General features: G+C 39.4%; 13 protein-coding genes across 28 annotated transcripts; 4 read left to right on the forward strand and 9 right to left on the reverse strand.

Moving 5' to 3' along the window:
- The first annotated feature begins 3195 nt into the window (after positions 1–3195).
- Positions 3196–8061, forward strand: LOC121972184 (chitinase domain-containing protein 1-like). Of its 3 annotated transcripts, none has more exons than XR_006109333.1 (9): positions 3196–3558; positions 3669–3742; positions 5073–5153; positions 5245–5329; positions 6232–6329; positions 6439–6526; positions 6873–7224; positions 7470–7577; positions 7673–7757. XR_006109333.1 is itself a non-coding variant. In XM_042523863.1 (9 exons), the coding sequence occupies exons 1-8, from the start codon at positions 3280–3282 to the stop codon at positions 7527–7529; spliced, it is 1074 nt and encodes a 357-aa protein (XP_042379797.1). In that variant the 5' UTR covers positions 3196–3279; the 3' UTR covers positions 7530–7577; positions 7673–7811. The 3 variants fall into 3 exon arrangements, 2 of the variants coding, with proteins under 2 accessions (XP_042379797.1, XP_042379796.1); XM_042523863.1 differs by having other exon boundaries at positions 7513–7577; positions 7673–7811; XM_042523862.1 differs by lacking the exon at positions 7470–7577 and having other exon boundaries at positions 3197–3558; positions 7673–8061.
- Positions 8062–8453: 392 nt separating this feature from the next.
- LOC121972185 (GPI ethanolamine phosphate transferase 3-like) lies at positions 8454–22010 on the reverse strand. 5 transcript variants are annotated; one of them, XM_042523865.1, is made up of 20 exons: positions 21604–22010; positions 21287–21321; positions 21085–21206; positions 19691–19780; positions 19434–19553; positions 19255–19338; positions 18004–18081; positions 17731–17856; positions 17572–17661; positions 15800–15835; positions 15647–15702; positions 14536–14683; positions 13685–14060; positions 13434–13525; positions 12809–13358; positions 12463–12592; positions 10764–10805; positions 10283–10448; positions 9017–9100; positions 8454–8742 (listed from the first exon to the last, which is right to left on the reverse strand). In XM_042523865.1, exons 1-20 carry the CDS (start codon positions 21900–21902, stop codon positions 8647–8649), a joined length of 2820 nt encoding a protein of 939 aa, XP_042379799.1. In that variant the 5' UTR covers positions 21903–22010; the 3' UTR covers positions 8454–8646. The 5 variants fall into 5 exon arrangements, 4 of the variants coding, with proteins under 4 accessions (XP_042379799.1, XP_042379798.1, XP_042379800.1 ...); XM_042523864.1 differs by having other exon boundaries at positions 13607–14060; positions 21604–22009; XM_042523866.1 differs by having other exon boundaries at positions 13607–14060; positions 21287–21366; positions 21604–21743.
- A 264-nt stretch (positions 22011–22274) lies between these two features.
- LOC121972186 (glutamate--tRNA ligase, cytoplasmic-like) lies at positions 22275–34678 on the forward strand. Its single transcript, XM_042523868.1, has 7 exons — positions 22275–22491; positions 22692–22882; positions 31313–31409; positions 31493–31646; positions 31760–32871; positions 32951–33415; positions 34359–34678. Exons 2-6 carry the CDS (start codon positions 22746–22748, stop codon positions 33263–33265), a joined length of 1815 nt encoding a protein of 604 aa, XP_042379802.1. The 5' UTR covers positions 22275–22491; positions 22692–22745; the 3' UTR covers positions 33266–33415; positions 34359–34678.
- A 2496-nt stretch (positions 34679–37174) lies between these two features.
- Positions 37175–38144, reverse strand: LOC121973026. The gene is made up of 3 exons (XM_042524623.1): positions 37722–38144; positions 37293–37567; positions 37175–37187 (listed from the first exon to the last, which is right to left on the reverse strand). Exons 1-3 carry the CDS (start codon positions 38142–38144, stop codon positions 37175–37177), a joined length of 711 nt encoding a protein of 236 aa, XP_042380557.1.
- Positions 38145–45466: 7322 nt separating this feature from the next.
- LOC121972187 lies at positions 45467–51570 on the reverse strand. Of its 4 annotated transcripts, none has more exons than XM_042523872.1 (10): positions 51444–51570; positions 51218–51290; positions 50280–50442; positions 50117–50125; positions 48959–49941; positions 48274–48456; positions 48076–48192; positions 46999–47178; positions 46830–46876; positions 45467–45949 (listed from the first exon to the last, which is right to left on the reverse strand). In XM_042523872.1, the coding sequence occupies exons 2-10, from the start codon at positions 51263–51265 to the stop codon at positions 45625–45627; spliced, it is 2055 nt and encodes a 684-aa protein (XP_042379806.1). In that variant the 5' UTR covers positions 51266–51290; positions 51444–51570; the 3' UTR covers positions 45467–45624. The 4 variants fall into 4 exon arrangements, with proteins under 4 accessions (XP_042379806.1, XP_042379804.1, XP_042379803.1 ...); XM_042523870.1 differs by having other exon boundaries at positions 50021–50125; XM_042523869.1 differs by having other exon boundaries at positions 50015–50125.
- A 481-nt stretch (positions 51571–52051) lies between these two features.
- Positions 52052–57399, reverse strand: LOC121972189 (transmembrane protein 184B-like). The gene is made up of 7 exons (XM_042523873.1): positions 56988–57399; positions 56669–56890; positions 54620–54693; positions 53514–53663; positions 53136–53421; positions 52795–53028; positions 52052–52690 (listed from the first exon to the last, which is right to left on the reverse strand). Exons 2-7 carry the CDS (start codon positions 56813–56815, stop codon positions 52313–52315), a joined length of 1269 nt encoding a protein of 422 aa, XP_042379807.1. The 5' UTR covers positions 56816–56890; positions 56988–57399; the 3' UTR covers positions 52052–52312.
- A 247-nt stretch (positions 57400–57646) lies between these two features.
- Positions 57647–60805, reverse strand: LOC121973867. Its single transcript, XM_042525216.1, has 3 exons — positions 60315–60805; positions 59809–60246; positions 57647–57914 (listed from the first exon to the last, which is right to left on the reverse strand). The coding sequence occupies exons 1-3, from the start codon at positions 60736–60738 to the stop codon at positions 57718–57720; spliced, it is 1059 nt and encodes a 352-aa protein (XP_042381150.1). The 5' UTR covers positions 60739–60805; the 3' UTR covers positions 57647–57717.
- A 368-nt stretch (positions 60806–61173) lies between these two features.
- Positions 61174–66344, reverse strand: LOC121972190 (DEAD-box ATP-dependent RNA helicase 50-like). Of its 2 annotated transcripts, none has more exons than XM_042523875.1 (8): positions 65926–66344; positions 65058–65618; positions 64639–64833; positions 63645–63832; positions 63118–63331; positions 62692–62823; positions 62262–62434; positions 61174–61701 (listed from the first exon to the last, which is right to left on the reverse strand). In XM_042523875.1, exons 1-8 carry the CDS (start codon positions 66259–66261, stop codon positions 61467–61469), a joined length of 2034 nt encoding a protein of 677 aa, XP_042379809.1. In that variant the 5' UTR covers positions 66262–66344; the 3' UTR covers positions 61174–61466. The 2 variants fall into 2 exon arrangements, with proteins under 2 accessions (XP_042379809.1, XP_042379810.1); XM_042523876.1 differs by having other exon boundaries at positions 65058–65593; positions 65922–66344.
- A 10531-nt stretch (positions 66345–76875) lies between these two features.
- LOC121972191 (SNF1-related protein kinase regulatory subunit beta-2-like) lies at positions 76876–86377 on the forward strand. 4 transcript variants are annotated; one of them, XM_042523878.1, is made up of 6 exons: positions 76876–77049; positions 77154–77533; positions 84876–85060; positions 85152–85314; positions 85854–86188; positions 86338–86377. In XM_042523878.1, the coding sequence occupies exons 2-5, from the start codon at positions 77393–77395 to the stop codon at positions 86175–86177; spliced, it is 813 nt and encodes a 270-aa protein (XP_042379812.1). In that variant the 5' UTR covers positions 76876–77049; positions 77154–77392; the 3' UTR covers positions 86178–86188; positions 86338–86377. The 4 variants fall into 4 exon arrangements, with proteins under 4 accessions (XP_042379812.1, XP_042379813.1, XP_042379811.1 ...); XM_042523879.1 differs by having other exon boundaries at positions 85854–86173; XM_042523877.1 differs by having other exon boundaries at positions 85854–86377.
- Positions 86378–88383: 2006 nt separating this feature from the next.
- On the reverse strand, positions 88384–90748 carry LOC121973869. 2 transcript variants are annotated; one of them, XR_006109783.1, is made up of 4 exons: positions 90351–90748; positions 90046–90267; positions 88806–88956; positions 88384–88647 (listed from the first exon to the last, which is right to left on the reverse strand). XR_006109783.1 is itself a non-coding variant. In XM_042525217.1 (3 exons), exons 1-3 carry the CDS (start codon positions 90597–90599, stop codon positions 88873–88875), a joined length of 555 nt encoding a protein of 184 aa, XP_042381151.1. In that variant the 5' UTR covers positions 90600–90748; the 3' UTR covers positions 88702–88872. The 2 variants fall into 2 exon arrangements, 1 of the variants encoding a protein (XP_042381151.1); XM_042525217.1 differs by lacking the exon at positions 88384–88647 and having other exon boundaries at positions 88702–88956.
- Positions 90749–91229: 481 nt separating this feature from the next.
- LOC121972193 (ATP-dependent Clp protease proteolytic subunit 6, chloroplastic-like) lies at positions 91230–96087 on the reverse strand. Its single transcript, XM_042523883.1, has 9 exons — positions 95874–96087; positions 95740–95777; positions 94812–94875; positions 93399–93603; positions 93189–93254; positions 91941–92081; positions 91782–91835; positions 91629–91721; positions 91230–91549 (listed from the first exon to the last, which is right to left on the reverse strand). The coding sequence occupies exons 1-9, from the start codon at positions 95948–95950 to the stop codon at positions 91502–91504; spliced, it is 786 nt and encodes a 261-aa protein (XP_042379817.1). The 5' UTR covers positions 95951–96087; the 3' UTR covers positions 91230–91501.
- Positions 96088–96930: 843 nt separating this feature from the next.
- Positions 96931–101766, forward strand: LOC121972192 (acidic leucine-rich nuclear phosphoprotein 32-related protein-like). Of its 2 annotated transcripts, XM_042523882.1 has the most exons (3): positions 96931–98608; positions 99995–100297; positions 101091–101766. In XM_042523882.1, the coding sequence occupies exons 1-2, from the start codon at positions 97415–97417 to the stop codon at positions 100256–100258; spliced, it is 1458 nt and encodes a 485-aa protein (XP_042379816.1). In that variant the 5' UTR covers positions 96931–97414; the 3' UTR covers positions 100259–100297; positions 101091–101766. The 2 variants fall into 2 exon arrangements, with proteins under 2 accessions (XP_042379816.1, XP_042379815.1); XM_042523881.1 differs by lacking the exon at positions 101091–101766 and having other exon boundaries at positions 99995–100402.
- Positions 101767–106547: 4781 nt separating this feature from the next.
- LOC121972195 (probable LRR receptor-like serine/threonine-protein kinase At2g16250) lies at positions 106548–112801 on the reverse strand. The gene is made up of 4 exons (XM_042523884.1): positions 110320–112801; positions 107941–108069; positions 107644–107666; positions 106548–107555 (listed from the first exon to the last, which is right to left on the reverse strand). The coding sequence occupies exons 1-4, from the start codon at positions 112233–112235 to the stop codon at positions 106975–106977; spliced, it is 2649 nt and encodes an 882-aa protein (XP_042379818.1). The 5' UTR covers positions 112236–112801; the 3' UTR covers positions 106548–106974.
- Between the last annotated feature and the right edge of the window lie 27729 nt (positions 112802–140530).

Here is a 140530-nt window from a genome sequence, read left to right on the forward strand (position 1 = left end):
TTGGTAATGCACAAAAGAATAAACATTTTTGGCAACACACCACCACGTACTATAATGATAATCAGCTTGCAGGTACGACATTAAGAGAATGTACATCAATAAAGTCACATTCCTATTGAATTATGTCTGATATTGGTAAGTTCTCAAGATATATGGTACAATAATTTCTTCAACAATCGGGCTAGTAGTGAAAGTGATGCTGATGCGCCACACATGATATGTACATGGAAAAAGGTACACAAGAATAAGACTTTTAAGTACGAACACGTATGGAAGATTATAACAGAGTGTGAGAAATGAGCTCCCCAATCACTTGGTTGTCATGCAGACAATAAGGCGAGGATTTTTGAATTAGGAGCACATACTTCTTCAACGAATCCGGATACTGATGATGACTATGAAATTTGCTCACGTCCAATAGGGCAATAGAAGATGAAAAGAAAGAATAAAGTCAAAGTTAAGGAAGACAAAAATTTCAACGCGGAATGGAAACAAATGCAACAATATTAAAAAAGAAACATTGGCGCTTAAGGAATTCGAGCTAAAGCAAAAGGACTATGATATGGTTATGAAAGATATGAGTGGAATGACAGAGGAACAACTTCATTGGTATATGAAAATAGTTGAAGAAATTGTAAAGAGACATGACCTATAATAAATTTGTCATTTGTGGACGTTTATATTTTTTAATTTATATTGGTCTTTGTCGTTTGTTGACGTTTATATATTTTTTTAATTTACGTTGTACTTTATGTTTTGTTGATATGTAAGTTTCTTAGTTATTGACATTGGTCTTTATGAGTTTTTTTAAATAAAAGTGTCTTTATTTTGTATTATCGATACAAACTAGCCGTTATAAAATAGCTATTATAAAATAGCCGTTATAAAAATAACCGTTGTAAAATAGTTGTTATAAAGTAGCTATTGTAAAATTGTCATTATAAAATGACCATTATAAAATAATCGTTGTAAAATAATCGTTATAAAATAATCGTTATAAAATAGTCGTTATAAAATAACCATCATAAACTAGCTGTTACAAATTAGTCTATATATATCAATGTGGAAGTTATGATTCTCTATTCCATTATATTTTTGATTTGAACCACTTAAAACTTCAATTGTATTTGAAATGTCTGAAGATCTCCATCGCTCTAGAGAAAATAACATGCATGAATTTTAGAGAAATGAGATGTGGGAAGACGCAAAAGATAATGTTGATCGAATGATGATTACGCGACTTGAGTGAGAAGAATAGAGACGTCAAAAAACTCAAAGTTCTCGAAGAGCTACAAATCGGAGATATGAGAACCGAGATAGTGAAGATGGGCATGTTCGCCTTGTCCGAGATTACTTCTCAGATGTTCCAACATTTCACGCTGAAGTCTTTTGACGACGATTTTACATGCAAAAAGAGTTATTTGTTTGCATAGTCGATGCCCTGACAGATCATTCAAAGTATTTTCAGTGGATGAGAGACATAATTGAAAGGAAAGGTTTGTCGCCACTTCAAAAATACACGGTGGCTATTCGTCAATTGATATATGCAGCCCCCGCCGACTCTCTGGATGAGTATGTACAGATGGGTGAGAGAACTGTCCTTGATTGCCTAATCAACTTCTGTCGGTGTATGATCAATGTGTTTGGGGCACGATACTTGCAAAAACCCAACGTTGTTGACACTCAACACTTGCTTCAAATGCATGAGCAGAGACGTGACTTTCTTGGAATGTTGGACAGCTTTAATTGCATGCATTGGGAGTGGATGAATTACCCCGTTGCTTGGAAAGGTCATTTTACTAAAGGCGATTATGGCGTCCCAATAATAATTTTTGAAGTTGTCGCGTCTGTAGACTTGTTGATATTGTTGGAACCCCAAGATTGTTTTGGTGTGATCAACAAGTTAAGTTAGGTCATATGTGTTTTGAACCTTGTGTCTAAGTGTGCAGAAGCTTAGGAGCACAGGTACTCGAGCGGAAGACACATCTAGCGAAAAGGATGACACGCGGTGCGTCCGAGGAACGAGGCGTTGCGGAAGAGTGCACCGGCGGACGAGAAGGAAGCGTACAGTGATTTCGAGGGACGAAAGCCGGAGCGGAAGATTGCTCAGAGAGCAAGAGACGCAGCTAGCAAGAAGGTCGGCACGGGGTGCGACCGAGGGATGAAGACTGCGGATGAGTATGCTGGCGGACGAGAAGGAAGCACGCAGCGATTCCGAGGGACAAGAAGCCGGAGCGGAAGTCTGCTCGAGAAGATTGGAAGTTGGGTTCGGGTGAGTCATTTTCCGGATGTCCGAGATCACCAAAACAAGTGGATCCGGAGTTGAAGACCTGGACCGAGGCGACCAGAGTCAGAGCAGAGGACCCGAACCGAAAAAGTCAACTAGAGTTGACTTTTGGGTCCGGGGCACCCGAAACGTATCGGGCTCTCGGAGTTGACTTTTTCACAAGATCGAGCTTTTAATCGATCTAAACGTTGGGGATAAAGTTTTATCCCCCCAGGGCCCCCGGAACCCTTCCAAGCGTCCCGACCAAGGCTATAAATATAACCTTGGTTCAGAAGCTTTTTAACGAACTAAGAAAGTCACTTCCAACACTTGTGTGTTGTAATTTAGAGTTAAGCTTATGTTTTCTGTGCTTCAACGTTGTAAGAGGCTTCTCCGCCTGAATGAGTATTTAGTGCTTCAACTTCCTTGGATTAACAACCACATCGGTTGTAACCAAGTAAATACCTGTGCCTCTTCTTTTAATGTTCTATTTATTTTCTGCTTATTCTTTGTGCAAGTATTAGTTTAAGAGTTTGAGAATGATTGATTTTGTTTTTGTGATTATAGGCTATCTAACCCCCCATTCTAGCCGGCCGTCAACGCTCCTACAGATATAACATGCTTTTTTAGGCGTCGTAGTATCACGTAATAATATAAATGCTCTTAATGAATCATCGTTATATATTTAACACTGTTCTATAGAGAAATGCTCCGGATGTTAATTTCATGATAAACGGTACATCATATATAAAAGGATATTATCTAGCAGATGATATATACTCGAAATGGAGTACATTCACGAAGAACTTTCCGTACTCCGAGGATCCCAAAGGAAAAAATTCAAGGAGAGTTGAGTTTATAGGTTGAAGATTACGGTTACTCTTATACCTCAACCCCATGGCTAAGATGGCCCACATAAGTGTCTGTTGACCCATTTGAGGCCTTCATGGTTTTCTTCAATCCCGTTAGGTTTCAGTGTCAACGGGAGCCTAATCTCTCACTTCGGATCCAAGATGCCGGCGGCTAGGAGGCGCGACCGGCGCGGCGCCGGTGGCCGGGATCAGCCCACTCAGCATCGGGAAGGTCGATCCACGGTCAGATCCAGAAGTCTCTCCATCCGTCTCCTATTCACCTCACTTCTCCTGCTACTCCTCGCCGTGGTCGCGATCGCGGCGCTCTTCATCGTTTACCGAGGCGACGAAAGTGGCATCAAGGGAACCGCGCGGCCGTCCCTATCCGTCTACGAGAGAGGACTCGTGAAGCCCAATGTAGACTACCAGGAAATCCTCGCTGTGAGTTGTTTTCTATTTTCGAAGTTGGCATCTTTCTCTTTGTCTTTGTCAGTCCCTTCACGTTTTCTAGTGTTTTGCTTGCTCTAGTCGTTGTTTTTGTTTTGTTTCAGGAAAACTCACGGTTTTCTGAGAATACATCGAGGCGCCATTTTCCAAATCCGGTGCTGGCGTATGTAACTCCTTGGTACGATCCCTGCTCTTCGATCATTTAGACCTCGGTAATTTAATGAATTTTTGTTGGTAAATTGATATCTTCTTTGTTCAATAATAGTCTTCCTTTTATCCTCTCCACTTTATCTTGGAATTTTTATACCCCATCGGCCCACCGCCGTTTCTGTTTATCTGTGAGTCTAAGGTGAATTAAGACCGTATCTTCCTTAAGGTGAATTATCTTGGTATTCCGTTTAGGCACTCTGTTATTTCACATATTTTTTGCTTTCTGAATTGAAACCCAGGGATTCATCCCTATTTAGTTTCAGAAGCAAATTAATTATGAACGTTAGTCAAATTGTATTACGCTCACCTCAGGCACCCTATCTCCCCAGGTTATGCGAAGGGAGATAAGTGACTAGCTGGTGGGAAGAAATTTTTCTCCGAGCACATGCAGCACGAAATGTTAGTCAAAGAAACTATAGGCGTACATTTCCTTGGGATAAGTCTCCTTGATCCGCCAATATCATGTCAATGCGATCACATACCTTAGATGAACTTTAAACCAAAAGTAAAATTTGTCAATCCACTTTAGTCTAAACTATCTGAGATCCACTACTTGGATCTTATAAAAATTTAACTTTGTACCGTCGAGTAAATTTTTATCATTTGTGTAATGAATATACCAATCAATTATAGCCAAGAATGCAAAGGAGAGAAACTCTTATTTGCCACATAGTACATGTTATCACCGCATCACTTAAGTGTGACCTTGCAAGTTATAGTAGGTGTTTTATAGGAAAAGGAAGTTACATCACTAGGGCTCTTATTTGAGCTCTGAATGTAATTTGATATGTTGTCGATTTTCTTTCACATTCAGCCAAATATTTTAGTCTCCTAAACTTTACTTTTGAACTGACCTTTTTAGGCTTGAATTAATTTGGAAATAAAGATTGATCATATCTTAAGCAGTCCAGTTCAGGAATGCCTATGGATTTGCAACTGAACTGCCTATTGTTTGTTGGTAAAAGATCTGGTCATTCACTCTGTGTGGCAATAAATGAAAAACATATTATTTATGCTGAAGTCACAATACAAGAGTGCATACATAGATACATATTATTTTAGAAGCTAATTTTGCTTCTTGACTTGTGTTTTATTAGGTAGCTTGAGTGATTAGTGTTGGATGAGTTTGCTAGCTTTGAAACTCTATAGTCAAATTTCACTTACATTAAAGATTTGCATCACAGATTATTCAATCATCATTAACTTGGAGTGGTGATAATCAAATTTATTTTTGGTTAAAAATTTTGTTGTCCCATCCAAAACTTAGTCGAGTCTGATATGTCCCAAATGTATTGCAGGAATTCAAGAGGCTATGAAATGGCTAAGCTTTTTGGTTCGAAGTTAACCCATATATCTCCTATATGGTATGAGTTGAAGAGGTACGCATATATATATGAATTGCATGATTGGCCATTTTGCTTCTTTGGAACTTCAAATCTTTTCCATTGTGATCTTACGAGTTTCTTTCAGTGAAGGGAAGAAGCTAGTTTTGGAAGGACGTCATAATGTTGACAAAGAGTGGATTTCAGAGCTTTGGAATAATGGGCATCCACTGGTAATTGGTCAGTCTGAGTCCCTAGTTGGTCCCCAAACCCAAGCTTTTGCTTGGATCACCTATTCACCTTAACTCTTTCTTTTACAAATTGTAATTTATATACATATTCAATTAAATTGCTAAATTTTTCTGTTGACAAATGTCATTATGCTTTGTTCTGCATAAAATCAAAGATCATGAAAGGTCAATGCATCTCGAATTGTAGCACTGATTCTGTTGACAGTGAATGTTGAATATGCTTTCCCAATCAAATGTGAAAATTTCCTAGTTGGAGGTTGGACACCTTGAAACATGTTGCTTTCGCGGGTGTCTTAGCACATAGATAAATTTGCCCAGTGAGTCTAGAGACCATGGTTCAATTAGGAACAGAATTTCAAACCAAATACACTGACCTTCCCCAGTCCGATGCTGGCAATGATAGGAACCTTGTGCGCTAGGATTGTACTATTTTAGTTGGGTACTTGTACTAGCATCTAACTAGTTGTCGTTGTGCACCACACGACAAGACAGGCTCAAATTCTAGAGCTACCAAGCTTTTGGAAGAACAATGGTTTCTTGGAGAAATTTGTTGTGCATTAACAATCAAACTAGTGTTCATGTCTCTACTGTTGTACTGCATAATGTTCATGTTGTGCATAATTGGTTATTCAGAACAAAAGTTCTATAACTTGAGAGAATTTTGTAATAGTTTTCTTTAATGTTACTTGGATAAAGACACATGTAAGGTTGATAATGACACTTATAAGATCATGCCTGGCATGTTATGGTTTAGTTTTATATTTTGTAACTGGTTCAAGCCTTTTCCATTTTTTTTATTGAACCCTGGTACCGAATTCTCAGACCAACCAGTTCAAGTGGTGATATGTTGATGAGTTGGTGACTAGATCTTTCAAATATTATAGGTCTTACCTAGAGTCGTATTGGAAGCATCTCCCATGGATCTACTACTAAAGAAGAAGCAGTGGAATAAAGCAATTGATATTATAATAAAAGAATGCAAGTAAGTGTTTTTTTGTTTGTATGATTACAAGTTAACTTTTTGATCAAAAGATTCGAATCTGTATGTAAAATTATTCTTTTCAGCTTGACATCTACTTGTCAGTGAATAGGGACATGGGATATGATGGTATTGTGCTCGAGTCCTGGTCAAGATGGGCAGCTTACGGTATCTTGCATGATCCAGACTTGCGCAATATGGTAGCTTTTTTCTCAAATGAATATCTTTCTTCTTTCAAAATGCATGTAATATAAGTCAATAATCCACAAATTTATTGAGTATGGTTGTTTTTCTACATTTTGGTCTTTTTACATAAGCTATGCCACACCAGATGGCAAGTAGCATGACAATAATCTGTTAACATCTACAGCTAGTCTTTCTCCAGCTTATTTTTTTCAGTCCGTTTTAAAGTTTTAACTATATATTCTTCAGATCTTTGAGAAATTTCATGACCACCCATATTTTACATAGTTTACTAAAGCATTGCCTTTTCTTTGCCATGTGAAAGAAACATTCCTCATTTAGCTACCATCCTTCGATGTGCAGGCATTGGATTTCATTAAACAGCTTGGTAAGGCATTGCATTCAGTCGATTTAACAAGGAGAACTGATGATCACAAATTGGAGCTGATCTATGTGATTCCCGCCCCACGCTCACCAAACCTTAATGAATACGATTTCGGACCACGAGATCTGCAACAACTTTGTGATGCTGTAGATGGTTTTTCTCTTATGACGTATGATTTTTCAGGGCCCCAAAGTCCTGGCCCAAATGTTCCTCTGAATTGGGTGCACACTTCTCTGAGCATGCTTGTCGGTGATAGTGATGCCAAGAATCACGCTCGTAAGATTCTCCTTGGTCTGAACTTCTATGGGAATGATTTCCTCATTCCGGAAGGTATGCATTACCGTGAAAGTGATTCGTCTTGATACTATTATATTCTCACTTCATTGTATGCTTGTGAAATTAAATTATGGTACAAGTCTTTAGATCATATTGCATGATAGATCCAATATGTACAATGTGGGTACACTGACAATCCTCTACTCATCTATGATTTTATATGAGGCTGAACAAGTTGTCACAAGACTCTTTAAGTTCCCTTTTTATTGTCGTTTAAGAAGATTACTATGATTTCTCAGTTTATAGGAACTTGTTCTAAATGCAATTCCTGAAATGATCTAGTGGAATCCTGTCAATAAGTCCTGTGTTGTACAATTCAGCAACAAGGATTTCATTTCACTCTCTTCGTAAGCTCTACTCATATAAACACCATTCTATTCTACTGGTATATAAGATCAAATTGGGCCATTTTTGTTCTTTATGATTTGTGGGTTCACTTCAGGTGGTGGTGAAGCTATAACTGGAAGAGACTACATCTCATTGCTCAAGAAACACAAGCCGGTGCTTCGTTGGGACAACATAAGCGCGGAACATTTTTTCGTCTATCCGCACGACTATCAAAGGCACGCCGTGTTTTACCCCTCATTGATATCTCTATCGACACGCCTCGAAGAAGCTCGTGCTTGGGGAGCTGGTATTTCGATTTGGGAAATCGGGCAAGGTTTAGACTACTTTTTTGATCTTTTATAAGATTCAACTTGTTTGTGAAACCGAATTCCATTCCCTAGTAAGTTTTAAGGTGGTGTTTAATCTTCCAAATTCTCAGAGCCTGACAATATTATGCATGAAAAGCATATGTTTGTGATTTAATCCAAATTACTTTACATCTTATTAATAATTGCAATTGTTATTTTACTACCAACTAAAGATAATCATATCATGCAGACACTCTGGTAATCACTTTTAGATAAGTATATTTAATAATAAATTATTTAAAATTTTCTATTATTAGTGTTTTTATTTTTATTATGGAAATATCTTAAGTCGAATGTATTTTAAATAATTACTTTATCAAATAATTACAATTTATTACATTGCTAATGCATAGATATATTTTTATTATAATAATTATAAATTAGTTTTAAAATTTTATAACAAGCATGTTATTAGTGCAAGCTAAGAAAATGTCTCTACGACAGATTGGTGACTGAAAAATAAGTGATCAACTACTCCCTTCAGCATGGAACTACGTTCAAACAAACAAACTGCTTTAATCAAAACAATAAACATCAACCAAAGATTCCTTTTCGAAAAAAAAAATCATTTACAAATGTTGTTTGTTTTCAGAATTTGTTTTCATATGGAGCCTCACAATATGATCCGATTAATAACTGATCTAGTTTCTCAAGAGTGAATAAAGAAATTTCTGAATGTTTTTTTTTTGTTTTAGTTTTTGCAAAATATAGCAATGCCTTGTCAGTAGTAGTATAGAGAAGCCATGAGAATTAATACGTCTGTTAGAAGAAGGCCGATTGCATCGAAGACATATTTTGGTGCAAATAATCCCCAAACCTGCGACCAAATTGAAAAAAAGAAAAAAAAAAGTCAATATTTGATCATTTTCTGAATATGAACAATCACACACTGATAGATACCAGGAAAAGACTCAGCAAGCGTCACAAACACTATTTTAACTAAGAACGAAAATTTATGTTTGAAGATAAAACTCAAGATTGATAAATTCATCACTACGATATTAACTGTTAAGTTAACAAAACAAACTCCTGGCAGTTTTATGATTCAACTATGAAAGTGGACTGTAAAATGGAATTTTCGTTCAACTCACCATTAAATGCCTTCTTTGAATTGCAACGCATACGATCGTCAAAGTGGTGGTTGTAGAAGTTATAAGCCCGTAAATTAAGAATACCTATGGATTAAAAAGTATGCTGCGGATAATTAGTATCAAGGCAAAGAATGAGAATTAAACTTTTATTTTTATGTGAAATGGATTGATAATGAAAATGAAGACGTTAGAAAGAAATGAGCATGCATTTCTTGCGTGTAAGATACTCAAGATACCCTTAGATGCAGTTTCCTAAATCATTTATGCGCTATTTTGAAACAAGTGTATTTCAGGTAGCACTTCTTGAAGCATTGTTCAAGTTTCTACCTAGCGGGAAGAATTACCGAATCATGATCCATGCCACTTGCAACACCCAGGTAGACAATTAGAAGTGCTCATCTTCAGTGAAATATGGATTCATCTCTCAAGTTGGGCCCATAAAACCATTTCCTAAATTTTCTAATCTTTATATCAGAAACATCTAGACTGGAGCCATGCTTCATGGCACACAAATAATACTAAAATACAACATACTAACAGGAATTATTATGAGATAATCAGAGTTTGGAGTTCAAGAAATAAACTGAACAAAAGAGCATAAGAATGTTTAAATTGATTTCTATCAAATACAATCATGGTAAGCGTCTAAGGAGCTTCAAAGCACCTCAGGCGCAATGGTTAGACCTTCAATGGATAACTAAGGGATCTAAGATTCGAGTCTCAGCTGCGGTGCACTACAGGGGATTTTTTCCTCAAGTGAGAAGCGGACCTAAGAATGTTGGTCATCTAGATGAGCCTCCATAAGCAATTTTCAATTTACCTTGGTGGCTGATGGAAAACTTCCGTGTAGTCGGGCCAGTTACCTCATTAGTCGATTTGAAGAGATGGATACTTGGATTACCAAAAAAACAACTCATGGATTACTATGAAATAAAAGCCTTAGACCAAAGCAGCGGTGAGAGAAACAAGTCGTAGACAGATATTAATGCATACAAAAGATTTTGTGATAAAAAGCTGATATATTCATAGATTGTACAGTTGATAATGGGGAAGAAATAAATAGCCATAGCAAAACAAGAATAATCAAACAGCTATAATTATGTGCCCACCAGTGCTGACTAAACCAATCTGAGTAGAATAAAATTAATGTGATTTAGGTATGAGAATAAAAAAGTATTGTACGTGGCATACATGGAGACAAATAAATGTGGGGAAAATGGAGAACAGGAAAAAGGAAAATGGATGTATGGCATATCAAGCAATTACCTGAGTCAAGCTGAGGAATATATTATCCACAGACACTCTTTTATTACTATTCTGCAACTTGAGTATGACAATAAATGGAATACCAAGAATAGGAAGGATGTGGGAGACACCGAAAGTATCTATTGCCAGTAGAAAACCTTGACGGATGATATTGAAATGATCAAATCTGTAAAATATTAAGGTAACGAAGCCATTAATATTGAAGACATTTAGGCTTGCTTTACTTGGGTGGAAAGATAAGGGGAGGAGGAGAGGAAGGATCAGCAAATTTCACATGAACATATCACTCAGATTATCCTTTTTGTTGTTTTCCATCTCCCTCCCCTTCTCCCTCTTCATCCATCCAAATAAATCAACCAGAAACATCATTAGCACTTAAGAAAAGACCTAAAAATTTTTTAAATGGTTGAAACATACTAAGGGGATAAGCACCAAATTGTATATGAATTCAGTATGTAAAAATACAAAAATTTCAAATTACCCAATAAAAGCTGCACCATACCGCAAACCATCAAATGCACACCTGTAGAATGTTAAGTCATATAGGTTAGGTGTAAAAAAAAAAAACTCTTGGACATAAATAAAAAATTTGTATCTCAGGAACAAGTACTAAATATGTGTTTGTGAACTAAACAGATAGATTGAATAAACAATGCACATGTGCTATTGCATGGAACAGAATCACAAATCAACTCCCACATCAAAAATTGCCTGCCTGCAAAACCTAAATTTGTTATTCTCATACCACATGCTACTGGAACATTCTAATTTGCCATATCCTTAATTGAGAAAAATCATAATATTCAGGTCATGGAAGAGAATTACATGAACAGATAAAGTCAGCATACTAATGAACCACATAATAGCATTCTAGGTGCTAGTGAAATGATTCTTCCTCACCAATAAGTGAAATTGTCGTCACTAATAACACTATGCGCTAGTGCAGAAATAGAGGTACACAAGAATATTGTCAGATGTCTTGTTAATGCATGTGGAGGGTTAAACAATTTTAGAAATACACAGTTCAAAAAGAAGTAAATAAAGTGCATTATCCTGGAAATCCATTCAACTCTCAGCAAAATGAAAGAACTAATAGGGCAAAAGTCAAAAGGGCACCACTTTTTTACCAAATCGTCAAAGCAGGCACCCTAAGGGCGCCCCACACCCAGGAACATGACAATTGTTCTCCAATACTGTTCTCATTATTATCCTATCTCTCGCCTAAATTGGGCCCATTGTAGCAGCTAAGGTTTCGTATTTGCTACAACTACTACAATTGCGGCCGCACAGTTGTAGCACCATAGCTACTACCACATGATTTTTTTTTTTGACTAAAATTGTTCAAAGCCTCTGAAAAGGATTTAAACAACATTTTTTAAGCCTAAAACTAGGTCGTACGAGTTCTACCCCGTAATGTAAATCTCTGAACGAGTTTTGATTTATTATATTGTGCGGCTCAATTCAAGTCAAAAGTTATGATCCCTCAAAGTTTAGGGTTTCACATTCACGTTGTAGCAACTACGGTTTCGTAGGTGCTACGATTGAGCTGCCACAGTTGCAACAACTATGGTTTCGTAGCTGCTACAACATGAATATTAAACCCTAAACTTTGACCGGTCATAACTTTTGACTCGAGTTGAACCACAAGACACAATATATCAAACCGAGCTCATTCAGAGATCTACAACTGATTATGGGATGGAACCCATAACGGGCAGGCTCAAAAAAAGTCGTTTAAATCCTTTTTGAAGGCTCCGAACAATTTTAGTCTTAATTTTTTTTCCCATGTTGTAGTAGCTACGAAATCGTAACTGCTACAACTGTGTGACAGCTTAGTTGTAGCAACTATGAAACCGTAGCTACTACGACTGTGTAGCATCTACAAAATCGTAGTTGCTACAACTGTGTAGTATCTATAGGTTCGTAGCTACTAAAATGCGTCGATTTAGGTGAGAAAAAATAGGAGAGAGATAATGGGAATAAGTTGCTACTGTATAGTGGAGAGTAATGGGAATTGTACATGGGGTGGGGCGCTCTTTTGATAAAAAAAAATCAAAATAGGGCACCATCTTTACGATTACAAAAAAAAAGGAAGCACCCTTTTGACTTTTGCCCAAACTAATATGCAATATAAAATATTAAAAATTCAGAAAATATCTGAGAGAAATAACTAGACTTACCAATGACCAGTGTAGAAGAATAAACAGACAGCTAAAAGGCTCCATTGAATCACAGTTGTAGGATCAATGATCAAGACTCCCAAATCCCTTCTCTTGGATTCTAACCTCGATGATCTTACTATACACCATGCTGTCACATGAGATGGTCAAATGATTAAACTTTGAACTTGCATATTCCAGGAAAAAGAATCAAGACAATAATAAAGAAAAACAAAATGGCATGTTCTGCAATACTTATAATCAAGCGACAATAATTTTCTTAAGGAAAAAACTTTTCACAGAGATAATAATCATCACATCTAGAACAAAAGCAACCATAGGATTAGGATTTTGATAGTCAGAATACCTCCGCTTACAAAAATCAAAACAGCAAAAGGACCTTGCTTTCCCAGTAGAATAATGATGGTTGAGCTCCATGAAGAAACCAAACCCAGAGCTGAAATTGATAGGTTTTCTGTTGACTTTTTCATACCATTGACAAGAAACTGAGAGAGAACTGATAGAACTAGAAGTCCAAATCCAATAGCATAAACTAGCCGAGGGGCTAAGTTCTTCCCAATATATTGCAAAAATGTGAAACTGGGCATCAACCCGCCCTCTGAGACCCAATGTAATGATATGAGAACATAGCTACATATGGTTCCAATAAAGAGGATATATCTATAGCACATCCGAGAAGATGTTGCAGAAAGGAACCTAGAAATCATGATTGCTAAAATGGATAGTGAGATTATGGGTAAACTGTATGTCAAAACTATCAACAGAGGATCTTTCTCATCAGTATGGAAAATAAATTTGTAGAATGTAAATAAAGAGGTGGAACCAGAAGTCTCCTTTAACATTCCAGCAACTATGCCATGTCTGATAATGGTGTTTAGAAAAAGAAGCAAAAGTTCCTACAAGCAATAAATAAGTATCAGAAAATACAAGGCTATGGGAACTAGAAATCCATTTTAAAGATCAATACGAACATAAGTTGGAAACTTCCAGTTGCTGATTGAACACCATAATCTGAGAATGCCAGCAGTCGACAAAAGAAAGCTTGCAACTCTTCCTTCTGCCACTGAATGAATTAATTATGGATTAAATTCAATTACAGTAGATAAAGATATTGAAGAAAATGGGCATAGAGTTTTGAGTATACAAATATAACTATTTGACAGAAAACTAGCTGCTCGAATTGCCACCAACAGAAAAGCAGAAACCAGGCTAAAACGAATACCAAATACATCCATCCCACCATAATAGGGTTGACAGAGCATGCTCAATCTTCTAATTGATACTAGGTGAAAGCCAAGAGAAATCAGCATAAAAATGAAGCCAACACCCATGAAGCTTAAATCAAACTCAGTCCATGCTGATCGAGCAAGCTTGGAAACACTTCGTAAGTAGTTTGAATATGCATCAATTTGCTGTTGAAAAGAGGAATCTAAACCATCCAGAATATTGTTGCCCGTATCCCCATGTAAGCAACTGATGTTCATAGTATCTGACCAGCTACTCTGAGCTTCACTGTACAATTGAGCTACATGGTATAAATCTTCCAAAGGCAACCCGATAACTGATGTGGTAGAGTAGAGATCAATATATCTTTGTACCTGCGAGGAAAACAATCATCCAAAGAAGGAACTGAAATAAGAGAACTATGGGAAAAAAATTAAAGGAAATTCATCCGATTACATAATATGATAGGGGTTCAGAGAATAATAAGTTACCCTAGATAAAAGAATGTCTCACAAAAATACCTAGTTTTAAGGGCATGACAAAGATGATATAAAATCGAAAATAAGCATAAAGACTAAACGGACACATATACCAAAAGATTCAATGGTTCAGCTACAATACATATCTCTCATGTTGAAGTACCCCCCATGGCTAGAATAGGGCTTTCAGCAGAACATGAGTCAGGGAATTTCAATTAATCAGAATAACTAAAGAAATGTTAATATGTTGTTTTAAGTAGTTTGTTGATAGTCTAGCATGTCACCTTTTAGGAATGGAAACTTAGAATTTTAGCTAAAGATAATTTCATAGAAGTGTGTTGCAATGACTTGTGGATAATTCTAGTAGTACCTGCCAGCTGTTTATGCATAGAGCTTTTAAGTAGTTTTGCTTCCATGCTGCCAAATCTGATAATACTTCACAACCATCTGTGTTTGTCCCTTCACTTTCCCATGTACGAGCACTTAATGCATACAGTTCAGCATCAACATGGCCAATACTGCAGACAAATATATTTTTATGGACCTTCTAAGTTACAATAAACTAAGTTAACAGCATACAAACAAACATGAGTTAGTAGGTGAAAGTACAGAACCAAACACTATGAGCTCACATGGCTACAATAAAAAAGATCCACATCCTATAAGACCAAGCCTGTACTTTTGGTGAAACAAGCCTAAATAAAACTAGCAATCAGGCACTTAGGCACCTTTTTTTCTTCAATTTGCCACTTTTGGCTGGCATACAACAAATGTATCCACAGCTTCTCCTCCTTCAATCAAAAAGATCCTTCATTCTTCAGAGTCTGGGAATTACAAAAGCCATCAGAAGATGGCTATTGAGGTGGTTGTGGGCAATCTAGTTCCAACAGAATTCACAGAGCTTTAGAAGGAAATCTTAACGACCAAATGATATCTTCAGTTGGCTCATGAATAGTAATGATGACTGCCTTTTGGACAACTAACCTTTCTTTCTCCTAAATACATAGATGGACATATACCAAAGTATATATACATATACATATTCCATAATTTATTTAGGTAGGCCTTTCTTCTTCAGTTTCATTGAAGAAGGATACTAGCCTACATCCACTCATGAGCCATTGCAATTTTGAAAATAAGCCCAACATATCATGTCAATCTCTTTTTTTTAAAGCATGTCAATCACTTTCAAGCATTTGAATTATGAAAATATTTCTAAAATACTAATCTATAATCTTAATAGAGCATAATTTTTCAGGTTATCAGTAGCACTATGATTGATCACAGTTGCTAATTAGAAAATTAGACTTATATCATCGTTGGTCATTGTACAAATGGTATATTGTCAAAATGACAGTGTTTTCCCCATTTTGCTCACCTTGATTTTTCCGAGTACACAATTTTTTCTCTACTTGTTCCCTTTGCAATCCTTATTTCATCAACTTAGTGAAAGAAAAGCCTATTAGAATTCAGAAATGTACCTTCCAAAAGGAAATGGAAGACCAAGGAGAGCTGAAATAGTTACTGCAAAGTCAAGCTGCGTATATATGTAAAAAAAAATGAAAATAAGTGAGTTGAAGGAAATCAAAGAAATTCTACATTCACAATCTAGGAAATATGAGATTGTACCTAACCTGCTCAAAGATGCCAATGCATAACCTTTTCCCATACTGAAGAAGTGATAGAAATCATAAACAATCAATACATACAAAAAGACATCACCAGTATAGTCTAGGCATTTATTGCACAAGAGTGTAAATAGAGGTGCTATTAGATGAATTTGTACTGCATAACAGAGTTTTCATTTAGGATAGTCAAAGAAACATAGTGCCTGTTTTGAATCTAAGAAAATACAAGTAATCAAAGTTGGCATCCATTGTTTTGCTTTGGTTGTTTGATCAATATGAAAGATTTAACAAATAGCACAGTTTTCTGAGGCTAATTTAAGAGCTTATTAACAAGGAAGATGAAGGGACAAAAAGAGAGGTGAGAAAATGAAAAGAGTGCAGGAGATAGGAATAAGAACCACACATTATGAAGGTCAGAACGGGAAATGGAGAAAAGATTCCCCTTCATCCCCTTTGTAAACTAAACATGACTCCACTAAGAGAGGAGAGGAAAGGAGAGGAGAGGAGAGGAGAGAAATTGCCTACCCTACAAATTCATCCATCTAAATAGTTTTAAATATTGCATAGAGAGACAAGTCTCTAATACAAAGCACCAAACTCATTCGTGAACTCAGATGACGATGTTAGATTCTGAAGTTTAATTCATGCGGACTCAACCAAACCATATTTGATGACTTTTCTAAGATCCATTTATTTGAAGTCTTGCAGATTCACTCTAACCATCACCTTAGTCTTATCACATGAATCTCTTGCATCTATGTGCTTCATTTTGCTACTTGATTTTTTTTTTCTGTTTGTTGTGCCTATGAAAGTTGTTTTTCTCTTGTGACTTCTAAGTTCTAAGGATTCTACTTCTGATAAATGAACTCTACAAAGTAGCTCATGTGAATTATAACAATTGAGTTCACCAAAAATATAGAGGACAAAAGGACCAACTAATTTAAAAGACTTTTGTCCACTGCATTACATTAATATAAACCTAGCTGGCCCATCTTTTGTTCCTAAGCAATTGACATCACAAAACTCAAGTTTTCAGAAGTTGAGTTTTAAATTTATCACGTGTGCCCATATCAGTCTATTGAAGATTGCCCAGGATCAATTGGCTCTCAATGCTCATTTTGAGTTGAAAATGAGCAGTTTCGACATGAATCATCCTTTACATGTATCCCTACCCTTATACATTTATATTCAACTCTCAAGTTCCATACAATTAACTATAAAGTGTTTCTTGTCTTAATGAAGAATTCTATCACAAAGGCTAATAAGATATTCTCTAGGATAATGATAATGATTAGATTCCTGTTCATACACAAGTTGATCAATAAAGCATGCTGTGTCAATGAGTAGCTAAACAATATCCATATCTTTTTTTCTGCCCTATAATTTGTGTGAACAGTCACCTTTATCATCATTTGAAGGATGCAATTGTATGCATCTGCAGGATCATCAAATGAATGTTAATGACTTTGATTCCGGCAAAGTTGAAAATCTAGCTCATTACACATAACATGTAAGGCTCCAGCTATAAGTTATTAGTAGAGACTAGAGAGGTTACAAACACACAATAGAAAAATATTGATGATGGTGCATAGAGCTTTTATTGTGTGAAGATGTCAACAACATACAATCATTCATAACCAGGGTGTATGCTTATGTACAACATAAAATGGCATTTCTTGATTGCATTATAGACTGTAGAAAGGGAATACACAGCAGAATTTGATCATTCATCATCTTCAAGGTAACAAGTAATCATTATCATCAAAATGCAAACATACCAAATCAGGGTGGCAGAAATCTGAATCCAGAACAGATGATATTGAAGTTGGGGAGCTTTTTAAACTCATTGCAAAGACTGATGTTTCCACCTGCATAGAACTTTGTTGAAATCAGCAAACATGGACACAAAGTTGCACTGGTAAAAGGTGGAAGTGTACCTCTTCAGCTGTACCACCGCCATGATCACCATTAGTGGTTTGGCCATGATCACCCATTACAATGAGAAAAGTGTTCTCATGCAGGGAACCTGCTCCAGATTGGTTCTTCAGCACGTTAACAACTTCCTGTATAGACTAGTGTTAGTATTCCCAACAATAATATTTTAGACTATTGAGAAAAGAAAGCCAATGTGACATAGTTTGCAACTTATAATAAAGGTGATGCCAAGGTTAAAATGTAGCATGCAGGGACATGATTTCAGAAAATTTTACCTCAAGAATCCGGTTATACTGTTCCAACTTGTTTATCATCTGTTCAGACTCAACGCCAAATATGTGCCCAGCATGATCCTAAAGGAGGAAATATCGCCAACAGGATATAAAGATATATGATCTCAAGTTAAACCACAGAGCCATTAATTATGTTAGAAGTGTTGTTTTTTTTCCTTTTTGTCACCTCTCTATATATTCCACACCAAAGTCCTTAATCAAATCATCTTTGCCTTAGAAAATAAAAGAAAAGGCTGAATACTTTGTTTTCATGACAAGTGATGACAAGCCATTATCTAAGCATCAAAAACTTTACAAAATATTATGCTAGTGAAAGGACACTCAAATTCAAAAATTAGCATAAATTTAGAAATTTATGTGTTCAAAACCCAAGCCATCCTTTATAAGATTAAACAGAACCACAATATTAATCCAAACTATAGAAGATGTTAGTCAAATAGTCGAGGCTGATAGAACTTTTAAAGTGAGGAAATTCAACTGGATTTGTTTGTGTCTAAAAATCCCAAGAAACTAGAAAGAGGATTAGAATTGAACACTTTAAACAGGAGATACATTGTTGTTCAAGAGCTTGGGATCAATTTTCATGAAGCTAGCAAGCCCATGTTTTCATTTTCTTGCCTCTGGTTTTTCAAATTTCAGCCACACTTCTATATTTCTCACATCTATAAAAACTATTTCTTTTATCAGAACCACTAATTGGGAAAGGTGATGAAATGTTTCAGAACAACTGGAGTCTACAATATTTCCAAAGTTTCTAAGTATACATATACATATATATGAGACAGGTTCTTCTGTGAAAATTTACAAAAAAGACCACACTTGAATCAGTTCATGTCAAGTCAAATCATTTTCTTAAAATCTCAATATCTAAAAGGAAAAAAGCTATATGATAGCAATCAAACCTACCATTTGATATTACACCCATTGTACAATAGACAAAATTTTACATTATAAGTTGTCATGACATGAACCTACGACGAAAGGTCACTATACTTAGTTTACATGGATTTCAAGATGCTACCAAAAATATTAATGAAACCCTAAATTAGTTTGCCATGGAAGATAAGGTAAAGCTAAAAAGTGGCAAATAAAAGGAGCAAAAGATACAAATCCTACTGTAAAAGTCCAGAAACTTGAGCATATTTGAACTCAAATACAATTTACAACCAAGCGAGTGATGTATTAAGATCACATATCAGACAAGGCTCATTGAGCACAAGAATACAAACTTACAACACCAAGGAAATGAGCAATGAGTACATCCCAATCTTCTTTGTACAATGATGGAATCAAATGTTCAATGACACCATTATCAACCTGCCATATACAAACTGGTGCATATAAATAGAAAAAATATGTCTATAAGCAATTTCCTTCAATTGATTGAGAACATATATCTAAAACAAACTTACTGTATCAAGATCTTTCACGTCAAAGGAAGGGTAAGGATAAGATATATTAAAATGATCAGGAAACAGCTGCATCCATGTGTCATCACCCATCATCAGCACCCTTTTTCCATTTTTCACCAACTATTTTTCCAAATTAAAAAAAGAACAAATGCTAAGGAATGAAATAGAAAAATAAGGCAAGAAGATAATTAAAGATGGAACGGGTTTTTTCTTTGCTAGCAAGTGTGTGTATGAATGAGCATACTAGAAAACAAAACCTGATGCATCAGATTATCTTCCACAATTGCTGGTGCTCCAAAACTATTGCCAACATCAATGAATGTCGGAAGTCCTCCCGTTGTTAATCCCTAAATATTCTCCATAAGCATATTCCATAATTTAGGGAACATCATGAGAAGAGACAGCAAATGGGCAAATAGGCAAATGACATTTGGAACATTAACGGGAAAAGATGCTAGCATGTTAAAACTCGTGGAAGTATATTTCTGATGCCAAACATGATTTATCTCAAAAGAATATTTAAGAAGGAAAATTTTAGTGCACAAAATGATGGAGCAGCTGACATTGCTTGAAAGGCTCAAACATGAAAAAACAGTTATCGCATATTACTAGAATGAATTCCCCAATGCAAAATTAAAAATCAAGAAAACAGCACTAAACTCTCACTTCCTAGAGGAGTATCACATTTTGTCCTCCATACAAACACTAATTAAATTGTTCCACCAAATTTACAATGAATATTTGTTCCTAAAACTATTTGGTATAAAAAAAATTCACGGATACTCCAAAATCTCATAATTGTCCGCCTTTTAATAATTAACAATTGAAAAATTCAAAAAAAAGCATTTGATAGACAGTAAACTCCTGTAGCACATGAGGATCTTCCATTCTTATTATGCCAAAACAATAAAGGATATAACCAGCATAATGGAATTCAGTTTCTTTATGATAGGTATTCAAATGGAGCCAAGTATTGAATAGCCATAACAACTGAAGGTATATATACTACTATTAATAGAATAATATTTTTGTATTTAGTAACACCCACTGATTTAGTATTCAATTATCAACTGCATAGTCAAATCCTACACTTTTTGACATTTAAAAAATTCATTAGTGATTTTAAAAGTGTCAGGAAGCTATTGTACAATGCATTTGCTTATGATGAAATGGATAATTGCTTATGAATAAATAGAGAATATTTGGAAATAGTTGAATGATCAATTAGAATAAACCAAATGAGTTTTCTTGTGATAAGAGACATTTGCAAGAATATTGGTGATTGTCAACAGTTTGTTAAAATATTTATGAAATTTTGGTAATGTATTTTCTTAAGTGTGAATCAGGACATAGGCTATGACAAGGTAATAAATTTAGATGTCCAACAAATAACAAATTTCAGGAACAAAACTTTTACTTCGTTTTTGCTTGTAGCTAATCATCGTAAGAGCACAAACTAAAATGCTTTCTCAGAAAATATGCATCAACCTGCAAAATAATGCAAGGCTAAAAGGGACTAAATAAATAACTTGGAAACAAAATAACAGGGTGCAAATGATAGATGTGAAATTACCAATACAGCATATTTTGCGTCTCGTGTTATGTTTACAAATATATTCAAAATGATAAGATCTCGATTTCTTGATTTTACCTTCAACCTCTGTAAGCTAGTGGTCGGAGGGTCTGCAATGGCCTTAAAAATTCTGGCTGACAGTCCCTCCTCAGAGGCTAGCTTCTGTAACACTCGCAATTTGTCCATCCAGGGCTTTTTATCTGTGGCAAAAGGGCTTCCATGAACCCCATCTACTTGCAGATTATCGAAAGACCAGTTTTTCCCGAGAGAGAAGGCTGACCTTTGAAAAACGTACTAGGGGCAACAAAATCAAACCTGATGCATGATGAGCAACGTTTAGCAACATCTCAAAAACCCGTCCTATAGCAAAATAAAAAACCCAATAAACTTAGTTCACCGGTAGATCTGCATTAGGCAAGCGGAAACAAGCAGAGATTTCCATTAAATGTGAGAGAATAAACTAAGCAACAACATCAAACCATGCTAAAACGTGTGGGTACTCGAAAACCAAAAACTGCTGAACTAAAAAATTGGCGCCAATCACCATCCAGGTACCAGATAAGTAAATAAATCATGGAAAGTAGAAGAGAGGGTAACCTAAGCGCGTCGAGCACGATGATGACGAGCCGATCTACCGAAGGCGTAGTCCAACAACCTCGATCCTTGGGTCCCTCATCTGCCGTAAAATTGGATTTGACCGGAGCGTCAGAAGAAGAATTGGGGAAGGGGAGGGAGCAAGGAGATTGAGCCAGATCGGAGCAGTGGCTGAAGGAGTCGAGCTCGGTACGGGTGAGAAGAAATCCGCGGGTGAAGAAGTAGATGGCGAGGGTGTGGAGGAGGAAGAGCACCAAGAAAGGCCGGATCATGCTCCATTTCGTTCCTCCGGCCACCGCCATAGCGAGCTCGGGGCGACGGCGAGAATGGAAGCGCGGAGCAGCAGCCGCCAGATCGCAGGTGGTTTGGGCTAGTCACAGTCGGTCCGGTTCGGGCTGATCGGCCGGGCCGGGTTTTATAAGAGAATATTCACATTCTAATTATAATTGAGCGGTGACGATTATAATTCTTAAACAATTTTTTTTTTAAAAAAAATGAGAGTATTTTTTATATTTTGTGAAATAAATTTAAAATTAAAATTGCAAAATATTAAAATTTGCAGGCATTTTTTTCTAATATGTAAATAAATTTTCCAATTTGTATAAATGGAAATTAAAATAAATTTTATTAGTCTTTTATTGACAAAGACGTATGACGTATTTAGCCTGCTGCCCGTTGCAGTTCCACAAAAGCCCGTGCCGAGTCGTCGGCTCGTTTCTGGGCGCCGCCTGAACTGACTCTTCTCCGGCGTCAACTCCCTCTTTCGCCGTCGTCCCGATCGCCTACTGTGATCTCCTGTTGTAGTATAAGCCGAAGACACCCAGGATTTCTCCGCCGTTGCTCCGTGAGCTTTCCCCAGTTCTCGGTCGAGCAGCTTTGGAGTTCGATCTGGTAATGGCCCTTCACCCTCACACCTACCACTTGCGGTTTTCTCGATGACGAGGATGTACGCGTAGTTCTCAAACGATGTTCTTCGGAATTTTATACGAAGAGAATGGATATTGTTGTAATTTACTCTGTAAAAGTGATGCTGTTTGGTGCTTCGCGTTAGTGTCCCGCTACTAACCCTAGTTATTCTGCTGCCTGACCAGCTTTCGGAACAAGAAGACCCTCCTCGATTGGCGCTGCACAGGGCTTGACGCGCCATGGCGTTGAACGTCTCTTTCTCTGTTGACAGCCCGCCGCTGTCGGTGATCGCTGCTGCTAAGATCGCCGGCATCAGGCTCTCCACTGATCCCTCCCTCCCTCCTGGCTCCGATCCTGCCATCCGTCTCGCTTCTGGGTAAGGCGCTTACTCTTAAAAATCAATTTTTTATGGTAATGTGCGGAGGGTCTGCTTCAGCTTCAAGTTGCGTAATTCTAGACGTTCAAATACGGTCAATTAGATGTATTATTTCCCTCTTTGTTTGGAAGAAAGATCTCATTTTCTACATATAAATATTGCTATCCCATCCGATGAGTAAAGTTTCTATATCTGTTCTGTTAAACCTCAATCAGTTGGCCTGCTACTGTGCGTGCGTTCATGTGTATATATGTAGATCACATATGGTCGTGGGGCTGACCGGGCTGTTAGTGTATGCACTTATGTGCCAAGACACTACTTATGTATTTTGTGGATAAATAATAATTATTTAATAAAGGCAAGAATTTATCATTAATTGTTTACTTTTATGTACGTATATGATTAATGATAAAGTCTCACAGATTAATCGGTATATTAATATGAAAATAGTCATTGATCGGATAGATATCTAGAGGGGGCATGAATATCTAGATTAACGCAGAGTATGACTAGGTCGAGATAGACTAGAGGGATGGATATCCAAGTTGTACTTGGGGGTGCCTTGAGTTTAGAGGTACACTGGACACGACCCACTCAAGAGGAGACCACATATTAAACATCATTAGTTATTCCTCTTATGAACGAGTGTAACTGATCTTTTGACTTGAGACATTCATTTATTCTATGCGTGGAGTTATGTGCTTTGACGTCGTTAAAAATAGTCTTTAATCGGATTGTGATTAATACGGTAGTTGGGTGTATGACAAAGCGTAGAGAGAATAGTGTTGAGTCAATAGAGGATTCATCGCTCTCTTGGATTAGGAGTTAACATCTTGACCGCTTGATAGAGATATTAGTGACTCAAAATCAATGACCATGGGAGGGATGATTTATCATTCAAGAGAGGTTTATTATATCTTGGAAATCAAATAAAACAATTAATTTGGTAATAATGCATAATGTATCGAATTAATTGGGATGTAGGCTTAGATGAAGAGATTGAATTACACAGTAATCGATTCATAGTGGTTTACAGTTTATGACTGATATTAATTTTATTGCGTTGGGTGACTAAAAACTGTTGCTAGACGGTTACCTTAGTCTGTGTATGGATTTACACTGCCTTCGTGTATAAAACCTAGAGGGTCGCACGCATAGCACGTAGACATGAACAAGAGTATCGGAAGCGAGTCGAGATCAAGATCAAATATGGATTTATTTGATACAAAGAAGAGAGAATTCGAATAGCCATAATCATGATGATTAATGGAGAATTCGAAAAGTCATCATAATGATAATTAATGAAGAATTTGAAGAGTTATCATAATGAAGGTTATAAATGAAGAATTTATGGAGCCTATAACTTTTCATCTTCCTTATTAATGAAGATCATAAATGATGAATTAATTGAAGATTTAACTCTTCGTATTCCTTGGAAACTATAAATAGCCATCCTCGGAAAGAATCAAGGTAAGGATTTCATTCTCTCTGTTTCTCCTTCGTCAACTTCGTCTTCCACCGGAAGAGATCGGTAGTGCTTCCAAGACTTTGTCGATCCAAGTGGCTAGCACCTAACGGATCGTGACGAGTTCGTGATCTAGTGCGCGTGGATACCGCTAGAGGAGTCACACGTGGGGCTCTCATCTGTCTTATTTGTCCGTGATATTATTCACACCTATCGAGGACTCGAGGTATGTTTTATATAATTTTGTGCAAAACTATATGTACCACGAAAGATCCATGATTTATTATATGTCTTCCGCTGCGCTCCGAACCCAACAGTGGTATCAGAGCGAGGTTCGTGGTTGGATCATATAGTACGAAGCTGATTCTTCAAAATTTATTTGAGGAATCAGTGTTTCAAGAGATTTCAAAGAAATCTTAATTTCTTTATTTCAAGTTATATGCCGTAGCATTTCATGATAGAAATTAATTTTATCTAAAAACATGTGAAGTAATTCATGTTGTAATTTAGATATAAATTCCTTGTGGCATAAGTAGATTAACATGTTAAAAATCTCCGAGACCTATTTGTCTTAAAAGACTATAAGGAATAATGGAGATAAATCCCGTAATGAGATTGTGCAAATGCACAAGTAGTTAATTATGGTGAGACATTTTAACAATTACAAAATATCCCTTAAATATATTAAAGTCAAGATTTGTTAAATGCCCTCCACTAATAACTATGATGATAGTTAGAGTTTTTACATAAGTCGGTACAGCTCAGCTGTGGGCTTGTGTCAAAACATCTATAATTTATCATAATTATTAGTGGGTCGACTTAACTCAAATTCGTTGACTTGTTTAGCTCAGCTAAGGTTAACTGATTTGAGGGGTGAGAGTTGAGAATATAAGGCTCGACAAAAATATACCGAAAGTCACATAGATTTGTGATTGGCAAGTTAAGGCCTACTTGATGAATGTAGCATGTAGGTACAGCTCAGCTGTGTGCATTCTATATGATTCAGGGTTTCGGTCCTATTAGGAATTATTACCAACTAATTCTCGATTCTGACAGTGAGGGTTGTTGGACTTGAATAAAATAATAGGAGTTATAAAAGACCTTTATTAAATAATTCCACAAATACTAAAACTCTGCTTTAAATTTTAGATGGCAAACACAAGTACCTTATCGTTGCGAAGCATTCTCGAGAAAGAGAATATCCTCCTCGGTTCTAACTACCTAGATTGGTATAGGAAACTAAAAATCGTCTTAAGACATGAGAGAAAAATTTATGTGCTTGAAGACGAACCACTGAAAGAGCCTACACCCGATGCTTCAGAGGAAGATCAGTCATATTATTCTCAGTATATGGAAGATGCACTGGATGTGCAATGCATCATGCTGTCTTCTATGTCTCCCGAGTTACAGAGATAGCATGAGAACATGAGTGCTAGGGAGATTGATCAGCACTTGCGTGAGCTCTTCCAAGAGAGTGCGAGAGTAGAGAGGTATGAAACCTCTCGAGCACTGTTTCGTACCATGCTGGAGGAAGGAAACCAAGTTGGGCCTCATGTACTCAAGATGATCGGGTACATAGAGAGGCTCGAGAGCTTAGGTTCCAAGTTAGACCAGGACTTGGCTGTTGACCTAGTCTTATCGTCACTACCTCCATCATTTTCTCAGTTTGTGTTGAACTTCAACATGAACAGCATGGACAAGAGTTTGACTGATTTGATGATAATGTTGAAAACTGCTAAGAAGGATATGAAGGTAAATCCTTCACTGCATGCAATGATGGTCAGAAAGACCAACAAGCGTCCAAGCACCGGGAACTTCAATCCCAAGGCTAATACAGTGAAGAATCCTAAATATCAAGCTCAGAAGAAGCTTAAGAAAGGGATGCAGGTACCCCAATCTGATGAGAAGGAGGCAATATGCTTCCATTGTGGCAAGAAAGGTCACTGGAAGAAAAACTGCTATATTTTCATGAAGAAGAATGTCAGTGGAGCGGATGCTTCAGGTATCTTTATGATAGAGTGCAATCTTTCTGTTTCTTCATCATGGGTCATAGATTCTGGAAGTAGTTCTCACATTTGTGCGAACATGCAGGGTCTAAGTGACTGCAGACGGTTGTCCAAGGGCGAAATGCACCTACGAGTAGCTAATGGAGCGAGAGTTGCTGCGTTAGCTGTAGGAACATATTCAATAAATTTGCCTAGCGGACTTGTTTTGAACTTAGAAAATTGTTATTTTGTTCCTAGTTTCTCAAAGAATATCATTTCGGTGTCAAGTTTAGACACCAAGGGATTTGTATTTCAATTCAAGGACAAGTTATGTTCCTTTTATTTGAATAATATATTCTATGGGAATGGTTCATTGAATAATGGTCTTTATGTTCTTAACTTAGATGAACCGATCTATTGTATTGAAAGTAAGAAACAGAAATTACATGACTCAAACTTAACATACCTCTGGCACTGTAGACTTGGTCATATAACCCAGAAACGCATCGCTAGACTACTCAATAATGGGTATTTGGACTCTTTTGAATTAGAGCCCATAGATACATGCGAAGCGTGTTTACAAGGAAAAATGACCAAGAAGTCATTCACCAAGATAGGTGAACGGGCAAAGGAACTACTAGAACTCATACATAGTGATGTTTGTGGACCATTGCAAGTTCAAGCTAGAGGAGCGTATACCTACTTCGTGACTTTTACTGACGATTTAAGTAGATATGGATATGTCTACTTAATGAGACATAAGTCTGAAACTCTAGACAAGTTTAAGGAGTTCAAGAATGAGGTAGAAAAACAACTTGGTAAGAAGATTAAGGCCCTTCGGAGTGATCGAGGAGGCGAGTATCTAAGCCAAGAGTTCATTGATTACCTAAAGGAGTGTGGGATAATTTCTCAACTTACACCTCCTAGGACGCCAGAGTGGAATGGTGTTTCGGAAAGGAGGAATCACACACTCATGGATATGGTTAGATCAATGATGAGTCATGCAAGTCTTCCAATGTCATTTTGGGGCTATGCCTTAGAAACAGCAGCATACACACTTAACCGAGTTCCAACTAAGACAGTAGATAAGACTCCTTATGAGTCATGGTTTGGAAAGAAACCAAATTTGTCTTATCTAAAGATATGGGGTTGTGATGCTTATGTGAAGAATGAAAATTCTAATAAGCTTGCAGCAAGATCCATAAAATGTATGTTTGTAGGTTATCCCAAAGCTACAATGGGATATTATTTTTATCTCCCAAGTGAGCACAAAGTTATTGTTGCTCGGTATGCTACTTTCTTGGAAAAAGAATTTATTTCTAAAGAAAATAGTGGGAGTAAAGTAAGTCTTGAAGAAATTATAGACTCTACAAACAGGTTGGAAGATGAACAGTTGGACAATGAGACAGTGCCACAAGCACAAGTGTCTCCTTCATCCGGGACTGCTCAAGAAACGCGAGATCAACGTAAGTCTACAAGAATACATCGAGAGCCAAACAGATATGGTTGGCTGGTAACCCAAGATGAGGAAGTGCTACTCATCGAAGATGATGAACCGTCGACTTACGAGGAAGCAGTTGCTTCAAATGATTCTGAGAAATGGCTGGAAGCCATGAAATCTGAAATGGACTCCATGTACACCAACCAAGTTTGGGAGTTGGTTGATGTGCCAGTTGGGGTAAAACCCATAGGGTGTAAATGGATTTTCAAGAAAAAGATTGACATGGATGGGAACATAAGTACCTATAAAGCTAGGCTTGTGGCAAAGGGTTTCAATCAACGTCATGGAATTGACTATGATGAAACATTTTCGCCCGTTGCAATGCTTAAGTCCATTAGAATTTTGCTAGCTATAGCAGCTTACAAGGACTACGAGATTTGGCAAATGGATGTTAAAACTGCTTTCCTAAATGGAAGGTTACAGGAGGAAGTATATATGGTACAACCTCCCGGTTTTATAAAATCCGAGAACGCCAATAAAATATGTAAGCTCAAGAAGTCCATTTATGGACTAAAGCAAGCATCTCGGAGTTGGAATCTTCGATTTGACGAAGCCATTAAAGATTTTTCTTTTGTCAAGAATCCGGAAGAACCTTGCGTTTACAAGAAGGTTAGTGGGAGCAATATTACGTTCCTAGTGTTATATGTTGATGATATACTTCTTATAGGCAATGACATCGCTAGCCTAGAATCTATCAAGACTTGGTTGGGAGAGTGTTTCTCAATGAAAGATCTTGGGGATGCAACCTATATCTTAGGTATTAGAATATACCGAGATAGACAGAGCAGGTTACTAGGATTGAGTCAAGGTACATATATTGACAAAATGCTTAATAGATTCAGTATGTAAGACTCTAAGAGAGGATATTTACCAGTGTCATATTGTTTACATCTTTCCAAGACTATGTGTCCAAAAACACAAGAGGAAAGAATTAGAATGGAAAGATACCTTATGTTTCAGCTATAGGGTCCATAATGTATGCTATGATATGAACTCGACCAGATGTCTTGCATGCATTAAGCATGATGAATAGATATTAGTCAAATTCTAGAGAGGGTCATTGGATATCAGTAAAAACTATCCTCAAGTATCTTAGAAGAACAAGGAACATGCTCTCAGTTTTCGAAGGAGACGAGAAATTAGTCGTTAGAGGATATACTAACACAAGTTTTTAGATAGAACAAGATGATCTGAAATCGCATCAAGGATATATGTTTTGTTTGAATAGTACAACTATTTGCTGGAGGAGTTCCAAGCAGGAGACAGTTGCAGATTCAATAGTTGATTCCGAGCACATTGTGGATTAAGAACTTCATAGCGGAGCTTGAAGTGGTTCCTAGCATTGTTGATCCAGTTGTGCTATACTGTGACAATAATGCGGCCATAGCACAGGCAAAGGAGCCAAGGTCTCACCAACGATCCAAGCATGTACTAAGGAAGTATCACCTCCTTAGAGAGATTGTTCAGAGAGGTGATGTGTTGGTTAGCAGAGTAGATACCAGCGAGAATTTCGCAGACCCACTCACAAAGGCCTTACCTCTACAGAAACATGAGACCCATGTGAGGAGCCTAGGACTGAGAGTCCGTAGTGTTTGGCAATAGTGCAAGTGGGAGATTGTTAGTGTATGCACTTATGTGCCAAGACACTACTTATGTATTTTGTGGATAAATAATAATTATTTAATAAAGGCAAGAATTTATCATTAATTATTTACTTTTCTGTACGTATATGATTAATGATAAAGTCCCACAGATTAATGGGTATATTAATCTGAAAGCAGTCCTTGATCGGATAGATATCTAGAGGGGACATGGATATCTAGATCAACGCTGAGTATGACTAGGTCGAGATAGACCGGAGGGATGAATATCCAAGTTGTACTTGGGGGTGCCTTGAGTTTAGAGGTACACTGGACACGATCCGCTCAAGAGGAGACCACATATTAAGCATCATTGGTTATTCCTCTTATGAACGAGTGTAACTGATCTTTTGACTTGAGACCTTCATTTATTCTATGCGTGTAATTATGTGCTTTGACGCCGTTAAAAGCAGTCTTTAATCGGATTGTGATTAATACGGTAGTTGGGTGTATGACAAAGCGTAGAGAGAATAGTGTTGAGTCAATAGAGGATTCATCGCTCTCTTGGATTAGGAGTTAACATCCTGGCCGCTTGATAGAGATATTAGTGACTCAAAATCCATGGCCATGGGAGGAATGATTTATCATTCAAGAGGAGTTTATTATATCTTGGAAATCAAGTAAAACAATTAATTTGGTAATGATGCATAATGTATCGAATTAATTGGGATGTAGGCTTTAGATGAAGAGATTGAATTACACAGTAATCGGTTCATAGTGGTTTACAGTTTATGACTGATATTAATTTTATCGCGTTGGGTGGCTAAAAACTGTTACTAGACGGTTACCTTAGTCTGTGTATGGATTTACACTGCCTTCGTGTATAAAACCTAGAGGGTCGCACGCATAGCACGTAGACATGAACAAGAGTATCGGAAGCGAGTCGAGATCAAGATCAAATATGGATTTATTTGATACAAAGAAGAGAGAATTCGAATAGCCATAATCATGATGATTAATGGAGAATTCGAAAAGTCATCATAATGATAATTAATGAAGAATTTGAAGAGTTATCATAATGAAGGTTATAAATGAAGAATTTATGGAGCCTATAACTTTTCATCTTCCTTATTAATGAAGATCATAAATGATGAATTAATTGAAGATTTAACTCTTCGTATTCCTTGGAAGCTATAAATAGCCATCCTCGGAAAGAATCAAGGTAAGGATTTCATTCTCTCTGTTTCTCCTTCGTCAACTTCGTCTTCCACCGGAAGAGATCGGTAGTGCTTCCAAGACTTTGTCGATCCAAGTGGCTAGCACCTAACGGATCGTGACGAGTTCGTGATCTAGTGCGCGTGGATACCGCTAGAGGAGTCACACGTGGGGCTCTTATCTGTCTTATTTGTCCGTGATATTATTCACACCTATCGAGGACTCGAGGTATGTTTTATATAATTTTGTGCAAAACTATATGTACCACGAAAGATCCATGATTTATTATATGTCTTCCGCTGCGCTCCGAACCCAACACGGGCCGCTGGGTTGGCGGCTTCCACCTTTTGCTACCATGTGTATATATGTAGAAGCATCTTCTTATCGATGGTTGGCAAGTTTTCTTTTTTATTTTCTCCTCCACCCTCTTGATCACTTATGAATGTTAGCCATCCTAATTTGTTGGTCTACTAGCTCTATCTGACACCTAGCCTTGCATTTTCCTTTTCCCTGCTGGATAATATCACAATAGGCATGTCTTGTTAATTCTTTACATGGCTTTTTGCAGAGTTAAAAGATCCAATCTAAGGTTGATTAGGTCATATTTACCCAAATTATTCTCTTGTTCCCCCCTCTCTAAGCCACCTTTGTACCCAAACCTTGATGCTTTGTGCAATGATTCAGGGAAGTTTTACAAGGTACTGACACACTACTCCGGCACATTGGTAGTATCGCAGCTCTTCCTAATTTTTATGGGCAGGACAGGTTGGAAGCTGAGCAGGTATATATCATATTTTGTACATGTTTATTGATTGACTACTGAATCATAGAGATATATTACGATTTGTCCATTGTTTCTGACAGATTGATAAATGGCTTGAGTTTTCCTTGGTCTTTTTGTCTGGTTCTGAATTTGAGAATGCCTGTTCACATGTTGATGGACATCTTACTTTGCGAACCTTGTTGGTTGGTTTTTATGTGTCCATTGCTGACATTGCAATATGGTCTGCTCTTGCAGGTATAGTAATTCCTAGAACTTGTTCCATTTTTCAATGTACATATTTTGACTATGAGCTTCTTGTCACTGATTTTCATTTGTAACTACATCGTGGTGCAATGAACTGTCTGCAGGCACTGGGCAAAGGTGGGAAAGTCTTAGAAAATCAAAGAAGTACCAGAATTTGGTTCGTTGGTTTAATTCAATATTGACTGAACATGGCGATGCTTTAAATGAAGTCATTGGTGCATATGTTGGCAAGAGAGGATTAGGGAAGGTTCATGTAGGTAATTCTAAGGGTATTGTAGGTGGTGGCAATTCAAAAGATTCTAGTGCAAGGGCTCTGCCAAAGGAAAATACTGCCGGATTTGAGGTAGATCTTCCTGGTGCTAAAGTTGGAGAAGTACGCTTGCGGTTTGCTCCTGAGCCTAGTGGCTATCTCCATATTGGACATTCAAAGGCTGCTTTGCTGAACACATACTTTGCTGAGAGGTATCAAGGGCAGTTACTAATTCGCTTCGACGACACTAATCCTTCAAAAGAAAGCAGTGAATTTGTAGATAATGTTCTGAAGGACATTGATACGTTGGGTGTTACGTATGAAAAGGTTACTTACACATCAGATTACTTTGATGATTTGATGAAAATGGCTGAGAAGTTGATCCTTGTGGGAAAAGCTTATGTGGATGATACACCCAGGGAACAAATGCAAAAGGAGAGGATGGATGGGATTGATTCAAGGTGTAGGAACAAGACTGTAGAGGAGAATATGGCAATGTGGAAAGAAATGATTGCAGGTTCGGAGAGAGGCTTACAATGCTGTGTAAGGGGTAAGCTGGATATGCAAGACCCTAACAAATCTCTTCGAGATCCTGTTTACTACCGCTGCAATCTGGATTCTCACCACCGTATTGGGGCCAAGTATAAGGTGTATCCAACTTATGACTTTGCATGTCCATTTGTTGATTCTGTTGAGGGTATTACTCATGCCCTTAGAGCAAGTGAATATCATGATCGCAATGCACAGTATCATCGCATTCTTGCGGATATGGCCCTGCGAGATGTCCAAATATATGAATTTAGCCGGTTGAACATGGTATATACACTTCTAAGCAAGAGAAAACTTCTTTGGTTTGTCCAAAATGGGAAAGTAGATGGGTGGGATGATCCACGTTTCCCAACTGTCCAGGGGATTGTGCGTAGAGGCCTAAAGATTGAGGCACTCGTACAGTTCATTCTTCAACAGGTGACATTATGATCTTAACCTTTTGTACAAAAACTAATTTCATATTAAGTGTATGCTTATAGTTTTCATTTGAATGCAGGGTGCCTCCAAAAATCTGAACTTGATGGAATGGGACAAGTTGTGGACCATCAATAAGAAGATAATTGATCCTGTTTGCCCAAGGCACACTTCTGTCATTGAAGAGAAGAGTGTAATTTTGATCCTTGAAAATGGACCGGAGAAACCTTTTGTTAGAATTATACCTAGACATAAAAAATATGAGCCAGCTGGCCAGAAGGCTACGACCTATACAAAGAGAATATGGTTAGACCATGTTGATGCATCATCAATCACAGAGGGAGAGGAGGTCACATTGATGGATTGGGGCAATGCCGTTGTGAAAGAGATCAAGTAGGAAGATGGAAATATAACCCAGCTGGTTGGTGTTCTCCACCCTGAAGGCTCAGTGAAAACGACAAAGTTGAAGCTAACTTGGCTTCCTGAAACCGAGGAGTTGGTTCACCTTTCTCTTCTTGAATTTGACTACTTGATAAAAAAGAAAAAGGTAACTCTTTAATTTGCAAGTTGATGTTCGGTGCGACATTAGTTAATTTCAGTATTAACCTAATGTGTATGGTAATGTAAATAGGACAGTATGCCTAATCATTTTATTTCATAGGCGGCATTACTCTGCATCCGGGTAGTCTTCCATTTACACAAATGCTTATTTAAATACTAATAATACCAATTGCATTTATATACTGTTAGGTATCATCAATTATGTTTGGTGTTTTGGCATTTATCTTCATGATTTAGTATTTATTCCATGCAGTTTTAATACTTGATTGTGTCATTGTTATGAGATGGAATTAATTCTCTTGGAACAATATGGGTAGATTGACAATTAAGATTTAGTGTTCTTAAGTTGCTAATTTTCATGTTAGGATAAAAAAACTCCTTGTAATCATATTGTTCACCAGTTTTAGCACAGAAGAAGAAAATCTTCTGCCTCCATCAAATGTTGAATCATGATAAGTCTTGTTATGCCCCACGGGGTTATCCGAAGTGGTTGGGGCGTAGAAGTTTGTCCAATGAGAACGTGGGTTCAAATCGCGGCGGCAGCAAGGGCGTAAATCCCTTATCCCCGTGTCCCTCAGCCCACTGCGCCCTTAACCCCTTCGGCTACCGTGATTGACTCCCCTCGTGATCGCCTTGGGCAAGGTCCACGGGGGCGCTGAGGGCGAGCGTTATCGCCTTTTTGCCCAATGATAAGTCTTGTTACGAGCCACATATAATGACAATATATCGCTGTAAATCAAAAGCAGAATAGATTTTTTTTTTTTTTTTACATAAACTTGGGTTGTATTTGCTTTGTTTTAAGATAATCTACCATCTTTTCATTGTCATTGTTGATATTTAGGGAAGAACACTACTGATGAACTTCATTAATTTTAGTACTCAAACGTCTGCATTATATGATTAACACTCCTACCAATTTGAAACTACAGCTTGAAGAAGGGGAAGACTTTCTTGATAATCTAAATCCCTGCACAAGGCGTGAAACACTAGCAATTGGAGATGCCAACATGCGAAACCTGAAGCGAGGCGAGATAATCCAGCTCGAAAGGAAAGGCTACTACAAGTGCGATGTGCCGTTCTTGCGCCCTTCCAATCGAGTCGTGCTATTCGCAATTCCTGATGGACGACAGCAGGCTTCCCTTAATTGATGGACGACAGCAGCCTTCCCTTAATTTATCAAAAGCGTATTTAGGTTTTTAAATTTACCAAAAGTTACCTAATATTTATAAAAGGGCGTATCTTTTTACAATGGTCTTCTTATTTTATCCTTCTCATAAATTTAACTGATTTTTTTTTTCTTTATCATTTTTCTATCTTCTCTTTTCTACTATGCATGTAACGTATCTTCTCTTTCTTATCCTTTTTTTTATCGTCTCTTTTTTTTTCATTTTTTTTCTCAAACATGTTATATGAGATTAGACCAACATTGAGCCTTATATCTTTCCATATTAGGCCCACATATTAAGCTCAATATTGGGTTGATATGAGGAGATATCAGATCTAACAACAATAAAAAAAAAAAATTAGGTTTTTCAAAACTTTTGGTCCACCATTAGTAATGATGAAAATAACAATGGAGAGCATATTTAGATTCTTTGTAATTTTAGAAATCCACAAAAATTGAAATGGGTACAATCGGAACTCTTTAGGTCCATCAGTGAATTTTGATTGAAATTCACTGATCAACCTAAAGACCTCATATTGTAGTCATTTCAGGTCCTGTAGATTTTTAAAATTGCAAGGAGTCTAAATATACTCTCCATTATTATTTTCAGCATTTCTAATGGTAGACAAGAGGTTTTGAAAAATCTAAATCTCTTCTCTTTTTTTTTCCCCTTTTTTTCTTTTTTCTTTTTTATTATTGGGCTTGATACGAAGAGATATCTCTTCATAATGTGGGCTTGATATGGGAGATATCAGACCTAACAATAGAAAAAAAAGTGATTTAAGTTTTTTCAAAACCTTTGGTCCACCACTAGGAATGTCAAAAATAACAATGAATAGCATATTTGAATTCTTTGTAATTTTAAAAATCCACAGGACTTGAAATGACTTTAATATAAGGTCTCTAGATCCATCAGTAGATTTCGGTTAAAATCTACTGATTGACCTAGAAAGTTCTGATTGCATTCATTTTAATTCGTGTAGATTTTTGATATTTCAAAAGGTTCAAATTCTTATGAATTTATGATATTTCAAAAGATTCAAATATGATATCTATTATTTATTTCAACTTCTAAAATATAATAAAAAAAAATAAGCAAAACAATCTCCATATATTTTAAGTTTTTCAAAACATACGGTTTACCATTAAAAATACCGAAAATAAGAAAGCTCCATTGCAAAATTATTTTTTCTGTAACAGTTTAAATAGTAGTAATATAATATAAGTTAAATGGAAAAAAGTAAAAAGAAAATAATAATTAATAATTTCCATTAAAAAAATTTTAAAAACTGGAAATTAATAATAATAAAAAAAGTAAAAACAATTTGCATTCAAACCGGAGGGTGAAGGCGCAAACAGAGCGCAGTTGTGTTAACTAAACTAATTAGGATTAGGAGAACTATCGACAGAAGACGTCGAAGAAGACGGAGCGGGAACCCGGAAATTGACTCGGCGTCGGTTCCGGCGCTGGCCTAGCTCCTCCTCCTCTCCTTGGATCGGACTCCTCCTCTTCCGGCCGACCACGTTGCAGGACTCTGTATCGGCGGCGGCGCACGACGGAGCTCTGTCTCCGCCACTGAAAGGAAATTCTTCCTCCGCTCCCGATCGATATTCATGCTTCTGCATCAAAAACAAATTATGAATATCAGTAACACAATTGATTGATTGATCGATCGATCGATCGATCTCGTGATTTATATATTAAAAAAAAAAAATGGATGCGTACCTCAAACTTATCGACGAGCGACCATTGTTTGTGAATCCATTGCTTCCTCTGTCGGAGATTGAACGAGCGAACTTGAATCTCCCTCCCCGAGTTCCATAGGCAAACGTTGAAGATCCGACGATGCACATCCACGCCGACGACTATAGCCGGCCACCACGCGTAGTCCTCCAAGACCTCGACCACGTTGCCTACTTTCCACGGGAAACGACCGACAAAGGGAGGAGCGAGGGGGCGGATGCAGTCCCTGGGGACGCACTGCACCGGCACCTGGGGGTCATCGAGCCGAACAATGAACTGGCACGAATTGAAAGAGAGGAGATCGCCGCGGCGCCATGAATACGGCGGCATGGGGCGATCGTCGGCGTCTTGGAACATGACCTCCACTCTGCTACCCTTCCTCAACTTCGTCGCCATGTCGTCGATGGATGGAATGGAATTACAGAATGAAGATTGAAGAACGAGTATTGATTGATTGCGGAACAAGTTTGATTAATTCGTGCATTCAGTGAGAGTGAGCTACTTAAATAGTTTTAAATTACTTGAAATTGTCTACATTTTCTTAACGGATTAATTCAATCGCGCGCTAAATTTTAAAGGCTGCCGCCATCTTTTTCAGTATCTTATGCTAATACTAGTGTGTATAATTTGATCGCGCTAATAATCTTATCTAGAAATTTATTTATTTATTTAATACAAATAAATATATTACTAAATAAAATTATTTATTTTATTTATTATTATAATAATACTTTTTTAAAAAAAAACGAGATAATTAAGATAAGGGGAAACTAGTAGAGCCAGATAATAAATGAACTAGATTTTCCAACAATGTTTAATAGTGGTTTGTAATTGTCTTACAAAAACAAACTGAAAAAGAAAAAGAAATAGAAAAAGTCATGATAATCTGCACGCAAGCAGGCGGATGAACATGGGGAAAAAAAATTAAAAGAATGAAATTAAAATAACGGAGACTTCGAACTATCGACGGAAGACAATGGGGAATCATCCATGGAAGACGATGATGAATCGCTGGAGTCGTAATCCGTCGAAGAAGCGGGGGAAGGCAGCGAGACAGTGATTCGTCGTAGGCGCTGCCGGAGCTCCTCCTCCTCCTCCTCCTCGTCGGTTGATCTCCTCCTTTTCCGGCCGGTGGTATTGCAGGACTCTCTGTCGTCGCACGCTGGAGCTTTGCCGCCGCCGACACCGTAAGGAAAATCTTCCTCCGTCTCCAATCGATACTCGTAATTCTGCATAAAAAAAATAATAAATATATATATATAATAATTAATCAAAGAACCATCTCATAAATTATATATATATATATATATATATATATATATATATATATATATATATAAAGAAGAAATTAATTGCAGGTAGGTAGCATGCGTGCGTATGTACCGTAAACTCATCGATGATCGACCAGTTCTGTTCTTGAGTCCATTGCTTCCTCAGCCGGATCTTGGAAGGGCGAGCTCGGATCTCCCTCATTGAGTTCAAGGGCCAAACGCTAATGATCCGATTAGCACCATTAATTATTACGTCGACGACGTTGGCCGGCCACCACGCGTAGTCCTCGAATACCTCGACCATGTCGCCGGCTCTCCACGGGAAACGGCCGACGAAGGGGGGAGGGCGAGGGCGGATCCAGTCCCTCGGCACGAACTGCAGCCCCATCTTGGAGTCATCGTACTTGACGATGAATTGGCGGGAATTCATGACGGTGAGGAGAACGGCGCAGTGCCATGAGTAGGGAGGAATCCAGCGTGAACTGTTTCGCTGGATCACCTCCACTCTGCTCCCCTTCTTCAAACTCGTCGCCATGTCGATCGATCGCCGATGGAATCGAAGGGAATGAATCAGGATTGAAGATTAATGACGATTGATTGATTGATTACGGGACAAGTTTGATTCGTGCAGGTCCTTAAATAGTTAATTTCAATCCCTCACTGTTCAGTTCTACATTTTCTTAACAGATTAATTAATTCAATCGCGCTAAATTTCAAAGATTGCCGCCATTTTTTCATTATGATAATCCTACTGTGTATAATTTAATTTATAATCACCGTTATTAACTCAATCAATGTCAATTTTCACCATTTCAGACAGTATAATCAATATCTGTAGTTTTATAAGTAATTTAATATTCCAAATAATATTTATTGAAAATATTAATTTACAAACAATTTAATAATCTAATCTAGATACTAATATATTTGCTTATATATATAGAAATATTAATTCAATGGAGTTTAGATATTAGACAAATAGCGGTAATTATTACAAATTCGTAAATACTCACTATTTAAAAATCTTTTAAACAATCCTTAAAAACCTAATTCTAATATAATAAACGGCAGACTATAATTAACATTTTCAATCCTTCGAGTTTTCTTTGTTTTGAAAACGACATTTTATAAGTTTTAAATTTGGATAATTTTAATTAAAACTGACCGTTAGCTTTTTAAAGAATATTGTTTAAGATTTGAATGATCTTCAAATTGTCCTGATAAACTATTTCTTATAAGTGTTCATAAAATAAAAATTAATTGTTAACTTTTATAATCGTCATATAGCTATATAATATTAATAATTTCAAGGGTAATTAAAACGGCCTGTTAAAAAATTTACGAACGGCGTTTTGATAATTTCTTTAGTTTTTTTAGATGCTTGTTTTGCTTTTCTGTGTGTTTCTTCGGCAATTTACTAAGCGCGGGAGGTTTGCAATTTGATTAAAAGACGCACTATTTTTGATATTTACTAAAAAAACACACTTAAGTTTTTACTCTCTCTGGTATGCCCTCCTCGACTCTTTCTTCGATTTCTTTCCACCCTCTTATACATACCAGATACCACCTCTCTTTTACATGCATACATAACATCTCTGATATGATTTCGTATCATGCCCTCTAGACTTTGGGTTAATTAATTCTTTCAATAATATTTTAACAATTTCGGAAGAACCTAAATAAGCAATGAAGAATAATGTTGGACTTTGATAACACTCAAATGAAGAAGAGTCAAAGAAAACACCTGATAGCACTTAGATGAATAAGAGAAAGATAGCAGAGAATTAATATACTATTGGTTTCTCATTAAAAGTTCATACCAAGCATAGACTATACATATGTCTTTATATAGCAGTAAGAAAAAACAATCCGATCCTAAAATTATGCATCTAGATCTAGCCTTAGCCTTTCATTTATTCAAAGCATATCCATTAAATACGGATATATTCTATCTTAATTATGACTTGATTTAAATAATACAACATAGCCTCCCTTAAACCAAGTCACAAATGTTAGCCATCCCAATTGCCTTCTTCAACTTGAGAAAAATCTCTGTCTTCATTGGTTTTGTAAAGATATCTGCAACTTGACATTCACTAGGACAATACTCGATGTTGATTTGTTTTTCCGCAACCCATTCTCTGATTTTATGATACTTGATATCTATATGCTTGCAGCGGCCATGAAATACTGGATTCTTAGATAATGCAATTGTTGACTTGTTATCACAAAAAATTGTCGTAGGACCATCTTGTTTGTGTTGTAGAAAATCTAAAATCTTTCTTAGCCAAATTGCTTGCATAGCACAATTTGTTGCCGCTATATATTCTGCTTCTGTTGTTGAAAGTGCTACCACCGGTTGCTTTTTAGAAGACCAAGAAAATATAGCTGAACCAAGATGAAAAGCATATCCCGATGTACTCTTTCTAGTCTCAACATCTCCAGCCCAATCACTATCTGTATATCCAATAAGTCCCACAGTTTTATTAGTAGAATACAAAATTCCATCATTAATTGTACCTTTGACATATCTAAGAATTCGCTTTGCTGCGGCCCAATGCGAATCCTTTGGTTTCTCCATAAACCTGCTAAGTACTCCAACTCCAAAAGAAATATCTGGCCTTGTAGCAACCAAATATCTTAGACTCCCAATCAAACTTTTATAAGCAGTAATATCCATACTCTTACCAGTTTCATCTTTAGACAACTTTATCTTTTCAATCACTGGAGTAGGAACTGGTTTGGAGCATTCCATCCTAAACCTTTTCAAAATATCAGAAGCATATTTCTTTTGTGAGACAAAAAACCCATCATCCATCTGAATAACTTCAAGCCCTAGGAAATAACTCATTAGACCCATATCTGTCATTTCAAATTTACTAACCAAGGCTTCCCTGAATTCTATGATTAACTTTAAGTTATTTCCGGTAAAAATCAAGTCATCAACATAAAGACAGACTATGAGTGTATCACCAGATTCAATATGCTTAACATACAAAGTATGCTCATAAGGACATCTCAAAAAACCATTTTCAATAAAATAAGAATCAATACAACTATACCATGCCCTTGGTGCTTGTTTTAAACCATATAGAGCTTTCTTCAACCTGTACACCTTATTCTCTTCCCCTTTCTTCACATATCCTGCAGGTTGTTCGACATATATTTCTTCTTCCAAGAAGCCATTCAGAAAAGCAGATTTTACATCCATTTGATACAGTTTCCAATTATTTTGAGCAGAAAGTGAAATAAGCATGCGTACTGTATCAAGTCTACTTACAGGAGCAAAGACCTCAAAATAATCAATACCTGCTTTTTGCTTGTAACCTTTTGCAACCAACCTCGCTTTAAAACGATCAATTTCACCATTTGGCTTATACTTTGTCTTGTATACCCACTTTACTCCAACTGGTTCTTTTCTTGGAGGTAATTCAGTCAATTCCCAAGTACCATTAGTTTCAATGGCTTGAATTTCCTCGTCCATTGCCTTCAACCAATGAGTCTTTTTAGCAGCATCTTCAAAAAATATAGGATCACAATCTGAAAAAAGAGCAAACTGAACAATTTCTTCATCAGACAGATCATTATCATTACTTAACACATAATCTTGCAAGCGAGCTGGTAATCGGCACTCGCGTTGTGATCTTCTAGTTGGTGCTTCAGATTGTACAGAAACTTGAACATTATCTTGAGTAGGCTGTTCATCCAGAAAGTCGTCAGGAATATCAGGAACAATAATAGACTTTTCTTTTTCTATACACCAATTCCAACTACCATGTTCATCAAAGACCACATCACGACTAATAATAACTTTCTTAGTTTCAGGGTTATATAGCTTATAAGCCTTTGATGTATCACTGTAACCAATAAAAATACACTTCTCGCCTTTATCATCAAGTTTCTTCCTCAACTTATCTGGTACATGTGCATATGCCAAACAACCAAAGATCTTGAGATGTTTGACAGTCGGCTTTCTTCCACTCCAAGCTTCCTCAGGTGTCTTATCATGAACACTTCTTGTTGGACACCTGTTCAACACATAAATAGCACAAGATACAGCTTCTGCCCAGAAATGCTTAGGCAGATTTTTTGATTTCAACATACATCTTACCATATCCATAATAGTTCTATTTTTTCTCTCAGCCACTCCATTTTGTTGTGGAGTATATCTAGCTGTCATTTGATGTTGAATACCATGCTTCTTTAAAAAATCATCACACACAATATATTCTGTACCTCTATCAGTTCTTAAGATTTTGATTTCAAGTCCACTTTGTTTTTCAACAAATAATTTAAATTGCTTGAAAATATCACATGCTTCTGACTTGTGATGTAGAGGATAAACCCAAGTTTTTCGACTCAAATCATCGATAAAAGTAATAAAATACTTATTACCTCCAAGTGATGGTACTTCCACTGTGCACAAATCTGAATGTATAAGTTCTAACTGTTTTGTGGCTCTCCATGACTTGCCTACAGGAAAAGGTTCTCTATGCTTCTTGCCAATTAAACAAGTCTCACAAACATGATTAGACTTCACAATATCAGGCAACTCAAAAACAAGCTTCTTTCTTGCTAAATAATTTAATCCAGAAAAATGAAAATGCCCAAAGCGCATATGCCACAACCAATTATCATCCAAAATCTCAGAATTAAAGCAAGAAAGAAATTTATGCTGAATTTTCAAAGGAAATAATCTATTCTGAGACATTTTTACCTTTGCTATCAACTTCCCATTTCCATCTGTTATGATGCAATACCCCTGAATAATGCATATTTTATAACCCTTTTCTGATAATTGTCCCATACTTAATAAGTTTTGGTGAAGTTCTGGAACATAAAAGACATCAGATATAAAATTTTGAGAACCATCCTTCAACTGGATATAAATTTTACCTTTTCCCAATATTGGTACTTTTGTCTTATTTCCAAAAGTAACCTCTGATTGAATTGATTCATCTAATTCCGAGAATAACTCTCTTCTTCCACACATATGGTTACTACATCCAGTATCCAAAAACCATACGTTCTCATTTGCAGGTAAACTATTACTAGCCAAAAGTAAAGTCTCAGATTCATTAGAGTCCTCACCATAATTTCCAGCAATGTTTGCCTGGTTGCCATGATTGTTGAATTTCTTGTATCTACAATCTGCAATTTTGTGCCCATATTTTCCACAATTATAGCAGTGAGCCGAAAACCTCTCTTGCATGGCATTATCTCCACTTCTTCCTTGATTTGAGTAGTTACCTCGACCTCTTCCTCTATATCCTCTTCTTGCTCTTCCTCGACCTCTATTGAATCCTCCTCCTCTTTGACTAGAGTCAGTCGTGTTAAGAGTAACCTGACTCTTTAAAGCTTCTTCATTTGCTGGTGTTTCCGTCTTTGCTTCGATCCTGTCAATATGGCTTTCTATCATACCTTTTAATTCTGCAATTGTCAGCAGTTCAATGTCATGTGATTCTTGAATTGAGGCCACCACATGATCATACTTCAATGGTATGGTTCGAAGAATCTTCTCAACAACAGCATCATCTCCAATTTTATCACCATATAATCTCATTTTATTGACAAGATCAGTAAGTCGTGAAAAATAATGCTCAACTGTTTCTGTAGATGACATCTCGCATCGATCGTATAACCTTCGTAGCGACTGTAACTTGGATTTTTGTGCTCGATCAACTCCTTTGTATGACAATTTTAAGGTGTCCCACGCCTCCTTTGCCGTCTTGGCATTTGCAATCAAACCAAAAATTGAATAATCAACTCCTTGATGAATTTGTCCCAACGCAAGTTGATCTCGACGTTGAGAGTTTGCATCGGCTCCTTCTGAAAGACCTGAATCAATAGAGCTCCAAAGATTTTGAGCTTTTAAATGTGTAGACATCATTATCTGCCAATAATTATAATCGAGCTTCCCATCTAATCTGGGACCAGACCAAACAACATTAAAATTGTTTGTCATATTTTACTACAAAAAAAAACGAGCTAGAAGGTTACCGGCTCTGATACCACTTTGATAACACTCAAATGAAGAAGAGTCAAAGAAAACACCTGATAGCACTTAGATGAATAAGAGAAAGATAGCAGAGAATTAATATACTATTGGTTTCTCATTAAAAGTTCATACCAAGCATAGGCTATACATATGTCTTTATATAGCAGTAAGAAAAAACAATCCGATCCTAAAATTATGCATCTAGATCTAGTCTTAGCCTTTCATTTATTCAAAGCATATCCATTAAATACGGATATATTCTATCTTAATTATGACTTGATTTAAATAATACAACAGACTTCTTATAATTTTAAAAATTCATAAGACCTAAAATAGTTGCAATCTGATATTTATAGATCGACCAATAAATTTTGATCAAAAATTATTAATGGATCTAGATAGATCCGAGTTTTAAGGCTACAAAGAGTCCAACGGTTGCCTCTATTACTTATTTCGACTTATCTAGATGTGCTAAAATATTATTAAAATAATCAGCTAAACCTTAAACTCCGTGGCCTGATATGATTTCATATCAAGCTCAACATGGATTTGATATAATTCATATCAGGCCCATGAGATTTAGATTTTTGATGATTCTTACAATAGCATTTTAACATATTCAGAAAAGTTGAAATAAGTAATAGAGGACACTGTTAGATTCTTTGTAGTATCATAAATACACATCACCTGAAATGATTGCAATCTAAGGTTTATAGGTTGATGAGTGAGTTTTGATTGAAACTCACTAATGGATCTAGATAAATCTAATTGGATCTATTTCAAGTCTTGTGAATTTCTGAGGTTGCAAGTAGGAGTCCAACGGTACTCTCCATCGCTTATTTTGACTTTTTTTTTTTTGAAGGTGTTAAAATATTATCCAAAAAATTAACTAAACCCTAAATCACGTTGGCCTAATATGAAATCTGAGGTCTTTAGGTCGATATGATTTATATCAAACCCACGAAGTTTAGAGTTTTGCTGATTCTTTCGATAACATTTTAACACATCCGGAGAAGTCAAAATAAGCAATAAAGGGCATCGTTGGCCTCCTTACAATCTTAAAAATCCATAGAACCTAAAATGATTACAATCATGTCTTATGAATTTATGAGACTACAAGGAATTAACAGTACCCTCCATTACTTATTTCGACTTTTTTGAAAATGTTAAAATATTACTGAAAGAATCAACAAAAAACTTAAATCCCGTAAGCATGATATAGAATCATATCAAGTTCATATGATTTAAGATTTAGTTAATTATTTCGATAAAATTTAACACCTCTAAAGAAATCAAAATAAGCAATGAAGGATACCGTTGGACTCCTTCCACTATCAAAAATCCATAAAACCTAAAATAATTGTAATATGATGTCTCTAAATTCATAAATAAATTTTGATCAAAATTCACTGATAGACCTAAATAAATAAAATTAGATCCATTTTAAATCTTGTAGATGTCAAAACTGTAAAAAGTACAATGATATCTTTCATTACTTATTTTGATTATTCTAGATATATTAAAACATTATCCAAAGAATAAGCTAAAAAGAATCATTATAAAAGAAAGACAGGAAAAAGAGAATTGATATAAATTATATCATGCCCCAGTTATACACGTAGACAAAAGAAAGAGCAAGTAAACAGAGAGAAGAAAAAAACAACAGAAATTATATACATACGAAAGAGGAAATAAAAGCAAGAAAAATGGGGGTGTTAAAATAGAAAAAGTAGAAAATTAAATGTGTACCAAATATAATACGTTTTTGACCCATTCGTAAATTGCCGTTTCTTTGTGCATGCATGACATAATACATCGATTAAACAACCTTATCACTGCACTTACCATCAACGCTCCAATGAATGGCAAAGTCAAACTCTTTATATGCATCCATGTAGCAAACGTAATGACAGGCCATAATGCAAGTTTGGGAAACAAGAACACTTAATTACACTCAAATAAGACAATTTATTTTTTTTAAAAAGAAAACTATGTATCAAGGCATCAAGCTATAGCTCTACTCTTGAAAGATTCGGAAGATACCATCTTTCACAATTTCCCAGTCAATGTCAACGTCGTTGGAATGCTCAATAACATATTTGGCACCCTCAGCGCTTGAAGGTGTCGCCGCGATATTGTCATGAACTGAAAGGTTCTCCGTGCTATCTTCGAGCTCAAGAACTGGCACGTCCGACGATGAATGTTTGCACCCACCATGTGATGAGCTCGACGAAGCAGACAAGCCGGAAGGTATCCCAAGCACAGATCGACCAGAAGGTAAACCGCTGTCGACTCTTTGTTTCAGCAGCATAACATCTTCACAGATTATAGCAATTTCACCTCTGAAACGAGAAGATAAGTGCAATTACTATTGAAACTTCATGGACATGTGACTTAGACGGAATCTCAGGCACTGAATAATTCTACATAATAATCCGAATAAGTCAAACCCAGTTCTTAAATCCCTTCAGTTAGAATGGCAAGCTAAAATGGAAGGTTAAGGACAACACCAAATGCAAATATAAGTAGTTGCAGATCGATATAATCTCTACAATGTTGAAGCTAGAATCTCCAGGCTCATTAGTCCAACCTCTAGATAAGTGTGAAGTTCCATTATATTTAAATATTAAGGTGCTCCCTTTGCTCCACTCAAATTCTACTCGATATTGAAATTGAGCCCGTACAAACATATAGGAAGCAATGCGTTAAGCTGAACTGCTATAAGCTTGTTAGTTCCCACGCACAAACATAAAGACTAAGTCTATATTTTAAAAAGGTGTCCCCTAATGTGAATTTTGGAAAATAGGTCAACTAATCATAAATCCTGACTCAGTTGCTAAAATCCTATTAAATTGCAACGGAATTAAAATCCGTCACGAATTCCGTAGCTACTTGAAGATATTCTCGTAGTGGATGTCCCTACTCTAATGCCAATTGCCAAATAGTATTAAAGAAAAGCCAATACCGTTGAATGACAATAAGACAATAATCGTATAACAGTCCATCTCATGTCTCATATATGGACAAATTCAGTGGTCCATTATGTCTATGAACTAAAAGCATCCCCTCCTACCTAAATGACTATTCATCGAGATGGAATTAGTTTCATTTCTATTCATATCAAACTTGTCAAAAATAAAACAAAAAAATCATATTGACACCATGATTCTCTCATATTTGTGCATTTAGTAACATAAACAAAATATGAGAATCCAAACTTACTGGAGTGCATCGACTATGCGGCCACGATCCATCAAAAACTCCCTCAGCTGTAGGAAAAAGGTCAAAAAAAAAAAAAAAGGAAAGTAAAATTTAGCTATGCTAATTTCCCAGAATAGTAGATAACCTTTCAATGTATTCCTGTTTGTATGCTTGGAAAATAGAGCATTACCTTAGAGTTCTTTTCTGTTTCTTCTTGCAATTTTTTTGATTCTTCCACTATAGAAGCCATGATGGCTTCCTGTTCATTGAGAACCCTCCGAGCTGCTGCTTCTTTCTCAAGCTTCTCTCGTTCAGCTGCTGCAATTTCCTCCTTCATAGCAGCTATGCGTATTTCAAGGGTTTCACGAATCTGAAATACAAGTAAATTTCATACTTCAATTTTAGTTGTATAAAAAAAGACTTGCATTCTGCAATATATACAAAAGCCACCTCTAAATTCAAATATGGGTCATTATTTTATAAGAACATGGAAATAGTTCAGCAGAGTATAGCTCAATTTAAAAATGATGGTTAAATTGAACAAATAAGAGAACAATTAATGTGTTTTTATACATTTAGAATACTATAATTTCCTAAGGAACATGGGTGTGCGTTAGCATAACTGCAATTAATAAAACTAAAATAAATATGCAAGAAAGAAAAATAAAACATGGATCAATTAATGAAGTATAAGAGAAAATCTTTTTTGTTAAAAAAAAGTATGTTGTATGAATATTCCATTTATCTTTCTAGGGTAGAAGAATACATCACAATAAGTTAATGAATCTTGAAATATATGTACTAAGATATTGCCTTAGAAGCAATCAACAAATTTGTAATTTTATCAGAATTCCATTGACATAAACATTTTCACTCTCGAATGTCATATCTAGTAATCATGAATTTATGAAAAGCTTTATTTGGTTCATTTAAAAAATTTAAATCACACAAAATTAGTTTAAAATCCTAGACTACCCTATTTAGTAGTTGAAAACTTACAGTAAGTGTTGAATATTTTAGATAAGAATAAAACATTTTTTTAATGTATTAATACTGATGACATACAGTCTGAACTCTGAAGATTCCTTTTGAAGCTTTGTTAATAAAATTTTCAAAAACACATTTACCTATGTATTGTTGTTATTATCATTATAATAAATTGGAAACTATAATGAAGGGAAAAGGTGCATTAATCTAAGTTTTGTTTAAGGATTCAAATAGCCTAACAACCATACATACACTCAAGAGAAAAGTGTCAGTAATTAACCTCCTCAATCACTGAAAGAGATTTATTCCTTTCATTTGACAAATTAAGCAGTCTGGACTGGAGTTCTTGTGCTTCAGTAGCTAATATAGCTTTCTCACCATAAATCACTCCAGCAAGCTGCAAAATAAAGCACACATCTTAATAAAATGACCATTAGAAATAAATAACCAGAACAGCATATCAGATTATGCCGCCGACCTTATCATTTTCTTCCTTTGCTGGTACTACCATGACCTTAAGTTCCTCAGCCTTGGATAGAATATCTTGGCCGGCATTAGAAGCCACCTCTTTAGCATGCTTGCTCCTGTCCTCCAGTAGCTCCACATCTCTCATCAAATTACTAGCTAATTCCACAGCAGATGACAAACTTTCCTGCAACAACTTTTTAGTTTTAAGGCAATTCAAATTACAAGATGTATATTTCGACAATACAGAAATAACACATTCTGTCATGTTGATTTCCTAAGAAAAGGAAACTTTTACAAAACATAAAACTGTCAATTTGATTCAGAAAGACAGATCATGGTGGCTAAGAAGGCCAAAAATTGAAAGGATGATTTCAAATAAGAAGCTATTACCAGCTATTTTACTAAACAAAAATGTAAAGCCTGCTAACTACAATGAAGACAATTAACTAATGTTTTAATAGAACATTATCAATGGCTCATGGCATGTTAAACTATTTTTTAACAAACCGAGGAAATGAATCATTTTTCTAGACAGATACACTACCGATACACTTTAATAAAAATAACTAGAACCACCTAGCCAGAACTTATCTTGTCTAGACACTAGAGTTTACACATTGGTTTGCAGAGAGCATTTTCTCACAGGTCAACAGAAATAGTGAATGAATGGAAGAATACAAAGAATTGAGATTTACCTTTTCGCCTTTAGCATCAGAAAGCATACCCTCAAGAAACTCAATGTCAATAAAATGGCCTGATCGTGTAATCAAAGTTGTTGGTAGACTGTCATCATTAGGTTGCAACCCATTCTCATAAGATATGAATTCAGTCGTATCCTTTTCAGAACACTTAGAGTGTGTGTTTTCAAATGCACTTGTGATGGTGGCAAACTTACTGACAACATAACCCTTGGAATTATCTACTTCACAAACTTTAACACCTCCACCTGAGGTAATGCAATCTAAAACAGCATCATCCAATTCCAACTCAGAGAGGTTCTGAGCATTCGGAGGCTCAATTTGAAATGACTGTTCCAAGGAACCATTTAAAGAGTAGCTCCCATCACACATAATTTTGTCCTTTGACATAGAATTCAAATCAAAATCCAATGATTTCAATTGTGGATGTTGGTCATAACTAAATGAAGCAGAGGCTGAAGAATCTTGATCATATGATGTTTGATTATTATCATGCATACCATTAGCCTCAGTATGTGAATTTTCAATTGATGGCTGTATGATAGGTTGCTCCAAAGGAGATTCATCTTCCTGTGCAAGATTGAAACTAGCAAGGGGATCACTATCTTCCTGGCTTATATCATTAAGAGCATCCATAAACGGTTCAAACAATTGATTCGATGGAAGAACTCCACTATGGTTTAGATCAAGTCCATTCACTTTAACATTTCTTTCAGAGTTGGAATTTGTATTTAGTTCCTTGAAAACATTAATATCTGATGCTGGATGCTCTAGTTCCTTTGAGTAACTTGCAAGGCTAACTTGTGGATCTCTAGCATCTGTTTCCACAATGCATGGTGACCCTGTATTAGCAGAGGCAGAGGTTGAACCATGACTAGAAATTGCATTTTCCCAAACTACAGGCTCTTTCCCAGATAGATGATTTGAAGTTTGTTCCTCATCTTGATGTTCATAAAACACAGTCTGCTTACCCTTTTCAGCTGCAAAATAAAAAATAAAAAAAAACAGTATAAATACATGATGACCCTGTATTGGCAGAGGCAGAGGTTGGACCATGACTAGAAACTGTATTTTCCCAAACTACAAGCTCATTCCCAGATAGATGATTTGATGTTCGTTCCTCTTCTTGATGTTCATAAAACATAGGCTGCTTACCCTTTCCATCTGCAAAATAAAAAAAAAAAGTATAAATACATGAAAACAATAAAATGATTTGGAAATCCGTGTTTTATCCTGCAACAGGTGTATAGCAAGAAAAGAATTAGAACTTATAGCACAAAATTTATGGACATCAACCAGAGAACAAAAGAAGCATTACCTGAAGTTGAGACACGAACCACTTCATTTGCATCTTGTAGAGCGAATGATGATTCGTAAGAAGTGGCAATTGAGGGTAGAATTTCTACAAGAATAGATTCAGCTGCAGCATCAATATCATTAGGATGCTCAAGAGCAACAGCCTTCAATATTCGCAGATCAATCTGTAAGGACATTAACAAAAGCGACAAAATCTTATGCCAGTGTAGGAACTAACTAACATTTAAAACCAAATTTCAAAATATAAATTGCTCAAAGTTATTGAAGATTAGAGGCAATAAATAAATTTAAAATACAATCACGTTCAAAATAATTTAACTAATTACAAAAATAAACTCATTCCAGCTTCAAGTGCATTTGATCAGTAACTTAAAAACATATCTGCAAAATATTTTTCAACAAGTACAAGCATGACATTTGTTATACATTTATAAAAGGGTGGAGGCATATGAAGGGTTGTGGGTTCAATTGACCTCACAGAAACTTCGATTTCATTATATTTTACCAAGTAAATTATTTTTTGAACTTACACAAATTACCTTGAAATCATTCATTAGTTGTTTAGAAAATATTCTCCCTCAGCAACTTTCTTCATAGCATTATCAAGTTAGCCGTTAACTTAATGATGAAATCCAAAAATTTAAAGCATGATAAGATCAATTGGGTTCAATATACACGACCACATCAGCTTAATGGAAATTAAATAAAAAAAGACTAATACAATCTAAACAGCTCCTCTTTCTTTTACAATGAAAATAAACACTCTATAACTCACATATAATTGTTTCCAATATACATAATCAAATCACTCACACGCTATTCAATTGACCTTAGTCCACCTAAGATCTCAAATTATTTAGTAACTTACTGTTTTGATTTATGAAGCAGCACAGATAATATCTTGCAGTGAAGCAAAAAGGGAAGCTTTTATTGTCTGACCTGTGGAAAAATATCTTGCAGTGATGCAAAAACCGCCTTGAAACCCATGTATCACTCAATCACGAACAGAATCCTGGTAAATCAAAAGATTAAAAAAATGAATCAAAGAACAATTAGGTCAGCAAACATCGGAACGATAATCAACGGATCAACAAAGAAAGATGGGCAATCAGAAACCGAACCGATGGAGAGGTAAAGATTCAAGGAGGAAGTGAGAATAACGAACCTGAGAGATGGCTAGGATCGGCCCGACGAGCGACGGAAGCCCTGAGTCTCTCTCCGAGTCGAAGGAAAGTAAACGTTGCATTATTTATAGCATTTTTGTTTGACAAAAATATATGGAGTCTTAAGCACCAAGAAAAGGTTAAGCCGCGAGTTCTAGAATTTACCCATGCTCGTACCTGCTTCGTAACTGGACTCCGTATTGGGATATGAAAGGTTTTTCCAGATCACGTAAAGCTGATCAGATTGTCGTATTTGAATATTATTATTATTAGATAATTTAAATTTTCTGAATTTGAATCGTGTTAGGTCTGAGTCGAATCTTAATAAAATTGAGATAAATATTTTTTTTTATATATTAATTATTATTTTAAAAATTAATAACGTCCTTACTTTTTCTTTTCCGTGTTAACGCTGAAATGGATTGACACTGAAACGGATTGCCGAAAACACTAAAAGCTAAAAGCTATGTTAACGCTAAAACGGATTGATGAAAACACTAAAAGCTAAACGCAAGCGTATTCACCTCTTTTTCCCACCCCGTACGGCTTTTAGTGCTGTGTGCCCGCAGTAGTCATTTTGGATTGCAAGGCTGCGCCATTCACATCTATCTGGATTAAATGCAAATTCCAAATCACGGATGGGCTAAAATCACATTACATTACCCAGAAAACACTTTACACCCTGTCCACGTGAGATGAGATGAGATGGATGCGAAGCAATTGCACCAAGCAGCAGAGTCTTCCTGAGGCAATCAACACAAACACTGAGGACTATTTGCAAACAAAGAAGTGGATCCCTGACTGACTGATGCATCTAGTTTGAGTTGGCCTATGTCTCACAATCGACGAGGTCATAAGAAAAACAAAAGAATCATCGATGAACATCATTGCCCATGTCGTCAACTGCAGGAACTTTGGCGGGATAGTTCATTAAATCGGTACCAACTAGTACTGAAAGGTCATATGGTTGAGCAGAAGAAGCGTTGCTTTCTTTGAGCAAATAAGATTTGATTGCTTCCAAGTCTGGCTGGCTGGCACGTGTGCTTGATTTCACAGGGCTGCTTGAGCTCGAAGTGGATACGCTAGATAACTGAACTTCATCCAGCTTCCCTGCGTACATCTGTTTGTTCTTTCTCACGGCATCCATCTCCTGGCCAGTAGGCACAAAGGTCCTCGACCGGTACTTTGTGGCGCCTTCCTCACCATCGTTGTGATTGTAGAGTGTATAATCATGATAAGTAGGGGCGAACTGTGTCGAGATGAAATTATTATAATGTTGCCCAAAGATAACATAGGAAAATATCTCTCAAAGTGTGGAAATGATTGATTTGTGCAAATCGCAAGATGAATTACCTGATGGACTGTGTCGTGGTAGAAATCATTAAACTTTAGTGCATGGAAAAGGCTCGCCCTTAAATCGCCAGAAGAGCCAATGTTGGCACCTGCATACTCCTTGTAAGGGAATGCATAGAAGTGGCCAACAGCAGCTGCAAGCATCTCGACGCATATAATGAAATTTTGAAAATCAGCAGCTTCTTCGGCATCTTTTATAAGATTAGACTTGGCTGCGAGAAAAACTAGAACACCCTGCGCACACACAGAAAAAGGTAGAAAAGATCATAATAATCAGCTTCATGTTCTTGAAGATCTGCTAGTGTCAAAATGATCAAATTAGAAAAAATTTAAGAAAGTACCTGCCAGTAAGTGAGAAAAACGACAGACTTGATCATAATGAACTTTGGCACAGGGTTAAAAGGCCGGAGCAAATCTTTACATGCGACGTAAAACAAAGCGAGAGCATATAGTGCCATAGAATATGATATCGTGTAGATAATTGTGAGGTAAAGATAGGCTTGGTCCACACTGAAATTTCCATCTTCATATTTCCCTTTTGCATAGAGAATGAAGGTAATAACTACTAAAATAGGCTTCAGAATTACAAATTGTAAACCGCCTTGCTTGCACCTTCTTATAAAACGTCTGTTGAACCCAGTATGTTCAAGAATAAATAAGAAGATATAAAGTAATAAAAGAATTAATAAAGGAAAGAAAGAAATTGACAGAGCACAAACCCATCGAGTGGAATAGCAGAAAAACAGCATGTCATTAGGTACCATGAAGGCTTCAGAGATCGACCACTTAAACTCAAGACCACTGCGCCTGGACCTCCAACCCATGCCAAGCAAAGTGAAAGAAAGTTGTAAATGACCCATGCTTCATAGCTGACACAATAATTAGTTATTGTTTATGACGATTATCACCAAACTTGCACATAAAATGAAGGGTCCTCAAGTCCTTGTCTGCATTCTACCAGAGGAGCAGAAATCGAGGGAAAAATAACCAGCAATCACAATGTATAAACAAGTAATTTTTTTCCCTTTACGGCTAGGAAAAAGACCAGCATATCTGAGATTATTTAGCCTCACAAAATCACAAAATATTCGAGGATAGGCATATGATAGTATCATTCATGGCACATGGAGATGCATGAATGCAAAAGCAAATTAAGATACCTATTACCTAATTTGTTAAACTATGCTGTATTCAAGAATCACTCATTTGAAGATACCAAGAAGACTGTGTATAAGGAAAATTTGCAATGATCTATCAGCAAGGCAGAATTTTGGAGCATAATCTGATATCTGTGAAAAGCAATAATTTCCAATACAAAAATGATAGTCCTATTTTCCAATAAAACAAATTATATAAACTTGATCTTGTAATAAATTACAGCTTTTGGAACATGCAAATCATCCATCCATCCTTGTTTCTACAACGTTAGAAACTATGCAATTATAAAAGGTCCAGGTGCTACAAACAAAGCTTAATCATTGCTGCACATGCATTAGTTCAATTCAACGCATAAGTATTACCAGACATGTTTCCCTACACAATCTTGAATTTGAAGTTTAAAGATACAATAAATGGGCACCAAGCACCTCAAAATAACCATAACTTTTTGAAACAAATAAAAAATAGACTTGGGTAGGTTAGTCACATACAGCAAACTTCAACATAAATTCTAATTAGTCTTCTCAATTTGACATAAAATTGCAGTAAATGTCATAAACAAATCAAAAATGTTTAGAAAAAAATGGTACAATAGCATTAACAACATGCATTATCAAATGATTTGGAACAAGGCATTTAGCATGACAGTTATGATATGCATACTTACACTTCTCGAATAGAATTAAAATATATTGAGCGATGACTAAGGATGAGTGACAAGAATGACATCAGTGCATAAACCTGACAAAACAAGTTAAACTGATCAGTCAAAACATGTTTAAACCTAATCAAATTTATATTAAAAAAAATATCAGAATCATCTATTCAGCATAGGAAAACAAAGAAACACATATGATGAAACAAAAATAACTTATAGCACATAATCTATCTATATATCTATAAATTATAATATACTATATAATTATCAAGAACACAATCAAAAAGTATCTCTCATAAAAGAGAATTGACCTCCATTCCAGGCATTGGAGAATGTAGAATAAAGAGGGAAAAAAATGTGAAAAGGAAGAAGAAGGCTACATGAGAAGTTCATGAATTATCTAGCTAGGGAACATTAATTATTTTCAGAACGAAAGGACTATAAGTCTGTGGATGCATGAACTAGTATCTTCTAAACAAGGGAGAAAAATGCTTTGCTTGATTTGTGAATTTTTTTTTTAATTTTCAAAAAATAAAAGAAAACATTTGAAAATTAGGAAGGAAAAAAGTATTTATTGTATCATCCACCAATAATAAATTTAAATGTGTCAAAAAAGATTAATATTAATATTTATTTTACATCTCTTTTTAGCTTTTAAATTTTATTTTCTGAAAACCAGAAATTTTTTCTTAAACAAACAAGACCAATGAATTGACCCAGCAAAGTCAAAACAATTTTCTCAACACAGTTTCCTTTTCTTTTTACAACCAATAAGCCATCCACAATTCCATTACAGAATTACAACATATTCAGGTTCAATATCAGCTATGTTTGCTCCCAACCTCTTCAAAGAATTATAATGCTTACCAGGTTATTAGTATATTTAACAGTTTATCTGAACAATGAATCATTGCATGATGATGTTTTTTTAACTAAGATTAAACGCAATCCAAAACTTTCCTATTCTAGTTGGGGCATACAGCTTGTCATAGTTGTTGCGTACAGCTTGATCATGCATCGAGTTATCCACATAACGATTACTTAAAAATTGTACTTTGTTCCCTTTGTCCAACATAATGTTGACTCAGAACCAAGGTTCTGCTCATCTTTCATAAGGAAATATCAGTCATCAGCTGCTATTAGGTCACTACATGTTCATTTTTTTCCCAAGATTCAGCTATGTTGAACCTTACCTGCATAATTTCACCTATTTGCCTCACTATATTGAAGGTACATTAACGTGCATCTTGTACATTGTAGCCTTATACAAACAGGTAAATTATAGTCTATCATGAAGTTTATAGCATAAGCCTTAGATATCAATAGAAGGTAATAATAACACACCTGCTTTAATATTGAGCAAGGATTATGTGAGTTCTATGACCATATAGTGAAGGAAAAAATAAATGAAAAATGGTATAAAAGTACCATCAAACTATCACCTACAGATTTAAAATTCCAAACACTAAAAGAATAATAATCTCAAATTAGGATCTGCATCCACATGCAACTATAACTTGCATCTATTTTGGTTAGTTTTAATTTATTTCCTTATTGCAGAAAGACAAATAAAATAAAAATACTGTGTCTCAAGACCGAAATAAGATTTGAGTTCTCAGCATATCTTCCTATGCATGGCTCTCTGTCATAAATTCTTGCCCAAAATGAGAGTAAATATGCAATATAATCTTAGGCAACTAGTTATGGGTTTGGTAGGAAAAGGGATTACCGCTAAAAGTGCGAGAACATTTTACACATGGTATAATCTTTGTATGCGGGTTTGGTAGGAAAAGGGATTACTGCTAAAAGTGCAAGAACATTTTACACATGATATAATCTTTGTAGTTGAATCGTATTGGGGAATAACACCAAATTATTGATACATGTCATTTGTTTCTAAAAATTGCAACTAGTGAAAATGTACCTAGACTATATAAAAGGCGTAAAAAATGCAATGTGATTGGACTATTGGAATTGCATATCAAGTCACAGATCAAGCAACTTGTAAACCGTCAGTATCAAAGAACAAAGTGAGTTAGGCAACGCAAATCAGCATACCGGAACCATAAAGATAATGCGAACTATGTAGCGCTGATAAGTCGGCTCCGTATAATTCAACAGGTGCCTGTATATATGAAGCATAGCCAATGATATGGCTCCCACGGTACACGGGAATGCGACGATGACGAAAAGAAGAGGCCCCATGGCACTTTTTAGGGAACCAATTCCACTTAAATTACCGTCCAACTCTCGAAGCGCAGTAAATTACCCCCAATCAAACTGCAGCATGAACACACAGACAGAGATATTGATTCGCAACAAGTTTGGGGGAATTGATTCAAGAAATGTCCAAAAAAAAAATAAAACTCGATTTCACCTCGGAAATCTGAGCTCTCGAGTAAATCAAGCACTCGCTGCTATTTTCAATGGGACGCTTGAACCCGGACGCAACCGGATCTCGAGGAAGGGGAGAAGAAGAAAGAGTTAAATGAGTTCGGAAGGATGGAAGTCAAGAGGAATAGGACTAGGATCAAGTGATCGACAAGGGATCAGGGTTGGAGCCAGGGGCAACGGACCTAGCTAGGGTTGGGAGTCTGTGTCTTCTTCTTGTCGTTGTTGTTGGCCTTCTCCTTCTCCTTTATTTTGATGGGAGAAAACGTGATGCCTTCGGCGACGACAGAAGGCAGTCGGTTCCGCCAGCGACGACGGAAGGAGCCGGGGAGGAGGAACGCGGCGGAGGCAAGGAACTACAATAACACCGCGTTCACAGCGAACCAGAGGAACATCATTTGACGTGATTTCTTTTATTATTATTATTATTATTATTTGCTACGATTTTGCCTTTCGAATGATTAAACATTATCAAATAAATCTGATATTTTTTGATATCGACTCTCACCGTCAACAATTAAGAATAAATATTAATCTGATTGGGAATAAATAATAAACAGGCAGTGGGAGTGACCAACAATTAAGAATAGTGTTGGTACTTGCAACTTACCATGTGATTCTCCATGCAAAATCTGAACGATCACCTTCCACTTAAAAACTACACTCTTAAGGCAAACTATACAAAATCTAATACAATTGTCAAGCCATCAGAATCTTTAGTCTAGACTATTGTGTGATGATAACCTTGTTTCTACAAAATTATCGTGATAAACCATTGAGAATAAATCAGTACAATTGTAATCAGAATAGGAAGAAACAAGCAGCGAGGACCCGATAATAAATGATAAGCCCAAACAGCTCCAAATCCATCGATACTTTTTTCTTCTCTTTTCACGTTTCAGCGACGATAAATCTGCATTTGCATACAAGGATGGATGGATGGCAATTAGTAACTCATAAGTATTGCAACTTCAAATTAAATTTTTGCATCTGGGATAATTTTGTAGCATTTCCACCATGAAAAAAAAATGAGGCTTTTAGAAATAATGTTAATTAAGATGCAAATAATTAGATGTTTGATAAATTTAGTTAGCCTCATTAATTAGTCCAGGGATCATCGGTCTAGTCCCAAAAAAAATTTCCATCAGCTATCAAAATAAATCGAAAAGAGCTCACAGCGGATTGTCCACCTAATTTAAAATAAATTTCAATAAATATATCATATCTAAGAATTGAATCATGAATATCTGGATAACAATCTGAATATTCTACCATTGCATTATAACCTCATAGCAAGATGCAAATAATTAGAGAAAGATGCAAACAATTAGAGAAATTTATAATAGAGACCGTTTGATCAAAGATAATAGAATAGAATTATATTATTATTCCTATAAATCTTCAATTTTATAGGGTAATATAATTTATCATAAACAGACACTTTTAAAAAATTAATCCTTTTGCCCTATGAAATTTTAAAATTGTTTGATGGAAAAGTGGGAGCCATATGGTAGATCATACGTGTCAGATTAGAAATGGAAGTTGACCCGTTGATATCAATCCAATTACGTTCTGAGGCTCAGATTAGACATTACTATTAATTTTTATAATCAAGTATCTATGTATCAAATTTATTATTCTGGGAATCCAATGCTGCTAGGTGTCAGTTGCGCGCCCGACTAGCACTAGCACCTAGAACGCCTAGAAGGTGCCTAGGTGCTATAACACTTTTAAAATTTTTTATATATATTTTTAAATTTTAGCATTAATAATAGTGATGTTATTTATAATTTTAAATTATTTTGAAGTAATTTTTAGTATTTCAATATTAATATTTATATTTTTAACTTTCTGTTTTTAGGTTGGAAGATAAAACAGAAATTTAAATCGACTTTGAAAAGTTCACTTGACATTAATTTCATTGTAAAAATTATTTAGGTTTATTAAAGTTATTGTTCTTTAATATGTTAAATTCATTATACGTTATTTAATTTAGTATCTATTGAGTACTAAATAGACCACCTATTCAATGCCTAGACCGAACAGGCGATGCCTACGATTGATTTGACGCCTAAAGCCGCATATAGAGAGTGATGATTCGACGTCTAAAGCCGCACATAAAGAGTGATGATTCGACGTCTAAAGTCGCACATAAAGTGTGATGTCTACTTTAATCGATTAGAGGATTTTTTATTCGATTAAGGGCCGCGTAGGCCGAAATTTGTAACCATGCTAGAGTTACCGACTTGGCCCTACCAAAATTTCCCATCGACCATCAACTATTGGGTAAATCAAAAATGATAAATCAGGAAACAATCTATCCAAACGGTCAATATTCTGATAGTCAATATTCCACTAGAGAAAAACTCCCATAGTACCTCGTAACTGAGATTCAATCCTTATACTACTTTCCAAGGGGCACCAAATTAGACACTAATTGTTGGAGATGATGAGGTATTCTAACATAATTCAAGGGGATATTATAGGAAAACAAGGCAAATATTGGAAGGCAAAATAAAAAAATTCCTTTAATTAATCAGAATAAATCTATGTTGTTTTGTATACAGCTAAATGGAAGAATAAAATTTATATAACTAGAGGACTGCTACTAATCGTTAGTTTTGTTTCTAGAGAAAGAAAGAAAGAAAGAAAGAAAGAGCACAATTTATCATCTAACAAATGATGAATGCAAGAGGAAAACTAATCCTTAGTTTTGTTTCTAGAGAAAGCAAGAAAGAAAGAGCTAACAACGATGAATGCAAGAGGAAATTGTAACCAACTGATGGAAGTAATGCAGATGAACTTACAGGCAAGTTCTTGATTCCTCAACGACATCTCACGGTTCATAGTCAGATAGTAATTGACTCGATTTTGCAAGCGAGACACATCACGGTTCTTTGCCTCAAGAATTGCTTCCATATCTGCAGCAGCTTCAGCACCAATAACACTTGCGATAGCTTCGGAAGCGGATTTTGCTGATATAATAGCTTGCGGAATTTGTGCAAAATCTAAATCATACAGAACACCATTATATTTTTCGATTGCAGGAAGTGAAACGCCGAATCGAGAGAACATCTCTGCCAATCTCTGCCACTGCCTCTGCATCTGTAAAAGGGCCGCCTCTGCCGTTTTGCGTTTCTCGATCTCTTCAGAGAGACCGAGACGCAGGTCATGGGATTCGCTTTCGTTCTTCGAGATTGAGGAAGGAGATGATGACCGTGAAAGAAAACTATCTGATCCGAAATCTGCAAACCCTAATGTCAGAGATAGCAAGCAGCAACCTTTATGACATGGGAGAAGTTAGTAACCGAACCTTCGACGGCATCATAGAACTCGGAGTGTGGTGTCGAGGTCCCCAAACTTCTGGAGCAGCTCGCGATAATATTGGTATCACGAGGGCTCCAAAAGCCCCCATCTTCCACATCGTCTCTACTAAACTCTTCCCTTTCACCACCGACGAACGGATCCCCTTCGGCGACGGGAGACTCGTCGTGTCGTTTCCCATCAACCGCAACCGAATCGACGAAGCCATCGGACCGGAAATAGTCACTCAAGGTGCTGCTCCTCCTCCTCCGCATGCGCGTCTCGCCAGATCCAGCCTCCGCGGTGGCATCGGCACCGGGCCGCGGCGGAGGAGCGAACAGGGGGAGGAATGGGGGTTGCAGGTGGGCTAGAATCCGCTGCTTCCGGGGTTGGGTACCGGGATCCAGAAGCGGGTTCATCACGGTCGCCGCCATGCTGCTTCCAAATCGAACCCTCGCCTTCCTGTTTCTGGGAAAAGAAGAAGCCGCGGTGGTACTGGTAGAGGGTGTTTAAGGCGGGACACGGACTCAAAAATAAACCCCATTCTAATAAACGGGTTCCGAAAAAATTAAACCGATCAGGATCCAGAATCCGATAGGGCGGTGAGTGGTTCAAAATTCAAATTCAATCACAAGTCTATATTTTCCATAACTAGCTAAAAACTTAAGAATTTATCAAAAAAGCACCTTTATATTGAGTATTTATTCAAAATCCCTCATAGTATTTATTTTACATTAAAACACATCCCAATATCTTTTTTTACCTATTATTCTTGATTGAAGATTTTTCTTTCCAAAACTTGCTATGCCATTTCTTGTGATATTTTTCCCTATAAAATTAATTTGTAAATTAATTTACATGACGACAAATATAAATTTCTCATATATTTAGCAACACATTTAAAATTGAATATTTTACACATCTAACTTATTGCAAACTGAATTACAGATTGAGCAGTTCAACCCTTGAGTTTGTGTTCAAAAACACAGACCATACAAGTAATTCAACTCTAGCTTCGAAGGATTCATGGCCATGGGCTTCCCAAAAAAAGTTCCAACTAAAGTCTATCGAAACCTCTCGCCTACTTTGTTAGTTGCTACCAATACAAAAGGAACGCGCATCTTTGAAAAATATAGAGAAGAACATAGTAGTTGCCGGTAGCTTATAGATTGGAGCTTGTGCAAGGCAGATGGTGCAAAGGGTGACCCTTCTTATTCCTTTCCATGATCCTCCTGGCTAAGGAAACCTGCTTGCCAACAACGAACACATAAGCCTTTCCCTTGCCTCCTGCACCGCGAGCAGTCCGCCCAACACGACGGACATACTCGCTGGGATCACGAGGGAAGTCGAAGAGAACCACATGGTCAACGCCTGCAAAGTCAATGCCCCGCGAAGCCCTGTTGAATGATAGCAGATGCTGATTAGGAAAGAACAAACATACATGTCATGATGGTTAAGTTTTAACTTCAGCTAAACGTGAAGTAGAGGGCACAATGAAAAAAAGATTTGGATGCATAATCACTACATTCGGCGAAGTAATGAAGAAAATTTCATAATATAAATAGAAAACAGCGTTAGATGCTATATCTGGATCAGATTATGCCTTCTCCCTTAGCTCAAACACTTTAGTTATGCCTACTCCATTTGCTCAAACACTTCAATTCCAATGAAATGATAACAATCTAACAAGCTAATCACAGGTGATCATGGCACCCAGGCACGAGAGGAGTGAAAAACCATTTGCGAGAGGAAAGAAACAAACAATAAATTTTACCCCTCTACCTGCTTCGAATTAGCTCATATAAAGTTTATCAAGCAGTTTTTCATGCTAATGTAGCTACAAAAGTATTAAATACTCACATACATTTGATGGTGAAGGAAGCAGGATATTTTTAGATTATAAGATGAATATACACGATTAATGTAATGAAAGAGATTTTTGCAGCATTTTTCTTGCCTGTCTGTGCAGATTAAAATCATGGAGTCCTTGGAACGTGAGGTGAGAAATTCTTTCATGTTTGCTAAGCGCATTTCCTGAGCTATGGCAGAATGGAAGGGTAAGACTTTGATTTGTGTTCCTTTTCTATCAAATCGATTCAAGGCATTCTCAACCTTTCTGCAAGTTTCAATCTGCAGAAGAAAACAATGTTAATGGTTAATATTGTTCGATCTACAGAAGTCCAACCTAGTTTTAAGTATGGTGAGAGACCAACTTGAAGGAGGATACTCAAATGAGTTGCATTCTGCATTCTTTTAGTTCGAGAGAGAGCAAAAAACACAAGATCCAACTAGCATGAGAGCAATCATGGCTTGCACAAAAACATAACATTCATGGAATGTTTAATGCTCCATGTTTCTAGTAAATCACAAGTTCTAGACACTGTTACCTTATTGCAGAAAACAATAGTTTTAGGAACTGGTGTATTTTCTGTCAACTGCAGAAGAGCAGATTTCTTATTTAGAAAAGCAGTTTCTGGATTCTTTTCCTCGCCATCAGCTCCACTGCAGTCAACAAGAACCTGCAAGTGAATCGTTCTACTCATCACAAATCCAAATTAAATCAACTGCTGTAGGAAACACCAAAAGAGCGATCATCATCTTTAACAGCAACCTGATATACATGTTATAAAAGAAAAATCTAAGACAACATAATCATGTTAAATTTCCCCAAACTTCACTACCCTCAGTTTTCAGTTGCGCTTCCGACCAAATAGAAAACATCACACAATGGAAGAAACAAGAATTTCAATAGCATACCAAGGAAGTAGCTGCTTACCACTCAGATAGAACTAATAACATAACATACAACTAACCTCTTCAAGGCCAGAGCTTGTCCGGTGCATGCCAGGTCCCATGATCACTTCACAATCCGGAAATATTTCAACAAGTTTGTTGTAGATATCAACGGGAAGAGTTGCAGTGGCAAAAAGATATTGTGTTACCACTGGTGCAGAACTAATCAAGCTCTCAAGAACTTGTTCAAATCCATCATCCTTAAATAGGATATCCACTTCATCCAACACAACACTGCATCAATTATAGAAATTAGTGCAAAAACTACTTAATTTTGCTAAACCAATATCCATAAAAGAAATCAATGATCTCCATTCTCCGGGTACAGTTCTAAAACAATCTCCAAGCTTATGGCTTTCTACCTTTATTTTTCACTTCTAGAAACTATGTGAACCTTTCCAGAATAATAGATTAACCGGATCTCAGTCCACTTAAGAAGAAAAGAATTGTTTATATAAATCAAGCTGACAAAAGAAATTCAAATTTGAATAATAAACAACTCTTGCCCCCGTGTTTCAAAATATTAATAGCTCCAAACATGCATTACCATCTAAGGTTGGTTAACTGCAGAAAGCCTTCTTGAAGTAAATAAATAAATCGGCCAGGTGTTGCTATAAGAACATCAGATTCTTCATTAAGATTCTCTAACTGAGTTCTCTGTCGGAAACCACCTGTTGCAATGACTGATCTAAATGGAACACCATGTTTTGCTATCGATCGGCAATTACTAAGAACCTGCAGATACATGGTATCAAGTACAAACACAAAATGAGAGCAGTAACAAAAATTCAAGTAATGAACATATATAAAAAAAAAAGCAACAATTGACAGGAAAAGAAACAAAAGCAAGAGGAACATAATATATTCACATACCAATAGTAACCCCTCAGCACATATCTAATCTCTTTTCAAAATCAAGTTGCCAATTTCTAGGCAATCTATGAAACAAATGGCAGAGTAGCATGAAAGTCAAAGAGCAACAGAAAATAAGGCTCAAACCTTTGGCCTTTAGACAGTTTTTGTTTGTTTATCAATCTTAAACCAGACTGGTTCCAAACTTCTGGACAAAACTGCAAGAAGTTATAATAGTGCAGAAGGTGCAGACAACCAAGTCATATGCCTTTGTCACACTTAATTTAGACATACTATCTCCAGAGTACAAAAATACAAATCACGAAGTCCAATAACAAATAATTGATTTTCTGTAATGCAAACCAACATCTATTAATCAAAGAATCCTGAATGCATCTTTTTGTTGAAACTTGGCCCGAGCCAAAGAATCATCTCAAGTGGGATGAAACAATACAAGTGAAGAAAAGAACACTACTGAAAGAGGACAGAAGTAATGATATGTGTAGCCAAAGAAATGAGAAAGAAATTGGTTGTTCCACACAATGATACCGTCAATGTAATTTTAAAATAAACATGGTCAAAACTTAAAACCATGATGCAACCGTTTTACTGAAAAAACTTGTACATCCAAGCTCATGGAGAGCAGGTAACAGGTATATAATATAGGTATAGTTATATCAATCACCAACCTGTGAAGCAAGCTCTGCAGTAGGCACCAATATTATTACTCTCGGGCTCTTGGATGACGACTTAGACAGACCTTGCAGTTCTTCTTGTCTCAAACATTGTATAGTTGGAGCAAGATAAGCTAATGTTTTACCCGAACCACTCTGATCAGCAATAATACAGCTCTTTCCACCTAAAATAGGCTCATACGCCATTGCCTGCGATGTTGCAAACCTAGTATTTAAGCTCCATAGATATCTATTCCAAATTGAATTGGTTATAACGATTCCATCATCATATCACTCAAACTAGAACATCATAGAAGTATAACTAAGCACCAAAATCTCATCACTAAACTAGATGTTTGTTTTATCAAAATAATTAGACTGCACTGAATTAGAGAAAGCCATGAAAAGTATTCGCAACAAAGAATAATGAGCACCTGAATATGAGATGGGCGAAGATACCTAAGGCTTCTCAGAGCTTCAACCATGTCATCACTGCAACCAATATCTATGAAGGATTTCCTGCTAAAAAATCCACTATCAGCAGCCCCATTTTTTTGTCGCTTCAACTGGCTACCTGTACTGGTCAGGTAAGTAGTAGTGCTTCCCCATCCCTTGAAGGAACTAAGAGGAAAAGAACTATCTCGAGACAATGCACCATCATCTTTTCTAGAATAAATTTCTGGAGAATCTGTGCCTTTCACCTCTTTACGCCTTGAATTGTAATTCAAATCAGCATCCTGGTGCAGATCAGCTGATCTTCTAGTACCACCTAAGGAATCGTTGTGATTAACAATGCCCTCAGCGTCCTTTTCACTTCCAACTTGAGAATTGTCTGCACGATTCTTTGAGGATCTTTTAATCAAGGCCTTCAACTTCTGCGCCTTCAATCTCCCAAAGCTTCTAAGAGAGTCACTAGCAGATGCAACTTTCTTATTTTCAATCTCAGCAACAGGACGACTTGCATTAACTCCTGGGGTTTCAAAAAACTCAGCAACCTTTAGGTAACAATTAACAAGAGAAAATCAGGAGCACCCATTTATACGGATGTCAGTAGTAGTGAAAAGATTATCACGAATAAATCAAGCATACCCTGCTCAGTAAGAACATACTGTTCATGTCAACAAATTTATATTGAATATGGGTTGAAATTTAGTCGAGTTTGTTAACGTAAAAACTATTTATCAGTAACTATGATAGTGGGGGGGAAAAGAGAGGCTCTTTTTAATCAAATTGGCATTTATTTAGTTACAACGTAAGGTAGATGATCGCCAGCAGTAGAGAGAACAAAAACTGCTCACCTACCTTCCGCTCGTCATTTGCGCCAGGGCGCCAAGACAGGACCTTTTCTGACGGGACGGATGAGTCGTCGTCATCGGAGCCTCCCCAGACGATGAACGTCTCCCCGGTCTCTCGGTCGACCAGACGGTAAGCGCCGGCCGTATCCATTGGGATCCGGTCGTATTGGCGGCGCCCAGAGGCATCCACTGCCTGCGGCACAACGCACCTACTCGGGCGGCGTAGGGCAAGGAAGAGTCGAGTCTGAGGAGAATAGGCGCTTCGGAGGGAGGAGGATGGGAAGTGATGGTTCTGGATCAGCGGCGGCGTAAGATGAGGAGGAGCCGGAATTCGAGCAAGCATTTCCCTAACGAAGAGGAGTCGGAGGTCTAGAAAGAAGGGAGGTGCGGGAAATCGGTAGCCGTCTGAGGGATAAGGTTCATTTCTCTTCCAAATGAAAAATATCATACTCCTTATCCACGTCACAATTTATATTGGTTAAAATAATAATAAATTTGTGAATTTACAACCGTTTAGTTTTATATAATGGGTTTTACTTAAATTTATTATATAAATTTTAATTGGTAATAAAGATAATAATAATAATAGGAAGGAGAAGAACAAGGATAATTTATAAGATCTAAACCATTTACATATACGTTTTCTTAGAATGGTATGATGGTTAAGATATGGAGTATTACTATATGAAGTTTTGAATTAAAATTTAGTGTTTCCGAGTATATTTTTTCTATGTTTTGATCATCTTCACTAATGGTTCCTGATTTACCTCCTCTGTTATTTTTTTTCGTTTATTAATTTTATTGATACTATTATTTAAATGTACATAAAATGAAAAATGTGAACTTCTCTAGTGAATACATCAAGAGAGTGGATTCGTCAATTGACACGACGAACCCAGGAAATGATCTGGCAGTCAAAGTCAATGTGACATGATAATTAAAGTCAAGAAGATGTGATAGTCAAAATCAGGATATGAGTATACTTCCCAATTAGCTTCGTGGTTTACCCGACATCAAGGCTCTCGGGTCTAGATTGATCGAATAACAAGTCATGCGAGAGCGGATTGATCGGTTAGAATAAAGGTCGATCGGACCTAAAGCACTTTGCATCATAAATCTATATGTGGGGTCAATCGGATGAAAGACCAGCCGGGCTTAAAACACTTAGTCTGATAACTCTCTATGTCTGCCCGTCCGGATTACATACCGACCGAGTCTAAAGCACTTGACCTCACAAATCTCTATACGCGCCCGACCGAATAAAAGATCGATCGGGCCTAAAGCACTTAACCTCATAAATCGCTATGTGTGCTCGACAGGATGAAAGACCATCCAGGCTTAAGACACTTAGTATCATAAATCTCTATGGGCGACAAACCGGTCGGGCTTAAGGCACTTAGTATCATAAATCTCGATGTGCGACAAACTAGCCAGGCTTAAAGCACTCAACCTCATAAGTCTCTGTGTGCGCTCAGACAAATGGCAGACCAGCCGGGCCTAAAGCATTTAACCTTATAAATCTTTATATGTGCCCGCCTGGATGAATGACTGGCAGGGCTTGAGGCACTTGGCCTTATAAATCTTTCCGTATATGTTTGGTCAGATGAAAGGACGACTGGGTCCAAGGTAGTTAACTTCATAAAGCTCTTCATGCACGGGCGACCATGAAGCCGACCGGAATTAAGAAACTTAGTTACATACTTACTTCTAAATGGATTTTTAGTATACACAGTTTATCATAGAGTTGCTTAAACAGATTTCTAGCATGCTCAATGTATCACATGAATCTCCAATCGAGTTTATGATAGCATACAATATATAACAAAGCAGCTTAATGCAAGGACGGGCATAAAGGTGATCGACCTTGTTACTCGGCCGAGATATATTCAGCAGACAAGTAATAAACAACATTTTAACAACCTGTCAGAATTATCGGGGAATATTCCTTTGCGACCTCCTTTTGGAGGCTATCTTATTTCCCATTGGATGACCATTTATGATAGCATATTGTAGAATCGAAAAAACGCTAGAGGGGGTGAATAGCGTTCATAAAAAAAATGTGACTAAAAATTGGTACGCGGCAGAAGAATAAAAGACAACGCTAACAAAGTCAAGTTTTACTTAGTTCGAAGCCTTCGACGACTCCTACTCCAAGGCCCGCACTAGTGTTTTCGTTGAACAATCCACTAATAGCTCGAACGATTACAAAAGTTAAGTACAAGAATTAACAAACAATCTTACCGACAACAGAGAAGGTAAGAAAATCTTGATCGTCGATTGTCGGAGAATCGTCACGGCGTCGTAGGAGCTTTTTCAGAGCATCAAGCAAAGGTGAAAGTCGTAACAGTTGTTGTTCTGAAGCTCCCGGTTAAAGGCCTTTATATAGGCCCATTCTGGACGCCTAGAACCCCTCCGGGCGCCTGGACCACGTGACTCTGTTAGTCGACTCGCTCCACATTAGCTTTTAGATGAAATTTTTGGTTCGGCTACCTAGACTGACTCCGGGCACCTGGACCGCCTGGGTGCCCGTGGCACTCACCCGGGCGAGCCTGGTCCGGGCGCCCGGACTCTCTTTCTCTTTAACGACTTCTTCCTTACAAAAAGGTTAGTTCTGGCAATAGAAAATATATTTACCTTGCAAAATAGAATTAGCACAACATAATAAAATAGTAGTAATAATTAGATCCTGTCTTCTCGAGATCAAGATCTAGTCAAGGTCTCAACTTAGGTTTTCCAAATAGGCCTAAGTTGGACCGACGCCTATAGTTCCCTCAAGGGGGAACACATCCTCATTGGATCTCTCCTCCAATTGCTTACCTCCACTTACCAACTGCAGTCGCTTGATTTACCTTTGACCTACCAAGTCTTCCTGCCAATTGTCAGATCCGTAGAGCCAACTAAACTTCGATCAGTTGTCAAGTCCCGCGGATCCCACTAGACTTCTCGCCAGATATCGGGTCCCGCAGACCTATCTAGACTTCGTACCAATTATCGGGCCTTGTGGACCTCGCTAGATTTTAGCCTGACATCAAGTCCTTTAGATCAGTCAACTCCTGCACACTTGGTAAATATGTTAGACAAACACCATATCTAACAATAACTTATTTGTCATACATCAAAACCAGATTATTAGTGTGACCTGCACTAACAATCTTCCTCTTTTTGATGTAATGACAACATAGATTAAGTTAGAAAAATAAATGCAAATAAGCATTAAGTATGAAATGTCTAAAGTGTTAAAAAAAAATTAAAGTGAGTTGATTTTTCTAACCTAACCCACTATCCTCCTACTTTGGCATATATCAAAAAATAAAAGCATAAGACATAAAAAATAAAAGATATCAGGTCAACTTAGCATAAGTTTAGTATCTAGCACACATACTAACTATAAACAAGATATCAAGTCAATTTACAGTTAAGTATAAAAGACTGTCTATGACACTCCTATAGTATTTTAAGTCTATAGGTTTTCCATTTAGGTCACTATCTAAGGTTGTGCTATTTGTCATTAGTATTTTTTATTTCTTTGATAGTTTCCATTTTAATTTTTTTAAATAATTCTTTAATGTATTTTTATTGGTAAACATATTTTTTTCATTAGTTTGTTTAATATGTAATTCTAAAAAGTAAGTTAGTTTATCTACTAAGCTCCATTTAATGACCTAAACTTGTGCTAAATGAGTTTTCTCGAAATGCACTGTGGTCATCCATTGTGAATGCCTGCAAAATCTCGAGAAATTTATCTAAATTAAAACTAGATGAGTTGTTTTGAGAGCTTGAACTCTGTGAACATAATAACTCAAAAGAAACCAAAACAGGTCGAGAAAGGTATTGTACTCTTTACAGGTTCCTCAAAAGATAACTTACTTTTTATAACCTTAATGGAACAAGAATTTGAAATGAGCCTAGTAAGTAAACTAACTTACTTTTTAGGAATACATATTAAACAAACTAATGGAAAAAATTATGTTATCAACAAAAATACATTAAAGAAATACTTTAAAAAATTGGAATGGAAAATATCAAAGAAATAAAAACACTAATGACAAATAACACAACCTTGGATAGTAACCTAAATGGAAAACCCATAGACCTAAAATACTATAGAAGTGTCATAGACAGTCTTTTATACTTAACTATAAGTTGACCTGATATCTTGTTTACAGTTAGTACGTGTGCTAGATACCAAACTTGTGCTAAGGAATTCTGATATCTTGTTTACAGTTAGTATGGATGCCCACAGTGCATTTCGAAAAAACCCATTTAGAACATACCTTATCATATCTCGGTTCTCCATTTAATGACCGATTGTATGAAACCCATTGAGAATGTCCTTTATCCTCACGTGTAATTGACTGACATATTCTCCTTCCTGTATTTTTATGTTAAATAATTTATTTTAAAATGGGTCTATTTTTATTACCTTTGTGTCGTTGGTTCCCTCGTGTAGTTCTATGAGTTTGTCTCATGACGCCTTCGTATTTTCGTGTGAGCCGACGTGGTTCAGTTCTTCATTCGTTAACCCGTACTGGATTGTGTTGAGGGCCTTGAAGTTAATCTAAGCCTTTTTCTTTATCTCCGGATTCTAATTTTCTGGGTCCATTAGAATTCTGGTGTTATGGTTGATTGGGGCCTTGTATCCTTTGGTGACGCTGAACCGTTGGTCGAATTCGAAAGGTGCTATATCCCTCTTTTTGGGGCCATGAACCTTGAACACAAAAAAGAAAAGGAGAGAAGTCCCAAGACTAGGTCTTGGATTAGTAGTGTGGGAGAAGAAAAAAGATATTAAGACTCGATTGGTGTTGTACCAATTGAGAGTAGTTTGCAATGAAATTTTTTTCCCAAAGAGGTAATTATACCAGTTTGATTATATTGAAAAAGTTCAAAAATCGAAAGAAAAAGGAAAGAAATTAAAAGTCATCCCTTATCTGATTGGTGGTTGTATCAATTCATAGCGATATCTACTCTGATACCACTTATAGAATAGGAAAAAAAAGCTAGAGGGGGGTGAATAGCGTTTGTAAAAAAAACGCAACTAAAAGCAGGTACGCAGCGGAAGAATAAAAGACAATGCTAACAAAGCCAAGTTTTACTTGGTTCAAAGCCTTCGATGACTCTTACTCCAAGGCCCGCACTCGTCGAGTACTTTCGTTGGGCAATCCACCAATAGCTTGGACGATTATAAAAGTTAAGTACAAGAATTAACAAACAATGTTACTGACAACAGAGAAAGTAAGAAAATCTTGATCACCAGTTGTCGGTGGAGCGTCACAGCGTCGCAGGAGCTTTTTCGGAGCACCGAGCAAGAGTGAAAGTCGTAGCAGTTGTTGTTCTGAAGCTCCTGGTCTAAGGGCTTTATATAGGCCCATTCCAGTTGCCTGGAACCCCTCTGGGCACCTGGACCACGTGGCTCGACTAGCCGACGTGCTCCACATCAGCTTTTGGATGAATTTTTTAGTTTGGGCGCTTGGACCGACTCTGGGTGCTCGAACCACCTGGGAGCACACAGCATTCGCCTGGGTGAACCTAGTCCGAGCGCACAGACTTTCCTTTTCTTCAACAACTTCTTCCATGCAAAAAGGTTAGTCCAAACAATAGAAAATATATTTACCCTGCAAAACAAAGTTAGCACAACCTAATAAATAGTAGTAGTAATTAGATCTTGTCTCCTTGAGATCAGGATCTAGTCAAAATCTCAACTTAGATTTCCCAAATGGACCTAAGATGGACCGACACCTATATTTCCCTCAACAGGGAACACGTTCTCATTGGATCTATCATCCAGTTGCTTACCTCTACTTATCAACTACAGTCACTTGACTTGTCTTTGACCCACCAGGTCTTCCCACTAGTTGTTAGGTCTGCAGACCCAACTGGACTTCGGTCGGTTGTCAGGTCCCGCGAACCCAACCGAACTTCTCGTCGGATATTGAGTCCCGTAGACCTATCTGGACTTCGCACCAGTTATCGGGTCTTGCGGACCTAGTTGGATTTCAGTCTGGTGTTAGGTCCTTCAAATCATTCAACTCCTATACACTTGATAAATAGGTTAGACAAACATCACATCTAACTGTAACCTATTTGTCATACATCAAAATTAGATTATTAGTGCAACATATACCAACACATATTTCTGTAACGACTTCATCAAAGTCCTAAGTCATAAACAATAAAAAAGGTACATCTATAAATAGATAAAAGATTCCTCAAATACTCATTACACAATAAACTAACAAACTCTTACATCACATGAACTTCATTCTCGCGCGAAAACCTTTTTAATATTGTTTCTCATTCCTTCGTCCAAGACTGGATTAACTTAGGCGTTGAAGGGGATTGTAAAGGATCCCCTTCCTTAATTTTTTATCACTAACTCTCTATTAGATTATTGGCGTGTACAGAGGATAGCAAGAGGTCTCACCCGGAAGGAAAAAGTCGACTCCAGTCAACCATTCAATCATCATTTTATAACTTAGAAGACTAATAATATAAATCGAAAGATTTGACTAATGTATGACCGTACAATATAAAAACTTGGATGGTTTTTATGATTTTCTTACTAGATTTTTAAATAGCTACGAATTTGTAATAATTACCGCTATTTGTGTAATATCTAAACTCCATTGAATTAATATTTCTATATGAGCAAATATATTAGTACTAGATTAGATTATTAAATTGTTTGTAAATTAATATTTCAATAAATATTATTTGGAATATTAAATTACTCATAAAACTACAAATATTAATTTTATACCGTCAGAAATGGTCAAAATTGAGTTTGATTGAATTAATAACGGTGATTATAAATTAGATTATACACAGTGGATTATCATAATGAAAAAATGGCGGCAATCTTTGAAATTTAGCGCGATTGAAATTAATTAATCTGTTAAGAAAGTGTAGAACTGAACAGTTAGGGATTGAAATTAACTATTTAAGGACCTGCACGAATCAAACTTGTCCCGTAATCAATCAATCAATCGTCATTAATCTTTAATCCTCATTCATTCCCTTCGATTCCATCGGCGATCGATCGACATGGCGACGAGTTTGAAGAAGTGGAGCAGAGTGGAGGTGATGCAGCGAAACAGTTCACGCTGGATTCCTCCCTACTCATGGCACTGCGCCGTTCTCCTCACCGTCATGAATTCCCGCCATTTCATCGTCAAGTACGATGACTCCAAGATGGGGCTGCAGTTCGTGCCGAGGGACTGGATCCGCCCTCGCCCTCGCCCCTTCGTCGGCCGTTTCCCGTGGAGAGCCGGCGACATGGTCGAGGTATTCGAGGACTACGCGTGGTGGCCGGCCAACGTCGTCGACATAATGATTAATGGTGATAATCGGATCATTAGCGTTTGGCCCTTGAACTCAATGAGGGAGATCCGAGCTCGCCCTTCCAAGATCCGGCTGAGGAAGCAATGGACTCAAGAACAGAACTGGTCGATCATCGATAAGTTTACGGTACATACGCACGCATGCTACCTACCTGCAATTAATTTCTTCTTTATATATATATATATATAATGGTTCTTTGATTAATTATTATATATATTTATTTATTATTTTTTTTATGCAGAATTACGAGTATCGATTGGAGACGGAGGAAGATTTTCCTTACGGTGTCGGCGGCGGCAAAGCTCCAGCGTGCGACGACAGAGAGTCCTGCAACACCACCGGCCGGAAAAGGAGGAGATCAACCGAGGAGGAGGAGGAGGAGCCCGGCAGCGCTTACGACGAATCACTGTCTCGCTGCCTTCCCCCGCTTCTTCGACGGATTACGACTCCAGCGATTCATCATCGTCTTCCATGGATGATTCCCCATTGTCTTCCGTCGATAGTTCGAAGTCTCCGTTATTTTGATTCTTTTAATTTTTTTTTCCATGCTCATCCGCCTGCTTGCGTGCAGATTATCATGACTTTTTCTATTTCTTTTTCTTTTTTCAGTTTGTTTTTGTAAGACAATTACAAACCACTATTAAACATTGTTGGAAAATCAAGTTCATTTATTATTTGGCTCTACTAGTTTCCCCTTATCTTAATTATCTCGTTTTTTTAAAAAAATATTATTATAATAATAAATAAAATAAATAATTTTATTTAGTAATATATTTATTTTTATTAAATAAATAAATAAATAAATAATTTTCTAGATTAGATTATTAGCGCGATCAAATTATACACACTAGTATTAGCATAAGATACTGAAAAAGATGGCGGCAGCCTTTAAAATTTAGCGCGCGATTGAATTAATCCGTTAAGAAAATGTAGACAATTTCAAGTAATTTAAAACTATTTAAGTAGCTCACTCTCACTGAATGCACGAATTAATCAAACTTGTTCCGCAATCAACCAATACTCGTTCTTCAATCTTCATTCTGTAATTCCATTCCATCCATCGACGACATGGCGACGAGGTTGAGGAAGCGTAGCAGAGTGGAGGTCATGTTCCAAGACGCCGACGACCGCCCCATGCCGCCGTATTCATGGCGCCGCGGCGATCTCCTCTCTTTCAATTCGTGCCAGTTCATTGTTCGCCTCGATGACCCCCAGGTGCCGGTGCAGTGCGTCCCCAGGGACTGCATCCGCCCCCTCGCTCATCCCTTTGTCGGCCGTTTCCCGTGGAAAGTAGGCAACGTGGTCGAGGCCACAAAGATGAAGAATTCGATGATGTCAACCAAGCAATAACGAAATCTAAGATTCCATATTTATTAGTTTGTCCATCAAATAAGAAATCAACCAACATAAAGAAAAAAAAAAGAAGTCGAATGATATTTAGATAACTTAGTGGGAGAGAACATAATTTATATATATATATATATACTGTTGATATCCTGCACCCCATACAGTGCACGACTATGCGTGCGCAGGATTCAACTGGTTTTAATTTTTTTTTATTTGTTTTTTTTTAAATTATTTGTTTTTAATTTTTGAATTAAAAAAATAATTAAAATATTTTTTTAAAATTTTATTTTTAGGGTTCAGGCTTTGGGTTATAGAATCAAAGTTATTTTTTTTTAGATTTTACCTCTAGGGTTTAGACTTTGGGTTATAGTATCAAAATTATTTAGGGTTCGGGCTTTGGGTTATAGTATCAAAGCCATTTTTTTTTTTTTTCAGATTTTACCTCTAGGGTTCAGGCTTTGAGTTATAGTATCAAAGCTATTTTTTTTTTTTAGATTTTACTGGGGTTCAGACTTCCCAATTAGATTATAGTGTTTGGTTTTAAAAAAAAATTAAAATAAAATTAATTTAAGTATTTGTTGAGTATTGTAATATGTTAAGGGGATATATTAATGTATTAATTAAGAATTTATATAAGGAAATGTTAAATTTTTAATTGATTTTTTAAATTTAAAATATTAAAAAAAACAAAAAAAAAATTAAAAAAACAAAGGATCTCTTGCGCGTAGTCGTGCACTGTACGCGTCGCGCAGGAGATCAGTAGTGTATATATATATATATATATATATATATATATATATATATATATATATAGACTGATCAATCAATCAATCGTGTTACTGATATTCATAATTTTTTTTCTGCATAAGTATGAGGGCATTCATAGTGGTTAAAGTTCATTGAGAGTTCACGTCTGGTCACATCAAAAATTAAAAATCTCATATCTCTTTCCACTATCAAAAAAATCTCTCAACAATTTTTTCATGGTCCCCACACTTTTCACTATATATAATTTCTATTTCTCTTCCATATTTTACGTTATACACCATTAAATTTTTATAAAATTTAAATTTATAAATTGCTAATAGAAACTTCATGATCCCATATTTCTTAAATCTCTAAATCATATATTTTTTTTCTTAATTTAAAAATAATGTCTAATTAAAAAAATTTAAAAAATGATGAAGAAGCGGTTTCATACAGACTGAACTGCTTCTTGATAATGGGGAAAAGCTCCCTCCCATTATAGGAGAGAGCTTTGGAGCTCCCACTATGGATGCTCTGAATATTGATCAGAAGCGGAGGAATTAGAATTTCCTTTTAGTGGTTGAGACAGAGCTCCGTCGTATGCTGCATCCGATACAGAGTCCTCAACGTGGCTGGTTAGAAGAGGAGGAGTTCGGCCGAAGGAGAGGAGGAGAAGCTACGCTAGCGCCGGAGCAGCCGCCGAGTCAATTTTTGGGTTCCCGTGTTGTCTTCTTCGATGTCTTCGATCGATAGTTCTCCTAAACCTAATTAATTTAATTAACATAACTGTGCTCTGTTTACGTTTTCATCCTCTGGTTTGAATGCAGATTGTTTTTACTTGTTGTTATTATTATTATTATTAATTTTCAGTTTTTTTTGACTTTTTTTTAATAAAAATGATTAATTATTATTATTTTTACAGTTAACTTATATTATATTATTATTATTTAAAGTGTTACAAAGAAATAATTTTGCAATGGCGCTTTGTAATTTATAAAAAATTTATACAACTGTGCAATAGCTTACCTATCTTTTCGGCCCAACAACCCATACGAATATTCGACCCACCAACTTTCCCTTTTCACTACTAATCCTAATCTTCTCGTCGAAATTCTAAACTCTAAATTATAAAAAGACAAATCTGACTTAATTATAATTTTGACTTGACTAATTTACCATCCTAATAATCTCGTTGTTTTAAAAAATTAATAATAAAATAAATAACTGAGCTATGAAGGGCCATCGAATTAAATTAAAAATAAATTATATCAGTCAAGGCCGAGCCAGGAGGATGGTTTACGTCGCAGGTTGGTCTGTCAAGGCCGGGGCCCATCTCATCCTCTCCGGCTCACGTCAACTTCAGCGTCACGTCAGCAGTCGCTGTGCCGAGCCGAGTAATGGACACGCGTCGAACGACAACGCGCCTTGCAAACCAAACGCCCGGCGGCGGGCCACCCTCTATTTGTAATTAATTGCAGGGTTTTTGTTGGTTTCCAATGCCGTCGTTTAATTATTTTTTCAACGTCTCACAAGATAGGGAATCTCCAAGCTCATTGGAGGAGACATGGGAATGAAAGCTGCATTAATCGTGGAAACTCGAAATGACGGATTCGATTCCGACGGCGCTCTGTGGGCGATCAAAATGGTGGCTTGCGGCGGGCGGCATCGCCTCTCCTTTCTCCGTGCCGAGAAACGAGAGGTATTCCGCTTTCCCCCCTTTTTTTGTCCATATTCCCAGTCCTTTTCGCTCTGGCACTATTTCTCTGGGAGGATTTGAAGCGTTTGCGTTTTGCTTTTTGGCAGATGCTTCTTTTTTGTTGATTTCCGCAGTGACTTCAACTTTAGAGCTTAGAAATTTGAGATGGGAGAGCTCAGCTTTGCTCCGCGATCAGCCTTTGGTGGTTTCGCTCTATAAAGAGTTGAAGTATTCGGTGCCGATGTTGAGGTTGATTGAAGGAGGTGGTGTTTGGGGCGCGAAGCCCTAATTTTTTTTTTTTAATCCAAATATTGAAGCGTCTGGGATCGTACTTTTGATATTTGAAATGGGGAATGTAAGTAGCTTCAGAGAAAGTGGAGAGGGTGGAAGCTCGCGCTCCCCAGCAGGGTCAGACGATCTGATGGGGCAGAGCCCGCCGCAAAGCCCTAAACGTGCATCGCAGTCGCCTCTCCTCTTCTCTCCCCAGGTTCTCTTTCTTCTACCTCCCTCTTCTCCTCTCTGTCTTTGATTTGTTCGTTTGCATCTTTTGAAACTACGAAATTATCCGTATTAATGGATTCTTGTTTACACTCTAGGTTTCACTTAACTGTGTATGCAGTCAGTATTCGTAGTAGCTCATTATGAAGCTTCTAAGCTTTAATTCCATTTCTGGGGTTTAGATATGAACTAGCATTGGATCTTTTGGCGTTAATCAATTTCTCGTGTTCTGTGCTTGGTTTGTTACTTGAGCAAACTGCAATTTTTTACTTATTTAGGATTTGTTAAACTCATATAAGTGAATCTGAATGAAAAAAAATTGGCAGTTTGCTCAAGTATGGATTCATCAAACTATTATCCTTGTTGAATAAGTGTGAATGGAGAAGAGGTGAAAGAGAAGAAGCTCCATTGTGAATGGGACTTTAGTCCCACATTGGAAGTTTCAAGGCAAGTTTGTTGGTTTATATTGATTCACATGCATTGAGGATGTGAACAAATGCATGGGGAGAGACTCTCTCTCACGCGTGGGTGCGCAGGGGGGGTGCAAATTCAGGGCCCGGATTCCATTGAACCAAGTTGACTCAAGCGCGACCTGCGCACACGAATGCCAAAAATTTGCCCAAGCAGAGCAACCAACATTTTGCCACGTTGAACTTTTTGTTGCTGTAAAACGGATACATTAATTCGAGATTAATGCAGCTGCGCGGCTAGTAATGACATATAAGGAGGCTGTGATCACAGACAGAAAATAAGAGAGAGCAACAAAGCAAAGCGCCCGTGATAGTGATCGGGTGCCACTCAATTCGCCGTGACCACCAGTGCTTGGTGGAGTTCACGGTCAGATCGTTGTATCCTGGGAAACAGACCTCTCGAATAGGCCTCGAAGCACAGCCGAAGGTGGAGGCGAATCTGTTTCAAAGAAACTGCGAACTCGCAGGCCTCGATCAATCCACCTGACCCGCTGTTCGGCTGAGCTACTGTGCTGCTGACCTGACTTGCTGTTCGCACTGAGCTGCCGTCCTGACCCGCTGTTCGGCTGAGCTGCCGGCCTGACCTGCTGTTCGGCTGAGCTGCCAACCCGCCGAGCTGGTCTGCCGATCCGAGCTGCTGTGAATTTGAATTTGGTGTAATTTTAAATTCAGCTAAATACCCTATATATCTCTGGCTCAGATTGTTTGGTTCCAACAATCTTGAAGCAGACTTCGATTCTATTGAGATGACCACGGAACTAAGGAGGTGCAACAGACTCAACACATTCAGGCCCCCTCCTTGGGCTGACAATCGGTTATGGGAAAGGCGAAGTTCGATGGGTGAACTTCAAGAGGTGGCGAAGATGCTCTTCACCGACCACACTCAATCGACTCGGTTCTTGACGAGGACCTCCCAGCGCGAGGATCGTCGCAAACCATCGATGCGGTGAGGCATGGACTCATTCAGAGTTCCTTTGCCGAAACTACATCCTCAATGCATTGCCGACTCATTGTATGTTGTGTATAGCATGAAGAGTACGGCTAAGGAAGTCCCTGGACAAGAAATACAAGGCGGAGGGCAGGGACAAAGAAGTTCATCGTGGGCGATTCTCGGACTACAGATGGTTGACTCAAGGCGGTGATCGGTCAGTCCGGAGCTTGGTGATCTTGTATGAGATCCACTCGAAGGGATGGTTCAGGTGAAACCTTCCAGTGGTCGCTATCATCGAGAAGCGCCTCCCAGTGGAAGGACTTGAGAACTACACAAGCCTGGCGGAAGGAGATGAATGTGGAGGAACTCATCGTTCGACTTCGCATCGAAGAAGACAACAAGAGTTCGAGAGAAAATTGTTCTCTCCAGCTACTGTTAAAGCCAACGTGGTCGAGCACGGACAAAGCTCGAAAAAAAACAATGGTTCTCTCCAAGACACCCGAACAAAGTTGAAAGAAATTCTCATCTTAAACACATACAACACCTACAAATCTAATGTGTAGAAAAAGTAAGACCACCTCTATCACGAACCAAATGGTACAACCTTTGTCTCACACGCTAGAATAGTCGAAACACAAAAATAAACAAGAATATAATATGTAAATGGATTGATGGAGCCGCTCCACAACTTGAAGAAAAGACCTTTCACTATCCTACCCTCTATGTTCAACACTAATTAACAAGACAATGGAAAAGCTTTTCAACCTCCACTTTACAAAAAGATCACCCAAAATCCGAAGAATCTAGTGTCCTAATAGGATCACAATTAAGCTCATGCATTGTTTTTGAGTCGGACAGAGTTGTATTGTCCAAAAATAGATGTTTGTAGGAAGAGGTTATGTATCGATGGGTTGTTTAAGCTCGATGTAATGGCCATTAGGCCCAAGATAAATAAAACTGAAAGCTTTTCCACTTATATGCTTGAGTCTTCGTGTTTGTGGCATGGTAGACTAGGACATGTTAACTACGATGTATTGCGTAGATTAATAAACATGCAAAGCATACCACATTCCACCTTGGCCCAAAACACAAGTGTGAGATTTGTGTTAGAGCGAAAATAACAAGGTCATCTCTTTAACATGTTGAAAGAAGCGGCGAACCACTCGACTTAATTTACATCGACGTGTGCGACCTAAAAGGTACACCGACAATGGTGGGAATAGGTACTTCATCACTTTTGTAGATGATAATACTGAATACTGTTATGTGTATTTTCTCAAAAGTAAGTATGAAGCTATAGAAAAATTTATGCGCTATACGAATGAAGTTGAAAACCAACTGAATAAAAAGATTAAGGTGGTTCAAAGTGATCGAATCGATAAATATGTATCACCGTTCACTGAGTTGTGTGCTAAACATAAGATCATACACAAAACAGCTCCTTATTCTTGGTGTTGTTAGCTCGAAGAATCGAACTCTTAGGAGATGATGAACGCTCTTCTATTAAGCTCGATTGCAGAGTTCATGTGGGGAAGTTGTGTTAACTAATTACCTTTAAATAAGGTGCCTCGGAAGAAAATAGATAAGAGCCCTTATGAGTTGTGGAATGGAAGACAACCGTCCTACAAATATTCTGAATGTGGGGTGTCTTGCCAAAGTGTTGGTGCACGATCCAAAAGAATTAAGATAGACCAAAGACGTTGATTGCATATTTATTGGATATGCACATAACAATAGTGCTTATCGATTCCTTGTGTGTAAGTCATAAATATCGGAGATACACAAGAACTTGATTATTGAATCGAGAAATGTCTCGTCCTTTGAACATGTGTTTCCGTATAAGACCTAAGAGGAAGCTAACTCCTCAAAACGGAAGAAAAGAAGAAGCTGATGAATCTATTAAGGTTGAGCTCAGACAAAGCAAAAGAGCTCAAGTGAAAAAAATCCTTCAGAAAGGATTTTATCATTTTTATGATGGAATATGATCCCCAAAGTTATTCAGAAACAATATGCTATTCTAAGGGACCTCAATAGAAAGAGGCAATTGTCTCTGAAATTGACTCTATCGTGCAAAATCACACCTGAGAACATGTGATTCTTCCTCATAGAAATAAGCCACTTGGTTATAAGTGGATTTTCAAGAAGAAAAGGAACTCAGATGACACGATTAATAAGTAGAAGGCTAGATTGATAATTAAAGATTATCGACAATAAGAAGACCTTGATTACTTTGATAATTATTCTCTGATATCAAGAATAACCTCCATCAGAGTATCGTTGGCTATCACCTCTCTATAAAATTTGGAGATATATCAAATGGATGTAAAGATCGCTTTTTCTAAATAGAGATTTAAAAGAGAAATCTACATGGACCAACCTGAGGGGTTTTCTATGTCGAGACGTAAAAACAAGGTATGTAGATGGTGAAGTCATTATATGGCTTGAAACAAACGCCAAAGCAGTGGCATGAGAAATTCGATAATGCCATGAAGGAATGTGGATTCAAGATCAATGAATGTGATAAATGTGTCTACATGAGAGCCACAGAGAGTGACTATGTCATCTTGTGCCTCTATGTAGATGACATACTTATCATTGGGAGTAATGATAAGATAATCAAATCCACAAAAGATATGTTGAACTCAAGATTTGACATGAAAGACATGGGCCTAGCTGATGTGATTCTGGGAATCAAAATTCTTAGAACGACAGAAGGACTTGATCTTAGTCATCCCATTACGTGGACAAAATTCTTGAAAAATTCACCAATTGCGTTGGCACGAACGCCGATAGATACGAGTCAACATCTATCGAAAAATCGAGGTGAAAGTATCTCGCAGATAGAGTACTCTCGAGTGATTGGAAGTCTGATGTATTTGATGAGTTGTACTCGACTAGACTTAGCCTACGCAGTAAGCAAACTGAGTAGATATACGAGTAATCCCGGTGTTGAGCACTGGAAAGGGATAACAAGAGTACTAAGGTACTTGAGGTATACTCGTGAATATGGACTGCACTATACGAGATATCCTGCTGTAATCGAAGGATACAGCGATGCAAGTTGGATATCCGATATAAAAGACTCTAAGTCTACGAGTGGGTATGTCTTCACTCTAGCAGGTGCAGCCATTTCCTGGAAATCTTCTAAGCAAACCGTAATAACCAGATCCACGATGGAATCTGAGTTTGTAGCTCTTGACAAGTGCGGTGAAGAGGCTGAGTGGCTACGGCAATTCATAGAAGATATTCCACGATGGGTGAAACCGGTGCCGGCGATTTGCATATATTGCGATAGTCAATCAGCAATCGGTCGGGCACAGAGCCATCTGTATAATGGTAAGTCTAGACATATACGTCGTAGACACAATACCATTAGACAACTACTCTCAACTGGAGTTATCACTGTTGACTATGTGAAGTCAAAGGATAACCTAGCGGATCTGCTAATCAAAGGGTTAAATCGAGAGTTAGTTGCAAGCTCATCACAGGGAATGGGCTTGATGCCGTTGTCAGCGATCAGTGCAGAGGACACCCAACCTATGCTGACTGGAGATCCCAAAAACTAGGTTCAAAGGGACAATTAATCTGCACTGACTAGACACACTGTGGGGGGTAGTCCATTGAAACAATGACTAGAGCAGGATAAGCTAATGAGCTTTTAATGATCAAAAAGAGTAGATGGTAACTCTTGAGGGATCACCTATATGAGAAAGAAGTGGGGCCGCTTCGAAGAGAATTGGAGGCACAATTCTTAGAGCTTCTCACAGAATCAAGCGTGTTCATGGCCAAGAACGAACACACTCATGAGAACTGAGTTGTATCAGGGAGAGTCTTGGGTGAGACTTGTCACTGCTTACACAGACGGCAGTATAGTTCAAGGACATCATGTCTACTATCAGCCAGTAAGCAACCAGATCTTCACAAGGGAAGGCTCAAAGGGTAAACCCTACTTATCCTATACTTGACTCAACTGCTGAATGCTATCACATACCATATCTCCATTCATGTGGGGGATTGTTGAATAAGTATGAATGGAGAAGAGGTGGAAGAGAATAAGCTCCATTGTGAATGGGACTTTAGTCCCACATTGGAAGTTTCAAGGCAAGTTTGTTGGTTTATATTGATTCACATGCATTGAGGATGTGAACAAATGCATGGGGAGAGCACGGATTGCATTGAACCAAGTTGACTCGTGCGCGAGCGCGACCTGCGCACACGAATGTCGGACCGGTCGGGGCAAAAATTTGCCCAAGCAGAACAACCAACATTTTGCCACGTTGAACTTTTTGTTGATGTAAAACGGATACATTAATTTGAGATTAATGCAGAATAAAACCGGCCGAATAATAATGAGTGAAATGGTGGTCGTTTCGCTGCTCGGCTAATAATGACCATTAAGGTCATTAACACTGCCGTTGATCTGAGCTCCTATATAAGGAGGCTGTGATCACAGGCAGAAAATAAGAGAGAGCAACAAAGCAAAGGTCCTCCTCCTCGTTCCCCTCTGTCGTGTAACTCTTGCTCGGCAGAGCGCCCGTGATAGTGATCGGGTGCCACTCAGTTCGCTGTGACCACCAGTGCTTGGTGGAGTCCACGGTCAGATCGTTGTATCCTGGGAAACAGACCTCCCGAATAGGCCTCGAAGCACAGCCGGAGGTGGGGGCGAATCTGTTCCAAGGAAACTGCGAACTCGCAGGCCTCGATCAATCCACCTGACCCGCTGTTCGGCTGAGCTGCCGGCCTGACCTGCTGTTCGGCTGAGCTGCCATCCTGACCTGCTGTTCGGCTGAGCTGCCGACCCGCCGACCCGAGCTGCTGACCTGACTTGCTGCTCGGACGATTTGCTCAAAACCAGCCCCTGCTGGCAGCCTGAGATTATCAGCTCAGGTCATCTCAATTGTAAGTTGAATTTGAATTCGGTGTAATTTTAAATTCAGCTAAATACCCTATATATCTCCGGCTACAGATTGTTTGGTTTCCAACAATCCTAACGTTAGATTGTTTCAAGAAAGGAATGCATTGTAGGGTTGGATTACAATTTCAGTTTGCTCGAGTATGGATTCATCAAACTATTATTCTAACGTTAGATTGTTTCGAGAAAGGAATGCATTGTAGGGTCGAACTACAATGTCTTAGCAAGGACTCATACATCTTCATAAATATGCAAGAGTAGGTTGGATAGGAACTAGGTTGGATTTTTATACTCATACAAGGAAGGCATGGGTTATAATTGGTGATTTTGAGAGTGTTTCTCACATGGGTCTGCTCCCTTGCTCTTCCAAGATGGTGATATTAGGAAATAATTATTATATGTAAATAGTTATTTATTTCCTAATTATTAAGAAATAATTATTATTAGAAAATAGTTATTTATTTCCTAGTTATTAGAAAATAATTATTATTAGGAAATATTTATTGTTTTCCTAATATATGTATTTTCCTATTTTCACTTGTAATGGTATTTATATATACCATATGCTATCATTAATAATATGTGTGAATTCTATCATCAATATGTGATTCTCGTAATGTCCCTTTTTATGCAACTTTTTTCTTCGCTCATATTTATATACTCTTCTAAGTGAGGCATGTAAGTTTCATAATATTGCAGTTATACTTTGATATACATGGATGGTTTAACTTGTGTCAGTTTGCTCCAACTAGAGACCTTTGAAGATTACCATTATGAAGTGAACCGGGAAAAGCTATTCCAAAAATTTTCCTGATGAGATTTCTAGGGGCCCAGTCATAATATATGCATTCTCTATGGTTGCCAAGTTTATTCTAAAGTCCGGCCAAGAAGTGACTTCTTTAGTACTGAGTTTGAGTTTTAAATAATTTTGAGGATTCTGATGCGTGAAACTTAGAAGTTACTGTTCGATTAAGTTTATTTATATAAAAGTCATGCTGGATTTGACAATCACCAATAGCTTTTTCTTCAGATCCCAGTTACTCCACTGCAAAGACAAGAGGAGATGCAAAGCAATCAAGGAATGTCAAATTCTAGAATGTATGATGATGTCCTCGATGAACAGGGGATTCCAACAATGATCAACTGGAACCATGGAGGCAATGAAGTTTTTGTGGAAGGATCGTGGGATAATTGGAAGACAAAGTACTGTGAACAATATATTTTAAACAAAGAAAGTACTTCCTCTTATGTTGATAATAGTTTGAACAAGATGAGAAAATTTTTTCTATTGCAGGAAACCATTGCAAATGTCTGGCAAGGATTTTACAGTCATGATGGTTCTTCCTTCAGGCTTCTACCAGTACAGATTCATTGTCGATGGAGAATGGAAGTATGCACCGGACGTGCCATGGATGAATGACTATATGGGGAATGTCCACAACATTTTGGACTTGAAGGTAGCTTTCTGGTCTTTTTAGTTAATCTATTAAAACGATGTCTGAATTTAGAAACCCTGGAAAACTCTTTTCTGGTACTTTAAATTGGTAAAGTCATATCTTGTTTTAAGAGGCACAACTTTCTTTTAATTATATTTTTAAAACTAAGCTTAGAGTCCACTACAAACTGTCTCATGTGTGATTATGATAATTTGTGAGATTTCCTTATCTTAGAATGCCAATAATTCTAACCATTATGATGGATATGCCCCTGGCAGGTTTCTAGTCTTACAGTTAGGTAAAATCTAACTAGCGATCCTTGCGAATTAAGTTGTGCCATAAACTTTGATACAAATTCCATGGAGGAAATCTGTATAGACATTGCCTTCTTTACCATTTATGTATAGATACATGGTTCCAAGAGACATAGTATGCGCAATTTGATGTGTTTACCAAGTTAAATTAATTAATGACGTTTTCATTTCACAACGGTTTTATTAATCTTGGATCCTACCGTATCTAGTATAATCTTTATTGATAACATCTCTTTTCCGCTGCAGCCGTTTGTTCCAGAGAACTTAGGAGGGATTGCTGGCCTTGAAACACCTCAGTCACCAGAGTCAAGCTACAACAACCAGCCCCTTGTTTCGGAGGACTTCAGCAAAGAGCCTCCACTTCTACCTCCGCAGCTCCAAGGCACTCTTCTCGACGCACCGGCCTCCGTTGATTGCCCTTCCTCCCTTGCAAGGCTTCCCCATGTGGTTCTAAACCATCTCTACATCCAAAAGAGCAGTAGTGGTCAGCCTGTGGTGGCACTAGCGAAAACTCATAGATTTCTCTCCAAGTATGTCACTGTGACACTCTACAAGTCCCTGGCAAGGTGAGGAAAAGAAAGGTTGGTCTGCTTTAGTAATCCCTGGGATCGATACTGAATAATTTTCTTGATCTTGGTGTGAAAAGCCTCGAGCTCTTCCTAGTTTTGTATTTTTGGGTAACATGAGATTACAATTTAGCTATGACAGACTGAACACACTTGTACTGCAGATAAATCATCAATTGTCCTTGTGTTGATTTTTTTCTTCCATGTGCTGGTTCACACAAGAAGACCGAGACACGATGAGTTGGACTGATTCAATCTCCATGGCCTCAGCATTCAAAACACTTGCCAAACCCAGATCATTAGTCGCCATTGACTTGGAATAGTTCAATTCTCATGTCCAGAAGCGGATAGTGAAGACTTGACTTGGGAGTCATCTTCTCACCGTGTCTGTGAAAGCAACTTCTCAGCTACGTCACATGAAATGATGGATGCTCTCATTACAGCCTTCGCATAAATAAATCCTATAAAGTGAGAAGAGCCCAAGCCACAATTCTTCTCCACACTCACCTCGTTCTTGTTGCCATGGGCGGCAGAAACTTCATTCAATCCCTCTTCCTCCTTCTTTCGATCCTTCTCCTTTTCATTTCCTCCTACATTTACTTCTCTTCCATCGACAGGAAGGTCGTCTTTTTATTCTGCAACTTGATCCTTTTTGTTGTCATAAAACAGAGCGTCGTGGAAGAGGAGGAGCCAACGAAGATTGATGCAGCTTTTGATAGTGGAAATGAGAAGAAGAGTCATGTGGCTGTTTCTGTTGAGTTAGTTGAAGTGGAAAATGAAGAGGAGGAAGGAAAGGTGAGAGTGGAGATTGATGAGAAGGAGAGTGGAGATTTAATTGATTGTGGCAATGAGAAGCAGAGTCATGTTGCTGTTTCTTTTGAGTTGGTTGAAGTGGAAAATGAAGAGGAAGGAAAGATGAGGGTGGAGAACGATGTTGAGGAGAGAGATGAGTTCCAGGAGAAGATTGAGGCGTTTATAGAGAAAGTGAAGAGCCAAAGGAGAATGGAGGATCTTCAGTTGGTGACCGTGTGAAGGAAGATGACGAAAAACTGAACAATTAAATTATTTTTGTGTGTTTTAGAAATGGAGAAGAGGCTAGATGTTGATCCATAGAGACTTCAATGTAAAATAAATTGGATATGTCTTTTTTTTAGAGTATAATCGACAAAATACTCTTGAAGTTGGTAAACGTTTGTATGTTAATCCCTTACTTAATCACACTGATATTAGACATTGCTCCACAAATACGATCCGATTAAATTTAAAACTAGATAAAAACACAGACACAAAAATACAATGGTAAATGTGTAAGAGAAATTAACTTAAAATTATTTTTTTCAATATCATATAGTTTTAATTTTAAAAAAGGAAGCTTTGGGGCCATAATAAAATTATTGTCGTGTAATTTTATAATCACGAATTCAAAATTAATGCAGGGATCAACTCCCACTCAGGGAAAAAAAAAAATTCTTTCATCCTCTAGTCATTTAACAGTTGACTATAAACTTGATCTATCTAGGAATGAATCATGAGGGATGTATGAGATGTATATAATCACCTTATATTATACATTCAAATAAGTGATTTGACCTGTTTTTTTAAATCCTATATTGACGAAAACTTAGATCTGTTATTTATAACTCAAATTCAATGATTGGTGTAGTGTAGATGCCATGTTCTTTTCCTAGTTCTTATTTAAAACTCACCAAATTTATATTTTTTGTAGTTTGTGGGTAGTACACGAATTTCTGCTTCATGTCATGCATTTTCTTCTTTGTCCATTCAAGTGGTCGTTACGCTATGTTTCGTTTGGTCTACAATCCATGTCCTCTAGTGGAATGTGAGATGGATTTTTTATTTTTTATTTTTTATTTTGCTTTTTATCCTAATCCTAAGCATCTCATTCCTAGCTGTAATCTACCAAAATGTGACTCCTGATCCTCCACGACACCAACCACCCCAAGGCTAACGATCCACCACTTCGACCTTGGCCTCTAACCCTCGACCCCACCTTACTTCAATTCCTGCCACCACCCGAACAATGGAAACTCAATTACACTGCAAGTGGGGGTGGAACAGTCCCTATGATTATGATTGTTATAATAATTATGATTCTTACAACTATAAACCAAATGGTTTGTGTATAATGTAATAGGATCACTTGGGAGCTTTTCAGATTCAGTTTCTATAATTATGGTCTTTTTCCTAACTGACAAAAGAAACTGATGACACAACACTGATAGCTTGTTTACATCATTACATGGATGGATGAATGGAGGAGGAGAATAAGCAAGAGAATGGAGCAAAGAACAGCACGAGAAAAAGTTTTCTTTTTTAAAAAATAGCCATTCATGCCCAGACGAAAAAACTTGTCCTTTTCCATTTTCTTCTCCTTCCTCTTGTCTCGGATTCATCCAGACAAGTAACCAAGTCATGAATGGAGCATCGAGAAGTTGAAAGTAACAACTAATTATCTACAAAGACAGACAGTTGCGATCGATCAACAAGCTAAGAAATGCAGTTACAAATTCAGCTAAAGCACAGTTGGTATTGCCTAAAGCACATAATCTGCCAAATGTAGGATTTAGAGAAAGAAGAAGGTAATCAGAACAACTTTTCAAAGGTAGCTTACATCAGTGATTGTTGGAGAAGCAGTAACTTGACATTGGTAACTTTGTCAGAAGCCAAATACACATCTGCTATCGAGCATCAGAAGACGAGGACCCTGACACCAACGAAGAAATGCCATCTCGAAGTCTTTGGTTCCTCTTTATTTCAGCAGCCTGGAAGACAAGCAAATTTTACTATAAAGTATTCAACTGCAAAATTCATAACACTTGTGAGAAGTAATTATTTTGCAATCGACCAAAAAATACTGTTAATCTAATGCTTGGGAAATAAAGGGAACCTAATAGTCACAATTATGCATTCAAATGCATTTTCTAGAATATTGGATCTCACTTGAGTCACCCCATCTATTCAAGAAGTTTGGGGGTAGGTGCTGATGAGCACATTGAACTATTGAAGGGACTGAGAGCCATCACAGCTCAAACATAGATCTTATTGGGCACGCTCTGCCACTGAGCTAATAACCCATCGTTTGATCCTCCCCAATTCAAGGCCGATGCCAAATGCATGAAACAACTAACCTTCTCTTATTTTTTTACATCCCCATTTCCCTCTCTTCACTAATATAAAATTCTTTTGGCATTTCTAACAATATCAAGTATCTCCTATCTTGACCTTTGTAATTTTCGAAGTTTTAACCCCAGTTAAAGGAGGGAAGAAACTATTTAGTTATGATTTGGATCCTAAACTCAAGTAATTAATGGGGTATACAATCCAGGGGGGTGTTTGGTTGCAATCTGAATCTGCTATTATATGTTTGATCTGCTTTTGTTACTTTTAACGTGGAAGTGGTAGATTTCTTAACGTGGTCAATGACAATGAGTTTTCATGTGTGTCCACATATAGTAAACAATGAGTTTTTGTTTGTATCTTAATGTTCACAAGTCATTGGAGACAAAAATTCACAGCTGTTTTCCATTTGACTAAGATAACTCCAAGAATGAAGATTAACAGAACTGGATGCCTCAAATTTACTAACACCAGGTAAACCATCTTGAACAAATTCCATCTCTCTAGTCACATTAGAACAATGAGTCCTAGACACATCGTGATGATTTGATGAAGCTTTTGATGATATTTTCATATGAAATTTGTTCATAGAAGATAAAGTCCTTAACTTACAAAAATTCCAGGAAGATGTAAGCGAGTAGAGTAAGGAAATTGCAAGTATAGGAAGAGGAAACTCATTGATTGCCCAAATCTAACAAATATCCCGAAATTGAAAACCTGGGCAGTGGATCTACCTTGGGATTTCGTGGGGGAGCCTCTGGATCGAGCATCCGCAACGACATTCGAGCGATCTCAGCGACGGCAGCGTCCCTGGCGTCGGGGTCGTCGCCGGAAAGGTCCTGGTACGCCGCCTCGAACGCTTCCTGCCAGAACCTCGGCAACCGGATCCGGCGAGTTTGGGCGTGGGCGTACACGTCCCACATGTGCCTCACCGCCTTCTCCCGCTCTTCCATCTCCTACTAAGCCACCGAAAGGAGCGTCAGCGATGCAAACAGAGATAGCATTGGAGAAACGAAGGGGGGATTGAATAATCACGGACCAGAACGTCGAGATCCGGGTTAACCGCGACGGGGACGTCAAAGTCGTGGGCGAGGCGGTTGAGGTCGCCGGCTGACCATCGGAGGGTGACAGTGCCGGTGAGCATGGACCAGAATGCAAGGAGGAGGATGGCCGCAAGCGCCCAGAACCTGTATCGGCCCTTGCCGAAGACGCCAGCGTCGGCGGTTGAAGAAGGAGTCTTGGGATCCGACGAAGGAAGGAGATCCGCGCCGCCTTCCTTAACCATCATCGTCGGATGCAAACCCCAATGAGCGATTCGTTTCGATTCGATTCGATTCGGCAGAAGACGCCTCTCCCCTTTCAATCCACCGCCAGAGAGGAGAAGAAGGTACCGATCGATCGCAGTTGAGGAGTGTGGAGCGAATGCGGTACAATTCGCGGCCTTCCGCTCGTTATATTTGCGGGTGTTCGGAGAGATGTGGTGAATCAGTGAGTGAACAGGCGGACCCAACTAATTCAACCCGTTAAAGACCGATCGGATCCGAAAACGATAATTTTATTGTTATTAAATAAATCAGAAAATAATAATAATAGTACTTTATTATATAAATAAGTTAATTAGAAAGCATTTGTTGTCTATTCGAAAATTTTAATATTAGTTGAATGCTGAGATTTGGATGTACTCGAACTCGAACTCGAACTCGAGCTCGAGCTCGAGCTCGAGCTCGAGCTTGTCGAATCCTCACTAGTTTGTCTTGTGACTCGCCGACGGAGCACGGGGCAGCTACCGACAAGTCAAGGAGCGGGCTGAGAAGGCAGAGACGCAGTCTTCCACCATGAGAGCAGCAGAGGGGAAAAAAAACAAAGTAGAGAAAGGAAAGAAAAATGCACAATCTCCAACCAATGACACGCGGAAATGTAATTAAAACAAACATGAAATGATCAATGAAAATGACCAAAGAACAACCTCCAAAGTATGGTCTTAGTCAGTGAATGATAATTTACAAACTAAAAAGTATCTATGGGAACAAAATCAATTAATCAAACATAAGGAATCTTTGTAGTGTCATTTCATTGCAAGGCTTTCATCTCCAACTTTTCCTGGTAATATGATCTATTCGAGTCTGTGAATGATACCAGCGTCCGTGATTTGGTCATCAGCAATATCGATTTCTTATTGTTTGTTTGCAGCTAATACAGTGTCTCCAATACACCATCGATGAGACCAAAATCCATAGCCTGGAAAGGTTGAAAGTGTGTTACATCAGTTTGTTTTAACTTGTTGCTTTGTAAATCATCAAAAATACAACAGAATTACCTCGGCAGCAGAGAAATAACGATCCCGTTCGATGTACTTTTGAATTACCTCCAGAGGTTGGCCAGTAAATGCAGCAAACATTTTATCGATTTTCTGCAAGTAGAAAGTAATTTAGAACCTATAGACAAAGAAGTCGTTCAAGAAGACACTCACATGACGGTTCTGAACAGCTTCGTCAACTTGACGCCGAACATCCTCCACATGGCCCTGCACACGAAGTTTATAGGAATTACTAGATAGGTATTTATTTTTTTCAGAGCTTAAAGATGATTAATGTAATAAACAATAATAAACAATGAATTCTAACCATACCCCACATCCACTTTGCAGTTGATGTATCATTATCCGGGCATTAGGCATAGCATAACGCATCCCCTTCTCTCCGCCAGCAAGAAGAAGCGAAGCCTGGCTAGCTGATATTCCAAAGCATATTGTTCCCACCTTCGGTTTTATCTGGTTATTCATTTAGACCGAACTGAAAATTAATATCCTTGGCATGTCACAATATTATTTTTACTGTACTTTCAAGGTAAACAGAAAATAACTAGAAGAAAATTTTATTCTTAAGAATAAGTGTGCTAAAAATATGAGTGTAGTTTTCAGTGCATTAAGAAATGAACTGATGCAATTTTGCAACTGTCATGCAGACTAGAATTTTTTTTTTAAAAAAAATTAATAAAATTCTTGAATATCAACCAGATTTAAGCTTCCTGACATTGGTTTCGGTTGAGTAAGAAATGACAAGCAAGAATACAACTAAAGTGCAAAAGTGAACAGCACAAATACTAGAATTTTGTTTCTTTATGGTCTAGCAAGACTGGATATTTATCAAAACAATTGGGAACCACAGAATTTGGAATCACTCGGAACTGAGTGATTCTTTGATGACTTCAAAGTGATTGTTGTTGGCATTTGAACATTTGGGAAAATTGTCATGAGATTAAGTGTATAAATGCTGAGGATTTTTGTTAGGTTACACAAAGCAAATTTCAAAATGAAGCAAAGCACAGATATGTATATAAAGAAGGCTTCTCAATAAAGGAGAACCAAGGGAGCAAGTTCTTAAATGCCTACTTGCAACATCAGTGGTATCACCAAATCATAAATCAATTATGTTTTAGAATTTGTAAAGTTGTAATTTATTTTATTAAGGAATACTTATAGCAAACTAAAGAGCATTCTTTTGAAACACAAGAACCTGAAGACCTGAAAAAAGATTGCTAGACATCAGATTACCTAAACCTACTGTATAGAGCTAAACAAATACTTGTCAAATTGCTTTGATGTCTAGTTTTGGTCAAGCAAACAACATGAAACAATATGAAAAAAAGCATGGGTGTGAAATACCCCAAAACCAAAAGAATCTACCAAAGAAAAACAACCTTCAGAACATGCAGGAAAATGCAATAAATCCCGTTCTGGTATATATCTGACTCAGTACATAGATAAAAATGAAGTGCAAAACAAACTTAAACCAATTAAATAATGAATGGCTAACTCGGAAAGAAATGTGTTCAATGATGGCTTTTCATAGAAAACTTAACAGTGGGATCCACTTACCCAGGACATACAATCATAAATTGCAAGGACAGAATACACACTCCCACCAGGGCAGTTTAGGTAGATCTAGCAAAAAAATTGGTGGCCCTGAGTCATTAGGAAAGAAAGAGAAAAACAGATAAACAGGAAAAATGGAAAGATAAAACTGATAGAAGTTCAGAATCTTCTGATTGTTAGAAATATATCAACTGATTTTAGATTATCAAATACCAGGATGTCAGCATCCTCATCAACAGTAGCAAGTGTCACAAGTTGTGATATAACACGTTGGGCCACTTGTGAGTTAATTGGTTGCCCAATGAAGATTATGCGATTGCGAAATAATACAGTAGAAAGATCCAAAGGTCCAGCAGGTGTCTTGATGGCAGGCATAATAGGAGGGTTTTCGCCTTTTGCTCTTATGACTGTATCATATCTACAAGAAAAGTTTACAACAAATCAAAATCTGATAACAAAAAAAAAAAAATAGTGCATAAAGATTAGCCTCAAGAAAGTGGGCATTATCCAGGATGTGATGTTTGCTTCTCCGAACAAATAAGTGTTGGTAACGAGCTGTCAATAATTCTTTTCACAGATGCCAAGTGTAGAACTTGGTAATTATGATATAGCACCAAGAATGATGATGCTAACCAGCCTAACTAATTATTGAATCAGATATCACACCATAACTATCATCCCAGTATTATTTCTTGTTAATGAAAAACAGGAAAGAGGAGTATTGGACAGTAATAGTTACTGAAAAAACCCCAATATATCATTAAAAACGATAATGCAAGACACCATTCAAGACAAATTACGGTCTAGATTTCCCTTTATTCAGCTTCTTAATAGAAAATCTTCAATGTATCTGTATTTTCCAAATACTAATCCACTAGGAAAGCCTTTTCAAAATGAAAAAATATTACAAAATGTTCACTACACACTAACTGCACATAATCAAAGATAAACATCCCATAGTTACTCTAAGAAGTATATATAGGAGGCTAAAGTTTTCTCAAATCCATAAAAGCTAATCACACTATTATTGTTCTAATACAAAATGTTCCATTTTTAGTGGGAGGTCACAAGCACACAAATAATTTATAAGCAAATTCCTATGTATTCTAAGACAACAATAACAACAATAGTAACAATATAACTAGCAAACAAATACAGTCCACAGTTTCAGTTGCCAGATCAATCAGCTCACACCAAGTTATTGATTTTGTACTTGATCTGTGGCCAAGATATGACAAAAATCAAGACTTCCATTCTTATTCAGTCCCCAGTCCTTGCCTATATTTTTGTCACAGAGGATCCTTAGTAGCAGAATAATTCAATGTACCAATTGAGCACTCTTTTGCTAATACTTGAATATTTAGAATGACATGGATAATATCAGCACTAGAATGATTTAAGTAAGAGCATGCCAAATTCATGACACTTATTTGGCTGCTGTAATCATACAAAGTGAATGACATTGTTCGACTTTTGGCACATTTATTAACCATCACTCTCGTTTACCACCAAAGCGCCAAAACTCTAAATTTATATGGGATAAGATTTGTTTAACTGTGAATAACCATAGTCAAGTGACTTTTTGCACAGAAAATTGACAATGTATGAAGCTACAAAAGCACATACCTAAGAGAACCATTTTGTTGTTCATTGAGCTTCAAAGACAAACTATTAGCCCTACTCTGCTTGCCTGCATATGGGTTTCAAGGAACAAAAAAAAAAACATCCAGATCTATCAAGGCATCCAAATAAGTTCATAAGGTTTTTTCTGTAATAAAATAAGTAATAATTCCATAAAAGGGATGGGAATTTTACATTAATTTTAGCATAAGGGATTTTTTTTCCCAACAAAAGGATTGGTTCCATGGAGAGGGGATAAAATATGACAGTAGGGTTAATAATTTCAATCCGAAGACAATCTGTGGTTCCAATTTATCATATGAAAAAAATTCACCCTCCCCTTTGACTCATTCAACCCATGAAGTGGCCAAACATTTGATAATTTTCATAATAGATTCCTTCATTTTAGTTCTTGAATTTTATTCGGTCATATCAACAACAACACTGCTTATCTCCAAGTCAGCACCACCAAGCTCACAACCTTGATATGCAACTCCTAGATTACTATACTAAAAAGCTTTTCAGAATTTCTTTTTATTACACCAAATCCAAAAACACTCAAAAGGAAATTACAACAGAAATGACAAATGAATAATTGCATATTCAGTTGTGCACTTGCCTGTGAAATCAAGCAAGGTCATGAGCTTCTTATTCCAACGTATAACTAACAATTCAAAAGCATAGTATACTTGCATAGAGTTCGGTGGAAGGATAAGATTCGTGTAGCAGATCTTAGATAAATGGGACTAAGCTTGACCACGAAATGTTTACAGAATTACAGTGAAGATATTATCAAGAGGATGCATGAACTCCAACTCTATCCTAGAGGAGAAACAATTACATTAAATTCACAAAAACATATCGACAATTTTTAACAAGATCACAGCGTGAACAGCCACTCGACTCATGAATAGCTACAATAAAAGACGCTTACCCGTGAGATGAAGCGAGGCGTGTGGCTTGGCCATGTTTCTGCGAGTAATAGGCGATTAAGTACATCAGACATCCAGAAAGGAAGGATCGGAAATAGAGGAGGAGGGCGACAGGTCAAGGGATTAGGAAGTAAACCTCGAAATAGTTGGTTTCACGGAGTTGGAGAGGGCGGAGGCGGTTCCGAGCGACACGGAGATGGCCAAGGAAGCCATGGGAGCTGCCACGCTGCTCTCTGCTTGCGGAGGAAGGATTGGGAACAGATTGGCGAATCCGCCGAGGGAAGGGACGATGAGAACACAATCGGGTTGGCTTCGATGAAGCTTGACCCAAATGCGATTCTGGACTGAACCGGACCGAACTTTCAAAACGAACCAATTGTATTGGTCAGTTGTCACTTTTGGACCGGTGCAGGGTGTTTAAATTCTAATATTATCAAATAAATAATATAATTAAATATTATCAATTCAATTTAAAACATGATTAATATAATTAAATATACAAATAAATAACATAAAGTTAATTATCTAGTGAAATAGTTTTTAAACATGTTATAGTACTTAAGTTTAGATAATTTTTCTTTTCATAAAATTATTCATTTAAACATATCATTAATTTAATATTATTAATTTCTTTTGCTGATTATTTAGATTTTTTATCATCTCATAAAACACATAACCGCAATTATTGAATTGAGAAATACAATATTATTCAAAGAGCAATTTTTGTATAAACACACAAAAAAAGTAAATTCTAATAAAAGAACCTAAAAGTTTTCAAACGATAATTATCAAACCAATAGAAAATCAAAGCATAGCAAGAAGCGCAAAGTGACTAAAACTTTTAAACCTTATTTTCTAATTTATATGGTAAAAAAAAACAGTCAAAGAGCATTGTCAAGCTTCATCCTTATTAGATAATCGTCTGTATCCTTATTGAAGTTATTAGTTATGAAAATGAATTGTTCCAACAAAAAATTATAATTTGTGTAGAACTTTCAAAAATTAGAGGATGGGGCCAATAGGTCCAATACTAGCTAGCGCTCTTTGCTAACTAAATCAGTATATAAGAGCTAAATTTTGGAGTATTGTTGAAAACTTCGAAAACCTTGAGGGAGCAAAATGGAAATTTCTGCTTTTTTTAATAAAAAATCGTAATATGAAAATTTGGAAAAATATATAAAAATTATAGATAAAAAAGCAGGAGGGGGAGAAGAGAGCAATCGCATCTCGTCTTCTTTGGTGGATGTCCCTCGGAACGATTGCTTTTCTGGTCACATTCAACGAGGAGTGAGAATTTGGGGACGGGAAATTTCTTCTTAGGTTTAGGGTTCCCTCACCCTTTTCCACTACATGGTGTCGGCGAAAGTTTCGTGATCTCTGTTACCTTCGCCCTGTCGCCCCTGATCCTCGTGTGGATCCGATGCAGATCCAGCTATCCTGAGAAATCGATGTATTCTGGCTGTCGATAAGTGTTTATTTTGGATTTACTTGGGTAGTTGTTTTGATTTATCATCGTTGGTCGGGAGTTGTTGTGTTGTTTGCTTCTCGATCCATCTTTGGGATCAGTTTGGTTCTGTCAATCATTAGGGCTTTTACTTGGTTGATTCGGTGGCGGCTTTTTTGGATTCGTGGATTGGTGCTGGTGCCTAGGGTTTCCTGTTTAATTGATTTTGATAGATGGACGAGGCCTGGGAGAGGGCCGTGGAGGCGGCTATAGGAGCTCAGGCGGAATCTTCCTCTTCTGCTTCACCGCCACGGAGCCTCACGCTTGACGGTTCGGTGAAGTGCCTTCATGGTCGGCTTCCTCCGCCGGAGATCCTGGAGAGATATCAATCGCTGGAGGTTCTGTCGATTGCAAACATCGGAGCGTCGTCGCTGGAGAAGTTTCCGCGTCTCCGGAACCTGCAGCGGCTGATTCTCTCTGACAATCGCATTGGCGGAGGACTTGAGTTCCTGGTGGAGGCTGGGCTTGATTCCCTTCGAGATCTCGATCTCTCCAACAACCGGATCCAGTTCCTCGAGGATTTGTCTCCTTTGGCTCAACTCCGGCTTGTATCTTTGGATCTCTATGAGTGCCCTGTGACGAAGATCAAGGATTATCGATCAAGGGTATTTGGAATGATCAGAACTCTGAAATATCTAGATAAGTTGGACGCTGATGAAAATGAACGCCCAGAGTCTGACGAGGAAGATGAGGAAGAGGATGAAGATGAAGATGATGAGGAAGAGGATCCTGGGAGTGGGGAGGTTGACGGAGAAGAATTAGCTGAGAGGATGATAAATGGCGTTGGTAGCAGTACAGCACATACAATAGTTGATGTCGATGAAGAAGAGGACAGTGATGCTGAGGAGGACACTGAGACTGGTATTGGGGCAGATGCTAATGGTTTGGAGAGGGGATATCATGCATCCAATGCATTTAGAGTGGCCCCTATCAGAGCAGCTTCAGTTGAGAGAGAAGAGGGCCAAGATGAAGAGGATGATGATGTTGATGAGTATGAGGAGGAGGATTTGGGAGAGGAGATTGATGTAGAGGAGGAGGATGAAGAAGATGATGACGTCGTTGAGGTTCATGATATAGGAGACAGTGAAGAGGATGATGATGGGGTTGATGAAGGAGAAGAAGAGTTAGATGAAGAGGATGAGGAGGATGAGGATGGGGATATAGAAGAAGATCAGGATGTTCCAGATGACGAGGATGATGGCTTACCTGGAAGCTCAGGGAGATTCATCAATGTAGAAGGGGAGATCGATGGCCATGAGCAAGGTGAAGGTGATGAGGATGAGAATGGAGAGATTGGGCAGGAAGATGTGCAGGAAGTGGATGATGATAGATTTTCCGAAGAAGGTGATGGCGAGGATGAATTTGAGGTATACTTGGTTACTGGAACTTATTATTATATGGTCTATTTTCCGTGCAACAATATATCATTCACTTTTATAAATTATTCTGATTTGTTAATATTACTATATATGTCCGTGTGTTGTGACAGGATAATTAATTTAGTCAGTACATCAAACTAAGTGGTGCTAATGTCAATAGGAAAATTTGTATGAGTTTTTTTTTTGAATTATTCTAGTAATTCTTTATTATGCAACTTTTTTTCATGATGTTTTGATCAACACTAATAAATGCTGACTAGATAGTTAGCTGGTGGGCTTGAGCCAGTTCAAAATTTTCATGTTGAACCTACTTAAAATCTGATTCAGCCTGAAATGCATTAGTGAATAGCTCTTATATCGTAACATATACAACAACTACATAATAGATGAAAATTCAGAGTAGGGTAAATGGATTTTTTAATACCACTTTGTTCTTGATATGTGATAGTATTCTTACTATGCATATTTATTTTTGTGTTGATTATGCATCTGTTTATCCTGTATGTGTATCAAGGCATTTATGCCTATTGAAGTAGCAAAAAATCTCAGCAATTGCATGCTTTGTACACTGAGTTGATACCTTTTTCCATGTTAATTCTTACGACCATGGATTGTCATGCATCTGTTGAACTTTAGTTTTATTTCCTTTTGTTGGAATTGAGATTGTACCAGTATCAATGATGTCTTTTGTTACCAATTCAATATTGAGAATTTCATCTGTTTTTATCTATGGAATAATTTCTAGTGCATCCTTAGCATGTTTGTTTAATGTTATTAATCCTCAAAAATCTGTTAGAATATTTGTTGGTCTTTGTAAGCTCACGAGTTAGTTCTTTCTTTCCTTTTTTTTTTTTAAAAAAAAATGATCCCTAAACATTTGTTTCACATTTAATGCATTTTTTTATAAATGTTATTGTAAATGAGTGGAGTTAATCGAACCTTATTTTGCATTACCATAATTAAATTCTCTTAACTAGTTTGACAATGGTATATTTTTCTAAATATCTTCACATTTGATCAGTAAAAAAGGATTTTAACTTGCTCCTGTTAATTATGGTAGTCGGTTTGAAAATGTTGTTCTTCTCGTTGCAATGATTGATACATTCTTTTTATCCCTTCATTTCTTAGTGGTATTTCTTTTTTCATTCTAAAGTTTTTGTTTTATTTGGAAATTTGCTGCATGTCTTTATTCCATGTGATTGTGATTACTCAGCTGGAAGTGGATTATGCTTGATTTCTCATATTTCTTTGGCCATCATTCCTTTCACTCGTTTACATTATAATTCACATTGTCTTCGAGATTTTGTCTGTCTTTCCTTTTTTTTCTGATCTTGTTTTTTTTCCCCTTGTTTTTCTATAATATCATATTATCAGGATGATGACAATGGCGGGGAGTATCTGGTGCAACAGATCGCTCAACCTCCATTTGAGGAGGCAGCAGGGAGTGATGCTTTGGAGGAAGATGAAGATGACGAGGTCGATAACAATGATGACGGCGTAGAACATCTCCACAGAAATGGCAGAGCATCTCCTCCCCATGCTTCCTCTTCTCGGTCCAATAAGAGGAGGCGAAAGGACAATGACAGTGATGAGGAATCCGAGGAGGAACAACTACATAAGTTCAAGCATCATCCTTGACGGTCTCTGGAATTCCGCTGTGGTTCATGGTTACTAGTGGTGGGTTCTTCCCCTCCTCCTATGTCGTGTATTCTGAACTTACCTACTTAGAAAGACTAGCAAATGCAAGAAAGACATTCAGTTGGGTTTCCTGTTCCCTCCTCATTTCAAGAGTCAGTTATTTATCTGCTTTCAAACGGCAGGCATGTACATCTCTCAACCTCCTTCCCTCCAAACCACCAGGAAGTTTAAATACTAATAGCCGTTGTGTTTTTAGGTCCTTTCCTAGTTCATGTGTTCCTGCGGCTTAGAAAGGCCCAATGAATTTGGTTTGTGCTGGGAAGTTCCAAGTACTAGTACCCGTTACTTTTCCCTTTTTATTTGGGTAGGTTTGTTTGCCCCTTTAGTTAGGTCCTTGCTACTTACTTCATGGTCCACCTGCTGCTCAGAGGGGGTGATATCGTGTTCCTTCACACTTTGAGTAGGTAAGTTCAAATGCTACTAGCCGTTGCCCCTTTCCGTGTAATTTTAAGAGTATGTTTAAAGCCTTCCCATGTTCATGTGTTCCCGCGGCTAGGAATGAGGAGGTATCATGTTCCTTTCGCAGATGGCGTTCGGTTCGGTTCGGTCGTCTATTCTATTGTGTTAATTAATTGCCATGACTTGCCCACATGCTTAACGTGCATCCACTCATCTTAATGTCTTAGCTAATCGATAGAATTGGAGTTGAGATTTTTGGGCTCCGGCAGGGCCCAATGCGGTTCCTTAGGCTTAATAAGATGTATACATGACTCGTCTCAAAAAACCTATATGTAAATGGATTGACTAACTCTAAATTTTGTTCGTCATGTAGGTTTTTGCTCAACCGCGATTGGTGAGACCGAATCAGACCGGCTTCTGTTCTGCACCCTTTTCATGGTACGATGAACGGTCTGCTTGCCGCGGGTTGGTTTGACCGAACCGAGGTAGAACATTAGTATACGAACCCAAGCGTGACCTCCTCGCCCATTACCGAACCGGACCGCTTCTGTATTCCACCAGATATAAGCTGCTCCGTCGCCTACGTCCCCGAAGACGCTGGTGGCGGGTAGCCGCGTGGGGAGGCAACCCGGGTCCGGTGCTTGAGCGGCCGTGCTACCTCGCCGTGGTAGCGGTTGCTGTCAACTTTCTCCCGGACCCCTTGCCGGAAAACTCTTGTAGCTTGGCTCGACTGAACCGGAGAAGATCATCAGAGCTCGACTAAGCCATTCGGCCCATTCCCATACCTCTGCCGCTTCCGTTCCCCGTCGTCCGGTAGTTGAAGACACTCTTAAGCAGTTCCAGCAGCAACGGAGGGCTTCATGGTGGAGGAGCGCTCTGCTACCTCGCCGTGTCGTGGCTTGTCATCAGCTTCGCTTCGCAGCTCTTGCGTCGAGACCCTGCCTTCTTCTTAACTTGGCTTTTTTCTGTCGATGCATTAATTGGTTGGTTTGTTTTCTTTTTTGTTGGTTATTTTGTAAAGGTAATGGATTATTTCCGTGGGGAAGTATCATTAATCTTCTTCTTCAAAGGCTCTCTGGGGTTTTAGCAAAAATATGTTTATAAACTCTTGTGATATCACTCTTTCCTCGTAACATTATTATTTTATTTAATAAGAAAATAATATTGATCTGGGCTGAAATCAGAAAACACAAAAGCCGATTAGGTAGTGTCGAGGTTGATTGCGTGAAGACTTCGAGCAAGAGGAATTTGGTGCCACTCTAGCTCGATCCTGCACGTCAAAGAGAAAAATTAGAAGAGAGAAGCGTCAGTAACCGGATTAAGGAGAGTTGAAGAAAAGGATAAAGAATGATGGTTGTGAATAGTGAACTCTGATAGCGAAGCATATTTACACCTATGAGTTGGAGACTCCCTACATGAATATTAATGTATTTTTAAAATAAAATTGTCTATTCGGACAACTTTCCCCAAAATAAGCCCATCTTTTTGTGCTTTGCAAGATAAAAGCCTCCGTCGGAAGTAATTTTGAGGGTCCGGTGTGATCATGAGTTTTGATATTTGGGCAAAGGATTCAAGTTAGATTTACCCTTATATTTGATATATGTATTTGACTTGTGTATGTTTGCAGGGTATACATATGACTTATTTTGATAGCTTCTGGTCCGGTGAAGGATAGAGCATCTAAGAGACCGTGGACAAGGCAGCAAGGATAAATCGAGGGAAGTACTTTGAGGCATACGTGAATGATAACATTGGGATTGAGCTTGAGTCCATACTCCCTCAATGTTTGGTAAGTTTCATCAATGTTTGCAAATAGATCGTCTGCTCTGAGGGACTTGATCAGGATATTTTGTCCAATCTTCTTCCAGAATAATTTGTTCATAAGTTGTTGATAAGTAGCTTTTGTATTTTTTAGTTTAAATGATATAACATTATAACAATAGGTTCCTTTGGCAGTTATGAAATTAACCTTCTCTTGGTCCTTCTTGGCTAGCGAGACTTGATGGTAGCCCTGAAACGCGTTCAACATGCATATTAGTTAACAACTAGAAGTTGAGTCCACCATCTAGTTGATGTGGGACAAGGGATAATAATCTTTCGGACAAGTTTTGTTCAAATATCCGAAGTTCACACAAATGCATCATTTGTTCCCAAGTTTAGATACTAGGACTACATTGGCCAACCAGCTCGGGAACTATACTTGTCGAATGTGCCTTGCCTTGAGTAGATTATCGACTTTCGCTCGGATGATCTTGTTCTGCTCGGCTCCAAAATCTCTCTTCCTTTGCTTGACAGACCGAGCCTCCAAGAGGACATGGAATATGTGTTCCATAACACTTGGTGAGATGCCAGTGATCTCTTGAGGTGTCCAGACATTGTTGCAGGTTAGACATACGACTAGATCAATCTAGAACTTCGGAGGTAGGTTGATCACTATATGAGTGGTGGCCTCTGATATGCTTGAATGAATCTACATCTTCTCATTCTCTTCATAAATTAGCATTGGGGGAGCTTTATGAATGACGTTGACCTCCACTCGTTGGATCTTCTGAGCGATGCACACTTTGGTCTTGATCATAACTATATAGCACTTGCGTGCTACTAGCTGGTCCCCCCTCACTTCTACCACCGAGTTATCGACCGAGAACTTGATCTTCTGGTAATATGTGGAGATGACTGCTCGGAACTCATTTAATGTCGATTGGCCTAAAATATATTGTAGGCCGAGGGCGCGCCCACTAATGAATGTCAATCAATGGGTCCTCATAAGGGGCTCCTCCCTTAGAGAGATAGTCAATTGGATATGTCCGATCGATTGCATTCCATTGCCAGTGAATCCATATAAGGACATCGTCATTGGATGAAACTCACTCCTCTTAATCTGCAACTAATCGAATATCTTTTTAAAGATGATATTAACAGAACTTCAAGTATCAACAAAAGTATAGTATATATTATAGTTAGCTATAATAACTTTGATGATCAAGGCATCATCGTATGGTACTTCCAACCCCTCTAAGTTCTTAGGACTGAAGCTGATTTTTGACCCGTGTCATGCTCTTAGCTACACCCGACTATGTGGATTTTTTAGTCGGCAAACATGTGACTTCCTGGCTTGATTATAATCTTCATCGGTCGGCCCGCTTGTTATCATGCCAATGTCTCCTCGAGTGGCATTGCCGCGATTTTCTTCTTGTCGAGTCAGGGTATGCTCACCCTCGACTCAGGCGTTTGCCGAAGCCCTGTTCTCTCGCTGTTGGGGCACTTGCTGGGATCGATCAGAGTCTCAGATGTCTCTTCTAGGTGGCCCGTTTGGGGCGTTGATAAGGCCTACTGTTCAGAGACGGTGATTACCAACGAAAGTCCTAGTTGGCCGCTCGACGCCTCCCCTGATTATATCTATAACACTCTTGAGTGCTATGGGTTCCCGTCTAGTGGTAAGTACAAAAAGGTTAGACCCATTGATGGGGCTCAACGAACGGGACCAAATCAACCTCCACATGTTATACAGCGTTTGGCTTATGCTCATGATGATGCAATTGGAGGCTCTATCGAGGTCCTTTGTGTGGAAGAGGAGAGAGAGGAGCCTGACGTTCTGAGGCAGGGATAAGAGTGGGTGTTGCTACCTCCTTCCAAGCGAACTGAGTTTCCTCCACAATGAGGCACTTGGTCACCCTTCTGAGCAATTGGTCGAAATCTCTAGAGGGCTTTTTGCTTAGGGACAGAAAGAAATCCTAATCTATGAGCTCTTGGAAGAAAGCACTCACCAGAATCTTTGAGTGGTCGAAAGGGCGTCCATGGCCATTTGATTAAATTGTTTATGGTTGAATCGTTTAATTTACGCCCTTAGCGCCTCCTTGGCCCTTTGCTTGAGGGAAAATAAGCTTAGAGTGGTCTTGTGGTACTGACGACTGCTGGCGAAGTGGTGGAGAAATACTTTGTGAAAATCCTTGAAATAGCAAATGGAGTCGGTCGGCAGTTAGATGAACCATCTCTGCGTAGAGCTGAAGAGTGTAATCAGAAACACTCAGCCCTTGACACCATCCGTTTACTGATGGAGGATAGCTGCATTTTTGAATTTGAGCAAAGGGCCTTCCAGGTTAGTTGCTCCACCGTACTCTCCGATCACTAAGGGTTGTAAATGGTTCAGTAATTTCTTATCCAATATTTCCTAGGATAACATTGTACTTATTCACTAGGGGAAGCTACAGGTCATTGATGCTTTCCCTTTCCGAACATCCCGAGCAGGTGCATCTCTAGAAGATGATCCTTGGGGCCTCTCCGCTTGACCCATATCATAGAAGGGCGTGCATAATAACGTCCTATGGTATGCTATCGGAGATGGTGGCACAGGTGGAAAACTGATCGACTGTACAGGTACCTGATTGACACCTGTTGGAGGAGGGATTGGGGTTCCTTCTACCCTTGTTCTTCGCTCGGTGTGAGGTTTTTTCATCGAGAATGCTGGGTCGTTCGACAGAGGGTGTCCAGTCATTTGTTGTTGTTGCGTTATCTTCTGTGCCTTGGAGGCCACGAGCAAATCCAGGTCCTCTTGTGACAAAGTAACTGTTGTGAATCTTCTCACTCCTTCCATCTTCACATTTCAGATTTAGGCGAGATTCTCAAAGACAACGCAAATTTGATCCTATATGAAATCAGAGAAGATGGGCATCCGACTAGGTGGCGTCGAGGTTGACTGTGAGAAGACGACTTTGAGCAGGAGGAACCTGGTGCCACTCTTGATCCTACGTGTCAAAGAGAAAAACTAGAAGAGGAAAGCGTTAGTAACCGGACCAGGAGGGATCCCATCATAAATACTCTAACGCTCAAGTTAGACAGAGAGCTAAAGAAAAGGATGAAGAACGGTGGTAACGAATAATGAACTCCGATAACGAAGCATACATGTGCCTTTGGGTGGAACCCCTATATATATTGATGTTTTTTCCTGCACTAAAATCAATGCATTTTTAAAATAGGACCAATTATTCTGACATTTTGACAGTCGTCCCTAAAATAGGCCGACCATTTCTGTGCTTTGTAGGATGGAAGCTTTCGTCATACGAATTACACAGGGAATATTCTCTTAATTCTCTAATAACAGTTATATAAAACATCAAAAAAGAATATTAGACTATTAATACGCTTTGAGGGTAAGACGACTGAGTCCCCTTTAATGTTTGATCAGGCATCACTCTTGAATGTGTTCGGGTCGGAAAAGGAATACTGACCATCTCGAGAACTCGGTCTCTCCGAGGACTCGACTTTCTTGAGAACTTGGTCTCTCTGAGGACTTAGTAACTACTTGGACAAGGAGTCTGGCTAAGCCAAGTGGACTTGACTCGAGATTCCATTGAGCCGGGAGGATTCTAGATCTGATCGAACTTTTTGTCTGATCGACTGGACTATTTGGCTAAGTCATACGACTGTGCTTACTCGGTTCTGAATTAAATTAGGATGGCTTAGGATTTCATCGCGCTAGGACTCGAAATCCGATCGGACAAGAGATCCAATTGATTAAACTATTCAACCAAACTATACCACCATATACTAGCTTGAGTATTGATCCTTTCATGATTTTGATGATCACATCAGCCAACTTTTTAACTTCGATCACAACCTGCCTTATTCCGTTATTCGCCATATCAAACATGATACAAATATAATATATTCAACCTTTTTTTGCTTTCTTTACTTTATCTATTTGCATTCATCATTTTTTTTTTTTGACGAATGCTAAAATCAAATTTTTTTTTTCTGGAGCACACGAGTGTGCCTCCCTAATCTGAGAGCCAAATTCTAAGTCAAAAGTTTCCAGAATCCACCTCCAACATGATAAAAAGGAGAATTAATCCAATATACAGAAAAATTACATGAGAAAAGAATTTCATCTCGTTTTATACCATCAAAGAACCGAGAGCAAGAACAAACAGCAAAACAGGAAAAGAAAAAGAAAGAAAGAAAAAGAATCAGCATCTCTATCACTCTAATCCCCTGTCAGCTCCATATACCTACAAATCCTCGAGCCTTGTGCCTCGAGAACCAGCTCTCTGCCAACCCAAATGTGTGAATAATGCACAAGTGAGAGCAAAGATGAAGAATCCAACACAAGCAACACATATCAATCTGAACCGAGGTTTGCTGATTTTTCGCGGCAGCCAATCGATGATGCCGATAGCCGAGAACTCGAATCAGGAGCCCGCCATATTTGATTTACCCGAATCAGAAAACAAAAACAATAAAAAGAAGATCTTTTCTTGTCAATCCTCCATGTCACGTATACCTGAAGGCTCTGGGAATATCTCCTTTGAAGGCCTCTTGCGTGAGAATGACTGCTCCCCGCCACTTCCTTGAGACCTGCTAGTGCCTGAACGCTTTAGAGTTTGATCCTCTCTTAATTGCCCCGGCACTGATACAATCTCCGATGAACTGCGCCGCCAACTCCCCATGAATGCAGCATTCCACGACCCCCTCGATGAAGTAGCCCTCAGCCTGGCTGAGCCGGAATTGTTGTCTTCCCTCACTACCTTGAGAGGGTTTTCCAATGCTTTGAGAATGTATCGCACGGGTGGACGCTTATTCGGCCTTGGATTCAGGCAAGACTTTGCCACAATTGCCATGGCCCAGACCTCCTCCAAGTGATCCTCATCCACGACGAGGAACGGATCAACTATTTTTGTCACCAGTTCCTTCTCGTACACATTGATGTACTGAAGTGTGTGGTCGAGCCAGTCGTTCGCTGCCGCATCGTTCGAGCCACTGATTCCGAGCTTGCCAGTGACCAGCTCAAGCAAGACCTTCCCCAAACAGTATACATCGTATGCACATATTGCAGGAGGCCCTGCAAATTCAAGAACATGAGAGAACACATAAGAACTAAATGACACGATCAAACAAGGAAAGAAAAGCAGTTTCAGAAGGTTCCCTACCAGAGATTCCATGTTCTGATGTCCTGTTCACCAAAGAAGAGAAGATTTTGTCAGAATGAAACTTACTCTAAACTAATTGAGATCGATATCATAAACTTTAATCTGTCACTGAATATATTCTTGTGACATATCATTTAAGTGTATTACAAAGATGAGATGAATATCCAAGGCAAACAATTGCATAGATAACCAAGAAGCTAAATCAATCTTTGTGGATCGATACATAAACCGGTAAATATAGAATCAGGTGGAACTAGGATTTAATTCTATATTTATTGGCAAATGAAAGCAACTTACTGTGATAGTCTCAAAAGCCTAGTGAACACGTTTTGGTGTGCTTCGCCTTCCTGAGCACAAATCTCACTTAAACTTCCAAGCCTGACTTCAAATTTGTCATCGAGAAGGATACTGCTTGCTTGGATGTCTCTGAGAACACAATAAATTGCAGTTTAATGAAACAGATTATATGGTACTTCTGTTGACGAGGATTAATATTTTATGTCACCACAAAACATGGTAAGTATTTTAGTTTGACATCACAAATCCAAAACATTACATGGAGTATTCATTTAGGAAATCAGATCAGCAACAAGAAAAGCATAGACAGTAAGAATTGTGAGAGTTAATGGTTCAGATATGTACTCAGGAAAGAATTAATTTTAGCTTCTATATCAAGGTGTTTGTTGAAGGTGGGAAGCCAAATTAGACATCCTATACAAGACAATGGAATATGATTTTAAAAATTATTCCATGCCAATAAGTGCGGGCGAAGCTTATCATTTCATCTGCCAAGAGGTAGATGAAACAAATTTGATACCCTGGACACAACGGAAGCATAAAGACTCTGTGATCAAAAGCAGCAAGCTTCCATGATCACAAGATTTAGGTTTCCTCTATTTCACGATGAGGCTTCTACAACAAGGCAAACCATGATAAGAATCATATTTCAAAACTTGAATGAATTCATATACTAATCATGAATTAACAAGTGGAAGGAGATCGATCAATTTCTATCCTCATCAGAAATTATCTACAAAATTGCCACACAAAACGAAAAATTAAACTGTTCTTGCAACACAAATCTTATTCATTATAATTTAACAAAAGCAACAAGAAATCAATTGCAGAGTAGAATAATCTAGTGTGATTTGGTTCGGAGTCCTATCTATAATCTATAGTATTCAGAAGTTTTTAATTCAAGTTAGAATGATAAGATGCTCGAAAGAAAAAAGAAGCAATTGTTTTGATGTCGAAATAAGCCATATGTTGTGTAGATAAATATAAGGATGCATTGAGTAGAGTTGAATGAAAAGGAACAGGAATGCTACATGGTTGAGGATGACCTTGAGAGCTCCCCCATGAAACTTGTGTTTCATGTGTCAAAAAGTTAATGAAAAATATTTATTTTCATTTTCATTTCAATTTTCAAATTCTATTCTTTGAAAATGAACATGGGACCAAAAAAGAAAAAACTAAACGAGGCTGAAGAATTGCAGATGAAAGATAGCTCATTTCACCAAAAGCAGGATCTAGAATTGTAGTAGCCATTTTGAGACATCTCAGCAGTATAAAATATTGTTAGGTCGTAGCACATATATCTTCAGAAGAAAAAAAAAAGGATAAAAATGATAACTAGAAGATATTTAATTATTTTACATAACTGTACTTGGTTCAGATATATGATTGCTATTTGGTAAGAGAAAGATTCAGATGCAGAAGAATAATGTAAAAAATGCCTGCTTAGCACTTTAGTTGGAGGAGATGCTTATAAAGGCATAGAAAGTACTGAGAGCGCCACTTATCCAGATAGAAAGATTGAAAAAGATGTTGGCAATCTTGAAGACCATCATGAAAAGTTACAAAAAATCAAGAGATGGTCATGGTTAAGCAAGAATCATCTATCTGAACCTTAGAACATTTCAAAGCAGTAGATTATTTATCATAGAGGTAATTTAATGTGAGTACATGCCATTTAGAAATGTAGCTAATCCCAAATTGAAACAGTACCTACTGTTGATCACATATAGATTAGAAATCAGAAGTGAATGCAGTGTTCATTGACAGATTGAGAGCTAATACTAAACATATGACAGTTGGAATGCAAAGACCAAGAGAAGCCAGAGCTTCAAACTGGTTATGCTGGTCCAATAGCATGGATTGAACAAAACTAAATTTACTTTAGGAAATCCAGTGTAAAATCCCACTCCTAGTTGACAAGGTTATTTGCACTAGCATGAACTTGGTTCTTTGAAATCAATGACACTAACACACTTCTAAGGGAATGGAAATAAAGAGAACATAAGATGCATAAATCCAAAAACCAAAATTCAGAAGCACTAGACATGATATATACACTAAAATATATCCCATAAATCATATTTTACATAAAGGAAAATTATATGAATTTAAAGACAGCCTAAAAAATCTTAAACATCACATATTCTATCCAAATAACTAATTCTATTTAAATCATAGACATAAGACTTGGTGTGCCTTGCCTACCAATCAGATCAAGTAGCAGAGTGTTGAAACTAATAACCTTGACAAATAGAACGGATGAAAAATTAACAAGCTAACCATATGTTTCTTGAAACTTGTTTGTCAAACAGAGATCAAATGAGAGAGAACAGGTAAAACGAGTGACCAGGCTTTACTGCAATTATATAATTGCATTACCTATGAACGAGTGAAGGCGAACATTCATGATGAAGATAATTTAGAGCCTCGGCAATGCCTGTTGCAATCTTCAATCTCTTTATCCAATCCAATGACTGCAGCCCTTCTTCCAGCTCAGGTTTCCTCTGCAAAGCTGATGAGAGGTCACCGTTTGGCACCAATTTATATATAAGGAACTTCTCATTCTCCTTCTCCAAACAGTGGCCTAGAAATGGCACCAAATGTTCATGCAAGCCCTTGGAGAACAAATCCAACTCTCCAGCTAGAGCATCTCTCTTGAGCTTTTGTAAATCCATCCTCTTCACGACGATAGGAATCCCTCTTTCCAGAACACCACGAAATATATCACCTGAGTGTCCATGCTTGATGAGGTTTTCCTCACTGAAGTCCAAAGTAGCTTGGACCAACTGCTCATAAGTGAAGGGCTCTCCTACAGCTGATAAGTTGACATGGACAGCAGGACCCAGGGTTCCACCATCAGAAGAGGACGCTACGACTTCCCTACTTTGCTGCTGTTCAGCTTTCCGTCGACCAGATTTCTTGCAACAAAATATCAGTAAAAGAACCAATGCTACAAGAACCAAAGTACCACCTATTGCCCCGATGAGTATATAAATTAAATTCCGATTCCTCCTCCTGTGAGTACTTGAAGGTGCAGGGCTTGGGGGGGTCGCACCCCCATTGTAAGGTAACCCTCTCTCTGAATAGAACTGCATACAGACCTCTGCACTCCTTTGATTTGTAGCATTTTGAAAGCAATTCAATCCGACTGAGACATTGCTGCGCAAGTTTTCAAATGGCAAGGCACCTTCTAGGAAATTTACCGATACATCCACAATTCGAAATTGGTTAAAAATGCTCACAAAGCTAGAAGAGATGCTACCATAGTAAAGATTGTTTGACAGATCAAAGAGGACGCCACTGACATCGTTGTTCACAACAGCTGGTATAATGTCTGGGAGTGCCCCAGTGAGGTTGTTGTGAGAGACGTCGAATGCTGATAGCTCAGCAAGAGACCAGGCGGAGTCGGGCAATGCCCCTGAGAAGTTGTTGTGGCTTAGCTGGACGGACTGAAGCCGGGTGAGACCGGAGAAGAGATTGGACGAGAGAGGACCTGAGAGCAAGTTGTGGCTCAAGGTCAAATTTTGGAGGCTCCTCAGGTTCCTCAGGTCATCAGGGAGCGATCCGGTGAGGGAGTTGGAGTTCAGGTCAAGAACCGTGAGCGAGGAGAGATCGCCGAGCTGCGGAGGAATGGGTCCGACGAGGCTATTGTCAGCCAAGATGAGGACGCTCAAGTTCCTGAGCATGCCGAGAGAAAGCGGCACCACACCGGAGAGTGAGTTGGAGGAGAGGTCGAGGAGAGTGAGGTTGGCAAGCTGACCTAGACTGTAAGGGATGCTTCCGGTGATGTTGTTGCCGGCGAGGTCGAGCATGGTGATCTGAGAAGTGTTGCCTAGACTATCAGGGATTTGACCCAGAACTGAAGCGTGGCGGAGGACGAGTACAGAGAAGGTCGGCGCAAGGTCGCGGCCGAACCAATCGGGAATGGGGCCGGGAAGGGCGAACCCGGTGGCGTTGAAGGATCGGAGCTGGGTGAGGTTCCTCAGCCCGTCAACGGCGAACAGCGGATTACGCCGCCCGAGCCGCGTGCGGCGGAGCCTGGAGAGGTTGATTCCATCGACCCGGCCGGCGGCGCTGCAGGTGACGCCGGCCCATAAAACGCAGGGGTTCGCCCGACGAGGCCAGTCCCGCGCGCGGAGGCCGAGCGAGGCTCGGAGGCCATAAAGCCCCGCGAGATCGGCGGAACTCAGGTTCTGCGCCGCAGCTGCCAGCGCGGTGGCACACAACAACGCGACGATCAGGATGACGCGCATGGCTACGGTTGCTCCATCGGGCGGCAATCCTAAATAGGGCATAGTGGCCGCCAATCACCGCCGTCCTTGCCACCTCTGCTTTGCAAGCAACATTCTTTATCCCCTCCCTTCAATCCCTCCTCCTTGCCCTGCTTCTCCTCTATTACAGCGACAAATCAGAGAAAAAACACCGAAAAAAGGGAGGGATCGAAAAAAAAAAGAGAGAGAGAAAGAAGGTGTAAGAAGTAAGAACAAGTGAAGTAAACCAGCAAAGTTGGGCCGCGCCGCAGAAGCGACCCTTACAGCTACTCCTTCGGGGCGAGTAAAGAGGTTGCAATTAAATGCTCAAAAGAAGATGCCAACTGCCCCTTCTCTCCCACACACACTCGCTTCGCCCTCTCTAATAATGGCGATCATAATAGCGAACAGGCCGAGAAACGAGACATTAAAGCTCGGAATAAAAAAGGAGGGATTTTTAGGGTTAGAGGGAAGAGGATTTAGGGATTTCGTCTCTCCGGCGCGGTGGCGGTGTCGCCGGTGGCGTCATCCGCCGGAGGAGCGAGGAGGCGGAGCTGGGTCTGTGGATCGGGAAGAGTTGACTTCAACGGGAAAAAGAGGGAAAAAAGAAACAACACAGAAAGGCGAGGAAGGTCCAATATTTAAAATATTTATAACTTTCCTTCCCCACCAAAAAAAAAAACTTATTAATTTAATTGCCTTCCAAATTGTTTTTAATAAAAAAACGTTATTTTTTCGAAAAAAGGAGCATTTTTCTAAATTAATGAAAATACCTACCGAATCTTTAAAAAATATATATCCTTCATTTAAACCTCAAAATAATAATAAATCTCACTTTAAAATAAAGATGTTGAAAATAAGAGCTCCCTAAATTTAAGTAATTTAACCCCAAAAAACAAAAGGAGTTATCTGACTCAGCAAGTGGTCGGTCAACGCGCACGGCATCTGGTCAAAGAGGGTAAGTGACCGCAAGTAAACGACACCTCGCGGTCCGGTCTGACCCTTCGGCTCGCGTTTAGGTCGAGGCGGCGGTATTTGGCGGCTCGCGAGCGGAGCGGGTCCCAAAGTCACGTGCCGCCCCCTCCTTGCGATCCTTCGAGGCGCACGTGACGATGGCATGAGAGATTATATTTTATTTTATTTGGGCTCTTCCCCAAGCCTGGCCCAGTTAAAAAGATTATATTTTATTTTATTTTATTTTTTACATAAAACATTATGAAATATGGAGGACCGATTGCAATTTACTTTTTTATGAATCAACCTGCATACTTATGAATGCCATCTTCTTTAAGAATTTAACGATATATAGTTGACAATAAATTTGGATATCTAAACAACAAATATCTCCTTCAGTCTACAATTCAATTTCGGAATTAGTCAATGAGTTAATTGTCAACCCTTTCCTTGGTCTAAACGCAGGAAAAAAAGGCGGCTGCCGTGTGTTGAACAACCTTTTGGATTAGACATAATAACGACCGAAAATTAGTTTTCTAATTTTCGAAGCAAATAAGAGTTGACTTTTAGTTGATGATTAATACATCATTAGCTTTCTCAGTCCAAAAGTAAAAGCAGCCGAAATATGGAAGATATAGATATATATACACACTTGGTCACTTCCGTTCCTATCAAGAAAGTGTTGCGTGATGATAGCTCTCGATCGGCCAGAGGACTTCACACTTGTAATTAAATATGATGCAACTACTACTTAATCATTTATATATTTTGAAATAAATAATAGTGAGTTATGACTAATGAAAAGAATTAGGTCATTTTTGGAACAGAACATTGATGTGGATCTGATTATTAATTATAACACATGACTCGACTTAATTGAATAGGATTAATAAAAATGTCGCATGCAGCTAGCTAGTCGCTGAGCTGTAGGAACTAGCGCACATGCGTTGCATGTGCGGGTAATAATTTTGAGCGTACGGGGTCCGGTCTGTGGGATCAGTATCGTAATTAACTTACTCAAAGCCTGTGACAATTATTAGCAGTTGTAAAATCAATAAAAATAAAATAAAATAAAATAAAATTGAAATTTTATGAACCATCGCTCTCTCTATATATGTGCATTGAATTTGACATTAGTGGGTTTAAATACACTTGATGGTGCAATAACAAAAGGGCCGGCGCCACTAGAATTTATGGTGCATGAGTAGGCATCTTGTTCAGAACCAATCATTCTTTCTTTCGGTTCTAGTTTTAGTTCTAGTTCTAGTTCTAGTTCTAGTTCTAGGGTTTTTCAGAACCAATGATTGTTTCAGATTATTGTTGTGGAATGATGGAAGGAAGATATATAGAGATGATACTAGCTCATCGAACATCAAATGTTTTCAGAAAGTTTGTGCAATAAATTTTGAGATATATATATTTTTTAACAGTAGCTACGTAATTAATTACCTGAAATACAATTTCATAGGAAGATTGAACATGTCCCCTCGACTACGGACATTCAATAAGTTGAGCGAAGCATATCGAACCATTTGCACTGCTAAGTCGCAATCGAATCATACGAACCATCAGGTCTAATGGGGGTCCGTCCGGTCTTGAAAACATTGGCCTGGTCCAACTAGCCGGGTACAATTACTCCAAAAGTGACTGAGAGAATTGGAGAAGCAGAATCCCAGTCAGTCAGTCATCAGTGTCCCTACCGAGTACCGACAGCTTGAAAAAAGTGAATCTGTACACCTGAAGAGCACGGTGGTTAATTCACAGATTGGTTAGAACAATTGAGTTGGCTTCGTTGCAATAAGAAATAATTTATATAAAACAAATTCTTACCGTCTGAATATGAACTGGAATCAGATGGAGAACTTGCATTCCCCGTCACTCTGAAGATCATAATGAAAAACCTTCTCATCCACGAACTAAATCTCTTCTCAAACTCTTGATTTGTTCTGCCTTCTTTTTCTTCCTGATTTCCTTAGATGAATATATAGGGGGAGAAGTAGTAACCTTGGCTCTAAATGCACATAATAGAGGAAGATGAATGGGCAAGGAACGATCACTCTCTCATCAACGTGTGTAGTTATTGTACATGTCAAACATCTTTTACTCGTCAAAGTCAATCTATAAAGGTTATCTAATCACAAAGACCATGTAAGAATATTAAATTTATGTTTCAGAGAAAATTATTTATACGATAGTAAACACATTGAGCAATTACTACTAAAAAGTTGTTACACTTAACTGATCTATATATCAAACGAATCGGAGACATCAATATCTTGTCTTTACCCCGTATTAAATCATTTACATTAACATTTATCTCTAATCAATCCAATTATTCATAATTATATTTTAAGTATTTAAAAAAAATATATAACTGGTTGCCAGTAAATAAATGTAAAAAATGTAAATCTATTTTAATCTTCCTTTTTAGTTAAAATCTATTCATTCTAATAAGTACTTCTCCTAATTATGCTTCATAAACTGAATCATCGATAGTCAATAGGTTAATTGCTAAAGTAACAGATATTGATTAGAACTTCAAATAAATAATTAAATAGTTACTGATTGTAAAACTGTGGGATCGAAAAGCGCTAGGGAGCTAGGGGGTGAATAACACTCTTGGCTAATTCGTTCATTTTAGAGAACTTTAATTAAATACGCAGCAGAAAAGTAAAACACACGGAAGCAATGCTAATATCTTTGGTTACTTGGTTCGGAGCCTGTGACGACTCCTACTCCAAGGTCAGTGATCGCTGATCGCTTTCGGTGGGCAATCACTATAAGCTCTGGAAAATTACAACTTTGAATTACAATATTAATGCACTAAAAAATATACCAACAAAAAGGAAGGAGAAATTGAAGCTTTTGGTTGTCGGAGTTGAGTTATGGCTTTATCGGATCGTCCTTTGAGCAATACATGGAAGAAGGAATGCAAGTTTGCGTTGTACTTTGGTTGCTGCTCGAACCGGGCGTAAATAGCCCATGGAAGGCGCCTTCAGCCTCCATAGAAGGTGCCTCCAACCCACCGAATCCGCAGCATCGATAAGTTCATACGTCTTCGCTGCTTATCCGCCTGAAGGCGCCTTCAAGCTCCATGTAAAGCGCCTTCCATCTAGCGTCCAAGGCGCCTTCCATCTCCTTGGAAGGCGCCTTCGTGGCTTGCTGCGCGCAGCTTCGACTAATGCACCCGAGGCGCCTCCAAGCTCCATGGAGGACGCCTCGGGTACTGTTCATCCGAGACTTATCTTGTACAACTCCCTTCCTACAGGGCATATTAGCCCACAAACAAAGTATATATATACCCTATAAAACAAAGTTAACACAATAAAATGAGATAAATATAAGTACTCAACAGTCATCTGACTGCCCGGTTCTAACTTCGAATTTTCCGAAAAGTCTAGGTTGAACCGACACCTATTGTTCCCTCGTCGGGGAACACATCCTCACCCGCTCCTCTTAGAAGAGTTTACCTGTTGTCAGATCGGTCCTTCAGATCGACTGAATTTTCTACCTAAGGTTAATTACCACCCCCTAGGGTTTCCTTCAGCCTAAGGTTACCACCCCTTAGGACCTAGGGTTACCACCCCTTAGGGTTTTCCATCTACCTAATCGCAGATAGGACTTTCCACCACCTAGGGTTATCACCCCCTAAGACCTAGGGTTATCACCCCCTAAGATTTTCCACCTGCCTAGAGTCCACTAGGACTTTTGCCTACGACAACCTAGGACTTTCCTGCAAGCTCAATAAACCTTTTTAGATAACAAGACAACTTAACTTTGGACCATTTGACATAATCAAAACATATATTCAATTGTTAGATGTTTCCCGCATCAACAATCTCCCTCTTTTTGATTATGACAACACGGTTCAAAGTTAAGTAAAATATAATAATTAATAAATAAAGGAATTTAAGCATAAGCATAAATATAATAATTTGTAAAAAAAAATTCTTATGCTCCCCCTTTCATAAAATTATGTTTAACTCTTAACTTTTAACTTTTCTCTCTCCCTTTGACATATATCAAAAAGGAGAAAATGTTGTTTAACAAAAAGAGTTTTTACTTTGTTTAATTTAAGGCTCCCCTGAAGGATAGCACTTAGCTAAACTTAGCTTTGAAAATAATTTCTTTGAAAAAGCACTTAGCTAAATTAGAAATTCTTTGAAAATACTTAGTTTTTTTTAAAAAAAAAATATACTTAGCTAAATTTTATCTTTGCGAATAATTGTTTGGACAAACACTTAGCTAAAAACTTTGTCAAGGACTTGGCTTCTAAAAGAAAGTTTATAAAAACTTAGCTTTAATACTTAGCTTTATAGAGGTTTTTGATAATAAAAATACTTAGCTAAGTAAATGAATTCAAAAAAACTTTAGCAAATACTTAGTTTCCGTCTTTTCAAAAAAATATTTTCTTTTAAAAAATAGTTAAAAAAAATTAAACTTCCTGTTTTAGAAATATTTTGAACTTTTGAAAAGTTTAACTTTGAAAAACAATGCTTTAAAAATATTTTGATAAACACTTAGATTTTAAAGAATTTCATCAAAACTTAGTTAAGTGCTTAGTTTTAAAAAGATGTGGAAAAAAGCTCAGTTAAGTACTTAGATAAAAAAAAATCATAAAAAGTTTAGTTATAAGTACTTAGCTTAAAAAAATTGATAAAAAGCTTAGTTAAAAATTTGTTTTTCTAAATACAAAAATATTCAAATTTATTTTTCAAAAAAATATTTAAGGATTATTTTTTTAAAAAAATGGTTAAATAGGAAAATTGAATTTCCAAAAAGAGAAGTTTAACTTTGAAATTTTGAAAAAGAATAAACTTTTCAAAACAAAAAAAAAAAGAATTAACTTGATTTGACTCCCTTTACTCCCCTTAATTAATGGCTTAAAATATTTTGAGGATCCTAGAGTCCAAGCATATATAAGATAAAAGAAATTATCTATTTTTTTTTAATTTCCCCAAGGTAGTTTCCTATTTTACTCATTTTCCATCTCAACCTTTTCTAAGTTATCAAACATGTAAAACTTATGAGTTTGTGTGAGACGATGTTAAATTTATTTTAATTTTATCAACATTTAAAAATATTGAAATTGAGATTTTAAAATATAAGTTTGAATTTTCAATGAGTTTGAATTTAATTTAAAATATGAGTTTAATTAGATTTGACAATAACTAAAATTTTAAAGATTTTGAAAATAATTATGATTTTGTAAATAATATTTTTATTTTGTAAATAATTATAGAATTAATTAAGATGATTTTGAAACTAGTTATGATTTTGAATTATGATTTTAAGATGAATTATGATTATGATTTTAAAATAATTATAATTTAATTATGATTTGAAAATTATTAACCTTTTAAAATCAATTATAATTTGAAAATAATTGACATTTTAAAATTGATTATGATTTGAAAGTAATTAATATTTTAAAATTGATTATAATTTGAAAGTAATTAACATTTTAAAATTGATTATGACTTGAAAGTAATTAAAGTTAATTATGATTTGAAATTAATTAACATTTTAAAATTAATTATGATTTGAAAGTAATTAAAATTAATTATGATTTGAAAGTAATTAACATTTTAAAATTGATTATGATTTGAAAGTAATTAACATTTTAAAATTGATTATGATTTAATTAAGATTTTTGAAATTAATTACTTTTGAGATTAATTAGAATTTGAAATTAAGATTTTGAAATTAATTGAGTTAACTTAATTGAAGGAAACCTTAATAGTTTTGTGAGATGATTAATTTAATATTAAATTCAAATTCAAATATAAGAATTGATCTACATTTGAATTAGATTAAGGTTTAACAATTTGTCAATTAAATATTTATTGTTAGGATCCTTCGTACGGAGGGCTAGAGAGGGGGGTGTGAATAGCCGACCCCAAATCGTCGTTTCTTTCTACAAAACGTGTTAGCGCAGCGGAAAATACAAAGAAACGAAAGAGAAGAAAACCAAACCTTAACACAAGGATGTAACGAGGTTCGGAGATTAGGGCTCCTACTCCTCGGCGTGTCCGTAAGGTGGACGAGTCCAGTCAATCCGTCGGTGGATGAGCCCCCGGGAAACCGGCTAATACAATATACTCCTTGTGGGTGGAGAAACCTCGCCACAAACGTTTGCAACAGCAAACAAAGAGTACAAGAACAGTAAGAAAAGCAATACAATATGAATACAATAGCACTCTACCAATTGCTTGCTTTCTTGTCGACTGGAGGTGAAGCAGCAACTTCACAAACCAAACGCAGCGACTGGAAGCTCACGCGAAGCTTCGGAGGCGAGCTCAATCAAAGCTCGGTTGAAGCGAAGCTTCAGCAGCAGAAGAACAGAAGTTCTAGGAGAAAGGAAGGTAGCCCTCGACCCCTTTATACTGCGAAGAAGACAACGAAGAAACTAGCCGTTGCTACGCAACGGCTAGGATCGGTGAAGTGATCGGTCTGGGGACCGATCGGTCGTGGGGACCGATCAGGCCTTCTGCTGATCGGTCCCCGGATCGGTCAGGCATCTCTATGAGCAACTCTGTGTGGAATCTGATCGGTCCCGGACCGATCCCACTATCCTGATCGGTCCGGGGCCGTCGATCGTCGGTCCCAGGGCCGATCGGTAAACCTGACCTTACATTGGTTATCGATTGGTCACCGGACCGATCGGATACACAACGATCGGATCGGAGACCGATCCAGAGCTTGGTTTTTTGCCCAAACCAAGTCCCAAGTCTCTCAAACCAACATCCGGTCAACCTTGACCTGTTGGTACATCATGCTTAGCATCCGGTCACTCCCTTGACTTGCTAAGACTCCTCACCAAGTGTCCGGTCAATCCCTTTGACCCACTTGGACTTTTCTCTTCGTGTCAAGTATCCGGTCACTCCCTTGACCTACTTGACCTTCTCAACACCAGATGTCTGATCATCCTTGATCCATCTGGATTTTCCCTTGCCCGGCTTCACTCACCAGGACTTTCACCTAGCTTCACTCACTAGGGTTTTCACACTGCCTAACATCCCAGTTAGGACTTTCCCTGTGCCAAGTCTCCATACTTGGACTTTCCGCGTGCCAAGCTACCTGCTTGGACTTTTCCCCGTGCCAAGTCTCCGTACTTGGACTTTCCCCGTGCCAAGTCTCCATACTTGGACTTTCCGCGTGCCAAGCTACCTGCTTGGACTTTTCCCCGTGCCAAGTCTCCGTACTTGGACTTTTCCAGTGCCAAGTCTCCATACTTGGACTTTTCGCGAATCAGGTCAACCAGGTCAACCTTGACCTAAGGTTGCACCTACAATCTCCCAAACACCTATTCTTGTCAAACATCAAGAATACAACTCTCTTCTCGTCAAACATCGACATGCAACTCAACTAGGTCAACCTTGACCTAAGGTTGCACCGACAATCTTCCCAAGTCAAACATCAAAATACAACTCGAGTCAAGTCACCTCGAGTCGGGTCAACCAGGTCAACCTTGACCTAAGGTTGCACCAACAATCTCCCCCTTTTTGATGTTTGACAAAACCCATAATCAAGTTAGGTTAACCCGATAACCTAACTTAGGTTTTTCAACCATCTTCCAATGTCCAATGTTCTTTCCTTGAACATTCTCTGGACATTCTCCCCTTAGGTTAACCCGATAACCTAACTTGGGTTCTCCAATAATTCTCCCCCTTTTTGACACACATCAAAAAGAATTCCAATGTTCTTCCTCGAACATTCCTTGACATTCTTCCCCTAGCTTAGGTTAACCCGATAACCTAACTTGGGTTCTCCAATAATTCTCCAATGAACACTCTCCCCTTTTTGACACACATCAAAAAGAAAAAGGAGAGTATCAAGGTCAAGAGTTTCTTCCTAATGAAAGTCCCATACCTTTCATTGAAACTCTTAATTTCCCCCTTGATACTAAACTTAACAATCAACTTAGTGATAATCTCATATCACTAATCCTCAAAAGTCTTAAGGAGTAAAAACTCCCCCTAAAAGTCAACTCCCCCTTGACAATTAGGTAAAACTCCCCTTAAAGGTCAACTCCCCCTTGACCATTGCACCAACAATGTCTTGGAGAGTTTCAAACCTTTAGAAACCCGAAACTCAACTCCCAAAAACTGAAATTTCAGACACATGCTGAAAATCAGAAACTGGCACGCATTGATCGGTCCTCAGACCGAACAAAAGCCCCCTGGATCGGTCCCCAGACCGATCCATGCTTCATTGGATCGGTCCGCAGACCGATCAGGACTTCCCTGGATCGGTCCCCAGACCGATCCAGACTCTGACAGGAAATTTCTGAAATTTCCTTCCCGAAATTCAGAAACTCCTAGAAAATTCCAGAAAATTCGAAAAATTGTGAAATTTTGAGGATACATTCCTCATAACATATACTATCATGGAAAAATAGTTTTCTATGAAAATAACTTTCATTTTTCAATCTTGATACAAAGTTCAAAAACTTTGAAATAGTTCAAGTTTAACTAACTTTGTATCACAATGTTCAATGATGAATGCAATCACTAAGATGGCTTCATCAAGGTTTTCCAAATCAATTTCAAAATGATTTTAAACCTTTTAATTTAGGACCATAATCTTAGGGCTAAATGTACATGACTTGTACACAAGCTTTCCCTATGATCCTCCATTTCTTGAATTAGGCTCATCTAGGTACAAGAACTATGCACCTTGATCCTAATTCATGATCCTAATATCTCACGCACATCTAAAGTGTATCAAACACATCCATGGCAATTTTGATGTGAGATATGGGTTTAGGTATCTTAGACTAAGGTCTCATGCATTTTCAAAACACAAATTTGATCTCAATATCAAGATGTGTTTTTCATCCTTAAATCATTTCAATTGATTATTAATGCAAGAGATGATGACATGGCATAAAATGATATCATAAATGAAAACATGTGCCAATGTCATGATGTCATGGCATAAAGTTTGAAACTTAAATAAACATGACATAAAAACTAGCCTAAGCATTATCATGACATTTCAAATGATAATAAAACTAAACATGATGTCATGACATGTGGGGGCAAACAATCATGGCAAGATTTAGCATAAATAAATATACCTAGATTACCTATCTAAGTATCCTTAACTACTTGGCTAACTTCAAATTTAATCCTAGATTGCCCCAAAATGCCAAAATCCTAATTTTGACACTTCTTGAACTCTAGATTAATTCATGCCACTTAAAGATCAAATTTATCCTCAAAACTTGGCATGTTTCATTTTTCCTCGAGAGTTCTCTAGATTTTCCCAAATTGTGCCAATTGATATTAAAAATGAAATTTCCAATCTTTAGGCACATTTAACTCTTCAAAGGAGTAAATGATAATTCCATTTCATTTTCAAAAGTTCTCAAAACCTTGAAAATGCTCCTTGAGTATCAATTTCCTCAAAGTTGGGTTAACTACCCTTCTAATCGGAGTTGACACTCTCTAATCCATTTATGAGGTAGAGAAGATGCTCCACCCAATACCTATTAGAGCTCATTGGGTTCACTAAATATTCACTAGGGATAACTTCCCTAGCAACCCTCCTAATGACCCTCTTAGGCTTTAAAGCCTTGGTCATTTGGGACTCATCAAGATCAACTCTAGGGGTGACTCCCCTTGTGACCTTGGTGATGGTCTTCCTATCCCTAGATTTTGTTCCATAATCGAATGGAACATTATGATAAGTGGGCTTGACCACTTGGGACTTAGGTTTGTGACCCAAACCTTTCTTGTCCTTGGACATTGGTTTTTGACCCTTAAACCCTAGAGATGACTTCTCCAAGTTCTTAAGAGCCTTTTCCAAAGTATCAAGTCTTGACCTCAAGACTTGATTCTCCTTCTCTAATACCTCAAGTTTTAATTTGTCATTGTTCTTTGAGGCATTCCTAGGCATGTGTCTAGTTGATTTGGGGTTTCTACCTAGGTTTTCCTTAACCTTAGAAGTGTTAATCCTAGGGTTAGCATTCCTAGTAGTATCCCTATCTAGGTTGACATGTTTAGCACCTAAGCACATGTATTGATTTCTAGTGTTAACATTCTTATCATTATTGACTAATGCAATAAAATTACTAGCATGTATCCTACTAGAATTGCACGAATGAGCCTTAAAAGATACCTTAGGGTTTGCCTTAGCTCCCCCTATCGATGTGCATCCCTTGTCCTTGTGAGGTTTCCTCCCCTTCGGACATTGGCTCCTATAGTGTCCCCGTTGCTTGCATTGAAAGCACACCACGTGCTTCTTGCCTTTGCGTGTTGGGACTCCGGCTTCCTTGACCTTTGGTGCCGGTGGAGTCTTCCTAACTTTCTTTGGGCATTTGCTCTTGTAATGTCCATGTTTCCTACACTCAAAACACATTATGTGTAATTTGCTTGAAATCACAGTGTTTGAGTTACCTAGGGTTGTGGATGGAGATGAACTTTCTTCTTCAACCCTTCCGGAGGTGGGAACTTCTTCTTCTTGCTCCGAACTTGAACAAGAGGAACTCTCCTCCTCTTCTTCCTTGGATGTTGAGTAGCCCTCAACTCCCGATTCGCTCCCTCCATGATGTGAGCTACTTGGCTCACTAGGCTCCTCTTCATGGCTTGAAGTGGAGCTCTCCTCATGGTACTTGGCTAAGTTATCCCACAACTCCTTGGCATTGTTGTATTTACCTATCTTACACAAAACATTAGTAGGTAATGAAAATTCAATTGTTTTAGTTACCTCATTGTTGATCGTGGATTGGTGGACTTGTTCCTTCGTCCACTTGTTCTTCTCTAGAGGCTCTCCTTCTTTATCCATTGGAGGAGTAAACCCTTCTTGTACACAAAACCAGTTCCACATATTAGTCCTAAGAAAATACATCATCCTTACCTTCCAATATGCGAAGTTGTCGTTGTAGAAGGGTGGAATGGTGATGTCTTCTCCGAATTGATCCATCTCTAGCTTGTGCTCCCACGGGTGTGAATCCGTCGAAGAGCGGCCTCGCTCTGATACCACTTGTTAGGATCCTTCGTACGGAGGCTAGAGAGGGGGGTGTGAATAGCCGACCCCAAATCGTCGTTTCTTTCTACAAAACGTGTTAGCGCAGCGGAAAATACAAAGAAACGAAAGAGAAGAAAACCAAACCTTAACACAAGGATGTAACAAGGTTCGGAGATTAGGGCTCCTACTCCTCGGCGTGTCCGTAAGGTGGACGAGTCCAGTCAATCCGTCGGTGGATGAGCCCCCGGAGAACCGGCTAATACAATATACTCCTTGTGGGTGGAGAAACCTCGCCACAAACGTTTGCAACAGCAAACAAAGAGTACAAGAACAGTAAGAAAAGCAATACAATATGAATACAATAGCACTCTACCAATTGCTTGCTTTCTTGTCGACTGGAGGTGAAGCAGCAACTTCACAAACCAAACGCAGCAGCTGGTCGACGACTGGAAGCTCACGCGAAGCTTCGGAGGCGAGCTCAATCAAAGCTCAGTTGAAGCAGAAGCTTCAGCAGCAGAAGAACAGAAGTTCTAGTTCTAGTGCAGCAGCAGCCCTCGACCCCTTTATACCTGCGAAGAAGACAGCGAAGAAACTAGCCGTTGCTACGCAACGGCTAGGGCCTGACTGAAGCCTGATCGGTCTGGGGCTGATCCGATCGGTCGTGGGGACCGATCGGGCTCTATGCTGATCGGTCCCAAAACTTCACGAGTTGCCCAACTCTGCGTGTGGAATCTGATCGGTCCCGATCACCACATCCTGATCGGTCCGGGGACCGATCCTCGATCGGTCCCCGGGCCGTCAAGGTAAGCCTGACCATTGGTTATCGATTGGTCACCGGACCGATCGGATACACAACGTATTCTTTGGATCGATGCAGATCGATCCGAGCTTTTTTTGCCCAAACCAAGTCCCAAGTCTCCCAAACCAACATCCGGTCAACCTTGACCTATTGGTACATCATGCTTAGCATCCGGTCACTCACTTGACCTGCTAAGACTCCTCACCAAGTGTCCGGTCAATCCCTTTGACCCACTTGGACTTTTCTCTTCGTGTCAAGTATCCGGTCACTCCCTTGACCTACTTGACCTTCTCAACACCAGATGTCCGATCATCCTTGATCCATCTGGATTTTCCCTTGCCCGGCTTCACTCACCAGGACTTTCACCTAGCTTCACTCACTAGGGTTTTCACACTGCCTAACATCCCAGTTAGGACTTTCCCCGTGCCAAGTCTCCATACTTGGACTTTTCGCGTGCCAAGCTACCTGCTTGGACTTTTCCCCGTGCCAAGTCTCCGTACTTGGACTTTCCCCGTGCCAAGTCTCCAAACTTGGACTTTCCGCGTGCCAAGCTACCTGCTTGGACTTTTCCCCGTGCCAAGTCTCCGTACTTGGACTTTTCCAGTGTCAAGTCTCCATACTTAGACTTTTCGCGAATCAGGTCAACCAGGTCAACCTTGACCTAAGGTTGCACTTACAATCTCCCAAACACCTATTCTTGTCAAACATCAAGAATACAACTCTCTTCTCGTCAAACATCGACATGCAACTCAACTAGGTCAACCTTGACCTAAGGTTGCACCGACAATCTTCCCAAGTCAAACATCAAAATACAACTCGAGTCAAGTCACCTCGAGTCGGGTCAACCAGGTCAACCTTGACCTAAGGTTGCACCAACATTTATTTCAATGATTGACTTCTAGGATGTGACGAGGCATTAGGCCTTCTTGGGTATGAGATCATCCACCATTTTTAGACAAAGTCTCTCAAGGAAATTAAATATTTAATTTCCTTTCTGAAAACTCCTAGGTCTAATTAGTCAAATATAGATCAAGCCTAAGTTCTTATCTAACAATTCTAATGATTAACCAGACTGGGTAACGTTGAGTCTGGGGTGACCGACCCGGCCCTACGGAAGTTTTCCACCGACCACTAGGGTAAATCGGGAAGCTCTCACAGTGGGCAGGTCAGGAGTCCAACATCCTTTAGTTGCGTGCCCCATTGGAAGGGAAAATTTCTACAAATTCGCCATATCTGGGGCTCGAACCCCGGGTGCTTGGGCAACAACCTGGAACCCTGCCGCTGCACCATAGCCCCGGGGATCCTTATCTAACCATTCTAGATTATACAATTAATAATCATGATTGACATTTATCAATTTAGCATATGCATCGTCATGGTAATTTGCATGGATCAACCAAATCAAGAAATTTATTAGTTAAGTTAACAAGTTTAAGTTAACTTTTAAGTTGAGTTTTAATTTTATTTAGTTTAGATCTAAGTTAATTGAATTTAAGGTTAGATTTAAGTTAGATTAGGTTTTAGTTTAGGTTAGAGTTTATTTAAGTTAAGATTTAGATTTAATTTAAGTTTATTTTATAATTATAAGGTACTTGATTATAGCTTGGTTTGTAGGGTTTAAGTTTTATCTTAGACTTGTAAACCAAGTCTAGATTTTATGGGTTAGTTAAATTATTAATAATCTTTTCTAACTTATCTATTTTATCTTTTAAAATGTTACTTTGTTTCTCTAATTTTCTAAAAGTTAATTTCTTATGTTTATTAAATAATTTTAAGTTATTCTTATTTAGATTTGAATCAAATTTATTCACTGTATTATTAACATGCATATCTAATTTTCTAGAGAAATCTATACTAGAGTAAGCGGAATTAGTTAAGGGACAAACATGTGTTGCAAAAATTAGATTTTCATGTAATGTAAATTCACTTACCTTGATTTCTCCCCCTAGATTTTTGGGTCTTCTTTCTGGACATTTACTTTTGTAGTGACTCATTCGTTTGCATTTGGAGCATTCAATGTGCTTCTTCCCTTTCCAGATCAATTTCTCCTTCTTCTCTGGTTGTGTCAGCCGAATCTTACGAGTAGGGCACTTGTTTCTATATTGCCCTCTCTCTTTACACTTAAAATAGGTTATGTGAAATTTACAATTTGAATTTACAATTTTACCTTTTAGATCTATGATAGGATTCTCTCCCTTGACTGTTGTCATCTCGAATTCGGACTCAGATTCAACTATCTCTTCTTTGGCCATCAGTGCTATGAAATCGGTCGGATCCAATTCTTCCGAGTCTAGTTCGGAGGTTAACTCTGGAGATTCATACTCTGATTAAACTCAGGTTCGACTTGGTCTTCTGATTCTGAAGGAATTTCATGAAGCTGGATCACCTTCTCCCAAAGGTCCTTAGCATTGTTGAAATTTTCAACTCGATCAAGCTCTGAATTTGTTAGTTCGCATAGGAGAGTATATGTTGCTTTTGCATTTGCCTTGAATTTTCTTCTTGTTTATGCATCCCACTTGTCACAGGCGATGGGTACACCTTCTTCAGTGGGGAGAATAAATCCGATCTGGACTATGGTCCATATCTCTACTTGAGTTTTCAATTGGTGCTCTATCTAGTCTTTCCAGTATCTGAAATTTTCGCTGGACAAGAGTGGTAGGCATACGGTGCTTTTCCCATCTTGGTAGGCCATTATAGAGGAAACTCTCACTCATAAAAAGAAAAGGAACCAAATATTCCAAGACTTTGTCAAAGTCTTGGATTAGTAGTGCGGTAGAAAAATAGAAATAACAAAAAAAAATATTTTTTTTTAAAAATAATAAAATATTAATAAAAAAATATTATTACAAAGTTTTGAAAACACGATATTTCACTAATACTGACCAATAGTGAAAAGATGAATATGAATTTTTTTAAAAATAGTTTTGGAGGTGATCCGGCAGTAGACCCAGGGTAGGCTAACTAAGCGAGCCGAGCAGCTGGGGTAGGTCCGAGCGGAGCTAGAGTTAACCCATCCAAGGGCTTGGGTTTCCGACGTCAAGGCTGGGAGATCGAAGGGCCGAGCGGTAGTCCGCTCGGCAGAAGCATAAGGGCCGAGCGGGAGTTCGCTCGGCAGAAATATGGGCGAGGGTAAAAGGTAGCCGAGCGGCTCATCCGCTCGGCCCTGGATCTAGGATGTTAGCAGGAGCATGTCTGATGATTAGGCCGTACACAAAATCGCACGATGGAGGATCTCGCCGTCACATCGTGAAATGGTCGGTACAGTAGCAGTATGGTCTCATGAACATCTTCCTGATAGATCCATATTTGGGCATGGCCCTTCTGACAGACCCATACTTGAGCATGGTCAAAGGCATGTTGTTGATTTGACCGGGGCATTCGGGTCTCCTCCAAAGGTCTATATAAGGCCTCCATTTCTTCACCGGAGGTATGAAAAATCTTGATTTGGGAACCACCTTTTTGTTATTCCTCGCCTGACTTGAGCGTCGGAGGGCCGTCGCCGGGACACCCCTCCCGGCCCGGTTTTGTTGCAGGTTCACCGGAGCATTCGAGGATTCCGCAGGAAACGCCACGTGCCCAGCGTCCCTTGACTCCTGATTCGGACAGGATCAAATTGGCGCCGTCTGTGGGAACGCTCCTGCTTCCGATCGGAAACAATGGACGAGGCTGGACGACAGCACACGGTGACGCTTTCAAGGGAGGAACTCGACGCTCTGGTCGAGATAAGGGCCGCCAAACTCGTGGAGCAAAAACAAAAAGCATCCGCCGAGCGAGCGGAACAACAAGCGACATCTGCGTCTGGTGGCCGAGCGGAAGCACCTCAAGCCACCATCGCATTCCATCGGGCCCTATTTCGCACCCCTGAAGCAGCACCAGCTCGAAGAGATAGAGGCTCTTCCTCAGACGAAATGCCAAGACGGGATGACAGAAAAGGGAAAGCCCCCCGGACGGACTCATCTCCCGAGCGGACCAACCGCCAATTTTCGGAAGCCATTCTGCGAGATCCTTTGCCCAAGCACTACGTGCCCCCTACGATCGGCGAGTATAATGGAACAACGGACCCGGATGATCATTTGGGTAAGTTTGATAATACCGCCACGCTCCACCAATACACTGATGGAGTGAAGTGCCGAGTCTTCCTTACCACGCTCTCGGGATCGGCTCAGCGGTGGTTCCGTAGGCTGCCGGACGGATCCATCACAAGCTTCAAGGACTCCGAACGGCCTTCCTCCACCACTTCGCCGGCGTTATCAGAAAACAAGCGTCAGCTTGTTCGCCATCAAACAAGAGCCAAAGGAATCGCTTCGAACTTACATCCAGCGATTCAACCAAGTGGCGATGGACATCCCAACAGCCACATCGGAAACGATGATGAACGCCTTCACACAAGGCCTTGTTGATGGGGACTTCTTCAGATCGCTCATCCGAAAGCCGCCCCGAGACTATGATCACATGCTACATCGGGCCAACGAATACATAAACGTGGAAGAAGCGCAAGCCGCTCGGAAAAAAGAAGCTCCAACCGAGCGTGCACTTATTCATGCCGAGCGGAAGCAGCACTCCGCTCAGCAACCACCTAGAGGACCAAGGGCTGAAGCAATTCGATCTCCCCACACCAGATCGCATGTACAAGAAGTGGATGCCGCTCGGCCCAACCCAAAGCAGAGGGGGACGCCTATGTGCTGCTCCTTCCACCAGATACGCACAACACGAGAGATTGCCGAGTCTTCCCTTCGTGACTAATCCCGTTCCCGGGAGGGTTGAACGCCGGTCTCCTCCCCGTGACAGGAGGCAAAGGGCTCAGGAAGCCGACCGGACCCGCATGGAGAGGCAACATCACCAGACGCCCGATCGGCACCGATCACCCAGACAAGAGAATCGTCGGGCGTCTAGGGAACGGTCCCGACCATCCACTCGGGAGGAAGAAAACAGGAGCAATATTTCCCGGGGCGAAATCAACGTTATTGCTGGCGGGCCGACCGGAGGAGACTCCAACCGAGCAAGAAAGGCGGGCGTCCGGCAGCTGCAGATCCACGCGGTCGGCTGTAGCCAAGAGCGGGCGACCGGACCAGAAATCACTTTCGGGCCCGGGGATTTAGAAGGAGTAGAAGTACCCCATGACGACGCGTTGCTCATTAAAGCGGTAATAGCAAATTACACCATTCACCGCATATTTGTTGACACAGGGAGCTCGGTCAACATCATATTCAAGAAGGCGTTCGATCAGTTGCAAATTGATCGAACCGAGCTGCTGCCCATGATAACCCCGCTCTACGGGTTTACGGGCAATGAAGTTCAGCCGGTCGGACAGATTCGGCTGGCCATCTCACTGGGAGAAGAACCGCTCCGGAGGACCAGGACAATAAACTTCGTGGTGGTCGACTCTCCATCATCTTACAATGTCATTCTGGGACGACCGGCGCTCGGCGAATTCCGAGCGGTTGTCTCAACCTTCCACCAGAAGATAAAGTTCCCCGTGGAGGACAAAGTTGGAGAAGTGCGGGGAGATCAACTAGCAGCTCGGCGTTGCTATATAGAGATGATCCGAGCAGAAGCTTCTTCCGCTCGGAAGGTCCCCCGAATTGAGGTGCACGCCATAACTGAGAAACCCCCTGCTTTAATTTATGATGAAAAGGAGGAAGTTCAGATCCATCCGACCCGATCGGAAGCCACCACTTTCATCGCTGCGGATCTGGGGGAAAAACAGAAGGAGAGGCTGATCCAATGCCTCCAGCAAAATCATGATGTCTTTGTCTGGTCGACACATGAGTTGCCCGGCATTTCGCCAAGCCTGATGCTGCATGAATTGCATGTCCGACCGGACGCTCGGCCAGTGAAACAGAGAAAAAGGGACTTCAGCGCCGAGCAGAATACCATTATCCGGGCGGAAGTAGAAAAACTTCTAAGGGCCGGCCACATACGCGAGGTACAGTTCCCGAGCTGGCTGGCCAACGTAGTCTTGGTCTCCAAGCCGGGCAAGCATGCCCCAAGGATTTTTATCCTCTGCCCCGGATAGATCAGCTGGTGGACTCTACGGCCGGCTGCGAATTAATTTGCATGCTTGATGCCTACCAAGGGTATCATCAAGTGCCGCTCGCCCGGGAAGATCAAGAAAAAGTAAGCTTTGTAACGAATGACGGCACATATTGCTACAACGTGATGCCGTTCGGATTAAAGAATGCCGGGGCCACTTATCAACGCCTGATGAACAAGGTGTTCAAGGAGCAGATCGGGCGGAATCTAGAAGTTTATGTGGACGACATCCTTATCAAATCCGTCCGAGCGGCTGATCTTTTCAAAGATATGGAAGAAACCTTCCAAACACTGCGCAAATATGGAGTCAAGCTAAATCCCCAAAAATGCCTGTTCGGAGCTAAAGGAGGGCGTTTCTTGGGGTATATAGTGACTGAGCGGGGAATCGAAGCAAATCCCAACAAGGTGAAAGCCCTGCAAGACATGCCGCCCCCAAGAAATACAAGAGAAGTGCAAAGGTTGACCGGTCGGATAATTGCTTTATCCAGATTCATCTCTAGAACCTCCGATCGGAGCCTGCCCTTCTTCAAGATCCTGCGAAAAGCTACAAAGTTCCAGTGGGATGAGGAGTGTGACCGAGCATTTGAAGAGTTGAAGACATACCTAAATTCCCTGCCTATACTTGCCAAGCCGATCGGCGGGGAATCACTGTATATGTATCTGTCATCAACTGAGCATGCTGTAGGCTCGGCACTTGTGAGGGCGGGCGATGAAGAGCAGCCGGTGTATTTTCTGAGCCATATTTTGAAAGATGCTGAACTTCGCTACACCGGACTCGAGAAGTTGGCCTTTGCTCTGGTTCTAGCCGCTCGGCGCCTTCGACCGTATTTCTTAGCCCACACAATCATTGTCCGGACGAACAGTCCACTCGGAAGAGTCCTGTTGAATCCAGAAGCGTCCGGACGACTTATCAAGTGGACAACAGAGTTAAGCGAATTTGATATCCAGTACCAGCCCCGCCCGGCGATTAAAGCCCAATCCTTGGCTGATTTTGTGACCGAGGTACAGAGGCCAGAACTGGAAGCTCTATGGAGGATATATGTGGATGGGTCTTCCACTCGGCTCGGAAGTGGGATTGGGATATTGCTCATCTCACCGCAAGAAGAAAAGATGCACCTATCAGTCCGGCTGGACTACAAGGCCACCAACAATGAAGCAGAGTACGAGGCCATTATAGCCGGATTACAGGCAGCACGGCATGTGGGTGCCGGTCGGGTGATCCTCTATTCCGATTCACAGTTGGCCGCTCAACAACTTTCTGGCACCTTTGAAATCAATAGCGTTCGGCTTAAGCTCTACGCTGAAGCCTTTGAAAAACTCAAGGCTACTTTTCGAGAAGTGCTTATTCAGAAGATTCCCCGAACGGAGAACCAGGCGGCCGATGAATTAGCCAAACTTGCGAGCTCAATAACGCCGATCGCCATTCAACAGCCGATTGAAAAAACGCTGCTGGTGGCGCACGTCGATCGGATGGAGGGGCTCTCATTTCCAGACGACTGGAGGACATCCATCATAGAGTTCCTCCGTTCGGGAAAAACACCTGCCGATCGGGATGAAGCCCAACTTCTCAGGAGGAGGGCCGGTCGGTTTACACTCATCGGAGATCAACTGTACAAGAAAGCTTTCTCGCGCCCTTTGTTGAAATGTGTGAGCTCAGAAGATTCGGCGTACATCCTTCAGGAAGTACACCAAGGATCATGTGGCGGTCATCCGGGCGGGCGCTCGTTAGCCAAGAAGATCCTCTTGGCCGGGTACTTTTGGCCAACCTTACAAGCAGACGCCGCTCTACCTGCCTTTCATGCCAGAAGTATCACAACTTCTCCCACCGACCGGCAGAGGAGATGAAGGCATCAACCATCTCATGTCCGTTCGATCAGTGGGGAATGGATATTGTAGGTCCATTGCCGATGGCGACCGGGCAGAGGAAATTTTTACTAGTGGCGGTAGATTACTTCTCCAAGTGGGTGGAGGCCGAGCCGCTCGCAAAGATTACGGAACAAATGGTGAAAAAATTCATCTGGCAACACATCATTTGTCGGTTCGGCATCCCCCGCCGACTAGTGTCTGACAACGGGCGGCAGTTCACAGGGAAAATGTTAGAAGATTGGTGCAATAGCTACGGCATTGAGCAACATTTCACATCCGTGGCCTATCCTCAGAGCAATGGTCAAGCTGAAGTCGCCAACCGGGAAATCCTTCGTATTCTGCGCGCTCGGCTCGATCATTTGGGAGGAAGTTGGCCAGATGAAGTGCCGAGCGTCTTGTGGGCCATCCGGACGACGCCAAAAGAAGGGACGGGAGTCACACCGTTCCATTTGGTATATGGCGGTGAGGCCGTCATCCCGGTTGAAGTCGGCGTTGAATCCGCTCGGATACAATGCTACGATGAGGGCAACGCCGAGCGGAGAAACATGGAGCTAGATTTGGTCGAAGAGGAAAGGGCAAAGGCGTCAGTTCGGCTGATGGCATATCGTCAGCGGATGAAACAAAACTACAACCGACGCGTCATTCCCAGAGCATTCCAAGTCGGCGATCTTGTCTGGAAAAAGGCCAAGCCGGTCGGCGACGTCGGTAAGCTGGAGGCTCCATGGGCAGGTCCTTTCAAAATCATCGAAAAGCTCCGCTCGGGCGCGTATTATCTGGAAGATGAGGGCGGTCGACAACTAGATAGGCCGTGGAGCGCGAACCACCTCCAGCCTTACCGGGCGGGGTGAAAGGGGTATCACTGTAAACCACTACGTGTACATTTTTCGACTGATTATTGAAAATGCAGAAATGAAAAATCCGAGGAGCAGAAATAAGACCAGATCATCAGCACTAGAAGACCCCAGGCCGCTCGGCCGGGCTGCGTATAGAACATAAGCATCGTCGCCTAGAAGACCCCAGGCCGCTCGGCCGGGCTGCGTATAGAACATAAGCATCGTCGCCTAGAAGACCCCAGGCCGCTCGGCCGGGCTGCGTATAGAACATAAGCATCGTCGCCTAGAAGACCCCAGGCCGCTCGGCCGGGCTGCGTATAGAACATAAGCATCGTCGCCTAGAAGACCCCAGGCCGCTCGGCCGGGCTGCGTATAGAACATAAGCATCGTCGCCTAGAAGACCCCAGGCCGCTCGGCCGGGCTGCGTATAGAACATAAGCATCGTCGCCTAGAAGACCCCAGGCCGCTCGGCCGGGCTGCGTATAGAACATAAGCATCGTTGCCTTGTAGACCCCAGGCCGCTCGGCCGGGCTGCATACTATTATGGCAGGATGGGAAACTAAAACCCTGCGCTGTTCAGGGTGATAGAGGGAGGTTATTGCCTAGGAGCGAATGCCTGAGCCGCTCGGCAAGGTACATTATAGCCGAGACTACCTCGGGGAGGATTATATGCAAGCCCAGCGCTCGATGTGAAGGCCCGAGCCGTTCGGCCGGGTATATGGTATCACTTGAAGACCGACGAGCACCGTCGTTAAAAATCGAGAGTCGGACCGGCGACTATAAACCGCCGGGCGACCGACCAAGAGTCGGGACGCAGTCGGACCGGCGACTATAAACCGCCGGGCGACCGACCAAGAGTCGGGACGCAGTCGGACCGGCGACTATAAATCACGGGCAAACCAAGAGTCGGGGCCTTGATCGGACAGCGACTATAAACACGCCGGCGGCAAACCAAGAGTCGGGGCGATCGGACCAGCGACTATAAACCGCCCGGCGACCGACAATAAACTCTGAATCGGACCAGCGACTATAAACCCCCGGCTCGAGCGGAGACGAAACGCTAGATCGGACCAGCGACTATAAACCGCCGGCGGCAAACCAAGAGTCGGGCCTTGATCGGACAGCGACTATAAACCGCCGGCGGCCAAAGAGCCGGATCGGCAGCGACTATAAACACGCGGCGGCAAACCAAGAGTCGGGGCGATCGGACAGCGACTATAAACCGCGGGCGGCCAACCAAGAGTCGGGGCCTTGATCGGACAGCGACTATAAATCCGCCGGGCGGACCAAGAGTCGGGGCCGATCGGACAGCGACTATAAACCGCCGGCGGCACCAAGAGTCGGACGCATCGGACAGCGACTATAAACCGCCGGCGGCAAACCAAGTCGGGACGCATCGGACCAGCGACTATAAACCGCCCGGCGACCGAAAAGCACAGAGTCGGACCGGCGACTATAAATCCGCCGGCCGGAAGACTAAAGTCAGGATCGGACCGGCGACTATAAACACGCCGAGCCGACCAAGAGTCGGGACGCAGTCGGACCGGCGACTATAAACCGCCGGGCGACCGACCAAGAGTCGGGACGCAGTCGGACCGGCGACTATAAACCTCCCGGGCTGGACCTCTGCACGGACCAGCATATCATATATTCTCTCCCCCGTTCGAGGTCGCGTTATCACCGAAGGCCCTCGAGCCGTTCGGCCGGGAGGATTATGTCCGAGCCACGGGCTCGATGCCGAAGACCCTCGAGCCGATCGGCCGGGAGGATTATGTCCGAGCCACGGGCTCGATGCCGAAGACCCCCGAGCCGATCGGCCGGGAGGATTATGTCCGAGCCACGGGCTCGATGCCGAAGACCCCCGAGCTGTTCGGCCGGGAGGATGTGGACCGAGCCAAACGCTCGATGGGAAGACCCCGTGCCGTCGGGAGTGTAGTCTCGAGACCGACAAACTGTCGTTAGACATCGAGAGCCTCACCGACCGGTTTTCAGTTTGCCAACACTTGGCATTTGCTGAATACAAGCAGTGTGAATCCTCTAAGCGATTTAAACGAATAGAGCTTAACTGACTCTACGAACGAGCACCAAGAATACAAAGGCAATGAAGGGTAAACAATTTTAACAAAGGCCGTTGCGCCGAGCGGCAATTACAAAAATTTAACATCCGCCCAGCGGATGAAATACAAAGAGTGCTTAAATGACGCACATCACTCCGGGTCCTCGAAATTAAAGAAAGCATCGGGGATATCATCAAGCAGGGCCGTCAGGTCGGAGGCGGGAATATGCATGCCTTCAGGAAGGTGGCCGCTCTTCTTCAGATACGCCACGGTGACCTTAACCGCCTCGGCGAAAGTAGAAGAGATGTGGCCCCCAAACTTTACGCCGAACCTCTCTGACTGAAGGTATTCTTGGCGCGCTGCAGCCAGGCGACTCGGTTCTTCCTCCTTATATTTTTTGAGGACCGCCCGGGAGCCAGTTAAAGAATCTTGGAGGGCCTTCAAGTTTGCTTCAGCCTTTGTGCGTTCGGCCGAACGGGCCTCCTGTTCGGCGTTCAGCTGGGCCTCCAGATCCTTGGATTGTTGACCTAGCGCACGGACCTCCACTTTCATTTTGTCCAGGTCAGCGATCGCCTGCCTCTTCCGGCTACCAGCGCGCTTCACCTCTTTGTCGCGCTTCTTCACCAAGGCCTCTAGCCTGGCCACCTCATTAGCCAGGTCGGCAGCCTTTTTCTGTTCGGCCTCGAGGATTCGTTTCTCCCGCTCGGCAGTGGAACCTTCCGACACTTGAAGTTTTTCCAGAAGGCCCTCTAACTCGGCCAGCCGACGGCTAGTGGCAATTTGTTCAGCCCAGCGCTGTAAGGGAAATAATAATATCAGGAATCAAACAATAGCATGACACGGGAATGAAGATGGGTTTACCTGCGTCGCCTGCTGCATATTATTATCGCCGAGCTGCTTGGGCGTCATCAGGGCCGCCTGAATCTGGGCGTCCTCGAAGAGTTTGGCGAGCGGACCCGTCAAGGTTATTTCGTGAACAGGGCTCGACGGCCGATCGGCGGATAGCAAATACTCCTCCGATGGGAATCGGAGGGTGGTCTTGATGGTTGGATGGCCGGACGCCGCTTCGGCAGCTGCGGTAGCCTGGCCCGAAGACTCCCCTATAGTGGAAGTTTCGCCGAACCGTCGCAGGCGACGACGAGTCCGGGGAGGAGAACCAGAAGGCTGTGCCGGTGGCGACGCCATAGGGGTCCCGATCTGTGATGGCGTGCGGTCGGGCGAAGTCACGCCGATCGGCGCTTGTACTCCCTCCTCCTGGGTCGGCGGAGGGTTCAGGTCTCTTCGACGTTTCCGCCGCATCTCCAATGGGGGATCCTCAACATGCGGAACGCCCAACTCGGCGGGAGCCGAGGAAACAGGATCGATTTCCGCCTCAACCGCCGCAGAATCGGAAGAGGCAGCTTCTGTTTCAGGGGCGGACTGTGCCCCTCCCTCTCCTGTACCTGCCGGGCGGCTAGGGATAAGACCCCGCTCGGCGAGCTCCTTTTTGGTGGCCGCTTCAATCTCATTGGACTTCAGTTTCAAATGAGCAGTAGCCTTAGAGCGCCACATGACTTCAGCTGCAGGGGAAAAAATTAAAATCAGTTAGACAAAAAAAGCGAAGGGAATGAAGAATCCTTACCCATGCGGTATGGGAGATTGGCCCGAACGGGAGACAACCCAAAAATGTACAAGACCCCTTTGAGCAGCAGCTGGTCAATTTTGTACCGCTGACCAGATAACCAGTTGGCCGCATGAAGGTAGGCCGGGTTGCTTCTGAATTTGCCGAGCTCCGGCTGGGTCGGCACAGCAGTTTGCCATTTAGTTCGGAATGCTGGCCGATCGGGGAGTCGAATGTAAAAGAAGAACTCCTTCCAATGCTTGTTGGAGGTCGGCATGTTATCAAAAAACTTGAAGCCTATTCTGCTTTGGAAGATAAAAGTGCCCGGTTCTGATTGTTTGGGGTAGAAGAAGAAATGGAATATCTTAGGGTCGAGAGGAATGCTGTGCAACTTAAAGAGGACGACCATCCCGCTCAGCAACCTAAAGGAATTCGGCACAAGCTGGCCGAGCGGGATTCGGAAGTAGTTGCAAACTTCCAAAATAAAAGAATGAGTGGGAAATCTGAGGCCGCCCTGGAATTGGTCTAAAAAGAGACAAATAGAGCCGGTCGGCGGGTCATGTGGCCGATCGGTCGCGTCGGCTAGGATTATTTCGTGGTCATCAGGAAGCTCATATGTCCGGATGAGGCGCCGGGCGTGCTCCTCATCGAATCGGCTCTCCATGGTCAAGTACCAAGGGCCCAGAGCGCTACCAGCGGGTGCGGAGGAGCTTGCCATCTCAGAAAAACGGAAGAATGGCGAGAAATTGAAGAAAGGGGAAGGAAAGGGGCGAAAGGAGCAGGAAAAACCTAATAAGTGAAGGCAGAGGACTCACGGGGAAGGAAAGAGGTCGGAAGAATCACCGATGAGGGGATCGCCGCCTAAACCCAGACACTAGATCACCGGAGGCCGCAGCAATGGAATGGAACAGAAGGCAACACGCAAACAAGCGTGCGGCGAAGGAAGGAGAGGAAGACTTTATACTGCAGAGGCAGGTCAGCCTCCACCGTCCGATCCAGGGCACGAGAAACAAGGACGCCATCGGGCCGTCCATTTCAAACGGGCGCATCCCCTCGTAAGTGACGTCGCCGCCACACCAGGATCGACACGTGGCGCTCTGTCACCGAGTGCAATTAATGCGCGTCATACCGCGCATGCTGTGATTTAATGAGAAAGATTTTGCGCGATTTTCGGGAAATGCAGGCGAATAAACATTTATCTGGAACGACAAGGCATCCCAATTGAATAGCCGAACGGCCTAACCTGATGTAAGGACCGAACGGCTCAAAGAATATTATAGGCGACGACTACCCGCTCGGACACGCAGTCCAGTCAGTCGGACTTACTGCCTCCTTCGACTAGACTTGAAGGGAAGGCAAGTGATCCGGCAGTAGACCCAGGGTAGGCTAACTAAGCGAGCCGAGCAGCTGGGGTAGGTCCGAGCGGAGCTAGAGTTAACCCATCCAAGGGCTTGGGTTTCCGACGTCAAGGCTGGGAGATCGAAGGGCCGAGCGGTAGTCCGCTCGGCAGAAGCATAAGGGCCGAGCGGGAGTTCGCTCGGCAGAAATATGGGCGAGGGTAAAAGGTAGCCGAGCGGCTCATCCGCTCGGCCCTGGATCTAGGATGTTAGCAGGAGCATGTCTGATGATTAGGCCGTACACAAAATCGCACGATGGAGGATCTCGCCGTCACATCGTGAAATGGTCGGTACAGTAGCAGTATGGTCTCATGAACATCTTCCTGATAGATCCATATTTGGGCATGGCCCTTCTGACAGACCCATACTTGAGCATGGTCAAAGGCATGTTGTTGATTTGACCGGGGCATTCGGGTCTCCTCCAAAGGTCTATATAAGGCCTCCATTTCTTCACCGGAGGTATGAAAAATCTTGATTTGGGAACCACCTTTTTGTTATTCCTCGCCTGACTTGAGCGTCGGAGGGCCGTCGCCGGGACACCCCTCCCGGCCCGGTTTTGTTGCAGGTTCACCGGAGCATTCGAGGATTCCGCAGGAAACGCCACGTGCCCAGCGTCCCTTGACTCCTGATTCGGACAGGATCAGGAGGGAAAAAATGAAAGACGTTGTATCGATTCAGTAGTTGTATAGATTCAGAGCGACCCAACTCTCATACCAATTGTTGGATCGAAAGCGCTAGAGGGGGATGAATAACGCTCGTGGCTATTTCGTTTGTTTCAGAAAACTCAGAATAATGCAGCGGAATAAAGAAAAGAAACCAACGCAATCGCTAACAAGTTTCTTTTACTTGGTTCGAAGTCTATGACGACTCCTACTCCAAGGCCCACGCTCGTTGAGTATTTACTTTGGGCAATCACTACAAGCTCAGAAATTTACAGTTTGAAATACAAGTAAAGCAGTAATGAAATTATACCGACAATGGAAAATATTGAATTTTAAAGCTCCGAGCTGTCGGTGTCTTGTTATAGCTTTATCGGATCGTTCTTTGAGCAGCACATGGAAGAATGGTTGTGAGTTCTTGTTATTATCAAGTTGTTGCTCAGAACCTGCTTATAAAGCCTGTGGAGGGCGCCTCCAACATCATAGAGGGCACCCTCAACCCCCGCCGATTCCGTAGCATGGATGAACTCTAAACCGGTCGCCGCTTATCCGCCTGAGGGCACCTCCAATCCCATGGAGGGGGCCCTCGCACCAGTGTCCAGGGCACCCTCAAGCTCCATGAGGGCGCCCTCTGCTCAGCGTCCAAGGCGCTTCCAGCTCTATAGAGGGTGCTCTCTGCCCTGCTGCGCGGAGGTGTTTAGCTAGTGCACCCGAGATGCCTCCAAGCTCCATGGAGGGTACCTTGGGTACCGTTCATCCGAGGCTTTACATCCTTTTTGCTCCCTGCAAGATGTGTTAGTCCAAAATACAATATATATCATGCAAAACAGAGTAAGACATAATAAAATAAGGTTAAGATAAGTATTTGACAGTCATCGGACTGTCCGGTTCTGACTTCGGATTTCCGACCGGAAATCCTAGGTCGAACCGATACCTACTGTTCTCTCATTGGGGAACGCGTCCTCATCTACTCTACTCAGGAGAGTTTACCTATTGCCAGATCAGTCCTCCAAATCGACTAGACTTTTGCTCAGCGCCTGAGGCTTCAAGACTTTCTGCTGGACGTTCGCTCCACGACCCATCCAGTCTTCCACCTGGTTCGCGACACCAGGACTTTTTACTTAGAGTTACCACCCTCAGGACTTTTTAGCCTCATGAAAGGCACCTT

Source organism: Zingiber officinale, chromosome 4A, assembly GCF_018446385.1.
Source record: "Zingiber officinale cultivar Zhangliang chromosome 4A, Zo_v1.1, whole genome shotgun sequence".
NCBI lineage: Eukaryota > Viridiplantae > Streptophyta > Magnoliopsida > Zingiberales > Zingiberaceae > Zingiber > Zingiber officinale.

Coding starts and splice junctions, on each gene's coding strand:
- LOC121973867 (XM_042525216.1), bottom strand. CDS start 60,738: ATGGCGGCGACCGTGATGAACCCGCTTCTGGATCCCGGTACCCAACCC. Junction 60,247..60,314: donor GTTCTATGATGCCGTCGAAG/GTTCGGTTACTA, acceptor TAGGGTTTGCAG/ATTTCGGATCAGATAGTTTT. Junction 57,915..59,808: donor GAGGAATCAAGAACTTGCCT/GTAAGTTCATCT, acceptor ATGCAAATGCAG/ATTTATCGTCGCTGAAACGT.
- LOC121973869 (XM_042525217.1), bottom strand. CDS start 90,599: ATGATGGTTAAGGAAGGCGGCGCGGATCTCCTTCCTTCGTCGGATCCC. Junction 90,268..90,350: donor ACCCGGATCTCGACGTTCTG/GTCCGTGATTAT, acceptor GTGGCTTAGTAG/GAGATGGAAGAGCGGGAGAA. Junction 88,957..90,045: donor CTCCCCCACGAAATCCCAAG/GTAGATCCACTG, acceptor CTTGTCTTCCAG/GCTGCTGAAATAAAGAGGAA.
- LOC121972187 (XM_042523869.1), bottom strand. CDS start 51,265: ATGGGTTTCAAGGCGGTTTTTGCATCACTGCAAGATATTTTTCCACAG. Junction 50,443..51,217: donor TGCAAGATATTTTTCCACAG/GTCAGACAATAA, acceptor ATGTCCTTACAG/ATTGATCTGCGAATATTGAA. Junction 48,457..48,958: donor CTGATGCTAAAGGCGAAAAG/GTAAATCTCAAT, acceptor AAAACTAAAAAG/TTGTTGCAGGAAAGTTTGTC.
- LOC121972189 (XM_042523873.1), bottom strand. CDS start 56,815: ATGGGGCCTCTTCTTTTCGTCATCGTCGCATTCCCGTGTACCGTGGGA. Junction 54,694..56,668: donor GCATTATCTTTATGGTTCCG/GTATGCTGATTT, acceptor TTGTTTTGTCAG/GTTTATGCACTGATGTCATT. Junction 53,664..54,619: donor TTTAATTCTATTCGAGAAGT/GTAAGTATGCAT, acceptor TTATTGTGTCAG/CTATGAAGCATGGGTCATTT.
- LOC121972184 (XM_042523862.1), top strand. CDS start 3,280: ATGCCGGCGGCTAGGAGGCGCGACCGGCGCGGCGCCGGTGGCCGGGAT. Junction 3,559..3,668: donor ACTACCAGGAAATCCTCGCT/GTGAGTTGTTTT, acceptor GTTTTGTTTCAG/GAAAACTCACGGTTTTCTGA. Junction 3,743..5,072: donor CTGGCGTATGTAACTCCTTG/GTACGATCCCTG, acceptor AATGTATTGCAG/GAATTCAAGAGGCTATGAAA.
- LOC121972190 (XM_042523875.1), bottom strand. CDS start 66,261: ATGCTTGCTCGAATTCCGGCTCCTCCTCATCTTACGCCGCCGCTGATC. Junction 65,619..65,925: donor GCGCAAATGACGAGCGGAAG/GTAGGTGAGCAG, acceptor TGTTACCTAAAG/GTTGCTGAGTTTTTTGAAAC. Junction 61,702..62,261: donor ATTTTAATCTGCACAGACAG/GCAAGAAAAATG, acceptor ATCATTCAACAG/GGCTTCGCGGGGCATTGACT.
- LOC121973026 (XM_042524623.1), bottom strand. CDS start 38,144: ATGGCGACGAGTTTGAAGAAGGGGAGCAGAGTGGAGGTGATCCAGCGA. Junction 37,568..37,721: donor CGATCATCGATGAGTTTACG/GTACATACGCAC, acceptor TTTTTTATGCAG/AATTACGAGTATCGATTGGA.
- LOC121972186 (XM_042523868.1), top strand. CDS start 22,746: ATGGCGTTGAACGTCTCTTTCTCTGTTGACAGCCCGCCGCTGTCGGTG. Junction 22,883..31,312: donor GCCATCCGTCTCGCTTCTGG/GTAAGGCGCTTA, acceptor GCAATGATTCAG/GGAAGTTTTACAAGGTACTG. Junction 31,647..31,759: donor AATATGGTCTGCTCTTGCAG/GTATAGTAATTC, acceptor AACTGTCTGCAG/GCACTGGGCAAAGGTGGGAA.
- LOC121972193 (XM_042523883.1), bottom strand. CDS start 95,950: ATGGCTTCCTTGGCCATCTCCGTGTCGCTCGGAACCGCCTCCGCCCTC. Junction 93,604..94,811: donor CAACAAAATGGTTCTCTTAG/GTATGTGCTTTT, acceptor CTTTTCTTGTAG/ATATGATACAGTCATAAGAG. Junction 92,082..93,188: donor TTTATGATTGTATGTCCTGG/GTAAGTGGATCC, acceptor ATGAATAACCAG/ATAAAACCGAAGGTGGGAAC.
- LOC121972191 (XM_042523877.1), top strand. CDS start 77,393: ATGGGGAATGTAAGTAGCTTCAGAGAAAGTGGAGAGGGTGGAAGCTCG. Junction 77,534..84,875: donor CTCTCCTCTTCTCTCCCCAG/GTTCTCTTTCTT, acceptor AATCACCAATAG/CTTTTTCTTCAGATCCCAGT. Junction 85,061..85,151: donor TGGGATAATTGGAAGACAAA/GTACTGTGAACA, acceptor TTTCTATTGCAG/GAAACCATTGCAAATGTCTG.
- LOC121972185 (XM_042523864.1), bottom strand. CDS start 21,902: ATGGCGGTGGCCGGAGGAACGAAATGGAGCATGATCCGGCCTTTCTTG. Junction 21,322..21,603: donor ATCGTGCTCGACGCGCTTAG/GTTACCCTCTCT, acceptor ATCATGCATCAG/GTTTGATTTTGTTGCCCCTA. Junction 8,743..9,016: donor TTCAAAGAAGGCATTTAATG/GTGAGTTGAACG, acceptor ATTTGGTCGCAG/GTTTGGGGATTATTTGCACC.
- LOC121972195 (XM_042523884.1), bottom strand. CDS start 112,235: ATGCCCTATTTAGGATTGCCGCCCGATGGAGCAACCGTAGCCATGCGC. Junction 108,070..110,319: donor TCGCCTTCACTCGTTCATAG/GTAATGCAATTA, acceptor TTGTGTTCTCAG/AGACATCCAAGCAAGCAGTA. Junction 107,556..107,643: donor ATCAGAACATGGAATCTCTG/GTAGGGAACCTT, acceptor TTGAATTTGCAG/GGCCTCCTGCAATATGTGCA.
- LOC121972192 (XM_042523882.1), top strand. CDS start 97,415: ATGGACGAGGCCTGGGAGAGGGCCGTGGAGGCGGCTATAGGAGCTCAG. Junction 98,609..99,994: donor ATGGCGAGGATGAATTTGAG/GTATACTTGGTT, acceptor TCATATTATCAG/GATGATGACAATGGCGGGGA.